The following is a 134,966-nucleotide window of genomic DNA, read 5'->3' on the forward strand; positions in this document are numbered from 1 at the left end:
GGTTATATAATATATTATTGTCATACATGGTGAATATTCAAAGGGAATCTATTTAAACGATCAATTTTTTTGGAAGTGGATAAGTAAGTTCCTAGAAATATTGTCCGCTTCAAGTTTAAAAAACTTAAAAACGAAAAGTCAAATACATATCAAAGTGAAGCAGTATTTTTATTTTATTTTTTATTTATTTAAATTTTTTTGTTTTTTTTTACAGTATACATAAGAGGTAAAACAGAGTATTAAAAAATAAAGGATACTTACATAGAAATGAAATACATATAAACAGTAAATATAGTAAACAAAAAAATCCCACAAAGGCATGGCCTGTATACAAGAAATGTTTAGGAGTTTTTGCTTCTATAATAAATATATAGTTTTAATATTTTTTGTTACATAAAGAGAAAAGAAAATATTATGTAAAAGATTCTAAGGTATTTTTTTAATAGTTTATTTTTTTATAGTAGGATTAATGAAACATTATCAGTAAAAAAGGAATTTGAAATTTTTGGGCCTATAAAATATGAATGTCTCTGTGCTAGCCTGTTTGAATCTTTTTGACGGTGACAGTTTTCAATACATTATAGTTTTTGTAAATACTGCGTTTTATCATTTAAATATGTTTTGTTACTTTGTTAGATTTTGTTTAATTAATATAATGTTTTATCTGCCATCAAAAACGAGACTCATGTGAGAATAATATGTAATAAAATATGTATTAAATGTTTTATTAATAAATTAATCTATACTTTTATTAAAAATGCGAAAAACGGGTAGTCTATTTGTTTATATTATTTTGAAGTCGCAATAGAGCGGCCGACCGAACTTATTTTTTTATAGGGATAACTGGGGAGCTGAGATATGAAATAGACTACTTTTCATCTCGAAAAATATATGCCTTGGGAAAATTCTTAGAGGAAAAATGAATTATTTTTTCACTTCGCAACGGAACAACCGATTGACGTGATTTTGCATAAAGAATATTTCAAGTCGACCCCGCCAGAAATCTAACCAGGAACCTCAAGCATGGTAGGCGAATGCGCATACCACTTTATTACGAGGCCAACTTAACCCCACTCGGTTTCTTATTTCAGGATTTAACGAATATAAAATAATAACGAGTAATATGCAATTAAGATTCATGTAGTATCAGAAAAAATATTGTTTTTTTCTAACCTGCAACCTTTATTGAAACATCTCGTTTTTAATTCGTGATTGATGTCAATTAATAATTTCTGGCTGCTCATCTGACGATTACTGACGAATAAATCAGCGGTCCATACATAATCTCATAGATGATCTTCAGATCCATGGAGAGATCATTACGAGAGTAATTTGGCTCCGAAACAAGTGATGGATGGGACGAGGAATATTTATCTAGCGACTTTATGAATACACTATCATCATGACATCCAGGTAATCAAAAAATAAACATCATAATTAAAATTTCCAGTGCAAGTTATTTACGACTTTTAGAAAATTGTCTGAAAATTGAAATATTTAAGTATTTTTCAAGTATTTCTCTTTAAAAAAGAAAAAAAACTTGGAATGACCTGTTGCATAGCAATTTACAAATATATATTTGGAATCTTATGTGTATTTAAATATATCGCACCCCCAGAAGTACGTTTAAATTGGCCATTTTTTAGGAGAACAAAAACATACAAAACAATGTCATTATTATGCCCAGTTTTTTTGTAGTATTTGCTCATTTGACTGTTATTTCTGAAACTGGCAATTTTCATTTCAAACGTTTAAATTCGGTATGTAGGTAACAAAGACGTGCGGTGAGGTTTTAGATTAGAGAAGCCACTTGATATTAGGTACATGGCTAAAATATTTGCCTACTATTAACACACGAATTCCAATTAAGTACTTGAAATAAACTAAAAAGCAATTTTATGCCATAATATCAGCATAAAAGAGTAATATTTTAAAATTTAATATTATAGCCAACATGTCACCGCTTTTAATTCTAAATTTGCTATAAAACAGTCACAACATATAAAAAATAAACTTGGATTGGTTTGTTAGAACTGCTTCCACAGCGCTACCAAAGATCTGAATTTGCGTATGCGCGGATTTGTGAATTCAGTACTGGGCTATATGTATATATATATATATACATATATACAGACGGGGGAAGAAATTGCCCTTTGGCAATAAGCCCGCCAAAGTCTATCGATTCCTACGAAGCGGTCGCCGATATATATATGTATATATATACATATATATATGTGTGTGTGTGTGTGTGTGTATATTGGTTAAGCCGTTTATTAAAAAATAGGAATAAACGTTACTGTTTATAAATTACCTTAATCAAAACTATTACTCAATGGGAAAAAGGAAAAAAGATGAAAGAGGAAAAAGAAAAGGAGGAGAGATTAAGGAAGAGAAAGGAGATGTTTCTTTAGACGTGATTTAAACAGAGATAATGTAGTAACATCTTTGATGGTGGATGGGAGATGATTTCACAGTCGAGCCGCATGGACACTATATGAGTTAGAGAAGAAAGAGGAATTGTGGATGGGTATTAAGAGAGTGCCTAAGTATCATATGAAAAATAAATTCTGATTGTTAAGAGGCCAATTTTTTAGGCAAGCATTGGTTCCATCCAATCTTTGGACGGACCGCGCATGGTAGTTAAGTACATAACTACATAATAAAATAAAATTTAAATATTAGCAATTTTGCATTTCGGGCATATAGAACGAAAGCTTATATTTGAATAATGTCGCTACCCCAGAAATCTTACACTGTGGTGGTATATTTAAATTAGCTATTTTGCAAGAGAGCAAAAAAATACATCTTGAAAATTTATAAATCCTCTTAAATTACTATAAATTGACATTAATATGTCCAGTTTTTTTTGCAGTTTTTGCTGATTCGACTGTAAAAATATGTGAAGAAGATTGTAGCATTAAACTTATACTTACTGCAGTGTTCTTATCGATATTTTACTCAATTAAATAAAAATAATATAGAGGTTTGTAGTATATCTCGCTCAAAACAAATCTTGATATTAGTAAGTGTTCTAAGAAAGATAAACAGAAATGTAGTTGAAATGCATTCTAGATCCAAAATTTAAAGTATCTACTAATTACCATTGGAGAATAAATTAAAATTGAAATTCTTACCGAGCGTTTAATTTTTTGTGTTTTTTTAAATTCGTTGATTAATATACATATATGACCACTTGCGTATCAAACAATCAACCCTTCAAATCAAGTTATATTTAGTAGGCACGTAAAGGGTAACTATATTTTAAATATTAGATTAAAGAACGTCTCCTAAAATTTAAACACAACAAATATTTTTATTATTTATTTATTTATTAAAAGAGAACAACAGAGAAAATACTAATTACAAATAAACCAAAGTTATGGGTTAATTATAGTTTTCTATGTATTACTCAATACAAAGTCAAAAAAAGAAGAAAACAAGCATGCATTTAAAAAGCCACTTCGCATCATTCCACACGTAAAGAAAAATTTAATATTACAATAATAATGAAATGATTAAAGAAAAAGTTTTATGTTTACTCAGACACAAAAATCATTTCGTTAGCGGATCCATACGGAGTAAAACCAGATCAGCCTTCCCTCCTTTCTTCTTTCACACAAAAGAAAATAATTAAAATATTAAAGTGTACAAAAAAAAATTAGGTATTATGATGATTATTTTCAATTAGGGTTCTGGCATTTTCTTTAAATTTGTTTAAAGTGAGGAAATATATATCGATATAAGTTTTAAAAAATCTGGGAAAAGATGCATTCTTATTATTATTCGTGCTTGATATACCAACATGAAACAATAGTTGCAGCCGAGTTGTACGTTAAGGGATACGAATTTCAATTTTCTCAAGCAGTTGAGGGCAATCTAAGTTGTTATTGGATATTTTGTAAAGGAAGAAAGTATCATTGATGATTCTTCTAGATTGTAAGGTATTGATTTTGTGATGTACTACAGCTTCTTCATAGTTATTGAAATGTAAATATTGACGATAGTTTAGGTCATTCAAATATATTTTTTAAATTCTTTCAATTCTTAAAATATATTAAAAATATTGGGATTATTATATGATTCTTAATATGAATATTGTTTTTATTTAAAACAAATATCTGTGAAAATAATTAGGTAAATTAGAGCAAAACAAAATAGGTCAAGAGTGTAGAATATTTGTTTGCTGTACCGAAATATAAACACTCCGCCAACAGAACAGACGAAAATTCTGAAAGGAATCTATAATGAAATTGAAGGACATTTTCCATACACCTGGGATATTCTTCCGCTTGAGATTTAGACCTAAGGATGTTATATATTTTATTGATACATGTACAATGTACACACAAGTTAGTACGGTTTTGATAGGTAATAAGTATTCTTCGATCAGTGTCAAAATCATCAAGAATCTGAAAAAAACCCGTTATTTACAGAGTTTAGTAACGGATCATTTCACTGGCTGCTCCTACTTAATTAATTTATTTATTTATTTACATACATAAGTTTACTGTATATTATTTGAGACATAAGTCCCAGGTCTCGAAGATGTCGCGAAAGCGATGAAACCGGTCACTGGATATTCCAAATTTGTGGATTAAAGTATCACTCGTGTTTTATTTATATAATAAATTACAATGAACTTCCATCAAGAATTTTCACTTACAAACTTAAATGTTTTAGATAAGACAATAATATCGATTGATAATATTTAAAATTTTATCTTTTTATGTATATAATTCTTCTGTACGTGCGATATCACTGAACTCCTTTTAAACTATCATTCCCTATCTCTTATGCTCAATGTACTTCATAGTTCTAACGCTCCTATATCTTCTTCTTCTTACGCTTATCAGTTCATGGTTTACATCTTCGTTCTAATTCTCAAGGCACTCTCTTAATACCCATCCACAATTCCACCACCGAAGAGATGAAAGGACATCTGGAACTCAATGTTTCAGGAGTCATCAAGAAGAAGAATAAGAAAGTATGGTATGTAAGGCAACAAGGCTTAGTCAATAACCATGCTGAAACATTAACTCTGTCAAAAGGTGGGCGTATTTAAAATGTATTAATAGCATGTCTATAATTTCTACATTGGGATTCTACTCGCGGCCGATGAGTTACGTAAATATTAAAAATTTTACCGTCAAAACTTGCCAATAGTAAGAAAGTAATGTTGAAACACCTCTGAGTGGATATTCTTAGTACGGACGAACTATATTCCAGCGCAACGCGTAACATTTCACATTGGTAAAGAAAATGTGAAGTCTAGCCTCGAACGACCAAGTGAGTAATTCGAATAGCGTCTCTAAATACACACGAGACTTATCTTGACGCCACAGCACCCAAAACCCACCAAAACCGCAAACGAAGTTATAACTAAAAACAACCAGCTAACGTTATGGAATAAATAGAGACATGGTCTCGGAATAATCCACCGTAGACGGTGGGTGACGCACACTTGGAAGTTGGGAAAATATGTATTCTGTCTTCACATAATTGCCACAATATTTGTTTTCCCTCTCGTTTTTGCAGATTATCCGCGACATAAAGGGAGACGGAAATAATATCAGTTTATAGTGAATGAGATTTTTTTGACTAGAAGTAAATATTATAAAAATATACAAAGTAGGTAGGAATTTGAAATGGATCCATTTTAAAACTACAAAACAAGATTATTTCAGTAATGTTTCAATGGTATCATTCCTTTGAATTTATTTTTAAGTAATTTATAAAGACTGATATTAATTAAGTCTTATAAACGTTGACGATATTTGCTATGAATAAAAGTATAAGATTTATCAATCAAATCGAGTAGCATTTTGCATATGAAATTGGAATATTTGTATACAATTTTAAGTATTTACAATTTTTGTAAAGATCATAATAATAATATATGTTACATATCTTACTTAATACAATCAGTTTTTTACTGTTTAGGCCTCAGAAATTTAACTTTTGTTGTTCGTAACGATTGGAATATAATAAACAAGAATCTGTTACGAAAATAATGCTACAAGAACCACACAAAATATTCAGATACATAAAAAAACACTTCTGCTACGAAAAGTTACGATATAAAATGATTGAAATGTAATAAAGTGGTAGACTAAGGTCAGTATTCCCATCCTTATCTTACCACTATGCCTAGGCGTAACTTTATACCAGTAAGGCCCATTCAGATATACGTATCGAATATCCGCACAAAAAGTTAGGTAAGTGAGCGATCGAAATGAATTGAAGAAGAATTCGTCATTCGAAATAAGAATTTAAGTGAAACAAATATATACATATATATTCTATTTGATTATTTTATACTGTGTTAGATCGCGCCAAGGTATTCTATCTGTTGATATTTATGGAACAGTTTACAGTTAAATTCACACTAGTTATTTCTGGACTACGGTACTTTTTAAGCCTCTTACTTAATTTGTATTGTATAAAATCGTAAAGATTTTATATATAAGTACCTAATAACTATTGCATGTCTATATTTATTTTAGAGATAGCAAATATTATCAGGTAGGAAGACGTTGTTTACTTCTCACAGTTTGGATTAGATTTATATAATGTTTTTGAACCTTTACTTCCCTTTGTTAATCTTCTTTGAGCTAAATATTAAACATTATATTCATGTAATTTAAGAAAATATTTAAGAAAAATGTTTGCAATTGGTTGCTGCTCATGGATAGGGACGAGGTTGTCAAGTTCGAGATTAGCAATTAGCAAAAAGTGACAAATCTGCTTTCCTTTCATACTTTTACTTTTATTTGCTTATTATATATCTTGATATTAAAATTATTTTTTTTACTATGTATTTTTGTATTATTTAATTTAGTACTTACTATTATTTGGCATATTATTTATTACTCCTATTTCTTACTATAGTATTGAGCGAGTTTCTAGAAAACAAATCTTAATTATCATTTCAATTATGTTTTTATATATACATTATTTTTCTGTTGATTTCTATTAATGATTATTTTGTTTTTTTAATACTACTACATTTTAATATTATTTTGTTGATTTTAATGAAACCATTATTTTGTATGTTTGATTATGTGTAAATCTTAATTTATATAATTTTAATTTTAAAAATTATTTCTGATTAACTTTTTTGCATTGTATTCTTTGGAATTTTATTATTTATTACTTATGCCATTTTTTCTAGATTGTTAAACTATGCCATTAAATGTCATTATAATTTAATCTAATTAATTTTACTACGTATTTTTGTTGTTAATTATTATGGCTTGACACGGGCATACCCTAAAAAGCCTTAATAAGTTCATTAATATTTAAACTAGTGTAATTTTGAATGAATAAATAAATAAAATATAATTCATAAAAGAATTTCAATTTTATTGTGTATAATATTTTATTTGACGGTTTATAAGAACATATCATCAGATAAGTTTTTTGGTTAACTCATATTTTTTAGTTCATTTTCGAATTTCTGTGTAGTCGCTGATTTAATGCTGTACATTTTTAGTTCATTGTTCATGAGTCGGGATTGGCCTATTCTTGTTTTGGCACTTTGTATGTGGTAGTGTTGTGATCTTTTCGTGTTGTGCTTGTGTATATCTAAATGCAGCGTATCTCAATCGACTGTTATAAGGTTAGGCGATCAGTCTGACGCTCCGGGTACCAGTCCAGGGACGGGAGAATATTGCAGTGTTAACCCACTATTTACACAAATATTTCACGTCGAAGCTGCCAGGAATCAAACTCGGAACCTACGGAAACGTGCCTAACACTACAGAGCCCTAGACGAATATATTCCATAAACACAAATTGTATTTATGTTTGTTATTCATTTAATTTATATCTGCAGGAATTATTTCAGGTCTGAAAGGGATAATATGATTTTAACAACATCAATTGAGATTATTATTATTTTGAAAGATTACTTAACTTTATCGGCGATCTTCATACAAGTCTCCAAAATATTAATTATTATTAATAATCACGGAATTAATACCGGTTATTTCATACTTATTAAAGATGGAAGTTTCGGTTACTTAAAAGAAGTAGCAGTAACAGTTACCGTTTTTGAAACGGTTTCTAAAATAACCGTTTAGAGCAGTGCAGGCAAAATCGTGGCCACCCATTTTCCCAGGATCGCACCGCGGCAATAAGCAAACCATAAGGTGGGGGTAGTCGTAGTAGATTTCGGAAGACCTGAAACTACCCTCCTCCCCCAGACAAAATTGTTATTTTAAGAAACAGTTTCAATTTTAAATTCCAATTTATTTCAGTTTAAATTTGTTATCCATTTCGATTTATTTATTTTATGTACATTACAAAATTACATCAGTGAATACCACATCTAGTGGCGACCTCCGTAGTGTAATGATCAAGACGTTTGACTGACGGAAGGTTCCGGGTTCGATTCCCGGTGAGAACACAAAAATTAAAATGTTATTTTTCTCAAGCCTGGGTATTCCGTGATGTAATTAACCACCGTAATTGGGCCTCCTGGCTTGTTGTGGTGCAAAAAAAAATGGACACCAAAAATGGATGAACATCTAAGCATCGCATTATCGGGTAAAGTTTTCAAGAGTTACACACCTACGTTTGTTATAAGACATTAGTCTAAGCTAGGTAAATATACCTAGAGATCCTTTGTATACACCTCAGAGCCGAACTAATACTTTGCCAAGAATAAATGATTAGAAACAGTATTCGATACTCGTACCCTGACACCTCGGTTGCTATACGAGCGACGCGCCATAATTTGCCGCCAGAACGTATCATCTTCCCGCCTTTTCAAACGTCATAATGCATTTTCGCGCCACTCCATAGAGAACACAATCGCGTGCTGTTAGGTTGGCACTAGATTTCTTTCAGAATAGACGCGGGAACACATTCTTTGCCGATGTTTTGGCATTGGTCACTCGAACTCAATATCAAACAATACCAAAGACAACTAAATCTGTACCTTTCTAGTAGGCGTAGAGATAAGTAGAAAAAGCCTAACTCTTCGGTAGTAAGTAAGAACAAACTAATGAAAGTACTTCGATCGACTGCAAATAGGGATTTAGAGATTTATCGAAAAATATCTAGAATGCCATTTTTTTTATATTATCTATTATTCATGGGATTATTTAATTAATTAAATTACTAATCAATCGATTAGTAAATTCATTAGGTTATTTTCATCTACGAGTATAAATTCAATTCTCAATTGTATTGTAAAATAAACATTTAACAAACATTTCATGTTTATCTTAGGAATTGGATCCGGGACCTCAAATATGGTACACTAACGCCCCAACCACTACTCTTCGTGGCGGACTTATCTCAACTAAATTGATTTTTAATTTATTTATTTTAACACCTTACATGCATATTATACAGTTTACAGGGCGAGCATATTGCCTCAAGGCAATTTCTTCCAATGTACACAAACCGTTTAATTTAAGAAATTCAGTGGTATATGAAAATATTGTAGGTATATTATTATATTTTCATTATAAAACAAAACATTGACATATGCATATATTTATGAAATAAAAATTGACTAAATATCTACACTATAATGTGAAGAGAGGAGGGGGTAAAGATGGAAGGAAAGAGAGAGGAGAAAGGAAAAACTCAAATATTCAGGAAGTAACATTTCATACGTGATTTGAATGTGAATAAAGAAAGGGCGTCTCTGACATTAGTGGGTTAGAAGTTTTTAGGATTTTTACCCGAAAGTAGACGTCACAACAAAAATACTCGTCCAGGAATCTGGTCCTATTTCACATACATATATAACTGTACCCTTCATCCGCCCAGACACAATTTCGACAATTTAAAGGAACCGGAGTCCGAGGTTCGAACCCCACTCTACCTCAATTTGATTTCCATTTTCAAATAGTGAGTTATTTACAACTCGTTGATAATAAAATTGAAATATTTGGGTAAATTATAAAAACGCTAATATTTTTATTTAAAAAAAAATATATATATTGCCAAAGGCATTTTTATTGATGTTTTTATTAAAACCATTAACTATAGAATTTTATATTATTTTATAAAAAAAATTATAAATATTATGAAATTTAAGTTAGTACTAACGAATCTAATAAATGTCATTCCACTTTAATTTTACCGTGCCGTTAAGATTGAGATAATATGTATGAAATAGGCTATTCTCCGTCGGGTATCACGCGGCTGGTTTGTTCATTTGGAAATTCTTGTAATAATGAACAGACTTTGATAAATAATGACACACATGTATATAACGTAGGAATCGAACGAAAACACCGCAAGTTTTACAGAAGAGCAAAATCTCAAACAATAATTTAATGAAAATAAAATCGATCTATTTCTGCAAGCGACCACATAGTCGAAAGGTCTGACAGTGTGCAAGCCATGCCTAGGAGACGACCGGCCAATTTTCAGTTTCAGCTGATTTGATGACGTAGCGTTCGACATGAGCTCTAAATTAAAAAAAAAAAAAAAAACATCTTTTCAAATAGCACAAATATAAAAACAATGCATTCTCACATGCGCGAATCAACACTTATTTTTGCTACTGGTATTTTTGTTTAGTTATATTTCCTTGTGATTCTATAAAATGTTGCGAACGCCCAGTTGCATTCCACCGGTAACACTATGACTAGTCCTACTCGTAAGCGTCCACGTAGCGAACCCTGGGAAATGGGATCACACTCATAACGGTGTGATCACAGCAGATAATGAGAGGATGAAAGGCGAGTTTCTGGCGCCTCCAAACCAGAACCAACTAGCTAAGAGAATGAATGACCAGAATCTGATACGAACATCGAATGTTAAAGATCTAGGCGTTAGATTTGTGAACACCCTGACATTTCATGAACACATAAAGACAATCAGTGGTAATGCATTGAAGATGTTAGGATTTTTTCTGCGTACTGCCAGGGTTTTCGAAAATACCCGCGTACTGAGAACTCTTTACAACTCCTCGATGCGAAGTAGACTCGAGAGTGGCTCGATGATTTGGAGGACACATGAACTGAAGTACTCTCTTATGATAGAGTAAATTCTAAAGAAGTTTCTGAGATATCTTTACATGAGAGAGTGCGGGTATTATCCTTGGCTCTACCCGACCGAGTTTCTCCAGGGTATGCTCGGCTACAACAGTTTAGAAACTAGAAGTAATGTGTATTTGACTAAACATTTTTATCGATTGTTGCGCGATATGATCGATAATTCTGAGATTATAATGAGCATTGGTTTGTATGTTTCTGATAATTACCTAAGACAGCGTCAGCAAAGATTGTTTCATATTCCAATATACAGGACCAACCTGCCTATGGTTATGCCTGTTAGAAGGGCTACCGCTATGCTGCAGTCTCAGGCGGCCTCCGTGGTGTAGTGGTCAAGACGCTTGACTCACGCACGGATGGTTCCGGGTTCGATTCCCGGTGAGAACACAAAAATTAAAATGTGATTTTTCTCAAGCCTGGGTGTTTTGTGATGTAATTCACCACTGTAATTGGGTCTCCTGGCCTGTTGTGGTGCAAAAAAAAAAAAAAAACATTGCTCTGGACATTGATCTGTTCCATGTATCCGAAGGGGTTTCCCGGAGCATAATTCTCCTACTACTTTGACATGAGTCTCTTTCCTGTATTTTTTTCTTTTTTATAATATGTACGTATTGCATATATGTTTGTAATGTATATGTTATATTTAAAATGAATTAATTGAATTGAATTGAAAGAGAAGGTAACCCAGACAGAAAAATTTAACAGAGAAGGCAACGGAAAACCACTCTGGTCATCTTTTCCCAGGGATGAGTATGGCGAGTACATCCAATAAGCAGTTGTCCTGGCTGTGGAATAAAAGTGAAGCGCAGGACCAAGATGCTTTCGCTGTAGTGATCGCCAACGTCGGGGGGACCTGACAAGGTACGGCAAAAAGAGAGAAGAAATGTAGGTACTGCGTTGGTTTGGATTAAAATATTGAGGAGTGAATGAACAGCAACAGAACTACCAAAAAGATAAACAGAGAAAACACAGAAAATTGGAAAAGACATATTATGATCAAATTCAATATATACTTGAAATTATTATGCATATATAAACATATATATTTTTATAGTTAGAATAGTAGGCGTGCGTACATGAGAATACGCCCCAATATGTCTGGAGAAAATAAGTCTAAATGTAAATATAGAAATAGTGTAACGTGACATTTTCGCTGCCTACCCTTACAGATAAGCTGCATGAGTATATTGTTATTAAAATGACGAGCTTAAATGTATTATTTTAAATTTTATAGGAATAAAAATAATACGAAAACAATATTATATAAAGATAAATAACTTCTAAAAAAATCTGTTGTTTATTCAACTCTTGTATAATGCCATTACTTCAATATGGGAGCAAGTTTTGGTTTCTTATCAAAACTCAAAACACCAAACTTCTGAGTTTTGAGAGTAAGAATTTGCGGAGAATATTAGACATAAGATGGCTAGATTTCATAACTTACATTGAAGTTCAAGAACGGACGCAGCAGCCTCTTATAACGAGCGTTTTGAGGATGCGGCGGTGGACATGGCTTGGACATGTGTTGCATGTTGCACATGTCTCGGGAGAACCTAAACCTAAGTTGCCTCTTCTTATATTAATATAAAACTACATACTTATGCAACGAAACAAATTTTATTTAGTTTCTTTTCATTTTTTGTAATGTATTTATATATGTATATATACGTAAATATGTATTTTTTTCATATATATGTTAAAGGCAATTTATGCCGTAAATGTAAAAATAAATGAATAAAAAATCTCGATCTTAAAACAGGCTGAGCCATGTAAGACGGAAACTATCCTAACCAGAGAACGCTCCGTATTCATTTTCTAATTCAATAGTTTAACATAGATTTCCTGTTATTAAATAAACATATCAATAATTATTATTTTTAAACATTTTTAAAATGTCAACATAGACTAATGAAATGTATTGTATATACAACGTTGTTTTAATTTTGTCCTAATCAGAAAACGAATCACGGACATCGAATTAAGTAGAATTATATTTGGACTTCTACCCTGTGAAGATATTGTTTATATATTCTACCACGTTTGCACACTATTTTACGTATATATCCTGTCGTCTGTCTATGATAAATTTTATTATGAAATATTATTTAATAATCTCTCGTCTAGTCAGTCATACAAGACAAATGGCACAAAGACAACTATTCGGAATGAGTCAAAATTATATTTATAGCCCTGTAGTATTTAAATAAGCGCGTCGATTCACGTTTTAGAAATAGTTTTAACCAAAAATAAGTTAAAACATTTATTACCAAATATCCCTGAATTTTTTTGTAGAGAAAAAAATTAGTAAAATATAATAGAATTGTTTTTACGATATAATAAATTTTAGTAGTCAAAATCTTTTTTTTAAAACAAGGTACTATAAATTACATATGAAAGTTAACTAAAAAAATACATTTTCTTAAGATTTAAAAAAATCTAAATATCTTCAATTTACTCTTAACGAATTATCACATAAAATATGATGTAAAAAATAACCATAAGCAGGATAGTACACAGTGTGTCAATTGATCACTTAAACTAGTGATGGCAGTGAAATCAACACATGGAAGAATTGAAGGAACATGGACGTTCAAAAATAGGCAAAATGGTGAATGTTACAAAGTGTGTAAATTGGCAACTTAAACCAGCTAATGACAGGACATAAGCACTGTAAATAAATGCCCAGACCTACATATTCCCTTCTCTAAAATGATCTCCATCCCTGGGGTGCTATTCTTAGCCACTCTCGCGGCACGAGAAAACAGTTTTTCTCGTGTATTTTGTATGTAAATAACGAGACAATACGGCCGCGAGAGCGTTTGGAATACCAGCAGTAGTAGTACCAGTAGTTTTTCGGGACAAATATGTTTTAATACTGTATGTTTTTAGTCTTATAATGTATTAATATTGTAATAACATGTGTATTTTATTGAATAAATACCCTTAAAATAATTTTTAAAAACATACAATGAAAAATCCCTTTAAGTAATTTAATTTTGGTAGGGCCGCGGTAATGCCGTGTAATGCCGCAGTTGCATTCCATCAGCAACACTACCAATAGTCCTACTCCCTAGCGTCCATGAGTGGTCTCTTTGGCCCCGCGAGCCCTGGGCAATGTGGCCACTGGCGTTAACATCAGTGCCATAGCAGATAGGGAGAGGATGAATGGCGAGTGTCCGGCGCCACAAAACGGGACCCCTCCAGCTAAGGGTAGGTAGAAAATTCCACCGAAGAAGGCAACGGGAAACCACTTCGGTCAATAATTCCCAGAATATCACTATGAAGAGAAACCAAACAATGGCCCCGAGTCCCGGGCGGTCCTTAAATGGACCAGGGGTGCGAAGAATCTCCCGGCTCGACATAGAACTGTGGAGGAACTGTTTCGCACTGCTCAGGATAGGGAAGCTTTCTCCCAAGTGATCGTCAACGTCAGGGGGACCCAACATGACACGTGAAGAAGAAGTAATTTAAAAAAAATGGCGGTATATAAATGATCCAGAATAAATAAACCAGTTACACAGAAAGGAGGGATTTCTTAGACGAACAATGCGTCATAAAGTTAGTATGCGATTTCTTAGACGAATAATAAAATTATTTATTTATATTCTATTATAATGCCCACATAGTGCAGAGATCCAATTCTACCATATAGCACACAAAAAAACATATTTTATCTTATAGAATAATGTAAAAATAACTATAATTATATACCTATTCGAACAATTTCTTTTTAAATCTTAAAAACTCACTAGAAAATTAAAACCAAAAAGCAAAAAATAAATAAAATAATAAGCTTGTAAGGAAAATAAAATATTTGAAAGAATTTTCACACAAAAGAGATAAAATAAATTAAATTTTATTTTATGTCCTCATGGCAGTCACAGAATTTGCCGCCACCGCAACGCTCGAACAGGGGAGTGGATCCGCCCTGCAGTGACTTGGAGAATCGTATTGTTGGAGATTTTTCGTCATTTCCATAGGAACTACGGAGTATACTCATCCAGCGGTAAACACTTCGGAGGCACTCGGCAGTCCAAATAATTGCCTACATGCATTTTTTAGATGACCCGTAACTTATTCCACGCCCATTGCATGTGATTGTTCCATAGTTCCGCTGTATTTTTATTTTTTTAAATATATATTAGGACCCCTGTATTTAGTAGCCTTACGTGTCATGTACAAGACTAAAGTACTCGGAAAAAATGTTTTTTTTTGTCTTGGAAATGGGATGTTTGATCACTGATTTTGGTTTATTACCTATATGAGTCTAATCACCATTGTTGCAAAGTTCAAGAACAATGGCGCGTGATAACTACTTTTAACTACAGTGTGGATATCTGTTTAGGATATTCCATCTTTCCTGCATTCTGCTTCAAGACTTTGGCGTAGTAAACTGAAAAATGGGCACTAATATAACAGATGTCAGAAAAATAGCGTGGATGCTTGGACTAGAGAGAGATAATTATTCTTATGCTGAAATAGAGTCAATGTTAAATATTTCTAGTCTACAAAAACGTAGAACTAATATTGACTCCATATATATGTTCGGCATACTAAATGGTATAATCGATGTTCCATCATTACTGGGACAAGTAAAATTCAATATTCCGACTCGTAGATTGAGAAACAATGAAGTACTGTTCATCGATCAGCATAGAACAAACTATGGCCTAAATTCTCCAATGACCCGCCTTTGTCGTATTGTTAACTCAAGACAGGATCTGGACTTTTTTGGTTTAAGTTTACAACGATTTAAACGAGCACTAAATAAATAGTCCAGATATTGTCTCGATGTCCCTTATGTTTGTCAATGCTTCTTTCTTTTTTCTTTAAATGTTTTAAACTACTCTTTTATTGTAATATTTAAACCTTATAAATTGTATACATGGACAATGTCCGTTAATAAATAAATAAATAAATAAATAGATGTTCGATACTCTGTGAAGAAATATCATCGCATAGACAAAATTCATCATTCCTTAATTTAAACCTATATGGGTAACTTCTCATAGCTCGGTGTCCGGTAAAAATTTGGGTCGCTTCGAAAGTACTTTGGTGATGACGACGGAAGTTTGCTGCATCAGCTAGCGCTGGAAAAAACATTTTAGTGATTTTACCTGTAAAAGTTCCGCTGTATACAAGGAGGTCAAATACGATACAAAAAGGACGTTCTTAATTTCATCCCTGCACTGAAAGAATCACCTTGCTTGCATATAGCCGGTGTCACTAATGGTTCTTTTCTTTCTCTCTATGTCCTAGTCATCTTTAACTTCATCAGTCAGTATGTTGCCGAGATATTTGACTTTTTAAGTTACTATTTAAACATACAGATTACGAGGTGTTCAGAAAATAATGGGTATTTTTAAATTTCGCGGGTTTGGAGGATCCGATAGTCATTTTTTTGTTATTATGTTGGTTTACATGCCCCTGAAGTATGCTCTGATTATCAGCTGTATTCATTGTTTACTTTGTATGTAGCAGCCGTTAAGGTTAGACGTGCTTTTATGAGCTCTTGAATTGACAATCGGACTCTCCGAACCCGCGAAATTTAAAAATTCCCGTTATTTTCTGAACAAACCTCGTACAAGTAGCGGTGGAGGCAAGAAGTCAGAAAATGATCGTGTGTTCAAAAATAAGCCCTGTCGATTTTTTTGCATTGTGCATCATAGATGCATGCACGTGGTGTTTCATCTACTCTGTCTACAACTTGGCGTGATTGTAATAGTAGCCTTACCAAGGCCGGTATTCGGGACGCTCTTTAGGGAGTAAAGAAAGCATTCAGAATTGCACTGCAAGTCCCGTTCCGAGCTTCGAGCTTATCAAATGTTACGCAGATTGCATACAGCAGAAGCAACAGGTGCGATCAATAATGTCTCATATTTCCTGAAATATTTCAGCGCGTTTATTTTTGTTAGATATTCATCAATCTCATTCAAGTTAAAACCATAAAGTCAACGTCTTTTCGATCATTACAGGGGAGCATTTATAAAATTGATTTTTGTATTAACATAAATCAAATTTATGCGTCGTCGGCGGTGTGTTGTTGTGTCAATTACATGCAAAGCAAAGGACCTTGCTTAGCATCAATAATATAATAATTATTCTTTCAGTCAGATACCTATCCGGGCCATCCGGCGTATCTGTTGCATACAATTAATGTAAAAGGATTTTTTTTGTATGATTTCTTCCAGTAAAAATTTTATCTTCTTATACGGGACAAATTGCTAACCCAGTAGTTTAATCCTCATAAGCTTAAACTGTAAGAACGGATAGTTAAATAAACATTCAAACATTCAAATAAAAAAGTATAAAACTTGGATTGAATATTTTAAAAAATGTTTTGACCTTTTTTCACTTATTTCCATATGTTGCGCGTTCAACGCGGCGGAGAGATAAATAATAATTGACATTAATAATTGACCTTTAATAAAATAAATAAAACAACTTTATTTTAACCACTAATTTTTGTTTTCCACCGACCGGTTTCAAAGCAAACAAGCTTCTTCGTCAAGGTTTACGTAACTAATGAATTGATTCCTTTTTTTTTTTTTCATGTTCACTAAATACTACACGTGGACCCAATAAATCAAGTCGTTTTTTCCTTACACGGGTGGTAATTTGATATAATTATTTTCGAAGTTAGACAGGAGAGGACTAAAAGAAATATTGTTTATTTGGTTATTAATTATTGTTTTCTTATTATGATTCACTTTTTTTAATTTCTAAGATTTCAAAGTTGTCTTATTTTAATGTTTTATTTTCAACATGAAGTACTTTTAATCCAGTGTCTTTATTGAAGTTATGATTATTTTCTATCAGATGATTTGCGAATTCAGAAAAATTATTATTATTTAAGCATCTCAAGTGTTCTTTTACTCTAATATTAAAGTTTCTTTTAATTTTTCCAATGTAGATTGAATCGCAATCATTACAATTTAATTGGTATATCCTAGATTTATTATATTTATGGACTTTGTCTTTGTGATTTTTTAACAATGTTCCTATATTATTAGTTTTGTAGAAAGCCGGTTTGATGTTTGATGGTAGGGAATTAGATAATTGTTTTGAATAAATAACCACAACAAAGTTGTTTTATTTATTTTATTATAATGAATAACCACAAAGTTAGTGCTTCAAATATAAACATTAAACTTTAAATTTACCTTTAATTTATTTTAACACGAGTTGAAATATTTTTTGTTTCTTTTAAATGATTGATACATTTTGGATTTTGTTCTTCATGCGCATAATATTTTAATTATTTAATTATTTTTATTTATTTATTTTTGCACCACAAGCCAGGAGGCCCAATTACAGTGGTGAATTACATCACAGAACAACCAGACCAGACGAGAGCGTCTTGACCACTACATCACGGAGGCGGCCTATAAAACTTTTAACTACATGTATGCGCCCTATAAAAAATTTAAATAAAAATACTCCATTATTTATAAGTATTTTGCTCTTAACATGTCAACCGGAATGAAGAGATATAGAGTTCTGTGTGTGAAATGAAATCATTCTTATGTCACAAGGTATCATAATAACGTACACTGGTGGATCAGTATGCCACCCATATTTTTATTATCTTAAGAAATATAATATTTTATTTAGTTCGAAAGACGTAAATCAAAATATATTTCTCTTATAAAAGGTTAAATAGGATGCATCTTAATAATGTTAGTAAATATTATTATTTAACCATTTTTATTTAATGACTTTTCATCTCTACCAGTTTCGAGACACACCCGTCTCTTCGTAAGGACATTCACTACATCAACATGCAAATGTATACTACGGTGATGGTACTCGTATAGGTGAAAATGTATTTAAGTATTCGCACGCTGATGTAGTGGGTGTCCTGACGAAGAGACGGGTACGTCTCAAAACCGGTAGACATAAAAAGTCGGTAAGTAGTTTAATCGCAATATTTAATAACACAAATTAAAACTTTTGACCACAAAGTTAATACATGAACATAAATAATAGGATGTACCTAATGAGGCAGATAACAATCCAGATAAATGATTTTAAACGTTTTACTAGTTCTGTTCATTTAAATTCTAGCAAAATGGTTTATCACGCCCTTGTACAGTCTTCTCTTTCTGATGAAAAAAATGGATGAAGAGGAGCCTAAAATAATCATACCGAGCCTTTAGAAACTGTACAAAAACTAATTATTAAAATTATATTTCATAAAAATTCAACTTTTCCCTAAAACCAATTGTTTCAGAAAGCTGAACTTTTGAAGATACGAGAAATCTATTGCCAGCAGTGTCTTAAATATGATTTTATGCGCTAACATTTATTTCATATTTTTTTTATTAGATCTAGCCAAAGATTGCATAGCTTACTTGAAATTTTTATTTTCATAGCTCCAAAACCGTTCAATGTATTTCATAGGGATAATATGGTAGTGATTAATTATTAGAATTTTTGTCCATTAAAATTTTTGTTGAAATTGTGGACAAAAAAGCAGATTTGAATTGCTTCTTTTTTTAATGAATAGCATATACTTTATTATTATTTTCTATTTTCTATATTATTCTATTTCTAGGCTAAGGCTTTGTAGTATTTTTTATTTTTGTAACTTATGCATATTTTTTGTAAAACGCAAAGAAAAAAATATGATAAATAAATTAAATAAATTATCACGAAAATGTAGTAGATTTTGGTAATTGTTATGTTTAAAAATCATCATTATTATGACACAAAAGTCAAGTGTATGAAAATATCATCAGTGCCGTGTATGTCTTTATTAACTTTACTTTATAAACTTTACAGTGTAGAAGGCATAACTGTCACTAGGGCCTCGATTATGATGGGAAGATAAAGACGTCATGCCTTCACCTTGACGGTATAGTTGAAGATAAATTCTCTCTAGCGATTACAAAGATATACTACCGACCCCTCACCTTCAAGTTTTGGGTAGGTACATCGATATGAAACAAGGAGAAGCTCTAAAATGACATAGCTTCAGTATGACATCATAGTTGAAGACAAAAATTCTAAATATACTACCGATCCCCCTCCCCCCATCAAGTTTTGATGTAAGTACGTCGGTTTATACTGACGGGTCTAGAACTTCTCGATACGTTTATCTACGCATAAAGTGTCAAAAATTTTGTTCCACCAAGCAATTTTCCATTATTAACGATTTATTAAAGTTTTTATTCGTTTTGAGGATGGCACTTTTTTTCTTAAAAGCCTATTAAAAATAAGTGAATTTCTAAAACGAATGCCTAGATGCAAAAAATAATTTCGCTAGGTTCTGTCCTATTAACATATAAGAGGATCTAGGCATTAGAAAGTTACCACTGTAAAAAAATAATTTAGTTATTATATTTTTCCCATCTGTTACTATATTTCTGAGAGAACGTATCGAGAGTCGGCTTTGTAATCGCTCAGTACTACCTCAGTAGATAAATGCAGACGATTGTTAAGCACATCGTTTTGGCAATGGTAAAAAGTTTTATAAAAATCATATTTAAGCAAGCTTTTTTTGCTTGAATTGGGATTTATTGAAGTTTATAATCGCTTTGAAGTGGGTACTTTCTATCACAGAAGCCTATTTAAAATATAAATGAGAACTATTTCAAATGTTAATGACGTAAGAAACGCGGACCAACTGTTTGCGGTCATTCATTGGCTTGTTTCGATCATATGATGTCGATATGACAAGTAGGTAGAACATACCGAGGTAAGATACAGATAGTACAGAAGTTAAGTATACCGTCTCGATATATACAGATGAAGATAGCGTTCATAATAAATTGAGGCCCTGATATTTTTAAAAAACTTTTTGTGTTTTTTTTTAAGCAACTCTAAAGTTTAAAAGCTTTGTAGGCTTAAAATGCATAAAAACATAAAACAGGGTTTTTGTAATAAAGTAGAACACACTTTGAAAGAATCTTATGTATACTGCCGTGATTCTACCATATAAGTGACTTGTTGATATTTTATTTATTTATTTTTATTTTATATATTTGGATAACCAACAGCTATAATTATCTCATATGTATATAACAAAACAAATAACAAATAAGCCAATTACAGGTTTTCACAAGTAGCATCACAGTGAGTTAAAAAAGATTCTCGAACATAAAATGAATAGTAACTAAATGTAAATTTAAAAGAAAAGAAAAAAATACTACGAATTATTTCGAAAGCAAACGCCGTACGTCATTAAGATTATTTGCAAATAAATTTATGTTAAATGATTTATTTATTACATTAAAATTATTAAAAGTTCGCCATAAATATGAATTTTGCCTATAATTATATGAAACAAGAGGTATGTGAAGAAGAGGGTTATTTCTTAAAACTTTGGAAGGAACATTGATAGAAAGTTTGCATAGTAGTTCAGGACAGTCGATTGAACCAGAGGCAATTTTTAGTAAATAAATTATATCCGCTATTTCACGACGTTTTTGCAGGGGCAAAAGGTGATTTTTTTTACATATATGAATATACTGGTCGGATTTAAACTCAAGTTTCAACCAGAAACACGTGAACTTTACGTTTTTAAAAAAATATTTTCAATGCGTGATATCTGCACATTGTATGACTGCATAGACTCGCTAAGATTATATCGTGATGCATTTCAGTTGGCATATAGACGAAGAAATGATCTCTTATCTCCGGATGATACATGGTATTCCCTGTAAATATTTATGTCTGGCATGCAGTGCGTCAAAAACATGTGCCATCAACTGGCTCGTATATTATTTAATAAGACACGGCGCTTCCCCGTCGGACTACAGAATTTCATTACAAGACAAATCAGATACAGTCAGGTGTGACGTAGGATCATTCATAAGCCGTTTTATTAAAATAGTGAAGGTAAATTTACATGCTCTCGATAGCTCTTATTTCGTAGGAGGAGCAGTTATGATAAGGATCTAAGAATGATTTATATGCGCTGTTCATATCAACAGTAAAATTGGAGGTCAAATGGGTACCTAGAGATTCCGGGATAAAATTTTACATTAATCGAGTTTTGAATTAAAATAATACATGTTTAAAGAGTGAGTGCTTTGAAGAAAGCGCTTTGATTGAAATTTAATTATCAGCATACAAAAATGACAAAATAAAGAAAATTAACGTTTAAAATTATATTTTTTTACAGGGATAACCTGCTAAGCCTTATTTTAGAGACTTGTCAACAGGTGAGAAAAGATATGGAAGAAAGTTATGAATAATTCACTACAACACCCAGTCTAATTGAGAAAACATTTGCAGGATGTTTTTTTTTGCAAACTGTTGGCCGTTTAGCCAACTGCGCCACAGTGCCTCCAAACAAAAATATTGACAAAAACCACAGGAAATAATAAGATCAGACTCCTATTTAGAAATAAGACAATGTCATTGAATGTGATTTTATACAAGGTAGTAAAAAACATTACAAAATGGGAAGATAGGTTTATGTGAAAAAATAAAAATTTCAAAATGACATTTCTTTAAAATTAATATTTGATGTACTAACTTGGTGATTTTTGATGATATAATGGAAGTTTCCAAATAACGATGTTTTTTGATTATTGATTTGTTATTATTAAAAATGGGTTTAATTTCTTTAATATTGAAAATAAATATTCGCGTTCTTATGACTAACCAAATATTTCATTTTGAGGGCCATTTACAACGAAACTCATTATTAGAAAATGAAAATCAAGTTGGGGTAGAGTGGGATTCAAACCAAGGGTTTTCTAAGCCGTGAGTTCACTAGCCATGGCACCACAACCCGATTCAAAATTGGTAATTGTTTAAATACAAACATATTCTTACAAATCTCAACTAAGTGTAGATAGTTTGGATTATGTAAATTATGTGGTGACCATAGTTTCCGGGTTAGTTGCATTTATGCCCATAAAAAAAATTCTGCTTGAATTTTTAGTATTTAGATATGTCCAGAGCACTTTTTGGCAGACTGTTAAAACGATTTACGTCCAAGATGTATGATTATCAGATAGTATGTAACATATCTACAGAATACTTTTCTTAGTATTGTTTATGCTTAAACACGTTAAAGTCGAAAATATTGTTGTAAAATATTATCGAAGGACGCCGTATTTGGTTTACCAACGCGTGCCCTATGCACCGCTGGGTGCGGAAAATGTTGATATAACGATGAATGATCTTAGACATTCAATTAATTTCTGATGTAGTCATAAGGCAGTGACCTTCCTTGCTACAAATTATTTTTACCCGTAAAGATCAGAGTGAAAATTTTAGTAAACGTTACGTCCAATGGCTTCAAAGAATGTTTTTGTTCGTAAAACATCTGTCTCATATAATTGAAATGAGAAATAACATCGACAAAAAATTAAATTCAGGAAAGTACTTCAAACCAAGAAATAGAATTTAATAAATTAATATCAAAAAGATGCAGAGTTTACAAATAAAAATGAGCAGCCTTTGAAAGAAACGGAGAAAAAATAAAAACACGTTTTTAATAAAATGTTATTCTTAATATTCACGAAGAATACAGTTCTGTGTGAAATAGAATCAGAACCTTGGACGAGTGTTTTTGACTCGATGACTGCTCTTATGTAAAAGTCCTGAATAAGGAAATCGAGTGGAAGTGATTCCGCCTCGTGCAGCGATTGACGCATTCGCCACCGTTCTTAAGATCCTGGGTTTGATTCCTGACAGAGTGGACGTTTGATATTTGTTTTAAAGGTTTTTAGACTCGCAATATTCCATTGTTTCTGGAATGGCACTTGAAGCGCAAGACTGATCCCTGTACCTCCATGTAACAGATAATCAAACTATGCTGCATTTGGCTTAAAATTGCAGTGCCTTATGCACCACTGGGTGCAGAAAGGGGAATGACGAATATGTTTATAGTTAAAAAAACCTATATATAACATATCACAACAGAGATGAAAAACATTTTAGAGAAGGTAATATAGAAGTCTAGGTTGATAAATCCACCTGGTCCATGAAGAAGTATAGAAATTGAAAATTTTTAAGGCGTTGCCTAGTATGTAGGTGAAATAATTTAATTAGATTAATCTCACCCGCATAAATAAAGGTTTCATATCTTTGACTTCACAAATATCAACAGATGAAAGAATAAAAAAAATAAAGATGTTCAAATATGGGCGGAATGGTGAATGTTACACAGTGTATAAAGTGGCCACTTAAACCAGCCAATGACAGGTCATAAGCGCTGTAGATGCCTAGACTTATATATTACCTTCTCTAAAATGTTCTTCATCTCTGTTGTAATATGTAAATGAAAATAAAAGTATTTATATTGTGGTATCTTTTACTGTTTGTGAACTGAAAATAAATAAATAAATAATACTTAATGGTATAATCGATGTTGTATCATTACTGGGACACATAAAATTTAATATTCCGACTTGTAGGCTGAGAAACAATGAAGTACTGTTCATCGATCAGCTTCGAACAAACTATGGCCTTAATTCTCCAATGACCCGTCTTTGTCGTATTGTTAACTCAAGACAAGACGTGGACTTTTTTGGTTTAAGTTTACAACGATTTAAACGAGCACTAAATAAATAGTCCAGATCCTGTCTTGATGTCCCTTGTGTTTGTCAATGCTTCTTTTCTTTTTTTTTAAATGTTTTTAACTATTCTCTTATTATTATATTTAAAACCTATAAATTGTATACATGGACAATGTCGTTAATAAATAAAAAATAAAACAGTAATTAAAATTAATTCGCTATTAGAAAACGGAAATCTAGTTGGGGTAGAGTGGGGTTCGAACTTTGGCCCTCTGATCCGGGAGTTCGCAGCACTAGCCATGGGACCACAACCTGACTTTTTAATATAAGTATTAATTTTGTTATAATTTGCATAACGAGTAGTAAGTTTGGGAAATAAATTTTTGGTTTATTTATGGAAATTTGATTTACGCAAACATCCTCTCGGTGAATAAATAATCTAGCAATGTAAGCACGCCAATAAATATTGATGCTTTGTTTATTTTACTAGCAATTTGAGCATCCGAAATTTTCTTGCACTTCGTCAAATACTATATTTACGTTCGTACGAAAGACGTTTGGCATACGTTCCACTAAAAAAACATATGATCAAAATTAATATATTGCAAAAGAGACTGAGAATATTTTAGAAAAGAGATTAAGAAACTTATTTTTTAATTTTTTATATTTGTTCTTTTGCTTTTTAAAATAAATGTTACGAATACAAAATACACTAGGTATAACAGAAACAAACGAAAATCCCACAAAGGCATGCCCTGTGTTGGTACACATTTTAAAAACTACATCTACTACTACCACCATCACGCCATTTCGTAGGCAGAGAGAATGAACCGCCACACACGTCTATCCTGTATACATTTCTAGCTTCTTCCCCATTCATACAATTTGTCATACATGCCCTTCGGTTCTGCCTGGTTTTAACATGATCAGACGAAATATTTTAGTTTACCTGATCGTGCCACGTCTTCCTTGGTCGTCCACGTCTCACGTAACCGTTCATTTTTACCATATATACTTGTTTTACCATTCTTTCGTCACCTATTCGTTCTACATGACCAAACCATCTCAGAGACCCTTTCTTAATCTTATCAATTATACCTGACTCAGATTTACATTCTCGCCTGATTTCATTATTCGTAACCCTGTCATACATTGATTTCACACACACTCGTCTAAGAGATCGAATTTCGACCACGTTCACTCGGCTTTCATCCTTTCTCTGCCAGTTCCATGTTTCACTTCCATACATAAGTGTTGGGACTAAAACTACGTTGTGCATTGCCAGTTTAGTTTTGATTGGCATATTTTTATTAGCAATTACTGTGCTTAGTGCTCCGTTCATTTTGTTGCCCGCATTCACTCTCCTTTCAACATATTTTTCTTCCATGTCTTTCTCGGTCTTCCTCGTTTTCTGCATTTGAATGTTTATTCCATAAAATGTCCATAAATACTGAATTGCATAGATATATTTTTTAAAAGTGCCTAAGAGCTTTATCGACCTAATCAACATCTTTCCCTTTCCGCACTTAATGGTGCATAGGGCACTGCATTGGTACACCAATCGCTGCGTATTTAGACGTTTAAAAAAGAAATGAGAGTTTTTTTATGCGAGAAAAAAAACATTTGAAAAACGAACGAAAAAAAATATCTGATTGTTTCGTTTTAAACTTTTTCATAATTATTTACACATTATTTTAGTAAATAAACATACATTAAAGTATCTTGTAACATATTTGTTACTTAACTAGCTTTTATAAACAGTGACAGGTATTTTTATAATGGGACTTTGTCAAGACATAAATATTTTACCACACACGAAAAAAGCCACTTTTATTACACCAGGAATAAAAGTGGATTAAAAATTCCATTGACAAAACAATAATTCATACAAAGAGGGCCTATATGGATGGTAGTAAAAAAAAATAATAAGCTTCCAAAAAAAAATAAAGAAAATAAATTGTTTTAAAAAATTTGCAAGCGTGTTATGAGTGTTTCTAATAAATACATATTTCTATACTATAAATGGAAAATTAAAAAATGCAATTGAATGAATTCAAATGTAAGCAATAGACAACATAATCTTAGATAATGTTTCAACTGTTTGTGTTTTCTTAACTTTTTCATTTATTTGTTTATTGTTTTTATTTTTTATCTTTTAAAATGAATTAATATTAAGATTGTAAACTTTATTTGTTTTAAGTCAGGCTGTAACAAATCGCAAGTTGCTATAAGTCCACCATTTAGCCATGTATACCTTTGTTTTATTTTGTATTTATAACATTGTGTATTATAGTTAGAAAATATTTATTATTATTATTATTTCCCGTGGCTTTGCTTGCGTGGTATTATAGAGACATTAGTTGATTAATTCGTTTTGTTGTTTAGTAGTAAGAATTTTCCCGATGGAATGATATATTTTTTCAATATAAAAAGTAGCCTGTATTGATAGTCGGTACTCCAACTATTGCCATGCAAAAAAAAACGACGGCCCGTTAGTCTGTGATGACGTAGCATTGTTATTCTGTTTTAATGTTAATTCTCTTTCTACTTAGATTTATTTTTTCCTCTTAGAATTTTCACGAGGAAGTATTTTTTTTGGGATGAAAAGTAGCTTGTGATACTTGTCAGCTCTCCGGTAATCCCTATGCAAATTACGTCAATCGGTCGTTCTGTTGGGACGTGAAATAAGAATTAATTTTTCCACTAAGAATATTCCAGAGATATTTTTTTTCAGGGTAATAATGTAATAATGCCTATTTTACTTCTTAGCTCTCCGGTTCTCCTTTTGCGAAAAATCCAATCATACAAAAGGTTTATAAAAGCCAAACAATAAATATCTTTATATATACAATTCCTCTGTACGTGTGATGTCACTGAACTCCTCCTAAACGGCTTAACCAATTTACGTGCGGTTTTCAGAGAAATATAGATCTTTGCGCTGTGCATGTTCGTAGATATTAAAATCTTCAATCTTATATGTAAAAAAGAAGTAAGGAGCATAAATATTTTATTCATCAATTTACCAGGGTTGCATTCGATTAGAATGCATTTACAAAAAACGGAAAGATGTTAATTTCTTGTGAATAAAAAAGTTTTTGTGGATATCAATCAGATTCTTTCCTTAAATTCCTTTTAATTTCTACTCATGTATTTCTTTTCACTGGATAATATTAAATTCAATACATTTTAAAAATCGTATTCCTGCATAAGTACACGTTGGTGAGAAGACCGGAGTTGCCATATTTGAAAAAATATTTTTTTCATGTTTTGGAATTCAACCATAAACAAGTACCTACTTAAATTCAATATTCAAATATTTAAAAAATTTTAGTTTTGGAATTCAATAAAAAACAAGTACCTAGGTACCTACTTATCAATAAAAAGTATTTTTCAAGGCAAGCCAACGTTCGGGCAGGACAACGTCAATAGCAACCAAATAATATATTTAAAAAATAAAATAACAATAAAAATGACAAAACTATAGGTAGGAACCAAAAATATTTTATGAAAATTAAATAACAAATAATCAGCTCAAATGGCAGCTAAATAATCGAACATTCAACTGGCTAAATATACAATACTCTTAACGCCCGCGCTGCCGAATCATTTCAGTTTTTACGGTTTAAAGAAAAAATATTTGAATGGTTTTGCAATGCCAATTATTTTGAATAGTCAGTAGCCCTAGACATTAAAACGTCAAGTAATTTTAATATTAAAATTTTATACATTCAGCGGTATTAATGTGATGATGTACTAAATGCATCATACACCAACAGCAGGTACACGCGACTTCACATGTATCAAAAGAAAGCCGTTGATTGAAGATTATTAATGTTTTCACTCCAATTTCAATTACGTACGTAGGCAAACCACTACTTTTTTCCAATTATGGAATATTAGTCGTAACCCAGGTTGTCGAATTTTGAATTCGTACTAAAGTTTGATGGGAATGAAAATGATGATGGGGGGGCGCGAAACGGAAAGCAATAAGATTTGTGACGTGAATAATTTGATTTGTGGAAGAGCTAGACATGGCTGTTAATCTCCAAACAATACGCGGATACCGGTGATCGGCATCTGGGGATATTCGGAGTAAAGCGGAGTCCGGAAAAGCCGCCGGAACCTGGGAAAGTGCGGCTCGCTGCTCCCCGCGCTCTCGGGTGTCATCACACATCTCCGCCTAAAAAGGGAGCCCCCATCCCCGGCCGCCCATTGGCCCGCGCCGCCCCCACTCCGCCGTCCGGATCACGTTCCCGAGTATATAAATGTACCCCGAGCTGGCGCGCCGATCAGAACGGCTTTCGAACGTAAGTAGCTGACGCGCCGCCCGACTAACCCCAAACTGCCGCGAGTGTCCTCAGGATTAACCGTGTGTACTAGTGTGCCCCAGGATATCCGCGCCCGCTGGCCTAGTACACCGCTGGCGCTGATAAGGATAACCCTCGTGTGACGCGCGCGGTGTATTAGGCCGGCGCCGGCGTGGATGTGCCGGGTGACAGTGTGTGCTTAACCCTTCCGATACCGGCAACTCCTCGTTTCATCCACCTGACGTTCCGTTACTGGGCCGATCGGTTATCTGTGCATTTTCTAGTTAGTTTCGTGCTGCGATTCAAGAAGCGGTCGTGTGTGGACTTTTCACCTTGTACTCATTGCATTATCACTCAACCACACCTTGCCTGTCTGTGATAATTATTTGTTGTTGTGCTCGAAAGTTCCGATCATTTCAAAACTGTTCCGAGTTGAAAAAGTTTGAAGTGTTAACTGATTGCACTTTCATTGTTTTCGAAATTAAAAATAAATTTTAAAAAGTGATTTATAAATACAGTTTACTGTGGACGGAGCCAACAATAACAAAAACAATTTTTCTTTTTTAACTATTTTGAAAATAAAGACAAACAAAAAGTGCTGACAAATCGATTGACCTTATCGATTGATTGAATCGACCCATTGATTTATATCACAGGTCAAACAAACCTTAGGGAAACAATTGAATTTTTTAATGCACAAGGCAAATATGAAATTAAAGTTTAAGTTACACACTCAGTTACACATACCACCGCTTCGTTGAACCGTGAAAAGTGTTGATTGATTAATCACGCCACACTTTCAGTTGTTTTGAAGTTAAAAGTTTTGGTCAGATAATAGGCGGAGCTTAGCTTGAGCCAGTAGCGTCCAGAAATAGTTCGCGAAGCGCACTGGAAATAAACTGGGGCGAGGTGGAACATTGCCGGATTCCTGATTCTGGCCGCTTACGTCAAAGCCAATAAATGAAAATGCACTTAAAATAGTTACGAAATTTCTAGAACAAAGAATATTATCGGTAAAAAATATACATTTCAAATACGAACAATGAATCGTTACGATCGATCGAAAATACATTTGATATAAAATCAATTAAACTTTTCTTTATTATTATTTTTAGCTTACCAACTATTCACATTAATTTTTACATCGGTAGAAATAATAAAAAAATATATTCAATATATTTTTTTTCTTGAATTAAAAAAAAAACTGAGAATATAATATTTATTCAAAATGTTATATCAATTAAAAATTATGATTCTTCTTCGTGAATTAAAAACATTACGAAGTGCGTCACAATTAGAGTAGTCATTACACAATATATTAGGTGTATTGTTATAAAATCGCAGGAAATGGGTAAAAGCTCGCGAGATCATTGCCTTATTCTGAGGTTTTCTTCGGCGAAGAATCCGACCGGCATATAAGGTTTCCATCGGCAACTTGGCAGCCTTCCCGCGGTGCTCGGCAAATGTTCGCCGGACACAAATAGGTCCCGAGCGGACATCTAATTCCACGCTTCTCGTATTATAACCATTGTCGTGGCGAACCAACTAGCGCGCGGTGTTTCCTCTAGTCTGTCGTCTTTTATTATTTTACCATTTCGTGTGGCTTTTCTTCAACTGTTCTATTGATGTGATTGGGTACCCCGAGTACCGATTTAAATTATTTAGCTTTCAGTAATGTCGTATTTTCTTTTTAAAAATATTTTAATCTTTACAATAGTGAAGTTAAACTTTAAAATATAACAGTTTTTTGTGATACGCAGTTAAATAAAATTTTCAACACAATCAATTGTGAAAATTTGTGTTCACGCTTAAATTATTATATGGGAAGTGCAGCTTCAGTTCAAGTACAAACGATCTTATCGTCATCTAATACTCGTTTTGAGATTCTAAAGATAAGGAAGCCATCGTTTAAATTTTGTTTTTTCGAAATTGCCGCTAAGCTCATTTCAAAACTCTCGGTTCAACGAACTGATTGAATAACATTTATCAATAGGTTAAATTGGAAATGAAATATTTTCAAAGTTTTGAAGATGTATTCACGATAGATAATTAAATTAGAATCGGATTTTTTTTTTAGGTGGTCGTAAATTGCCAGTCTATAACGCTTACCGCAATGGAATAAAATACCATACTTTCTAATTTAACACAATCGCTTTTATAGTATTAACAAAAATTTTAATATTTTATATAAATGGAATTTTTAATTGAGAATTTCAGTAAAATAAAAAAAAAAACGTTATTACGTAAAATTGTAAAACAAAATTCAAAGAAATCACTGTATTTTCCATTCAGTATTTGTGTTAGATGTGTTTGTTATATGATTTGTTATATTTACAGGAAGGCTCCAGGGCTGTTTCTCGTGTCTCAATAGCCCCGCACTTTCGTCCGTCCCAACATGCCGAAGGTCGTGAAACAGGAGGGTGACGACCCAGACCCCACCCCCTACTTGTTCGTGTCTCTCGAACAAAAGCGTATCGATCAGAGCAAACCGTACGATGGCAAGAAGGCCTGCTGGGTGCCCGACGAGAAGGAGGGTTACCTGCAGGGAGAGATCAAGGCCACCAAGGGAGAACTGGTCACCGTCAACTTGCCCGGAGGAGAGGTGAGAAACAAAACAAACACAAAAGAACCCATTACAGAATCGGTCAACAGTATAATTGACAAATTAGAACACGATAACCGAACACACTAGATATTACGGAATCGGTAAACAGACCTTAATCACACAAGACATCGTCAAATCACCCAAGTTGACAATATTTTCACTACCCTTCTATTTGTATCAAATTTCAAATGATAACGTATGTTATACGTTGCAAAAAGTTGCATTTGAAGGCACACGGCTAAAACGAGATGATTTCAATATTTCGATTATCGCGATATTGATGCCATTTTTTCTCCCGAATGGGTTCAATAAAATTGAATATTCGAAACTAACAAAATGTGGCTTCTTGTCTTATAAATTGTAGGAAATAAATATGGGCTCATAGCTGGGTACACCAAAACACGACGATTGCTGAAACGAGCTTATTTTTGTCGGTTAAAGAAAGGAGTTTTTTTGTATGAATTGATCTTTTTCTGTGATTGTATGTAAAAATACGTACTAAAGTAAATAAAAACCATCTTTATTCTTCTTCGATGGCGTTGCAGCTCAAATTGAGTCTTGGACTCCTTCAACTTTTGCCTCCAACTCCGCCTGTCATCAGCAGCCATTTTCCAATTTGCAAATTGTAGAAGCTGTGTTGCATTTTTTTAGCGTCATCCTCCCACCTCAGTCTAGGTTTTTCAAACCTTCTTTTACCCCCTGGATGTTCAGTCATGATTCTCTTAGTTACTTGCGCATCAGGCATTCTTTGTACGAGTCCAGCCCATCTTAACCTGAGCAGTTTTATATGTGTTGAGATACTAGGGGCTTCGTATACGCTATACAATTCGGCATTCTTCTTTCAGACCTTCTTTATTAAATACATGAACCCAGTGTCCCACAAATAAGGTTTTCATTCATCTTTTGTCTCTCCTGTAAAATCTTACATATGTTAATGAGCCCGTTCTTGCCGTGTACCATTTATTTGATAAAGGGATACTAAAGCAACATAATAAATGTAATTTATGTTAAATTTGTACATAATAGATACTAAGAAAAGCAGAATCAATTATTGCTGTCTGGATTAGGTTTAATATTTGTTGGTCGGTCATCGTACCTTCTCAGATATCCTAATGCTGATTATTTTTAAAAAAGACACGACGATCAAATCAAAAATAAATTAAAACTGACACACCAAAGAGTTGAATCCATCTTGTATTCAAATATGATAAGAACACAATTATAAAAACTTAAGATATGCATAAATAAACATATGATATCAATATACACAACACACCAATGACATGCACACAGAGATACACTATAAAAAAAAAACATACAGAAACACGGCAAATATATGCGCATAAAAAAACTGCCGTATTTAAATACCAAATTTGACACTTTTAAAGAACACAAAGACACACACTCACATTAAAAACACAGTCAAGATTGATACACAAAAAATGACGGCGAAATTGACATTTGATAAAAATATACAAAAATTAGACCCATAATAAAGGAACACCCGTAAAAACGAAATGTTAAAAATATTAATTGAAATACTGATTGTAAGGCAATTATTTCCAGATTACCTGTTATGATTAGTTGATCGGTCAGATTATAAATTCAATGCGTAAATAACCCATATGCGTTTAAGAAATATATATTTTTATAACCATACAGAACCTGGAGGTATATTGTACATAAAATAAGGCAACATAACAACCCAACAAGTACCAGACACAAATACAAATTTGTACTACTCAAACGATAGTTTTAACGCAATTTATTTTTACAATCAAAAGATAATTAATTTTCATTATTTCAACTGAATAATATTGTTGAATTATGTAAGCAATAATTAATTCAGTGAATGGTACTCACAGCACCGCAGAATTAAACCAAGAACATTATTCTTCATACATATTACTCTTTTTGAAATGCCTGATAAAATAATATTGTAAAAGTACCGGTAAATATATATTTGAAAAAAAAAAAATATATAAAACTCTGGAAAACGCATTCAAGGTGTATTGAATAATGACGATATATTTGTGATATTAAGTTTTATTTTTAAATACTCTTTTTAACTTACACGCCGGAAAAGAAAGAATAATAAAGGCGAGAAACAAATGTAAGAGAAGAATGAATATAAAAAATGTTACTATGTATGAGCAGGAAAAGACCTTCAAAAAGGAGCTATTGGGCCAAGTGAACCCACCGAAATTCGAAAAAGTCGAAGACATGGCTGACCTGACATACCTTAACGAGGCTGCCGTCCTGCACAATCTCAAGCAGCGATATTACCACAAGTTGATCTACGTAAGTTTTTTTCCACTCGAGATAATTTAACACGTTACTATTTTTCCATCCCTCAGACCAAGGATTTCAAGAAGGATCTGGTCGGTCAAGTCAACCCCCCCAAGTACGAGAAATGCGAGGACATGTCTAACTTGACATACTTGAACGACGCCTCCGTCTTGCATAACTTGAAGCAGAGATACTACCATAAGCTCATCTACGTAAGTCCGCGCCCGCCGCAGCGCGTCGCTTGCTTGAGGCTTCGTGTTGCCCTGTGCTGTGATGGCAAAACCTTTCCCAAAACCAAAAAAACCCTTAAACCTATTGAAACCCTTTTTATTGCAAACCTTCTGCAATAACAAAATCCACTTTCAACCTATCAAAAACCCCTTTACCATACTATCAAGTGATTACATAACTTTAATCAATAGCAAACCCCCCCGACTTATCTAAACTCCTTTAGATGTAATATCAAGTGATTGAAAATGTTTTATGATTTCTTCAAATTTCAAAAACATTGCATGAACTGTATCTATGTAGATTTTTCCTTCACATTCTATCCCGCGTAGATGATATTTTGGCTTACGTCAAAGCTGTAAAAAAATATATTAAAGCTTTCCCACCGACGTAATTTTAATATGACAGTTTTAAAATTAGCCGAATTCATGTGTTCCTGGCCAATTTTTTTCCCGCTGGTAGATTCTAATTTAGAGTAACCTTTTGAACGGTCACACGTCGAATGATCGTCAATAATGTTCTGCTTTGAATCGAGTCGATTTTCGTAACCGAATCGAGATAAAAATAAAACGAACATTGGCTCAGTGCACTGTTTAATGCTATTCTTAAATATTTTGTAATGAAAATAAACGAACAGTCATCTTGGCCAATAATCATAATAGTAATGTAACTGACCCAATACTCTTTATTTTGAGCGGATTTTAATTGCGTTTTTATTTAATTTAATTTAACATCACTTCGATTCGCCTTATCCGAATTTTATGCACTTTCTTTGTTTTAATTACCCCCAGAATTAACAATATTCTATCTATCCTCCCACTAAATGACCTCTCGCTTTGATAATATTGCTGTGCAAGCTACTAACAGCGGACTCTAAAGGTCTCCAGGACTGAAACATCGCCCCATGGACAGGCGCTGTGCTCCGTTTTATGGTGTTTTATTTTTCTGATTTGTGCATCAAAGATACATTATCTTTCATGATATTCTCACCTAAAGTTGGTATGTAACGTTTGGAAATATTATTTAGAATATTTCTTACACTACAGAATATTTTTAAAAATACCAACCAGCAGAAAGAAAATCATGAATGAACAGTTATTTGGAGTTTTGTTTTTATATTTTCAGGAAAAAGCGGGAAAGTATGTTTAATGCAGTACCCCCGTTTTTAATATTTTTTGTATTCTATCTGTCTTAGCTTTATAGTCTTAGAAATGGCTCTTATTTCCATGTTCTGAATTAAGCACAGACTGCTGATTTCAGCTATGCGAATTAGTTTTGTTTTGGTTTAGTAAAAATCTACTCCCATAATCACTGCATACTTCTAATATCCTTCAGCAAATGACACGAAATTACTGTAATTGGTCAATGCATACATATTTTGTGGTAGATTTTTACTTAGACAATTTATTTTAGTAAGTAAGATTATTTAAAAAAACAATTCATTTTATACCGAAGAAACATTGTTGGTTCATGATCTAATTATATTTTATGAACCAGTAATGTAGTATTATCTCTCCTTGCAAAAAACATAAAGTAAAAAATTGCAAAATTTAAAGACGTAAAAAAAAAAGGATTAAGACGGTAAATATGGTTTTGTGGGTAATTTTAACTTTTTAGGCCGTTTGATCAGAGTCAAGCCATCTTTTTAAATAGCACATTGTTCAAAGATTGCGAGAGATAATACTTATTGGTAGCAGTTCTATTTCATTTTGCACTAATTCTGTCTGATTGCAATACAGACCTATTCCGGCCTTTTCTGCGTCGCTATCAACCCTTACAAGAGATTCCCCGTATACACCCTCCGTTGCGCCAAGCTGTACAGAGGCAAGAGGCGTTCTGAGGTGCCCCCTCACATTTTCGCCATCTCTGACGGAGCTTACGTAAACATGTTGACCAACCACGAGAATCAGTCTATGTTGATTACGTAAGTATCCAGAAACTTTATAACTTACAAAATTATCGAACCCATTACTCAATTATCTTTGTGTACTAAGTCATCTTTTTAAAATGACAATCCAATACTAAATACCAAATTAATCGAAAAATCGTTCTATAAGTAAAACGCATCAATCTTTAAATTACTGGATTAAAGATACAAGTTCACTCATTAGTATGATAATAAACAAGAAAAAACACATTAAAAATAAAATTAAACAGAAGCCTGATAAAGATACATCGGAATGTATCAGAATTGGCGTTATATTACTATATGATTGAATTATACAACTGAAAGATTAAATAAAGATTAAATCAATTAGTATAACTTATCTAGCAACGAGTAGACTCATAAAAAGAATCTAAAATAAAAATGAATGCAAGAGAGTTAAAAATATAAAGGAAACCGCGTGACAAAACATTAAACATTACATTATTATGTAGAACAATATTTTGAGTTTGTCCAAATTTAAAATTTGGACAAATTCAAAATATTGTTGATAAATCCACCTGGTCTATGAAGAAGTTTAGAAATTGTAAAAATAACATTTTCAGGCGTTGTCTAGTATATAGGTGAAATAATTTAATTAGATGAATCTCACCCGCATAAATAAAGGTTTCAACTCTTTAACTTTACAAACATCAACAGATGAAAGAATTGAAAGAATATAGATGTTCAAATATGGACAGAATGGTGAATGTTACACAGTGTGTAAAGTGGCCACTTAAACCAGCCATTGACAGGTCATAAGCCCTGTAGATGCCTAGACTTCTATATTACCTTCTCTTAAATGTTCTTCATCTCTGTTGTAATATGTTAATTATTATGTACGATGAATGATAAATAAAAACATTATGGCCGGTTTTCACGTTACATAAAATAATTGTGTGCATACGAGTATTTACTCTTATGTAGACCTTTTTTTGAGACAACGATATGGCATAAAAATTGTACACTCCTCCGTTGTACAAATTGTAATTTTTTCTCTATTATCCACAGTGGCGAGTCTGGTGCCGGTAAGACTGAGAACACGAAGAAGGTAATCGCGTACTTCGCCACCGTCGGTGCCTCGACCAAGAAGGAAGATCCCAACGTAAAGAAGGGAAATCTTGAAGATCAAGTCGTACAGACCAATCCCGTTCTTGAAGCGTTCGGTAACGCCAAGACCGTGCGTAACGATAACTCTTCCCGTTTCGTAAGTATTTGGAACACTTACATAATTTATTATAATCAAAAACAAATCAATTACATTAAGTAAACCCGATTCCTATTACAGATAAAAACTAAGTTTTTAAGCGATCTTTACTTAATAAAATATTAACTTGGCTTTTCGTTCTTCTTCAGGGTAAATTCATCCGTATTCACTTTGGACCATCAGGAAAACTGGCCGGAGCTGATATTGAGACATGTGCGTATTTCAAAAGTTAAATGGTTGTCTATGGATTCTGGTTCACCGATTCTTAGAGAACTTACGAAACTTTATTTCCTTTCAGACCTGCTTGAAAAAGCTCGTGTCATTTCCCAGCAAGCTCTCGAGCGCTCTTACCATATCTTCTACCAGATGATGTCCGGAGCCGTTGAAGGATTGAAAGGTATGTTTTGCTTCATATGGGCAAAGAGTCAAACGTAAACTAAAAATAGTGACAAAAAAAATCTAAATAATTTCGAAATATTTTGAAAAAAAATGTATTTTTGAATTAGAAAACTTTATTGGAAAACCTTATTAAAAATAATTTCTCATTACACAATGTAATTTTATAGTGGAAGTTCATCGTAAATTAATAAGATTAAATATTAATTCGCTTATTTAAGTGGATTAAAATATTAATCGGCTATAAGTATTAAAAAAAATATTTAAAAAATATTAAAAAGGTATGGTATTTTTATGAATGTAATTTTCATGATTAATTTGTACTAGATTTACTTGAATTATTGTTGTGCAAATATCAAATAGAAAATATTGATCAATTTCGAATTTAATTTCTTTACTGTATCAATAATGAATTATTCGAATCGAAAGATTTTAAGAATGATGAATTTCGAAAAATTGATAAATATTTTCACCCAATGAATAGATTATTGAAATGATGTGGAACGAGGAGCCTGGTGTGATACGGATGATAACCTATTTTTGGTGATACCTTTAGAAATTTGCAACTTGAGTAACGACATTCACGACTATTACTTCGTGTCGCAAGGCAAGACTACAATTCCCAGCATGGATGACGGAGAAGAGTGTATGTTGACTGATGTAAGTTGGCGGCCCAGCGGAGAACAGCAGAAACACATTGGGCACTAATACTGGACCCAACAGCTTACACTTATTTCCTTAGAACTTTTAGTGATGTATGCAACACACAACAAACGTACATACACAATACACACCACACACCACATTTAGGGAAGATTGGGAAAGATACAAACCCCAAAGTAATACTTAGTCTATATTTTGAACATGCTTTAGAAATAGTACGCAGGAGTACGAGTCTGCGCCATAGAGTCTGTATAGACTTTAGAAATAGTGTTGTTACACCAATATTTGTTGATTTTGTAGCCCTGTTGTTTTTGACTTCCCCATGATTATGAAAACATACAAATTTATAATCATTTCAACCCATTTGTTTGCTCCATCTGTCAGATGTTGATGTATTGAATTCATTCGTAACGTTGGATTTTTAAACACTCAGATGTTTCTTTAGATTCAACCGCTTTTAATACATCAGCATCTCAAATCGAATCATTAGAAAAAATGATACATTTCTTTGTGATTCAACTGGAAGTTTTCCTAAATTATCCATGTTTGTGTTACTAATTTTGTCCATCCGTCAACATCCAATCTTTAAAAAAGTTGCATTGCGGAATCAATAAAACTTTTGCAAAAATAATATGTTTATCGAGATATACGACTGTCGATAGTCGACAGAAGTCAAAATCTCAAATACAAGCAGAATCAGTTAGATTCTTTAAAATTTTATTGAATTTGTCGTTTTAAACGAAAAGTGTTGGAACAAAAAATATTTGAGCCCACTTGTTGTATATATTTTCAAAAATGATTTTTTTGGATTATCAACAATGGAGCGCAAATGATTTGATTATTTTTTCTATTTTCATTATATCATTTAACCATCTCAGTCTTGTTTCATTCAATCATTAATCCTTAATCATTATTTATCAACAAAAAACTTATTTTGTGACATTTAAAAATCTTTAGAAAAAGCTCTCTTATCCAACGATATCTACGACTACTACATCGTGTCGCAGGGAAAAACCACAATTCCTAGCGTCGACGATAACGAGGAAATGGGAATCACCGACGTAAGTGCGGAATCTGCGTACTTACCGCACTCCTTTTTGGTGTGACCCGCTTTGTAACAATCCCGAGCAACAACTCCTCGAACCCTCGAACTTTCCCCCTTCCAGTATTTAGATATTAATATTCAACCCCTGCTAACATTGTGTAGAAATTGTGCTGTTGTCCGACGATATCCACGACTACTACATTGTGGCCCAGGGTAAAACTATATCCCGAGTGTCGACGATGCGGAGGAAATGACAATTACCGATGTAAGTGTGGAGTTTGATCGATCACCACACAGGAGCTCGACGAGTGTTCTGCTTACATAGTATAATTGGCTTTAAAGAGCTTAAAAAACAAATACACAAAATCAAATTCAAACCGTTTTGGCTTATTTATCTAAATTTTCGTAAAGCTGAATACTAATTAAATCATGTTTTATGACATTAGATTTATACTTGTGTAGAACTCGTGATGTTGTCCAAAAATATTCACGACTACCACATCGTGGCCCAGGGTAAAACAACCATTCCCAGTGTAGATGATCACGAGGAAATGTTGGTCACCGATGTAAGTGCGGAGTTATATGACCTTCCGCACCAGTGTTCTAACACTCCTTTCCCGCCTAACTCGAAACTTTGAAGCTTCGTCGTTTCTTTATCTACAACATTGTTTGCATTCTTACCAAATGGTAATACTATCCTCGATATCTGTACAACATACACATAACTCATTAACAAACTAAGAATACTTATTTCAGTGTAATTTATGTAATCTTATTAAATTTATTAACAATTTGGTGTAATTTTTCGCCAGCAGCTTCGCGGAGAGACGGAACGGTTCTACGGCGTACAGTTTTGTTTAGCTACAAGGTCACAAAGCAGCGAATATCTTATTCGGTCGTTTTAAGTCATCCGAAATGCATAAACACGAATTTCTCGACTAAATTCTTATCGCGAAATTAACTTTTTAAGATAATTCACAGAGGTGACCTTGCTAACCAACCGCATCGGCGACTATCCCTTCATATGCAACGGTAAGACGCGAATTCCGGGAGTTAACGACGGACTGGAGTTTGACGTCACGGACGTAAGTGACGACGGCGGAAGCGCCGGTTCGCCTCCGCAAATGTCATGCGAAAGCTTTTAAATTTAGGCCAGCAATAAAGCGTCCAAAAAATAACGACACGATGCTCTATTCAGCGTTTTACAAATATCACACTTAACAATTATTTTAAAACGTTTTATAGTCACTCGTGTCATGACAAATCCTACAATGAAGGATAGTAATCGATGCAAATAACATTACTGCATTCTGGAAACAGTCCGCCGATGGAGGCGTTCCGCCGCTCCCCGCCCCACGCTTGGCTTGCCCGTCCCGAACAGCGCCTCTGGCGAGCACAACGTTTTAGGCACTAGCACATCTGTAAATTCTGTTATTATTTCAGCACCAACATGGACATTTTGACCTGTTCCAAGATCGCTGTGATAAGTCCGGAATTAAAAGTCAGCTTAATGACTCCATTTTATCTTTGTATTAAATTCTGTCCATCGCGGGCGATTTTGGAAAGGTACAATTAGGCGCACGTGTGTTTTTTTCACAAAAATAGGCACATGGCAGTTTTCGGCTCGTTTGGGATTTTGAGGAAGAACGGAATATATTGCATAATTGTTTGCGTGCCCTGTATTAATGACGTATTTTTGTGATTTCTTTAAAGGCAAGTGTCTCTTGTCTGACAATATCTACGACTACTACAACGTCTCCCAGGGTAAGATTACAATCCCAAGTATGGATGACTCGGAAGAAAGTTCATTGACAGATGTAAGTCTAACTCCGTTACTCCGAGGCACGAGTTTCTCGTTACCAACATCCATATGGAATGGTGTTGCTGATCATCAGTTCATTTAAGATTTCTGCCCTTATATGTGGTCGTTCCCTGAATATCTTTGCGCATGTCGGAGATGTGACGAGAATCCATCCTATTGTAGTAAAACTGTACCTTGTTGATGTCCTTTATCGACAGTGTACGACTGAAGATAATATTGTATTTGTATGGTAGTATTACATTTTTTCACTCGCAATATATATTTCTGCTTTCCATTCTTGCCATACGATTCCAAGAATAGCAGAAACATACATAAAAGTACTTAAAATATAAACATATATATATATTGCCCGTGGACAATGCGTAGTTTTAGAAAATATTTTTTACTGTAGTTATAGATCCAGTAGAAAGAGAATTTAAGATAAATATATTTTGTGTACGTCAATTAAGTTGAGTGATTTTGAAAACTTGTGAACGTTATTGATTATCATTTCCATGAGAAATATATGAACATGTCTTTCTTGGTTTAAGAAATTGAGAATATCAAACATAGAAAGCACCACCCTTGTAAAAGTCCCTACTCTTTGGCTTTGATAGACCGAGTATCCAAACATGCTTAACTCGGTTTTGCATTACGCTCTAACACACGCAAATCTGCCACTACTAACCAAAAAAAGATTTATATTTTAACAATGTATTTAAACAAAACAAGGTAAGCTCACGTTTTTAAGCACATTTTTATTTGCATTTTTTTCTGTAGTAAAATTCTAATTTTGCATTATCTTCATTTACTTAAATGATTTTTTCCAATTTTATACTGCATTTAAGCAAATCTGTTGTTTTCAAAGTTCAAACATTTATATTGCAAATCCGTATTTATATTTAATTATTACATTGAATTTCTTATTTTTTCATGTTAACTGATATGTAATTTTTTGTGGGGTGTAGCAAGCTTTCGACGTTCTGGGTTTCACCCAAGAAGAGAAGGATGATATCTACAAGATCACAGCCTCCGTCATGCACATGGGTGGCATGAAGTTCAAGCAGAGGGGTCGTGAAGAACAGGCTGAGGCTGATGGAGTTGAGGTAATGTACCTGATTCAGAATGTAAACTTTTTTCGTTCTAATTATCCAATCAGATTATCAGATTCGCAGTTTGTTCTCGGTAATGCGTTTTTCTCTTCTTTAAAACTTATTATTTGTTGAAATTGTTACTAAATCTATCCAAATAAAAGAACATACATAGTCTCTTATATTGTGTTATAATATAAATATAATAGTTTTTTTTATTATAAAATGTGTCATTTTCTATGTTTGTTAAAATCCGTTAATTCATTTCAACTTTATTATTCAAGTTTAATGCAATCATTTAAGAAATTATGATTGTTTTCGTTTGAATCCTCCATTTCATTTAAAAAAATGTTCCATTATTTGATTATTCTACTAATGGATTATTTAAACCACCAAGCGTTTTTGCCCAAAGACCACGAGCCGATTGTTTCCTGTTTTCGGTAGACCGTCAGCTTTTATAATATTAATTTATTACAAATCTATCAACATTTAATGTGTTTATAAAGCTACACAGAGCTTGTCACTTTGATAGGTTACGGTAGATATTTTTTTTTAAGTAAAATTTTATAGTTGTACAAAAAAACGACGCAAACGGCAGATCTAGTGAGATTTTAAAATAAATACACAAAAAAACAATGCATTACATGAAAGGTACTATATGTGTTAAGATTAATTATTGCATTTCTGGGAAGAAGAAAAATTTTGGTGATGGCCTGCCTAGATGGGATCCACTCCCGTGGGCCCCCATTTACATCTCACGTATACCAATTTCCCAAAGGATCCCTTGCAGATCGGAATCGATAAAGACCAAATTGGGAATGACTGATTTAAATGATACATTGATTTGGAGTTTGATTCATTTACGCGATGACTCGTTTTAAAACAGCAAATATACTATTGATAAGGCGCGGATTAGGAAATAGAGAGTGAAATAGACATGAACTTCGTTTAATTATGTGAGTGTTCAGTGAAGCAACGTTTGTCTATTTGATTGCAGGAGGGAGAGCGCGTCGCCAAGTTGTTGGGCGTCGACTGCCAAGATCTGTACAAGAACTTGTTGAAGCCCCGCATCAAGGTCGGTAACGAGTTCGTGACCCAGGGACGTAACAAGGACCAGGTAGCCAACTCCGTCGGTGCCCTTTGCAAGGGTATCTTCGACAGGCTGTTCAAATGGCTCGTCAAGAAGTGTAACGAGACACTAGACACCAAGCAGAAGAGACAGCACTTCATCGGTGTACTGGATATTGCTGGTTTCGAAATTTTCGACGTGAGTACTCTACACTATTGACAATCAAAACAACTTGCTTCAAATTCAATTCTTTGATAACTTCTAAAAGTTCATACTCATTTTTGCTGAATGAGAATATTTCCAAAGTTTCATAAGCATCAATGCTCATTATTTAAACTCTATTTAAAGAGATTGAATGTTTGTTTGTTTAATGTAATTTAAAAGTTAGTAAAAATTCACAAAATAAAATTATTCAGGTTTAAGTGGTTTGATTTTGAATTAAAAATGATATTAAATTCACTTGTATTTTTTTGCCTTGCTTACAAGCCTTAGCTTTTAAAAATCGGTAAACATTCAGTCTAAAAATTTTAAATACTATATTTTACATTTTCAATATATTTATAAATTTATCGACGCGACGGTAAAAAGGCTATGTGGCTGATGCGCCCCTGTAGCAAAAATTGAGTTACAAAATATTCAACATATCTAGAAACATTAAGCTGCGTCGAATGAGCCATGGATATCGGACGTCAATTTTGGCGTTTACAAAAATCCGTTTATAAAAAAATCCGACGACGCTGACGCCTAAATTTATAAAATCAACGGATTAATATAACACGAAGTTTGACTTATTTTTGCGAATTATCGAACACAGCCCAATAGTTTTACATAACACCTGTCTTACGTCATTTTAAATTTTAAAATCTTTAATTGACCGTCGTGCAAAACTCACTTGATGGCGCACTAGTCCTTAGTCTTTTTACCACATGTAATTATTTCATTTTATATTGAATTGGTTATTTTGATAAACCAAATGTTACCCAAAATATATTTTTTTAACTTGTCTTAATTCAGTGATCCAGACAAACCTAGTATTTTCAAGGTAACCAAATCAATATATTTTATTATTTTTATTTATACTTAATGTTCCACACAATATTTCACAGACGCGGTACACACAGGAATGAACTAATTTGTTAGTATTTTCAGAACTCACAATAAAATGATAAGTCACAGGGTGTGATTTAAAATAATATACCCAATGGTGTGCTGTAAAGCAAAACATAGAGATAATTTCTAATTTTCAGCTCAGTTTTCAATAATTACTTATTAATATATTAGAATGTTCGTCGGCGTGGACGTCGATTGAACTTCGACCATCGATTCATCTTCAAAATAATATTATTAATAAATTTCTAACAAGGAATAACGCAAAAATTGTTACAGATATCGCTTATTAATCGCATATTAATGTATTAACATTTTAGTACAACGGATTTGAGCAGCTTTGCATTAACTTTACAAATGAAAAATTACAACAATTTTTCAATCATCACATGTTTGTGTTGGAGCAAGAGGAGTATACACGAGAAGGAATTGTATGGGCGTTCATTGATTTCGGAATGGACTTGTTGGCTTGCATCGATCTAATTGAAAAGGTACATCAGCAAGCCCACCCAAGGGGCGTCTGTACTAACACATCTTTCTTAATATTTCTCTAAAGTCTCAAGATACAAAGGCAAAACAGCGCGAGCTGAGGATTCTTCACGAATATTAACACAGTAAGAAAATTAATCCTAATATTACTCAAAGCATGAATTCTGAACAACTGTCCTATGAAAACAGAAGGACAGATCTCTTCATACTTATCCAAGTCCAATAGCTAAAACAATTGGATTTTCTTCCATAAACCATTTCGAAGAAATGACCATGCAACAAAATTCATAGAATGCTAACATGAAAAAACAAACACCAAAAGGTACAGAAAGTATCGAACTTACGAACACGTATACACTATTTACCCTCAAATGATGAAGTTTCCCAAATGTACATAATTGAGTTTCTTTTTCCTCACAAATATCCCACCAAATAGTACAACGGCTTCGAGCAACTGTGTATCAACTTCACCAACGAGAAGTTGCAACAGTTCTTCAACCATCACATGTTCGTGCTAGAACAAGAAGAATACAAGAGAGAAGGAATCGATTGGGCCTTCATTGATTTCGGAATGGATTTGCTCGCTTGCATTGACTTGATCGAGAAGGTAATTGTTTCGGTTGCGTGGGAGTACATTAGTCAGCCGGAGCCGGAGGCAGAGGCAGCTATCAGCGAAGGTTTGGTCGTTCGTCCTCAATCACCCTGTGACGTCATATTGTCGTATTGTATTGTCCTTGTATTTTATCTTGTCCCGATGATACCCTTATCTGCCTGTTTATTAGGTGGACTGTGTGAACCTGATACTCGTGTTCACATTTGATCCGGAATATTTATGATATACGTATAGAAAATACCATATTATGTACCCCTGTGATTGTTGGAATGCGGTTCTCCCCTGTAACACTGTTAACCCCTCTTGCAAACGAAACATCGTCACTGCAAATGTATCTTGATTAATATTTACCACTACAAAAAAACCTAAAAACAGGAATTTTACTAACGGTGACCGTCCCACCCATATCTTCCTACAGTTCAACGGATTCGAGCAGCTGTGTATCAACTTCACCAATGAGAAGTTGCAGCAATTCTTCAACCATCACATGTTCGTCCTTGAGCAAGAAGAGTACAAGAGGGAGGGCATCGAGTGGACTTTCATTGATTTTGGCATGGATCTCCAAAGTTGCATTGACCTTATTGAAAAGGTAGTCGGCAGCCATGAATGGACAAGGCCTCGCCTTCTTGAGATTCGAAAGCTTCGAGATTTCATGTTTTTTTGTATTCACACAATCAATGCTTCAAAATACCTTGTTCGAAAAGGGCTCGTGAAATCTCGAAGCGGAAATAATCTTTTTCGTGTGTTTGATGTTTGTTTTCCTTAATTGTTGGTGTTCCTATCGAGAAGGGGACTTTTTTAACATAAGTTTTCTTCCTCTAAATGTTTTACGTTTCATTTTACACTAATTACTCGTAAACACTATTTGTGTAATGATGCCTACTTCTTTTATAAGAATCTGAAGTGTTTGTGTTTTGTTTGTTTGTTATTGTTCCCTTATCCCGTTCGGCCGGCCAGTCGAACGGTTTTAATCAGCTTTGCGTGAATTTTACAAACGAAAAACTGCAACAATATTTCAATCACTTCATGTTCGTGCTAGAGCAAGAGGAGTACGAAAGAGAAGGAATCGATTGGAAGTTTATTGATTTTGGCCTGGATCTCCAGCCCACCATAGACTTAATCGAAAAGGTATTCAAAATCGAAAATACGTAATGACCCTATAACACATGCGAGTGTAGATCACTTATGACCTGTGTCCTTAGTGCTGATTAATATACAATAACATCCTTGGGACCAATAATTTAACTGTTATGTTAAGATTTAATCTAAAGAACTACATACTTGTACAAATCTCATAGATTTAAAATAATTTAATTTTAATACAGGAATGAAAATAGTGTATGACTATAAAATTGTAAACTAGATTTTTCAATAGTTAAAATTAATGCAATAATATAGAAAAAATAATATTACATTCGATTGTACATACTATATTTTTTTCAAATACGCAATATGTAATAAGCACTTAACGGGGTCGGACCGTCTATTGAACTTTTCCTAGTTACTAGGAGACCGTATGTTAAATTTAGCGTCGTCAAAGAAATCGTACCCTTCTCATTTAGTGAATGTGAACAATTGGACGGTATTTAATATTCAGTCCGACCCAATATTAGATTGAACCGAATTTTCCCAATACTGAAACCAGTCGACTGAGCCATATGTTACGCTTTCAAACCTTTTGTTTGTCACATCAATTTTGCATGATAGTCCAGATGTATGAAGCTTACAGTAGAGCTGCACAAAAAGTTCTGCAATTGCGCCGATGTTCAACTTCACTGCATAGATGATGCTACAAGGTATGTTTGGCTTAGTCCAATAATGGACAGCTTTAGTTATTAAAAAAATATCAATGATTGAGCTTCTCAGGAAAAGTAACATGCGGTATTATTGTCTTATGCAAACATATACAAAATGAAATATTAAAAAAAGAAATGCATTTTACTTTTCTTGAATGTTAAAATGTAATCTAGGTTATTTATTTTTGGTTCGTGTTAACGTTTTTCGATTGAATACATTAAAAAAAAATTGTTCATGAATATTGTAATTTTGCCAACAAGTAATAACTTGTTTTAAATGAAGTAATCACTTAACTTTTTTCAATAAGGATATATCTTAATGCGATTGTTTGAAGAATTTCACCAAAACGTTGATATTTTCCTTACTAGCCCATGGGTATCCTCTCCATCCTTGAGGAAGAGTCTATGTTCCCCAAAGCCACGGACAAGACCTTTGAAGAGAAGTTGAACAACAATCACTTGGGCAAATCTGCTCCTTTCCTGAAGCCAAAACCACCAAAGCCCGGTTGCCAGGCTGCCAACTTTGCCATTGGCCATTATGCCGGAAACGTGAGTATAGAAAATTTAACTTATTAACATTAAACATAACTTCAAATTACAACTTTGAAAGAAAAAAATAATGTTTCGATCGTGACACTAGTCTAAGCTTATGCCCCGTCATTAGCTGGCTGGTGTTATCTTTATACATCCTGTTTTAATGTTCATTTTCTTGATTTGACAGGTCGGTTACAACATCACCGGATGGCTAGAAAAGAACAAGGATCCCTTGAACGACACTGTGGTTGACCAGTTCAAGAAGGGAACCAACAAACTGATCGTCGAGATCTTCGCTGACCACCCCGGACAGTCCGGCGGTGGTGCAGCAGAGAAGGGTAAGATAATGTTATTAAATATTCATATTAAATAATAAAAAAATGTTTAGATACAAATTCAAGATAATTCAGTTTTGTTTCAGTAAGATACATTATTATTTTTTTGACAATTATTGAATCGAACATTTACCATTATCATTTTTATGCATTTTTTCAAAGCCTTGACTGTGACAAACGGCTGAGTGGATTAATTAATATAAAAAAATACACAAATTTCATTTATAATTAAAACATAATTAATCTCGACTATTCCAAACTACTAAATACACCAATTCAACCTAATACATTCAACTAGTAGCAAAATATACCATTTATATTTGAATATGATCAATTGGTAACCGTTACAAAATAAAAGTAATTCCAGTTCTCAACATTCTCCTGACTTATCTTTAATCTAACATTGTACCCTGATGACTTAGGTTCAACCGCTAAGCGCGCCAAGGGATCTGCCTTCCAGACCGTGTCATCCTTGTACAAGGTTATTTCTATCTTCTAATTGCTGGCCAATTTTAAGGACTCAGTCACGCACATGTCAGTTCTGTATCTAAAGGGGAAGATCGGAATATCTAAGCTTGGCTTCCTTTCTGCCTAACTTGTCCAACGATCTTATTTCTTAAACCTTTCTGTGCAACCGCAGAACTTTCGGCTTTCTTTTCTATAACCTTAAAAAATATTTCTTCTTTCATTTTCCGTTACAATCCTTTTGTCAGCATTACCTCTACATGTCTAACATTCACAATTACGCTATCTAACAATCGCATTCGTATCATCCGATCCATCAACAAACGCATACGGTAATGTAAAGGAGTTTCTGCCAAACCCCTTTCCTTTTTTCTATGTTTGACATCTCTGTTTAGGTGGACGTGGTAAGAAGGGTGGCGGTTTCGCCACTGTGTCATCAGCCTACAAGGTCAGTAATAATAACTGGGAATAATATCACAGCATCCGGTTTGCCGTCATGAAATCAAATACCGGTCGCTCCAAACAAACAATCTAGCATTGGAGTAATGATTGCAACCGTTTAATAGCACCCTTGTATATCATATTCACTGAATAACTATTTAATCAATTACTTATAGAATAGCTAAAGCGCAGTTTCTCAGGCACGTACCTGAATTGACCGTCAATCTCAAGTTATTGATTTTGTGGAAATCATGGATAGGACACCTAAGAAACTAGCAATGTTTTTGGCACTTTTATTTTTGTGTTCTTCTACACCGTTGTTGGTAGAAATAACATGTTTTGTTACTTTTATCACCCAAAACTCCATATGAAAAATGGAAACTCGTGCATAAATCATTCATTTTTATCTTTCAAAAAGAAGGAGCTGGTGGACCAACCACCTATGCCCCAATAGGCAAATCACATAACAAACATTTACGTTCTGGTACATCTCTATGGACGCCATCATGTTTTTAGATATTCCCGCAACAATTTGTCTATATGTGTGACACCCACATTCATCTTATTAAGAGTAAGTCAATTCGATGAGACTTCGGACGAGTACGAAAGCTGCCTTTTAAAATCTTGTATTTCATACGAATTTATGTCAATCCTCACTTTAAAATGAATTTGCAAGGCAGAATATTTATACTTGTCGAGAAGTTTTGGGAAATTTGTAACTAATGTGTGTTTTTTTTGGTATTTTTACTAATAAAATTGATTATTTATTATGGCAATAATTCAAAATAACTGGAACTTTATAAGTTCTACCACAAAGATAGAAAAAAAAATTTAAAGTTTAAAAAAAAAAAGCTAATTATATGAACATTTTTCACCAGAAAAACAGGAACATATAATTTTTAGCTTATCCTCATCGTTTTGGAACGTTTAGAATAACTTTCTAGTTATTAAAAAATTGTGTCCGTGTAAGTCAAATTTACATTCTTTAGGCTAATAAATATGTACTTCTGCAGGAACAACTGAACAACCTGATGACCACCTTGAGGTCTACTCAACCTCACTTCGTACGTTGTATCATTCCCAATGAGTTGAAACAGCCTGGTAAGTGCAAATGGATTGAAGGAGTTTGTTGAACTAACGAGAAAATTGGGTTAAACGATTTTCTTACACTTAAGACGTGATGTGATTCTAGGTCTTATTGACTCACATCTTGTGATGCATCAGCTCACCTGTAACGGTGTGCTTGAAGGTATCCGTATTTGCCGTAAAGGCTTCCCCAACAGGATGGTGTACCCCGACTTTAAGCTCCGGTAAGTCTTTTATTTCTCTAACACTCAAAACTTATAATAACAGTTCACGTTTATTTGAAAGAAACATAAACGTCTGAGTTATTTATTATATGCTTTAGTATTCAACATCAAAGAGATACTCGAGATTCAAATATTTTAAAAAGCATATTGTGTTTTAATTTTACATTAATTTTCATACTTCTTTGAGAGATCTTTTTTAAGTAACTGCATAAACAATTTCAAACAACGAATTTGTTCGTATAACTCATGTTGTAAGCAAATAAAAATTACCCGGGGTATTAATAGTTTTAATGAAATATTTTAATAAATTTGCGCGATATTTAGAATAGTGAACATGGAGACTAAAATGGATATAATAAAAATTGATTGTTTCCAAAAAACAGTTACATGATTCTTGCCCCAGCCATCATGACCGCGGAAAAAGAACCAAAGGTTGCAGCAGCCAAGTGCTTAGAATCAGTCGCTCTGGACCCTGAGAGCTATCGTATTGGCCATACAAAGGCAAGATTGAATAAGTAGACTTGGACCATTTGGAGTTTACCTTCATCAGAGCATTAATCCTTAGAAATAGTAAAATTGCACAGTTCCGAGCAACCAGCCCATGAAGGACTGTTCAATTTATTTAATTTTTTATTCCAGTTTGACCCTTTCCGCACAAAAATACTTCGAATATCATTTAAATTGATCATATATCAATGATATAATGTATTTCTACTGCAAACTTTCCTTTACTTAAGTTTTATTACTGAACCTAGCACAGACCAATATTATCCATTTCCACAAATACTTCAAATTGTTATACCTGTAGGCATGATCTTTCCAAAAGTATATAAATAGAAAAAACCTACAAATGTAAGTGTGAAAATATTTTATCCCTTTGCTCGTTACCTTCATGTAGATACAAAATCCTGGCTCCCCAAGCCGTGAGCAAGGAAAGCGACCCTAAAAAGATTGCCCAAATCATCCTGGATGCTACAGGCTTGGATGCCGAGTCCTACCGTCTGGGTCACACCAAGGCATGTGTTATAAGTCTGCCAGAATACCTTTTTAATTACTGTGCTGAATCATTTCGTAATTTGCCTTACATTTGTATTGATCTGTATCCTGGCAATGGAGTCCCAGTCCACAGGTTATCGACTAACTAAACTAGCTTTGTACTAAGACTTACAAAGCACATTTATTGAAATATCAACTCTGTATGAATCCACACCATGTATTTATGCTGATAATATTGGATTGGTTTCACCACAGGTTTTTCTTCCACCCACCGTAGAACTTTTACAAAATAATCGATTGTAGTGACGTATTTAACATTTACAAAAGAGGCATTCTTCGACTGACTCGAAAATTATGTCTTTTCCATCTTAGACTAGTTAGATACCCTTCCCTGAGTGTTGTGTTCATAGTAAGGTAAACATTATCACCCCGTATTAATACGAAGGTATGTTTATTGTATAACTGATTTTACTTTTGTATTACTTACTAATTCATTTTCATAAATTGGCTAACGCAGATACAAAATTCTGTGCGCAAACCAACTCAAAGAACCTATCTCCCCTGAAAAAGCAACAGAAAAAATTTTGGAACACACTGGCCTTGACGCCGAGTCCTTCAGAATGGGAAAAACAAAGGTAGACATTACTCACTACCGCTAATATCTAAACTGATACCTCAACTCTTTTGAAAAATAAACTTGTTAGTGTTATGCGTGTCGGCTATACAATTCTTTAAAAAGCTTTTTTGATATATACATAATAATTAATTAACGCATAGGTATATTTTTCTTACTAAAAATAATGATGTTCACCTTCTAATTGAGGTTGTTGTAATGAAATATGCATGCTATGAAATACGCAGAAAAACATTTTTTTATGCTCACGGTAGTCTAACTGGTAAATGTATGGAATAGGTATTCTTCCGTGCTGGTGTCCTGGGTCAGATGGAGGAGTTGCGTGATGACCGCTTGTCCAAGATCATGTCATGGCTCCAGTCTTACATCAGAGGTTACCTTTCTCGTAAGGAGTTCAAGAAGTTGCAGGACCAGAGGTTCGTGGACTATCTAGATTTTTTTTACCAAACTGACCAAACTAATCTCAGGTAAGGCAATAATAACGGTGCTTCTTCACAGGTTGGCCCTGCAAGTGGTACAGCGCAACTTGCGCAAGTACCTGCAACTCCGCACCTGGCCATGGTGGAAGATGTGGCAGAAGGTCAAGCCCCTCCTCAACGTCACCCGCGTCGAGGATGAGATTGCCGTAAGTATTCATAAAAATGTGGATCGTAGTACTTATTCTCAGATCAAGGATAAAAACATCGCTTGCGATGTCGGGTAACCGAATTCCGCGTTTTATTTTTGCATCGTATGATTAATAGGCGAGCGGAGATGGTGCATGAGTGTAATATTGCAGGCGGTTGTGATGTGTATCCGAGGCGGTAATGGGCGGGCTAAATCCGGCGGCTGACAGGCGAGAGCTATCACCTGTGCCGCGCGATTTGATCCGCAACACCGTGCCCGCATTTAGGCAGAAGCGCGTCCGTTTTACCTGTCGGCTATTTCAGACGCCGTAAGCTCTGGAGTTTTCCGCACGCCTCGGCCAATTTGATATAAATCTCGGGAGTCATCTCACTCGTCACGTCGGTGTGGAAATTAATTTGCTTATATTTTTAACGGCATCCAGAGCCGCGGGAGTAGTCGTGGGCGGTAGGGAAGGGGAGGGAGGTCGACACCGGCGGACTCCAGCCATGGAGCGGGTGTGGGTGGGATCCGAGCCGGGCGATAGCGGTCCGAGTCGGCCAGTGCTCGCCCCGCGGTCTTCGCGACATCAACATCGGCCTTCCACGGCCTACCACCCCCAGGCACGGCGATTATCGAAACGAATCCGCTGGCTAACCGCGTACGATCGAATCTGAATTCACAAATTATAAGAGATTTTAAAATTTACTTCGTTGTGCGGGATATTGAATTGTTTTACTGTGTATGATAAATAATAAAACGATGGCGTCGGTCGCAGAGATGGACTACAACGAGAAAGTACTTTACTTGCAGAAACTGGAAGAGAAGGCAGCCAAGGCACAGGAGGCCTTCGAGCGTGAAGAGAAGCTGCGCAAGGAGCTTGAGGTTCTCAACAGCAAACTCCTCCAAGAGAAGACCGATTTGCTTTCTAGCCTGGAGGGAGAGAAGGGATCCCTTTCCGAATTCCAGGAGAAGTCTGCTAAACTGCAGGCCCAGAAGAACGACCTGGACTCTCAGCTGCGCGTAAGTACATTTCTTCATCTATTACGGTGAATTATCTTGCACCGGCAACAAGATTGATTGATTATTGCAATCATACGCGGTATCCTTTAATCCACATCAGAAGCATAATTATAATATTTTTTTATGTCAACTAAATTAGTCTTTGCCTACCTACCAGCAAAATAATTTTGATTAAATTTTTATTCGATCAAATTAATTATTTTAATTTAATTATTAGTTTATTTATTTGTGAGCATACTTAACCATACTACATAAAAACTAATTGATGGACACAAAAAATAAATTAATAGATAGTTAAAAAAAAATAATAAGCTATAAAACATATGAAGATATCAATATTTCGAATATCAACTAGTTGAATATTCTCAAATTAACTAGAAATGAAGAAGAAGTAGTGGAGATGGTGTCAGATTATGTACTTAATAATCGCATTAGAACAAAGGAAAAATTATGAATCTTACACAGTGTGTAACTTATAAGCTATTCAAGGACAGGTCATAAGCCCTGTAAATTCTTAGACAATATTATATTCTCAAATAATTTTCCATTCCAGTTAAGGTATTTATAGTAACATTTAACTTTTTTAAGAATAGTTTAATTTAAATCAGTTAACACGCGGAAAGCAGACTGTAATTTATTGGGTTTATGGTGATTTTTATAAGAATATTGATAGATGTCATACTCTTGTTTATTTATTAAAATCAATTTAAAAGAATTTTTTTTTTCCATCCGGAAGATTTTGTATCAAAGACACTTTAAAAAGTGTAATAATTTTAGATTTCCTTGAAGTCACTGTTAGTGTGTGTAGCAGAAAATAGATTTAATGAGAATATTTATCTTTCAATGAAATTCACATAAAATTACCAGAAGTTTCCACCGTTTGAAATGTAACAAATGTGAAATATCAGTTTGTTTAAAGTAGCACTGACGCAATTGGAGAAGTAAAATAAATGTAGGTTATATTTATAAAACTTGACTTATTTTGATATTTATGGAAACGTTGAGTAAGGTTACTAAAAAACTAAAAAAAAAACGGTTTTAATAGGCCAGTCATTTTGACTAATTCCATACATATATTAATCGCGAGAATAAATCTATGTGTCATGCAAATATAAAAATGTGAATCTTGGCGCACTTCCAAAATATATTTTTGATAGTATTTACTTACCGAAAAAATGCAGAGCGCTTGAGGCGTTCCATAAAGGTGTGCGCCGTGAGATGTTTATAGCCCATGAGCTATTATTTACACTTGCGGGTGGGCCCCAGCACGGCCATCGGCCATCGGGCACCGCTCACTGCTCACTAAAACAGTTACCATAACATTCGTAAACAGAATGATACTTGTATCGGCGAAAATAAACACACTCTTGTAAGAACCATTATTTTACCTGTGTGTAGGTACGTTTATAGTAGAAGTACTTACATATGATTATGTAGGAATGGACGAAAGTCCATCACTTTAATGGACCGTTTACTAGTAGAGCGAATGTAAAAATTAAATAGTTTTAGCAATAAAATATGTTGTTTTTATAGGACACCCAAGAGCGCCTTACCCAGGAAGAAGACGCCCGCAACCAGCTGTTCCAGGGCAAGAAGAAGCTCGAACAAGAGGTCTCCGGGCTGAAGAAGGATGTTGAGGACTTGGAGCTATCCGTCCAGAAGTCCGAACAAGACAAGGCAACCAAGGATCACCAGATCCGTAACTTGAACGACGAGATCGCCCACCAGGATGAGCTAATCAACAAGCTCAACAAGGAGAAGAAACTTCAGGGTGAATCCGGTCAGAAGCAGTCTGAAGAGCTCCAAGCTTCTGAAGATAAGGTCAACCACCTCAACAAGGTTAAGGCCAAGCTCGAACAGACTTTGGATGAGTTGGAGGATTCCCTGGAACGTGAGAAGAAATTGCGCGGAGATGTAGAGAAGTCTAAGAGGAAGGTTGAAGGTGACCTGAAACTTACCCAGGAAGCCGTATCTGACCTCGAACGCAACAAAAAAGAACTCGAACAGACTATTCAGCGCAAAGACAAGGAAATTTCTTCCCTCACCGCCAAGCTCGAAGATGAACAGTCCCTTGTTTCTAAGCTCCAAAAGCAAATCAAGGAACTGCAGGCACGTATCGAAGAATTGGAAGAAGAAGTCGAATCAGAACGCCAGGCTCGCGCTAAGGCCGAGAAGCAGCGAGCTGACTTGGCTCGCGAACTTGAGGAGTTGGGTGAGCGTCTGGAAGAAGCCGGAGGCGCTACATCTGCTCAAATTGAACTGAACAAGAAACGCGAAGCTGAGCTGAGCAAACTGCGTCGTGATTTGGAGGAGTCCAACATCCAGCACGAAGGAACTCTTGCCAATCTCCGCAAGAAGCACAATGACTCCGTTGCTGAAATGGGTGAACAGGTCGACCAGCTCAACAAACTTAAGGCTAAGTAAGTATTCAATAAAACACTGTGTCCACATAATGGTTACTTATAGAACAAAATTAAAAATAAATTGCTGTTTAAATTTAGGGCAGAACATGACCGCGCCTCTTGCCACAATGAATTAAACCAGACACGTGGCGCCGTCGATCAGTTGGCCCGAGAGAAGGTAAACTGATAGCCCATGTTGGGCATGCAATGTCCCCAGTCCTGAGAATGTTGCACGTTACAAGGTTTCTGGGACAGTAAAAGCCTTATAATTAGTGTTGTAGACCTACATATACGTATGTTCTTCCTTCCAGTATCCATTCGTCTAACTAGCCAGCAAAAATACATTACAGGTATTTTACAAATCCCAAACATCAACAGAAATACTAGACACATAGTTTATTTTATATTAATTTGTCCCTAGGGCTGAAAAGGAACGTGCCCAATACTTTGGTGAACTGAATGACGTTCGCGCTGGAATTGATCACCTGTCCAATGAGAAGGTACACTCGAGACACAAAAAGATAGCAGATTAACAATGCGCCGCCTTTTTTCAGCTTTTAGGCAACTAGATCTGACTCACCTGCACTACAACTGCCAATATGCCACACTATTCATTAAATTATCATTCATATCATAATAAAAACATCACTTGAACATTGTTGTTTGACTAAAATAAACATAATTAAATAATATACTAATCACACTGCCAGTGTTATCCTTATTAACATTCAGAAATTATTTTAACAAAAGTAAATTAAAACTAAACCCATTACCCAAAAACAAACACTTAAAGCTTATACAATAAATATTGAGATTAATAATTGTTGTGTGTTTATTTAATTAAAGCAATTTTCAAATACCTTTGGTATTAAATTAACTCACTTTTACGAATATTTATTAAGAAACTAATATGTGTAATTCATGTGTAGGCTGCCCAAGAAAAGATGGCTAAGCAACTACAACACCAACTTAACGAAGTCCAAGGCAAGTTAGATGAAACCAACCGTACTTTGAATGACTTTGATGCTGCTAAAAAGAAGCTGTCCATTGAAAACTCAGACCTTCTGCGTCAACTGGAAGAAGCCGAGTCCCAAGTTTCACAGCTTTCTAAGATCAAGATTTCCCTCACAACTCAACTCGAAGATACCAAGAGATTGGCCGATGAGGAAGGCAGGGTATGTCATTCGATTAATTTTCTTAAAAAAACCTGAACAAGCAAATTAATTATATTTTTGGTTTTTTAATTATTGTTTCATTTTAGGAACGCGCTACCCTCCTTGGCAAATTCCGTAACTTGGAACACGATCTTGATAATATCCGTGAACAAGTTGAAGAAGAAGCTGAAGGCAAGGCTGACATTCAGCGCCAGCTTAGCAAGGCTAACGCTGAAGCCCAGATTTGGCGCTCTAAGTACGAGTCCGAAGGATTGGCTCGCACTGAAGAGCTCGAGGAAGCTAAGCGTAAGCTCCAAGCTCGTTTGGCTGAGGCCGAAGAGACCATCGAATCCCTCAACGTTAAGTGCCTGGCTTTGGAGAAGACCAAGCAGCGTCTCGCTACCGAAGTCGAGGACTTGCAGCTTGAGGTTGATCGTGCTACAGCCATCGCTAACGCCGCCGAGAAGAAGCAGAAGGCATTCGACAAGATCATCGGAGAATGGAAGCTCAAGGTTGATGATTTGGCTGCTGAACTCGATGCCAGCCAGAAAGAGTGCCGTAACTACTCCACTGAACTGTTCCGTCTTAAGGGAGCTTATGAAGAAGGACAAGAACAGCTCGAAGCCGTTCGTCGTGAAAACAAGAACTTGGCTGATGAAGTCAAGGACTTGCTTGACCAGATTGGTGAGGGTGGACGCAACATCCACGAGATTGAGAAGGCCAGGAAACGTCTTGAGGCTGAAAAAGATGAACTTCAAGCCGCTCTTGAAGAGGCTGAATCTGCTCTGGAACAGGAAGAGAACAAAGTTCTCCGCTCTCAGCTTGAACTGTCCCAGGTGCGCCAAGAAATCGACCGCAGAATCCAGGAGAAGGAAGAAGAGTTCGAAAATACCCGCAAAAACCACCAGCGCGCTTTGGACTCAATGCAAGCCTCCCTCGAAGCCGAAGCTAAGGGCAAGGCTGAGGCACTGCGCATGAAGAAGAAGCTCGAAGCTGACATTAATGAACTCGAAATCGCCCTGGACCACGCTAACAAGGTAATTAAAAATATATATAGGAACCACTGAAACTGTTTATCAACAAATAATATAGTACAAATATTTTAATTATTTTTCTTAAATTTTAGGCCAACGCTGAAGCCCAGAAGAACATTAAACGTTACCAACAACAACTTAAGGATGTCCAAACTGCCCTCGAAGAAGAACAGCGTGCTCGTGATGATGCCAGGGAACAGCTTGGAATCTCTGAACGTCGTGCTAATGCCCTACAAAACGAACTTGAAGAGTCTCGCACACTTTTGGAACAGGCTGACCGTGGCCGTCGCCAGGCTGAACAGGAATTGGGAGATGCCCATGAACAGCTCAACGAGCTTGCTGCCCAGAATGCTTCAGTATCCGCCGCCAAGAGGAAACTCGAAGCTGAGCTCCAGACCCTCCACTCAGATCTTGATGAGCTTCTGAATGAAGCTAAGAACTCCGAAGAGAAGGCCAAGAAAGCTATGGTTGATGCCGCAAGATTGGCTGATGAACTTCGAGCAGAACAAGATCATGCCCAGACACAAGAAAAACTTAGGAAAGCCCTCGAAACCCAAATCAAGGAGCTGCAGATTAGGTTAGACGAAGCCGAAGCTAATGCACTTAAGGGAGGAAAGAAAGCTATTCAGAAACTGGAACAGCGCGTCAGAGAGCTGGAGAATGAATTGGACGGTGAACAAAGGCGACATGCTGATGCACAAAAGAACCTCCGTAAATCAGAGCGCCGCATTAAGGAGTTGAGTTTCCAGGCCGAAGAAGACCGCAAGAACCACGAGCGCATGCAGGATCTCGTAGACAAGCTGCAGCAAAAGATCAAGACCTACAAGAGGCAGATTGAGGAAGCCGAAGAAATTGCCGCTCTTAACCTTGCTAAATTCCGCAAGGCACAACAAGAGTTGGAAGAGGCAGAGGAGAGAGCCGATTTGGCTGAACAAGCTATTAGCAAGTTCCGTGCGAAGGGACGCGCCGGATCCGCCGCCAGAGGAGCAAGCCCAGCGGTCAGTATTTTTAAATTATAAACTTAATATATTTATGTTCTAAATAATGTAGTATCTCTTGATTCAAGATTTATTTTTTCATTACACTATAGCCTACGAAGCGCGGACTCCTTTCCGCGTTGGATTAACCAAATAAAAGTTGTAAGTCATTTAAAATGACAATAGTTTTGTCTTGGCGTTCAAATGTTTTCTTCTCAAAAGCACAAAGAAATGTGCGAGACCCATTCAATAGTTCAGTACATTATATGCAGACATATGTGGTTGTGTTAAACAAATCGTTTGATTTATTTGCGACTTCATCTTTGTTTATCCTTATTTACAAACCAAAACACCCTCCTGTGTCCAGCATGTAAAGCCAAAGCAAGTTTTTAGAGTGTTTCGATTGTTAGTGAAATATAAAAAACCTAATATCCAAATATTTGCATTTCAGCCTACACGACATGGAGCACGTCCCCAGCTGGATGGCATGGCATTTCCACCCAGGTTCGACCTGAACCCTGAAATCGACTTCTAAGACATCACTCGACATTTAAATTTATTTAATATATACCATCAAACCGAGGCTTTGTACAGAACATGAAAAAAATAAGCCTACAAGAACAACAAATAGTGACGTATGTGAAAAAAAACATGAGGGATGCCTGGGTTTTTAGATCTTGTCGAACGGTTAATTTATTTAATACTTTAATGTTAATTTATATACAATTTATTATTTTATAAATATTTTTTTCTGTTGAAACTTAAATGTATTTATCATACACGAGTAAAACGTGCCAGGTTGACAGGTGTAATTAAGGTTCAGGGATTCTGCCAGAGTGGATAGTTAGGAGAGCTCTTGGTTGTACTATGAGACACACCCAACACCACAACTTCACCAGAGTTCTCCTTGTAACTCACCTTGGTCGAATCTCTCCCGAAATTACCATTTAAGTATGTGTGACTTACATTATAAACATGGCTTCTTTCACGCATCAATAAACAAGTTGATATCGTTATCATAAATAAAAAAATCTTTTATTTTTATCCCGAAATTTATATATATTTGTGTCTACATACAAACGAGTGTCTACGCCAAGAGGGCGACATGTTATGGAATTATAATTGCTAATATATTTTACAATAAAATAACTAATAGGTACTAAGGTAAAGAAGCTAAAAATGCCGACAGCAGACTGCAGACGATCTGCATCAGTAGGCCTGACTTAATTTCCTGGTTTTAACATATTGATAAACTGTATACGCAGCTTAGACTTGGACTTAATATTTCGAGAGTTATCGAATCTTCCATTCGGGTCTACAAATGCAGATCGTGCGCAGATATCAAATATTTATAGGCATTCTGCTACCTTTGCATATACATACATATATATAAAAGGCGATATAGAAAATAACATAGCAATCAGATTATTACAGGCTAGCAATAAACATTCATATCAAATGATTTAGTTGGTGTAAAATGATTTAAATTTACCAGTCTGTTCTTTATTCTGGATAAAGGTGTTCATAATTAAAGATACCTTTTTTACAATCAATGTTACTATTTTGAATAAGGAAGCTTGAGAAAAATAATGATTCACCAATCTATGGTGTGTAACTGCCAGAAGGGCCTCTTAAGGCAGACAGGTTAAGGTTGAGAAATTAGACAAAAGGAGATCTAAAAGTGGCCTATCCATAAATGGGTAGGTAGAGCCGATATCACATGTAACAAGACAGTCCCAGACCAATATACGAGTATATTAGATCACAGAAGCGCATGGCTAATCACCTTGCCCTCTTAATCGCCAGTTTACAAATCCCTACAAAAAGCTTCGGTCAAGGGCATCTATTTAAGCTTGTCCCGACTAAGTTCCGACCGAGCCTGGAGACGATTTGTGGATACCATTCGCTTATATGGGAGTAAAAACTTAAAAACATTCGTAAACTCGTTAGAAAATCCCGGAATCAATTTAAAAAAAAAAATTTCAACACGATAGAACAAAAATAACGTTCAGATTTAATATTCTCTTTAACAGACGGCATTTTTTATTTTTTTTATTCTTCCTTTTGTCCGCATCTCATGATGTTTACCATACTTACCACATTCGAGTAGTAAACAACTCACTCTTAGAAAATAGGAAACAAGTTGTGGTAGAGCGGGGTTCGAACGTGTGACAAAATGTAATGACAAAAACCACTATAGTATTGTCAATCACGACGCTAGCTACAGTTTACACCAATACAACGAGCCGTAGGTATTCAGGTCGAGAATTGCAAGCGCAGACCGAAACCGCTCGTTACACGTTTGTTGTTAAACCAAATACAAAACGAAAAATTTGGAACGCTTTTGTTCTATTCAATAGCGGGCTTTTGCATACAAAGGCGGAAAGGGAATAATTATTACTCGTGTATAGGATTGTCTGTCCGGGCAGATGAAGAATACAGATTTAAGTGGGGAATAGTTGAAAACTTTACATTCAGATAAAAAATCCTAAAAAGGGAAATCGAGTTAGTGTTCGCAAAACATGCTTGAGGTCATATTTATTTATAAATTTATTGCATAAATAAGTACATAATACCTGGGAATCTATATAAAAGTAGCGAATGACAAAATTAATACGAAGTGTCTTCTGGTTAGGATATGCTACATCTAACATGGCTCAGCCTGTTCTTAGGTGGAGATTTTTTATATTTTAAAGTATTAGTAGTTCTATACCTACTAATATAACAATAACGGAAAAAAAAACTAAAACTATTTATATTAACATATTACAACAGAGATGAAGAACATTTGAGAGAAGGTAATATAGAAGTCCAGGCATTTACAGGGCTTATGACCTGTCAATGGCTATTTTAAGTGGCCACTTTACACACTGTGTAACATTCACCATTCTGCCCATACTTGAACATCCATATTCCTTTAATTCTTTCATCTGTTGATGTTTGCATTGCTATCATGTTTTTGTAGGGCCTTCTACAAAAACATGATAACATTGGCCAAAAACAAGTTACATGGATTTACAAATTATAATAAACATAAAAACAACACAAAAAGAAAGGAATAACAATATGAACACAAACAATAAACAGAAAAAATATATGTACAAGAATAACATAAAATGATAATCGTAATTATAAACATACTTATAACTACATTAAAATAAATCGATGTTAGCATATTTGTTTGAAAGTGTATGCATCCAAAGTACTTACCTACAAGTGAATTCACGCTGTAATTAGTCGCTGAAATAATATTACATGTCCGAGTTCACTACTTTGACAAAAAACCAAACGCAGAAACCACAACTAAATCTAAAACTGTCAGAACTGATAGCAACTGTCACGAAATTGCAATACCAAAATATTGTTGCAATAAAGTGTAACAAAGTAAGATCATTTTAAAAACTTACCTAGGTTCATAGATAATAAAATATTTAGAAGATTCACATGTGTAGCTATATTATGTCGTGACTCCTTTAATCTTTTTAATGTTTGAATAAAGCGGTAACGTGTAATTCGTTATCCTATTAAATTTGATACGGCGAATGTGGCGCCATCGTGTGAGTTGAGAAAATATAGAACTTCATTTGCGCATGCGCCTGTCGTAACCGCGAAATTTTAAACATAATGTTAAAAATAGAAAACAATATGAATGGGCAGTGCATAAGTTCAGTTAAGTGCCGAAAATATCGGCGTTTATTATAAGCAATGCATATTATTATTATGATCTGTTTGCAAAACAGTAAAGAAGGTAATTTTTTTTACAAAAAAGCAAAATCAAAAGATACGCAAACAAATTAGGCACTGTCTATTCTATTAATGTATGTATGATGTTTTATAAAAGTCGAATTGCGGTCCTGTGGTAATGTCTCTAAGGTCAGACGTTTCATTTCGGATTTCACTCTCCATTAAATTTTCTAGTAGAGTATTAGAAAATGGCTTAAAAATCAAAATATTTCAGTAGATTAATAATAAGAACGTAAACAAACAGTAATAAATGTTAGTAAATATAATTAAACTAACATGCAAATCCCACCAAACACCTTCACTATAGTAGTTGCATTAAAATATTAAACTAACGTACTGATAGGACACACGTTAAAAAACGCTAACACTCATTTTTTTTTGAGCTCAAAAATCGTACCTAAATAAAACGTAAAAATATTTACCCTTACGGATTAATTAACATAATCATTTTGATTTTGATTGTATTTTGATTGTATTTTACAAGTACGTTTGATCAACACGGTTGTCTAAATATACTTTTTGTGGTTCGTTTATTTATTTTTAAAAAGGAAAATAAATATTTGCGTTTTTATGATTTACCCAAATATTAAAATTTTGGCGTTCATTTTCAACGAGTTGTAAATAAATCGCCATTAGAAAATGAAAATCAAATTGTAGTAGAGTAGGATTCGAACCACTAGCGGTACTAACCACAGGACTACAACTTGATTTAAAAATGTATTTCATTTTTTGGAAACTAATTCTAAACCCAGCAGTCGGATCAAATTGAATAATTAAATCTATACGAAAAATTTAAAAATACATTTTTATTAATTTATGTTTTTGTACAAATGTTTTTGCACATTTGCTGACTTATGAATCGCCAAGGTATTTTTTCCCAACCAACGTTAGACGTTGGAAATTAGAAGTTGGTTTGATGGCCAACTGTGAAACTGGGGTCGCGGGTTCGATTCGCGTCAGGAAAAATTAAAAAAATATTATTTTCGCAATTGGTCTGTATGTTGTGGTGTATATTCATAAACTCCTTTCCATATCCTCCCTTTCATACCTGCTGAAAAGCCTCTAAAATAGAGGCTTAGCGGGTTGTTCCTTAAAAAAAAACATTTGTTAAAAATACGTCAGTATCTTTGTAAATTAAAATTATAAAAACAAAATATAGTAGTTGTAAAATAATTTTTCATTGATCAAATTCATAAATAGTGAATATGAATAAAAAGAGAGAAAGAGAGCAGTGTTTGAGAAAGAGAAAATAACGTTTCTTCAGATTTTAATATTTAAGGAATAGCTAACCTTCTATTTCGAGACTTGTCAGCAGGCGGGATAGAGAGGATATGGAAGAAAGTAATATAAAATATACCACAACACCTGGACCAATTAAAAAAATCTTTCTTGGATTTTTTTTCTTGCGGAATCGAAACCGGGACGTCAGTTTCACAAATGGCCGGCTAACCAACTGCACCACGGCGCCTACGATTGTGATTCAATGTTTCCATTCAAGCGTTCTTGATAGATTATGGGATATGATCTCATGGTCGAGGGACATAGACAGCTTAGTGATTGTATGACTTTGTGAAGAAGGAGGAATAAACTATAGATGGTGATTAAAAGGGTTCTTTGAGAATTTTAACACAGGGGTAAAGTTTTCACAAAAGTATAGCGGGGCGTTTGAATTATAGAAAACAGTAAACACAAGTGACAAATACATTATATCATTGAATTAACACTGGGAAAACCCATGCCAAGGAAGACATTGTACAATTTTAGTTTATCTGATATATACGAGTATAAATATTTGTATTACGCTAGTAAAAGTAGTATGAATCTATTCATTTACATAGTGAAATGAAAAATGGAAATACATATCATAATGATTAAATACTTAGGTGGATAATGATGTGTGTTTAGATAGTCGGTAAATAATTGAGTAATATTTAAGTCCCCACTTCTAATGTTTCTTATTTTACTAAAAATGTAGTAACATCATATACAATAATAATTATGGTTCATTCTTTGAACAACTTTTATGAAAAACTCACTTTTTTGTAGGTAGGTACCTACCTTGTTGTTTTCCATCTCTATAAGCGCCATATTTATATTTATCTATGATAAAGAAACGTTACTTTTTTTACTGCTTTTTCGTATATTTATTTTGGCGCTCTTTAGGTGACGTTTGGCGACAGTTACTCGTTTCGACGAAACTGCGTTTATTAAAACGAAATGTTGCGCCTTTAACGCTCTCAATTGCATTGATTTTTAAATACACCTTGCTTTTATATTGTTTTTTCAAAACTGTATAGTGTAAATTTATAATTAGTGCTCTCAGTCTGCAGGTGAGAAGACTTTCATCTGGCATTCATTCCAGAATCTTGGGAGGTTACTAGATTGATCTTGTACTCTTCCGTGTTTGTTCCTGAACAATACCTCAAATATGGCAAGCTCCAGACATCCACAGGTAATCAATTTCCCCTAAGATACGTTAACTTCTTTTATTTTTTACTTACATAGTGGTCTTGTAACCTCAAAATATGGTGTTATTTTTATTTCCGTAATCATGTAGAATAGATCAAACAATCAAAAATCAGGCGTCGTGGCTCAGTTGGTTCAATGGCCAAGTATGAAACTGGCGTCGCCAAAGTCCAACATATATTGTTTTCCCAATTGGCCTGGGTGTTGTGGTGTATAATTCATAACTCATTCCATATACTTTCTTTCGTACCTGCTGACTAGGCACGGGTAACTCAATTTTGAACCTGTTCAAAAAGACGGTTCGAATGCTTCGAGCTGTTGCTGCAGCTCGTATTTCTAATAGGCGGCTCATAGCTCACAGGGGTTCATTGTGAGTTTTGTTCGAATCGTACATATACGCCACGCTTCAGGTCAGCTGAGCCTGCGCGTTAGCGGTAATTATGTATTTATTCGAGCCGAATGGTGCAATCCGTATCATTCGGCTCACGGCCGTAGCCGTTTCACGTCTGAGCTGGCGACAGTTGCGTAAAATAATTTGAGCTAATCTGCGAGCCGGTACAAGCTTCCAGCTCAAGTACTTGAGCTGCGAGCTGACCTGCAGTTCATAAAATAATCTCGAGTTACCCATGCCTACTGCTAACAAACCTCTAAAACAGAGGCTTAGCGAGTTATACCTTTTTTTTAAAAAAAGGGGTCTTATTTGTAATCATTATACAGGAAGCTTTATAAATAAGCATTTTTTTTACTTGTTTCTTTGTATCTAATAATCTGTATCTGTAAATTATGTATCTGTTCCTGCTGCAAAGATTGTTTCAGTTGAATTTAGTTGGTGCCTTGAGATCTAAAAATACACTTAAAACCAAATTATCTTAATAACTATCTAATATTCTGTAGAAACCCCTTAGATGTTTTTTTTAGTAAAGTAGCTGTTTGGTCTAGGAAGCCCTTAGATGTTTTTTTAGTCCAATAGCTGTTTGTTCTTGAGTCATATTTCTTTCCCTCACTAAGCATCCAAAAATTACACATGATCCGAACGGGGGGACCAAACGACCCCAGTGCCTACTTGTATATGTCAGAAGAATAAAACGCTGGAAGTGTTTATGACCTTGCAATAATTTATTCATGTTTCACATATTTTACTTATTCTTGTATTTTATACATTTTTGTTGGTTTGCCGAATACTAATGTTTTTTTGCTTTGATATTTAAATAAAAAACAACTGTCTAAACATTTCAAAATAAAGACAGGAAAAGGCTTTTTTTTATTATTTTCACGATTACAAAAAATATAGGGCAAATCGGTCTGTGTGGGATTCGAATCCCCCTTTGCCGTTCGGCTAGGTTAAATGGTTTGAACCCTTTCGTGTCAAACTTGTTCCAATTTCAAATATCTGAGTTTCATATAACTTTAAAATGAAGGATAGAAATCCCACATGTTTAACGTTTATAATAAATAATATGGTAATTACAAGAAATATAAGTCCTTTTAATAACCACTAGTCTTTAGTACACATAGACAATAAAACTCCGCCTTGTGGTCGAATGGTTAGGGCATTTGTCTATCAGCTCCTGGGTTCGATTTCCAGAAAAGTAGACATAAAATTTCTGATGAAATTCAACTTCTTAGTCATTTGCTCTTGGTAGAGCAGTCGTGGTCACTTCGATCATACGATCTGCCTCCATCCACTTCTATCTTCAGCGCTTCAGGAGGCCTCCTGAAAAGGGACAGCGTTCGCTTCTGTTACCAAGTCTCCCCATCTGCCAGATCGAGTTCCGTCTTCTCCTCCTTGTACCACTAATATTTAAATATTGTCTCTTCGTCTCATAACGTGGCCGAAGTACCCGAGAACACGGATTTGTACAGTGGAAGAAAGACGCTGTTCAATACCCAGTTCTCGAATTATAGAGACAGTAGTCCTGTTGGGTGTCCATGGTATCCGCAGCATTCTACGCCAGCACCACATTTCAAAAGCATCTATCTTTCTTCGGTCTCTTTCTCTCTGGGTCCATGTTTCTGCGGTGTAAAAGAATATATGAAAAATTTGGATTTTTACCATTTTTATTGGACTTGGTAATAACTGTGTTGTTGCCAAACTTTTACCGATTACATTAGAATATACGAAAGCCATTTCTTCACTATGACGGTTTGGTCGAAGATAAATTCTCTCGAGCGATTATGAAGATACACTATCGACCCTCTATCTTCGAGTTTTACGGAAAAATCATTTATAGCTCTCGAGGGTCCCTGTGCCCCGCATTACATTTAAATATGCACTGAAAATGAAAAAGTCATGTGAAAGCGAGACTTTGCTGCCTTTGTTGCAATTTATTTGTATTTTAAATCGTTATGAAGCGGCAGTTAACTTTCATTTGGCATTGACGGCGGATTAAAATTTGACAGTTGAAACAGCACCATCTGTGATTGAGATTTGAATAAGTTACAGCACATGCATAAGATCATTCGACATATGAGATGATATGAGGTCCAATGGCACTTGGTAAGAAATGTTGTCACGGTAAAAAATAAATATTACCATTCAATTTTTTTTTATCGATTCCATATCTTTCCGTAAACATGTAAAGATATGTCGATAAAGCTAGCTTCGTAATACCTCAGTAGATAGTAACAAAGTTAAGTATACTGTCTCAATATGTAGTGGTCAAGACGCTTGACTCACGCACGGAAGGTTCCGGGTTCGATTCCCGGTGAGAATACAAAAAATTAAAATGTGATTTTTCTCAAGCCTGGGTGCTCTGTGATGTAATTCATCACTGTAATTAGGCCTCCTGGCCTGTTGTAGTGCAAAAAAAATGTAAAAAAAATAAAAAATACGTACTGATGAATATATGTATTAGATGCTTACGCATTCTGGATTTTTTTCCCCATTCTTGACCATCCTTGTTTTGCAATGACTAAGTCCATTTTTAATTCAGTGCGTTTATTGGTCGTTCCTTACTCCTGAAAAAAATTTAGTACTTTGTATTTTTATGGTGTTTTTATCCTACATAATTTTAATTTTAATATTGTCTTAGATTTCTTTTCTTATATTCAAAGTAAATCACGAATATATTAAACAATTTACCCGATTTTGTCAAATTAAAGAATTGATATTTTCTGGTGAAATTCCTACATTTTAAATTATAATGATATTATATAAAAACCTTTGATCACAAATTATATTTAGATGTATAAAATGCACGCTTTCTTATTAAAGAAAGAATGACGTTTAAGTTACTGTCATTTAAACAACTTGTGTCTGTAAAAAGTAAATTGTTTAGAAAATACATAAAAGTTAATTTGTTGTTTTTTTAAATTATACATGGTTTATAAAATCAGTTTTACTTTTTAATACTTAATAAGTCTGGTAACTTTTTTTTAAATGTATATAATTAAGGTAATAATTACAGAAATGTATCTATATATAATATATATTACTTGTATAAAATAAAAAAAAGCATATTTAAAAAAAAAATGAAATTACAGAGATCCAGACACCAGTAAGGAATAGAAAAAAAAACTATTACCACTGTTTTGAAAAGTGCAAACTTATAAAATGGATAATAGCGTTATTAACATCGAAGATTATGTATCAGAAGTAGAAAATATAATCGAAGCTATCCACGGTGATGTCCGAAATCCTTTCAATCATTTCTCGACCATTCAAATGTCCAGAATATTGGCAAAAACCTCAGAACTCCTGTGGGTAGTCAATTCAATGGCGACTAGAATGAGCCAGCTAGAAGGTCAACTGAACAAACCAAACGAAGTCATTCTTATCTCTGATAGTCCTGAAAGGACCCGCCCTATAATTTCACCAGGTGTTTCTTATTCTAAAAGGGTACGTAAGAGTTAAATACAAGATATAAAAGAGAAATATTTAAAATTTTACGGATTTTATTGCAAGAACCGCCACATTTAAAGAAGATATGTTGTCACACAACCTGATGTTCAATACAATCCTTGTTTCATCTTCATACCATCTTCATACCATCTTAACATCCTCATGGTCGTCATTTAACTATGAAATGCGTCAGCAGGCAGTTGGATCAAGTGTAGACACACCCAAATACATATTTTTTTATATTTTTTATTTATTTTTTTATTTTCTTTTATTCAGGAAACATACAGTACAGTTACAAAGTTTAATATTTTACACAATTAGACTTAATTCTAATGGACCAGTGAAGTTTCCATATTATAAAGCAATTATATGTAATGTTAATTAAAGTATAAAAAAGAGAAGGAAAAAGAAAAACATAAATGAAAGTTGTTTAAAAATTAAAATTTAAGTGAAAAAAAGATATTTTAAAGTTTGTAGTTTGTAGTGACAAATGGAAATAATATGAAAGATGAAGAAAATTTGTAAGAGTAATTAAAAATTAAGAATTGAAATAAAGAATGAAAAACATGCTCAGATGTAAAAATAAAATAGTAATAACATTTTTTAAAAAAAAGGAAAAACATAAATATAGACATATTTATTTTAACATATATTTTTTAAAACATGCGGTTTAGACCTGGACAATTTTAAAGGATTTGGGTTTGGGATTATAGGTTTGATATTTTGCAACCGTGCTCCCTTCTGTATGTCGACGTAACAGGAAAAGCACTAAAACATTTTTCAGTCTCATCACTAGTATCACTTCAATTTAATATGAATGAAGATTGCGAAATCATTAATTTATTGATCCCCAAATTGTTTTATCGAACTGCTGAATAAGAAGTTGTGATTTGTCAACAGAAACCACTAAAATGTTCTTTTGCAGTATCTGAAGTATGAAAAATAATTAATCCATGTACTCGTATATAGATGATGTATTGTAATAAATCCTGCTTTGGCATTTAATTATAAATTTATATTTGGTACAAATGACCTATTACATTTATTTTATTCATCTTTTAACATTAAAACAAAATCCATGTATTTATAAACGTGCAAGCATATATGTAGGTACACAAAACATTTTTTAAAGTGCCATAAAGTAAACTATAAAATGAGAAATATTTTTAATTGTTGTGGACTTTTAAGCTTTACTAAATAAAATTTAAGGGAAGAGACACTCAATATTTTTATCTGAATCTCCTATAAAAACTCATATAGTAAAACCTGTTCTGTTGTCAAAGTTTGTTTTTAAATTTATTGTTGTGCACACAGTGCCATGTTAATACAATATATGATAATGATTTAAAAATATATATAAACCTCACATAGCACCAATTACGTACACAACACACTATATTATGCAAATTTCTAAACAGGAAAACAAGATGTAATGAGAATCCGTGCAGTTCAAAGAACATTCAGTAGATAAAAAATCTCCATCTTAGAACAGGCTGTGCCATGTTAGATGGAGACTATCATAAACAGAGAACACTCCGTTTTCATTTTACATTAATTGGTTTTATATAGATTCCCTGTTTTTAAGTATGTACATATTTTTTTGCAATAAATTTATAAATAAAATAAATAAATAAATAAGATATTGAAGTGATTATAATGACAAAATCAAAGAGTTTGCTTTAAATAATTATTATAAAAACTAAATCTTAGATTAGACATACGAAGTTTAATAGAACTTAAACAACGAAGATAAACTTTTCCAGGATACTTTATTTACTCGCCGACAAAATGCCCGGCTTCAGGCAGCAGCGCAAGCAGCGGCCATGGCTGTAGAAAACTCCAGGGATCAAGACGATAATCATGGAAGAAAATGTGTAAAATATTCGGATACTCTTGATACGACGGAAGATGCTAACAATGAAAATGAAACTGCAATTCCAGCAGGTAATATAATAAAAAGGGACCTGTATTTTGCGGGGTAATTATTACATCTAGTTAACTTTAAAATCAGCATTCCACTAATAAAAACATTTTTTTATCCTGCTCCATGAATGCTGCAAATAGATGAGTCACGCATTCAAATCATCATAATATGATGAAAATTAATCACAACTTGTCTATTTATAGCAGTGCTTCCCAAAGTGGATCCCCAGGGGGTCTCCGGGATCATTCAGGGGGTCCATGGAAAATTAAAATTGATTTGGGGTTACCTGAACAATTCAGGGGGTCCACGCAAGATTTAATATAAAATAAGAATAATATGCTCAGTGTATAGAACTCTTAATGTGACTACTGAATAACATCTGAATTCTCTATACAGCTTGACTAGTCAACATTACCAGGAAACGAAGCTTTACTTTCAGCTTATGAGATTTAAAAAAGAAAAAAAAAATTCCAAGAAATGTTATTTGCTAAATGTTTGGAAACCGATACTAAAGGTGAAATGTTATTTACTGAATTAAAAAGATTTTTCAATGAGCCTCGTCACTAAAAAAAAACCAACTAGAAATTAGTGCTCGTGGGGATTTGTGGTTGCTACTCACAAACATAAAGCCGGACATAAATACACTCATAACATCCCATCAGGTTCTTCCAAGTAATATTTTTTTTTAATATTTTAAAACAAAAGTTATAATTTCAGTAAATATTAAATAATTTCTAACTCGTATAGTTTCCATGCGGCTCGACTGTGGAATCATCTCCCATCCACCATCAAAGATGTTGCTACATTATCTCTGTTTAAATCACGTCTGAAGAAATATCTCCTTTCTCTTCCTTAATCTCTCCTCCTTTTCTTTTTTTCCTTTTTTCTATTGAGTAATAGTTTTGATTTAAGGTCATTTATAAACAAATACGTTTATTTCTATTTTTATATATCTTTAGCTTTTAATTCTTTATTTTCTTTTGAATATGTTCTGTAACTTGAATTATAAAAATACAACTATTATTTTATTGGTTGGTCGGAAGAAATTGCCATTTGGCAATAAGCCCACCAATGTACAAATAACATTATGTACAAAAAGTTAAATAAATAAATACTTCTTCAACAAAATGTTTTATTTATATTTTATTTTCATGTCACCATTTACCATTCAAGACATCAAAGTTAAATTTGTGATTTTTCTATTATGCAATTATGTAGTTTTTCACTCAGGGTCCGTGGGCAAGTTTTAACCATGAAAAGGGGTCTGTGGGTCAAAAGAGTTTGGGAACCACTGATTTATAGCATTCATGGAGGAAGATACAAATAATATGTATGTGTTTTTAGCGAGTAACTAAAAAATGACAACATTGAAGTTATTTAGTTTTAGTAATTACTCCCAAGATTTGATCATTAAACATGATTTATCATCGACTCTTAGCCTTTTAGCTTATATTCAAATATTTCAGTTTTATTTATTCACGTACCCACCAAAATTTTTTTTTTTAATGGTTCTATTTTTAGGTACATGATTTTTTGTATTGAATTACGTGGTTTTATATTATTTTTGTAATGTAAAATATTTGTTTATATTTCATATTATGATCCTGTTTATTAAAAAAAGATGTGTTTATTAAACAGCTTAATTTTATGTTAAAATAAGTTACAAACCGCTGTAAAGCGATTTATTTAAACTTATACTTGTTCTGTAGTTTTGGAATTAGCATTTATTTATTTATAACTTGTTTTCTTTGTTTACATAATATATATGCATTCAAAGTACATTTATAAATGATTTTTTACACAAAAGTAAACAAACAAATGGTATGCAGCCATGGACTATGCGTGGGCACATTTTATTAATTTTATGTATAGAGAAACCTTGTAGAGCTTTGAAAAAAATATTTTCCCCACCTTCATTTCAATTTCAGACTTAAAGATATTGTTTTTTCTTTTCAGAATATGTTAAGTCTCCATTGAAGCCATTCAGAGATGAAAATGCAAGATCGAACAGTATGGAGGATGAGAGGAATGTCAAAAGAACTGGAAATTTTTATGGATCTCATGATAATTCCGATGATGACGACGATAGTAGCAGTCAAAATAGGTTTAACGCACATGATAATAAAAAGTTCAGGTGGATATATTTTCATTCTTGTAATCAAAAGTGCTTCGAGAGAGAAAAATAAATATGCAAATCAGGAGTTTCTTAATATATATTGAATGTTCTTAAACATAAGAACATTCAATATATATTAATTGTTAACAAACAAGATAATACATTTGATATTTGGTTACTTGCCGTATCAAGGAAGGCATTTTATTATTTTTGTTAGTCAGCAAATTTATGAGAATGCCCACTGCATTTATAACTTGATATCATAAAAACATATTCTCTATAAAAATCCACCGGAATTTCTTTTTACAAGGTGAATGATTTCCACAAAGTACCGTGGAAAAAAAGGAAACTAAAAAATAAGCAATGGATGATAATTTCCGTATATGAAAATCAATTCAGGATTTGAAAGAAATTAAATTGTTTATTATTTATTGTACCCTGATTTTATTAAAAAATATAACATGACCAAATACTTTAAAAAATCGTAACTTAAGATTATTTACTGTCACTCATATGAGCCGTCTATTTCCAAAACCCGCTATCTCCCTATTGCTGGAAATAGATGACTTTAATATTAAACGCTTAGTAAGTAAAAGAGTAGGGAATTCCAAAAAAGATGAATATAATTTTTATACTCATTGTTAATTCCGATATATAACGATTCTTTCGGTTTATGCAAATTACAAATAACGTGAATATTGGTATTTATTTCGTTGATTACTCTGAAAAACAATCAGTACTTCTAAAAGTAGAGTGGAAATAAATGAAAATCAAAACCGAATTTATGTTGTGAGTCAATAATGTACTATCCTTATTTGTTTTCTTCTTTATTATCTTGATTGAATGCAAGCAGAAGGGGTGTCGTAAATGCTCACATTCATTTACTTTACATTTCATTCTCAAGGCTTGTAATAAAATAAAATAGTAAATGTAACGTAAAAGCAAACACAGTATCTTGTAGAGCAGAAAATTTTCTTTCGAATAAAATATAATTGTTTTCAGGAAGTATTCTGGAGGTAGCAATAGTTCTACAGCTGTAGAATATGAGACCGATGCACCAACACTTCAGAGAAGACAAAAGCAGATAGACTTTGGGAAAAATACCATTGGATATGATAATTATCTGCATCTAGTACCAAAGTATGTTATTTCCTAGAATATTTTGGTTGATATTTACATGCATATGTTTTATTTATTTTATTTTTTATTTTATTTGGGATTTTTACAGCTATTACATAAACAAAATAATTAGAAAAATCTTAACAATACTAAAGCCAATTAAAAAAATCCACTGTAAATATAATGACACATAATATATAAGAAAAGAAGTTTAGTAATTGTATTTGTGTGACGTTTGTATTCATGTGTATGTGAATGTGTGTATGCGTGAATGAATGAAGGAGAGGATACATGTGCGTGTGGGAATGAATGAGGGAGAGGGTGCGTGTGTATGGGTGCGTAAGTATGAAAATAATATATTTGCTTAAAACTTGTAAATTGTATTACAAATGGTACAATAAATAGCTTAGAAAAAGGTAAAAACCTTTTTGTTAAAATTCAAATGACGAAATGATATAAATAGTTTTTTTTTTTTTTTAAGTATGTTAAATTTCAAAACCGTATTCTGAAAAAAAAAAGCATTTTATTTTTTAAATTTAACTGATACACATCGAATGAATAATGTGCGACAAGTCCTATACAATACAGTAGGTAACCACAAAATGCAGTAAATACGAAATAATGACAACAATAAAATAAGGTTTGACAATACGCGAACGTTTATTCAAAACGAACACACAAATGCATATTATATGCACCTACATAATATATAAATAAGAATAACATATAAGTTTAATAGAAATGATTCGGATTATAAAAATCAGGTGTCACAAACAGTTGGCCCGCAGTACGGGGATACATAATTATACCGTGGGGTAATTAATTATAAACATTCAAATAATCATATTTTTTAAATGCATCACGACTTGTCTAATTGTAGCATTCATGGAGGAAGATACAAAGATCTGTTTTAGTGATTAACTAAAAAATTCTGATTTTGAAATTACCTCACGATATACATGTTGTCATTTATGAAATTATATAAACTTATAAAATAATACAAGTTTTTGACTGTAAAGTTGTGTAACTTGTGTAAAACTGTGAAGCTATTATGGTTTAATTAGTACTTTTATTAAATTGCAACGCATAGTGTAAATATTATAAATGAAAGTCTTCTCCATTAGTTGTTTCATGGTTTTATTATATACACAATCTTCTCATCTACCATTTTGTTTCCAGAAACGAACGGACGCGCGAGCATCCGAAAACCCCAAACAAGAATTTGAAATACAGCAGACGTTCGTGGGATGCCCTTATTACAATTTGGAGAAAATCCCTTCATAAATTTGATGATCCTGAAATTGAGGAAAATAGAGAATCCTAATATTATCCTAAGTTGTATTCCAAAACCTTTGATGTTTGTTTTTATAGAAACATTTATTTTTTAAATATATAATAGGATTATATAGCCAAAACTCTAGTAATTTTAGTACCCTTTGGCAGTTGAACTTTGGCTGTGTGGTAATATTTAAAATACAAACTACACAAATATTGTATTTTGTAAAGTCTGATACACGTAACTTCAATAAGGATGCATTCTATTGTTATATTATGTATCATGCAGAAATCTTAATATGTTAAGCGAAACACGTTGTAATGATTTTTTTATTTATTATTTTTCCAACATCTAATGATGCAGATGGTGTTATTATTTTCAGTGTTATCTTGTTTGTAATTATGCAAAGAATGGTTTAAAGCTGTGTAAAATGCAAAATAAATATTTTAAGTTGATCGAGTCCAATATTGAATCCTGGGTCTCATGCCTAGTGGCTTTATCCATTGGTTGCTGATTTGTAATGATTGTGAAGTTATTTACACAAATGATTTATTAGTAAAATAATTCCTTTAAAAATAACCACATTGCGCATGTTCTTATCATTATTTATCTTGTTAAAATATATACTTTTCAGTAATAATAGTTTTTTATTCATTTTTGCACCACAACAGGCCCAATAACAGTGGTGAATTACGTCAAACACCCAGGCTTGAGAAAAATTGCATTTAATTTTTGTGTTCTCACTGTGAGTCAAGCGTCTTGACAACTACACCGAGGAGGCCGCCATATATTTATATTATGGTTTTTGTCATCCCAAGTGTGCATTTCAATAGTGCAAGGAATCTCTAGGGATGTCCATATAGAAGTTAAAAAGAGGAGATTAGAATCCAATTCAATTGATCAGAATAACAGAAACATTCAAATATGCATCCTATTTTAAAATCATATTTTAAACCACTGAAAATAAAACCAACTTTGATAGCTTAAATAATTTTATTACAATTTAGAAATTATAAGTAACGAAATTATGAAATACAGAAGTGTGTGATTTTTTTAATTAGCTTACATATTGACCCCGGTTTTTTAGAACATTTCTTCACAATAATCACGAGCAGTTAAAATATGTACTTGCATGAAAATACTCTGGCAACTCTTGCAAATACTTTGTTTTAGGCTTTATAAACGTAGACTAGGTTTACAAGAGGATAAAAACTGTGCAAATTTTGTTAAATTGGCCCCTCGATTTTTCAAAGAAATACTATTATTACTTTGTGATAATAATCTGTAGTTTTAAAAAACAAAACTATTTTCTTACTTCAATCAATTGACAGACTGTTGGTCAATTTTGAACATACTACATACCTATATAAATTAACAATGATATCAAAAGAAATCCACAGCGACATGGAAACAATAATTACGTATGTTACTCATTTTCATCGAGTGCATTATTTATACGTGGATATAAGGTGCCATGTTATACTTTGAGATTAGTAGCTTAATCTCACATCCAGTTGTTAGTTACGGTTACCCATTTGCTCCGTTGAATGGATTGCTACGTATGTTGAGAAAGTGTTAGCCATTTGTAGTATGTACTTCTCAATTAAAATGTTTTAGTTCTGTTTTGTACGGTATTTCTTATACAACAATTCCAATAATGGTCTATTTTCATATGCCCAAGCGCAGAGTACTGTTGATAATACTACTCCGCCAAATAATATGTGGAAGAATTGGGAATGTGGTGATAGTCTCACCTCTGAGGTCTTGCACGCAATAGCAGCCACTACTAGCGCTCCTCCAAATATCTTACCAACCCAAAGACCATCTAGCGGTTTATGCTGCGTAAGTTTAAACTGGTTCTGAATATAATAGATGCTGTGCAATATCCGAGCTAGCATGTTGATGCAATTGGATAAAATAAAACCTACTGGGCCCAGTAAATTAGTGAGTATGTATGACAGAACCAAAAAACTAATAGAGAAGAAAACCATTAGATAATTATACCGATCGAGTTGGTCACTCGTCATAGTGGCAAAACTGTAACATTCCGTCACTCCATTGATTGCCAAAAGTATAATAGCCAAACAGTGGCATCTCATTAACAACACAGGCAAGCCAGTACCTACAAAACTTTCTCCTCCGTATAATAGGAGCAAGGTTTGAGCGTAGCTCTGGCCGAAGACTAACACTATTAGACCGATCGACGTGACGACCTTGCATAGTTGGGACAGCACTGCGCAAGATTCAGATACCTTTTTATTGTCTTGTTTTTTTATATCCACATTTCTGTCAATCATTTGAGTGAAATAAAAGTACCCACTGTCCTCTATAGGTCTAAAAATAAAGCGCGCCGCTAAACTCCCTAGATTATTTACCACATCATACATTGCTTGTTCGCTAAATGATAATACCGGACTGATTGACATAACATATTTTTCACCTTCAGTCAGTAATTGCTTGACAAACCCTTGTTTGGAAAAGCTGAGGGTAAGGGTGCAAAGTTTCTTATCTAATAAATTGTTTAATTGCTTGAAATTGGGAAGAAAGTCCCGGAGTGAAGTAAAAGGAAAGTCGTCCATGTGCTCGAAGTAGGAATTATATTTTATATGTTTCTTTTCGCTCGCTTCTGCGCTTTTATAAAGGTTCATATTTTTTATATACCAATGAAAAAATACGTAGTAACTGACAGTGACTGTAATAGCGCTGAAAACTTGCGCCACAGAAAACGCGATCAGAGCTTTGTTCGTATCGTAGATTAATATTGATAAAAATGTTAACGTTCTAATTAATAAATGAAAAGAATCGAGCGCTATCCTTAATTTGACAAAACAAAATATTTGGGCTACCAACGCTATACTGGCCGACGCCAGTTCTATGATGCACGAGAGTGCCACACTCCAGCATCCAAAGGTGTACTGTGTTTCGTATTCTGGGTGTCCAAGTGATAACACAAATAACCAAATGTAACCGAATAGGAGGGAGAAGACTACACTGACGGGAACACACAGCCACATCTGGTTGATGACTTGCGGCCACGAAGGCCCGTCCTTGTGGCCGAGGCACGCACGGAGGAACGGTTCCCGACTCAGGAACAGGATGGAACTTTCTAGCAACAGCAGCCTCACGTTCATGATCCCGATGACAGCATGACCGACGTGCCGGAGAACCCACGCATTTATAATAAAAGTTAAACATCTGAATAACACTTGGAACACTATGTTAAATGATGCGTTTTCAACGCTGCTGCGCAGCAAATTGCGAGCCATTTCACTTAATTATTTAACAAACTTATATAATTACGCATTTACTGCGACACTGTCACCTTGGTCTATTGGGCTATTTATCATTTTTTTCACAATGTGTATTTTTTTATTGGACATGCAAATAATAAAGCAGTGGTCATCGTATGTGATGGATATCTTCTTGAAGGTCTCATTAGAGGGAAAGGCGACTCGGTCGACTCTGAAAAACACAAAATATAAAATTGAGCTATTTTTAGTTGAAAATAAAGAATGTTGATACACAAATCATGATTATTGCTAACAGTAGGTATTTAGGAAAACATATTTCTCACAATTATTGGTAATTTTTTTTTTAAGTGTTTACATAATATGCCCATATAAAATACCTAATATATTCATTGAGTAATACTCGTGATACATGAGAATAAGGTACAATCAAGCTGATACTAAATACTTGATTTTATACAGCCCATTAAATAAAATGAAATCATCGTGCCAAATTCGTATATTTGTAATAAATCTTTGCGTTAAGTATTCCTACCATAGTTTATCTTTTTATTATTCGCCGAATTTTAAACGTGTCTTAATAGATAAACAACTTAGACACGTTGCTACAAATATTATTATTATAAAGGATAAAAATATTATGAACTACATTGATGATAACTCGCCTGTTCGACAGCGTGACAAGTCCTATGATGATGTTGGCTACGCGTTCGTCATTTTCTAGCTCGCCTCCCGACTCGATGACAGCTCCGTCTTCAGTCAATACTAAATATCCAACTTGATCTGTAATCTTCTCCATTATTACGACGCAAAAAAACTTAAGCTTCTATTTGTCAGTCCGCGAACGACACATTTACACTTATAAATAAAAATAAACCACCAGCTAAACAAAAACAGCATAGAATTTTCCTGTCATTCACCAAACGTCACTGTCTAGTATTGCCATGGTGATTCAAAAATGTAATTTGGTTTTATTTCAGTGCTTCCATATATAAAGAATGTGACGTATAAACAGTAGATTTTAATAAATAATTTTTACATGATTTTATTTTTCTCTCGCACCCGACAGTTTTAAATTTCAAAACATTCCAAAATTTATCAGAAATTTATAAAAATAATCGTTTATACCAACTAAATATTAATGTATTCTCATTAATTTTATTATTAGTAATTTATTTATTTTATTTTATTTGGGATTTTTATAGCTATTACATAAAAAAAATGAGTAGAAATATGTTAACAATATTAGAGCCACTTGAAAACTACTCTGTAAATCTAATAAAACATAATATATAAGAAAAGAGTTTACGTAATTATATGTGTTTGACGTTTGTATTCATGTGTATGTAAGTATGTGAATGTGTGTATGTGTAAACGAATGAGGGAGAGTGTGCATATGTATGAGTGAATGAACGAGGGAAAGGGTGCGTGTGTGGGTGCGTAAGTAAAAAAAATAATAATTGAAAACATGTAATTATATTGAATAGGGTACAGAAAGAGTTTAGTAAGAAGTTTGATTATTAAAAATTAAAAAAAACGTATACCTACATACTTTCGAAACCTTTTTGTAATTAGCCATGATATTTTAATATTTTAGTTATGTTGTAATTATATTTTTTAAAAGTATGGTAAATTTCAAAACATTATTCTGAAAAAAAAGCATTTTATTTTAAAATTTAATGTACACACATTGAATGAATACTGTGCAACGAGTCCCATATAATACAGTAGGTAACTACAAAATGCAGTGAATACGATGTAATATCAACAATAAAACAAGGTAGGTATGAAAATACGCGTACTTTGGTTTAAAACGAACATACAAATACATATAATATACACCTACATAATATATAAATAAGAATAACATGTAAGTTTGATAGAAACGATTCGAATGCTAAAAATCAGGTTTCACAAACAGTTGGCCCGCAGTACGGGGGTACATAATTAGGTTAAAAGATCTTCTCACTATGAAACTTATATTTATTCAGGGATAGAGAGGAACGGAGAGGAAAATACGGACAAAGACAATTTATCACCTATGGCAGTTTTGATAAATTGAATATTTTTGTAAATATATCGATGTCGTTAAATTTCCTGTTATGAGTATCTATAACACGGCTAATCGTAGCGTTTTTTGTACAATTTGTTCTGCATTTAGGTATGTGGAAAAGTTTTGTATAACGCGTTTGTCTCTGTGGTACCTGAAAATGAATGCGGGTAACCATATCCAATTCCAACCAATTAAAGGGAATCTATTTTATCAGATATTATGTTGGTGAGTAACACTATATCAGCCGTGGTTTATCTATCAGCCAGAGTTCAAAATTACGAAAAATGCACGCTTGGCGATAATCTGTGATATTGAGATGCAGTATACGGTTTAAGTTTTTTGTAAACATTTTTTGAATTCTTTCAATATTGCAGGAATGAATTTTATAAAAAGGAGACCAAGCAGGGGAAGAAAATTCAAGTAATCTACGAACATAAGAATTTTTTATTTTATGAGTGCTTGTATTTTGAAATGATTTGCCTGTGCGTAATATACTCGTAAATCCTAGTGTTCTAAAAGATTTTTTAGTGATGTGACTATTAAAAGTCAATTTTTCGTATTATTTAATTTGTAATTGAAATCGACAGCACTACTGGGCTAGTATTCCAAACGAAATTATAGCGCGGTATAGCGCGTTTTTACGTACTAAATACGGATTATAGCGCGCTGTAAACGCGTTCGGAATACCAGCCCTGGTCTTTCTTTTGAATGTTATTTTTAGGTATTTTTCAGGGTTATGGGATAGTTTATTATTTTTACAATACACTGACAGTTTAGTGAGGTCCCCCTGCATTTTATGACAGTCATTGGTATCTCCAATATTTAAGTATACAATATACGTAGTATAGTACGAAGTCCGTGAAGTGTGTAAGGCTGAGACATGCATTATTGACAGAATTAAGAAAGGGGTGCTGCGTTGGTTTGGACATGTAGAGCGAATGGACAGCGAAAGAACGACTAAAAGGATCTACGATGCAAATGTTGATGGATGCAGAAAACGAGTAAGACCGAGAAAGACATGGCACGATCAAGTCCATCAAATACTTGAATATGGACATGTCAAAAGTAGGAATAATCGGCGTGCGTGCATAAGAAGATGTATGAATGTAGAGGAAGCGAGGTCTGTATGCCAAGATAGAGTGTTATGGCGTTCTATCCTCTCTGCCTACCCCTACGGGGAAACGGCGTGATGGTTTGTTGTTGTTGTTGTATATACGTAATAAAATATTAATTATTCATAACGTGAACATATTTATTATTCATATTACACATTTATACATATTAATTATTCATACTAAAATAAATATTTAAATGTTCAAACATTGGAAAATAGAAGAAAGTTAAATGATTTGTTATTTTTATTTTAAAATTTTTAATTCAATATTTGACTGTTCCCAACTGTTACAATTAATTAATTTGTGAGTTCCGGGCCGGGTTAAATAAACTCTTCTAAATAAATGTATCTACAACAAACTACAGTGCACACTCGCCAGTAAAGATAATACATGCGTTTGCAAATGAATATGCAAATGATATAGATATATTTAATACAACATTTTTGAATTTTAAAAGGCAGTGTATCGATTAACTATCTTCAAATATTATTTTGATTTCAATTGTTTACCGTTTATTGACTTATATCTGTATTCTAAATTATATTTTTTTAAATTTCTTCTAATTTTAATATTCTTTTAATAAAACTTATACGAAAAAATGCACTTCTGTTCTCCCCATTGCAATATATGTATGTATTATTATGTATACCCATGTATTTTTTACTGATATGTAAAGATGATTATTTTTGTATTTTTCTTGCTCTTCTTAATTCATTTTTATTTTTTCCTACTTTTGTGTAAAATACATGTTTGTCTTCATATTTAAAAATGCACTTCTGTTCTCTCTACTGCAACGTTTGTATGCACTATAAGTATGGGCATACCCATTTATTTTATAATTTTATAATCACCAATTTTTTGGTGACTTACTCGTATATGAAGGGCGTCGGAGCTAGGAAATTTGGATATCATGATAATAATAACTTAATTTGGCGGTATTAAATTAATAAAATTATTATAATGGACATAGGCTATTGTGATACAAGTAAATACAGTTTTTGCTACCAGTTTTTGCTACCATATGGTCATGAGAATAAATGACAATATCTGACAAAGGCCCCCCATATAATTTGCCAAACACAGCGTCAAAGGAGCAGTGATACTTTTACTACTTGTAGAGTTATGTAAATTCAATTAAAATCTCCATACGCGAAATCGAAAATTAAAAAATAATAACTCGTTTATTGACATGTTTGAGTGAAACCGATAAGAAGACAGACGGTTTTTAAATCGGTTTCAGATACGTGGAATAATGTACTTTTACTGACTACCTACATATGTATATTGAAAAGTAGGGTTTTTGTAAGAATTTTAAAATCCGAACGAATGTTTTCACTATGGTTTTATTTATGAAATAAAATGTACACATTCATACGAAGACTTTCAAAATGTTTTTTATAAGGTATGTGTATAAAATTTTGAAAAAAAAAAATTTAAAAAAAGATTTTACCTACTCAAGGTACATACCTAAGTATATACACCTAGGTATTGACATGCGTTAAAATTTTGTTAAAAGAACATGTACATATATAATAATGAAAGATATATGAATGCTCAAATATAAGCAGAATGGCGAATGTTATATGGTGTGTAAAGTGATTACTCAAACAAACCAATGACAGGTCATAAGACTTGTGAATGTCTGGACTACTGTTAAAATTCTCTTCTTATTCAGGGTTCATCTCTTACCGTATTTGTACGGTTTTTTTATACAAACAAAAAAAAACAAATAAACCACGTGTTTTTGGTATTTAATAATTCAAATTGCAGGAAAACCTCGTACGAGCATTCTGCTGGGATCTCCTCTTGTAACCGCATGACCAGAAAAGTGTCAATGATTCTTTTTAAAAAAAATGTCGAATGTCCAGTACCTTCATAAATTGGAACAATGTCTCAGATGGGAAAGAAGGGGAACATCGAAGCATCACGTCGAAGCATGTCAACAGGAACTTGATAATTGCTGGCACAGCTTTATTCCTAAAATGATAACTCGTATTATTATGGTCCCTAGAGTCCTAATAGTTAATATTACATAATTATGTAAACAAAATCTACAAACCGAGTGCTTCTGGAACGAATTTGATGTTCAATCGAACTATGAATTTCATTGACAGCCTGTTTTGTCAAACGAAATCTTGACCTGAGTCGACTTCATCTAACGTCTCAAAGTAATTTTCTCTAGGACTATAAACCTTTTTTCTCCTAATTTCAACCATTTCCTGTTCATAAAAATCGTCCACAAGCTCTATTAAATCCATAATTTATAAAAACACACACTTTCCAAACTAACAAATCGAAATACAAACCCTTTTCGCTGGCTGTCAAATTGTTTTGCCGCCATTTTATTCTTTCTCTAGGTTATGATTAGCAGTTAATCATAGGAAATAGCTATGAGTAGTTTACTCAGGAGCTTACTCGCCCAATAGAGCTACTTGGCGGTGGTGAAACAGATTATTTGTTTTACTCGACGAGTAGATCTAATCAAGAGTTTACTCAGAGGCGGTGAAATAGGCCCTAAGTATTATTCTTGTATATTTATCAGGGGGTTCACGATGGACGCCGTGCAACCTCCAGAGCCTACTATCACACAGCCCATAACATAATTTGTAGTCTGAATGATTTATTTTAGACTGTTGTAAAGAAAAAAAATCGTTTGTGGAGATAATTCCCTTATTTATTAACATTTAAATCAAGATTGAAATGTCGGGTTGTGGTCCGTGGCTAGTGTCTCGGACTCACAGACCAAAGGTCCGTGGTTCGAATCCCACTCTACCCCAACTTGATTCCATTTTCTAATAGTGAGTTATTTACAACTCGTTGAGAATGGCCCTCAAAATTAAATATTTGGGTAAATCATAAGAACGCAAATATTTCTTTTTAAAAAAAAAAAAAAAAAAAAAAAAAAAAAATGTCACCTTCTAAAGATTTGAGTTTTTATTTTTTCCTTCTTTCCTTCTCACACTCCTCTTTTCATAGTGCAGAGTAGATTTTCAGTTTATTTTTATTTGAAATTTCGTATAAAATTATAACATTCTGAATTATTCTGCCTTTTGTGAAGTAAAAGCTGAAACCTTTATCATGTGGGTGATATTCATCCGGCTGAACCAGGCAACGCCTGAAAACAATTATTCAGTTTTTATGCTTCTTTTTAAACCAGATGCCGTGATTTTTGCTAGCAGCAAAAAAAACCTGCAATTGTTGTATAAAAATAATTGATTGCTTCAAATACATAAAGACAAAATAAATAATAGTATTTCTAGGTCACAAAACGTATGTAGAGCAAATGGACAGCGATGCGAATGTTGATGGATGCAGAAAACGAGGAAGACCGAGAAAGACATGGCGAGATCAAGTCCATTAAATACTCAAAGATGGACATGTCAAAAGTAGGAATAATCGGCGTGCGTGCATAAGAAGATGTTTGAATGTAGAGGAGGCGAGGTATGTATGCAAAGATGGAGTCATATGGATATCTATCCTCTCTGCCTACCCCTACGGGGAAACGGTGTGATGGTTTGTTGTTGTTGTTTATACCAGTTATTTTAACGAACAATGATTTGTGTATGTCCAAATGTTTATAGACAGGCTGAATTTCCTTCCTTGGGGTTTATTAAATATTCATTTGTTGCAACGTCCTAGTAAGTGAAATGGTTCTGCTGTATGAATCTCACCAACATGATAAAGGTTTCAGCTGTTTTAATTCACAAAAGTCAACAGATCGTCACTTTAGTTCGTTTTGTCCAACATACCATTTTTAACAAAATTGAGTTAAGTGTACAGGAGTTCTGAGAAAGCCTTCTTTTTTAATTTACAAAATAAAAAAATAAATAAAATAGTTTAAGGTTTTTCTTAACGAATTTTGTCTCAAGTTGTGGTTATTATTTATGCCTATTTTGTAAAAAAAGCTTTAAAGCTCTATTTCTGGAGATTTGTGTTTTGGTCTGTTGGACAAAAACGAACTAAAACGACGAGATAAAAGTACTTTTACATAAATGATGTGTTCATGGCGGTCTCAACATCCGTTGCCGCTGCGTGAACAGGGGTGAGTAGATCCACCCTGTAGCGACTTGGAGAATCGTATTACTGAAGCTTCTTAGACATTGCCAGAGGCTCTTGTCTTTCTGGTGAAGTAGAGCGGGGCAGCTAAGAGTTTACTGGTCCAACCGTAAGAAGGAATCGCAGTACCTGGAATGTATAAATAATCGCCTTTACAAAAAACCTCGAATTGTAAGTGAAAAACATCGTTTAGGGCTAATGAATCAAAACTAAATGTCTGAATCAGCCAGACATAAACAGGTGTGGGAACCTTTCTTAACCTGAGTTAGTATACTTATCAATGAGTAACAGTTATTTAAAATCAGTCCATAATAATCATGATTTATTAATTAGCACCATTTTTATGTTACATCTAGCTATGTTTGTACAAATATGTTGTAAAATTGTTTTATCATCGGACTTTATCTTGTAGACTGAAGAGTTATAAATGGAAATTCCGACACAAATATCCTTGAAAAATTGCCGGAAAAACCACTGAACCCAGCTATTTTTTATTATACTGTCTCAGGAAAGAAAAATGTCAAAGTAGGCAAGCAAGCCCGTAAGCCATCATGCTTATGTATGTATCGATAAAATGGTTTTCTGCCGATAAAATGATAATTTTATGTTTTTATTTTCTTAGATCCCCCTTTGTTCAAAATATTTTAATGTTTTAAATTAAGTTCTAGGTTAATTTATAATATCCCTATACTCTTAAGGTCTGTATATCTGTTAATTTATAGACTCCACGTTAATTTATATGATTTATACTTTAATAATTTTTAATACTTATTATGTATGACTGTATGTTTTCGAATAAAAAAAAAATAAAACCAAATAAAATTACATACAACGGTTATTAGATTAAAGATTGTTGAATTTAAAAAGTTCTTTTTATTAAATTTGAAAATTATGAAAAATTAAAAACACTAAATACAAATTTATTTGGAAGTTCACATAACTAAAGATGGTGGCATGCAGAAAAAGTTAGCAACCCGCCTAGGAATTGCAGGAGCAATTTCAAACGAAATTCCGATTACTCAATTCTTGTACAATGTCTATACTCCTACATAATGAATGTATGGTTATGAATGCATTACAAGTGCCCCGACTCAACACGGATTTTCTAGCGAGTCGGAGCAAGTTCACAGATATGGGTCGTTCCTGATTGTGTCGCAATAAACTGTGTCTCTGTCCTTAACAAATGTATGTATAATGTAATTAATAAATAAATAAATAATAAATTGGTACGAATCCTTTCACCTTAACCCTTAAAAGGCTGTGTTACAAAACTCCTTTACACGCGGTGATATAACATTATGTTACCTCGAGAAAAACACATAATATTCTGAAGTTCAGACATTTGAAAAAAAAATTACAGGTAATAAAATAAAAATACATATACGGCAAAATTGCCTTTTACAAAGCTTATAATATAAACATATTTGGATAAATTATTATTTTTAAAAACATTAATTTCTTTTTACCCAAGATTAGGAACAAAAATTAAACCTAAAAATGATATAACACATTAGGTAGAAATTAAAATTAAACAGTTAAATACTGTTAAATAATTTTTTTAATGAATAAAAATTATATTACTATTCAGGCGGGTTTTAGCAAAATAAATGAAAAAATACGCTGGTTCTATAACTAGCGTACTCTCCCGCTAACTGCCAATAACCGACTGATTGAAAGAATGTCATTTTTTGTTTTATTTTCGTTCACACAAACACGGGCCACACAACGGTGTTTCTATCTTCCTTGCTATAAGTTATATTCTCGTGCTCGTTCGTATACTTATATCTTTGCATTTTTTATTTATATGCTAACGGTTTTTTTTGTTTACCTTCATTATTTTTTTTTCTTACTTTGGATTCTGGCTAAGGAAAGAGACTATTGCAGGAGACTGCTGCGAGCTATTGAATAAATTAATATACTATTAAGCGTGTTACCCAGATGCCCTTTGAAATACATGTATGTTTATGTAATATTATTTAATTATGTATGTGCTTTTACATTCCATTATGTTGTATCCCAACTCAATACAGGGCCCTTAGCCTCAGAGAGTTAGAGTGGGATACTATTATTATTACTGTTATTATTGTATTTGTTTGTTATGTGTTTGTATTTGTATGAATGAATAAAAAATTAAAAAAAAACTTTGTAAAACTTTTTTATTTTATCTTATCTAATGTTTTCTAAATTTCTAACTTTTTTCACAAATTTCACTTTTTTTTTCTGTATGTTTGAGTTTTATTTTTAAGTATGCTAGCATGTATTTTATTTTTGTTTGTAAATACCCCTTGGGTTTTAATGAACAAAACAAGATTCATTGTGGTATTAGCATTTTTTTCATTCGTATAATTATTCTTGTCATGGTTATGATAATATTTTTTTGTTTTAAAATCCAGCATATTCCAGAGTTCCAAAATTCCTCCATCATTATTTAAAAATAAATAATTTTTATTCATTCAAATATGATTGGTTTACAAAGTGTTATTTTAGTTACCGTCACTGGTTCTCGCTACTTATCGTATTATTTATTTAGTGTATACTTACGGAAACTTGTTTAATTGAGGTGATAAAATTAAGATGATATGATGCGCATCAAAATGTGGCATTTTCCAGTTTTACATTAAGTACAATCAAGTGTGGACTGTAAAAATAAAGTAAACATTTATGTGCACGATTTTTGGTTAAGTGTTAGAATATTGAATTAAAAATAAAGTCAAAATGAAAGACACAGAAAGTTTAAATGGACACGCGGTTGAAGAAAAAAATATTAAAAGTAATTACATTATTTTAATAACAATATTAATACTTACATGGACAAAAAATTAAACAAGTTCTTGTGCAAAATTTGACCTAATGAATAGTGTGCAGTCAAATTCAGAAAAATTAAAACGCGTTAGATTTTTCAACAAATATTTTAACCAAGATCACCATTAAAGAGTAATATATTGTTCGTTGTAAGTAGTAGCGTCGTCACAAGAGAACTTGTTTTGTAAACTGTGAAACTGTCCGTTGTCTGTCATGGCGCCGAAAATATACCCATGCTATTTATTCGCATTGTGCATAACGCATATGCATTCAATTTAGGAATCTCCCCTGTGCAAATCAGCAAATAAAATGGCACAAGATTTTGCGCAATACCTTGTACCATTTTTTACCTTTACAAGGAAGGATCTTTAGGCCAATGTTCGGGATTTTTTTAAAAACAATTTATATATAAACGTCGCTGACACGTTATTCCCATACTACCTACATCTGAGATGTCGCAGATGTATTCCTAAAGTGACAACTCAAAAATCGGTGTTTTCGAATCATCTTTATGTAGGAGATCAGAAAATACATGTATTCCTCTATGAATCATTAAAAGCGTGGCTTCAAAAATCAACGGACAAATGGTTCTAGTGTAACATTTGTTGTTTTGATTCACTTCAACTGCCTATTGCTAGAGTTTAAAACTCGATTATTTTGATTTATGTCATTTACGTAGATGACACGTTGAACTTGTGTGGCATTTATAGATTAAATATTTATATTTTTATAATTTATAAAAACATAGAATTTCATTTCTGGTTGTGTCAGTTGACCCGATAAAGGTAAATATATTTTTTTATTATTATTTCAGGTTATGTCACTCTATAAAGAGTTTAAATTAAAAAGGGGTATCTGAGGCTGAAATTCATAATATTAAAAAATGTATTGGTCTTTAACTTAAAAAATGGAATTTAAAAAAAAAAATTAAGCGTTTATTAAATAAAAACTTGTACAATTCTGCTATCAAAAGCATTGCCCATCGAAAGTTACAACATTTCCCCATCTTTCAGCCATCCCAAAAATACTGGTCATCTTTTGAATCAAAGAACGAATTCAAATCAAAGGACGGAATTAAAGCGAATTTTTGATGCCTTGGACTGAAGTGAAGCGTATTCCGGAAAGTGCATTCTGCATCGATCGAAACAAATAAAAGTCAGAAGGCGCCAAGTCTGGACAATATGGCGGATGAGGCAGAACTTCCCATCCGCTATTTTCCAAATAGTTTTTAACGGATTGAGCAACATGTGGCCGAGCATTGTCATATTGGAAAATCAATGTTTTGGGTCTGGTCTTCCATTCTGGTCGTTTTTCCCTCATTGCTCTCTTTAAACGAATCAGTTGTTATCGGTATAGTCCTTCAGTAACAGTATTACCCAGTTTTAGAAGCTGGTTTTCATCCTCAAACTTTTTCGGCTGTCCTAGCCGCTTTTTGTCTTTGATATCATAATCGCCACTTTTAAAGCGTTGAAACCACTCGAAACACTTTGATTTAGCAAGAATATGTTTGCCATACAATAATACGAGCAAACGACGACTTTTGGCTTCAGTTTTGCAAAAAAGTGACTTAGCAAAACTTCCCGCAAATTCTGTTTTTTTTTTGCCAATTCTCAAAATTTCCCATTATTGAAAAAAAAAATGATGCGCACAAGCAAATAAAACATTGCTTACTGATTTTGACAGCTTATAAATAGAGCTTTAAAATGACATGTATATCAATGATTTGCTACGCAAATATTGACATCTAGTGTCAACTTCCGGTTTTTAAGTTATCGACCTAATATTTCGTAATTGTTTCTCAGCGCCAAATTATAGGAAAATACTTTTACTACCAGTTTGTATTCTTTTCCTAAAAATGCCATTTTTTAACTGAGCCACTTTAAAAGTACATGTGCGATATAACAAATATCGCGTAGCTTAAAAATAAAATAAAAATATTGCAAATCACGACATATGTGCCAACGCACAAAAACATTATGTTTACTTGGAATTCAAACTTTTCAATTGCGATTTCTCAAAATGATGTTTTTTGGGTTAGGAACTTTTGCCTGGACGTCAACGATGTGTACTTGCATACTTTGTCATACAGATTTATTTCTGTGCATCTACCACATGTATGATATAAATAGTTTAGATTATGTGGACTTAATTCAGTTGGAGTATTTTTTAATCGAGGGCTTCAAGCGATAGATGATAATTAAAATAAAATATTGTAAAAGAATTTAATTTAAAAATCTGGTGTGAACTGTCCACAAACGTAGCCTTCAGAAAATGTTGTAAATTAATAAATCGTTATCTTTATTGTGTGATTACACGAAAGTTGTAGGTAGCAGGTATTCTCACTATCTTGTTTAGCTACCAAATACTCAAAATAAATTATGACATTCAAAAACAGAGATAGAGAACACATTGGAGAAGGGACTATGAAAATCTGGGCATTTACAGGGTTTACGACATGTCTGTAAATGTAATTTGTTAATCTTAATAACTCCCTGGGGAATTAATCCAGCCCTTATTTACACAAATTTAAGAAACTCCAAATGTTGATTAAACCAACTAATCCAAAAAGAAGTATATAAATCGAAAAATATTTTCAGGCGTTGCCTAATATGTAGGTAAAATAATTCAGTGAGATAAATCTCGCCCGCGTCAATAAAAGTTTCAGCTCTTTTACTTCACAAAAGTTGACAATGAAAGCACCCACCGCTTTCCCAAAACTGTTTATAAAGATGTGTGTTTCGCTTCAGTTTTGCATATTCACAATATTTGAAAAGAATCTTACTAAGCGAAAACGTAATATTTCTTTGCAATCAAACCACGCAATTTAAAAAGCTTCATTGCACCCCTAAATGAAGTATGGTCAATTTGTGATCAATCAAATACACACGGTTAGTATAATCACCTTATTCTCGTTTTGCAGCATGACCGTTAAGGAATACAGAGTTTTTTTTATTTTTATTTATTTACAATTTTAAAAAACCCGTTAGGGTTACATTAGAAATTTAATATTGTCTAGTCATTTTATGTCTCGTCTAGTCTAGTTAGTTCGGTCATCATGTGCTTTTTCAGATTGATTTTAAATTTGTCTCCATTAAAAGTTTTCAAGTAGTAAGGTAGGTCGTTGTAGTGTTTAAGTCCATTATGTAGTAGTTCCAAATTGCGAGAAAAGTTAACAGATGGAAGAGAGAAAGAAATGTGAGTGTTTAGCCATAGGCAGAATGATGAATGTTACACAGCATGAAGTAAAGTAACCACTTTTACCAGCCAATGACAGGTTATTAGCCCTGTAAATGCCTAGACTTCTATTCTTTTTTCGTCCGCAAACTTTCTGTATACTTGGAGTAATTTTGAAGATGTTTCGATTCATAGTGTCGTTTAATGTCATATTCTTTGAGAACAGCTATGGTTTCATTACAAATTAAACATAGCGCCTTATTACTGGACTCAATCATAAAATACTGAAAGTTCCATTTATCTTGGAACGTTCTGCATTATCTGTCGATTTGTCGCTTCTTTTCCATACTAACAAATCACACATAAAAACAATTAGTCAAATCAAAATATTTTTATGCACGGGTGTTACTTTATTTCACAATAGACAGTTTCGTTTCCTTCGCCTTTCCTACGCAGACTGACTCGCGGTTGCGCCGCTAGCCTTTTTATATGCAATTACTGCCATCTCGAAGTGATCGGAATACACTAGCCAGAACCAGAATTTTCTCTAACCAACGCGGTAATTCCAAATATTTAATTACGACTAATGCCACCTGTTAGCGAGTAGCTAAAATAGATAGTACATAGTACAATACATAGTACCACTACTCGCCACTAGATGTCATTAAGTGTAACAATACACAATAATAATTGAAATGCAAAAAAGCGAAAGTTTGCTTAGGTCGCGCACTTTGCGACTATTCTCGTCTAGAAATATAGTTAAGGGCAGAAAAATTAAAACTGGTTTGGCCCTTGGAACAAACTGAAAAAATCATTATGGCCCGAAGGTTTCAAAGTTTGGAGACCCCTGGTATAGATTGAAATAATTGTTTAATGAATAATAAATAACTGTCGGGCATAAAAAAAGCATTTTGTAACAAATCGGAGATAAGTAATTAATATATTTAAAAGTTCATTGATGTGTCATACGTCGTTTATAAGAGTATAGAATATATGGTGGTCTCGAAAACTCTTTATGTCTCACTCCCGATGCTATAAAAATATTCGCAAACGAGAGAGAGAGAGTCGCGCAGGTCAGTAGCAATGTTACCAGTACCACTGCCACAGTACGCTAGTTGTGCGCCGCAGTTGCTTTGGTCTCGTTATTAGATCTGCGAACGTCAGCCAATGTTTTTGTTTCATGTTTTTATAGCTTCTAAGTTCAACTTGAAAATGATTGAAGCAATTGCTTGAGACAATTTCATTTTTCCTATTTAAAATCTTTCATTTTTCACAATAAGAGAAGAGTTAGTGTAATAAATTAAAACGAAAATTGGAAATTAAAAATTCAATCATCGCAGTCATACCGGAAACGGAAAAAAATATTGATTGCACAGTATGAATTGATTACATAAATAGAACAAAGTTACGTGGTTTTAAAAATAAATATAGGTAAAGTCGTCGCCAAACATGAATGCCTACGTTTATATAGTGATCGAAGTGTAAAATATGTATTGAAGTAGGTATTCTTATCTGGCGACGACTTTACATATCGACGCTGGAAAGGAAAGAGTTACAAAGCGACAGGTTGGCAACTTTACAAAAGAGCCAATTTAAGTATTCTTTATTCTAAATAATGAATAAATCTCAAAATTGCTACATGTCATTTATTCCTTTCCAGCGTCAAATTATGTAGGTACCTTTCATACGTGCTATAAAGTTTGCCTATACGCAGGCGTAAAACGTACTCGATTTTCAGAAAGTTTTAATAATTACTATTGAATTATGGATTTTAATTTCACAAGAAAACCACCATTTAAACACGATGCGTTCTGTCTGGTACTCTTATCTGTACTCTGAAAAAATAAAATGCCGATTATTTAAGACTTGTATATTACCAAATTCCCCATATGGGAGCGAAATCTGGCACCTTACCAAAACTCAAAATATCAATCTGCTCAGTATTGAGATTTTGCCTGGATCGATTTCATTACTAAAGTTAAAGCCCAAGAACGGACGCAAGTGGCTTTTGCAATAAGCGCTTTGAGGGTGAGGCGATGTATCTGCCTTAAACCAAGTTGTCCCTTTTTCAACCCTGCGGGCTCCCACCATCATGGAGAGCCGTCGATGTTGATCTTCCGGCTTTATTAGGCTGAACTACGGGACGAGAGATTGATGTGAGAAGAAACAAGAGTGCTAGCTGGTGATAGAGACTTCTGAAACGGTCTGGTGATGTCCACATGCTCCACTTAATGACCTAAAAGTTACATATTAGCAAAAATATCTCGCATCGAATTTGTTTTTCTTCATTATACTATTTATACGCAAAAAAATATACGTACAATTGATTAAAAAAAAATCCTCGCTAGAATAACTTGTTCTAAGGTGGACTATATGATACGGTGTTTTGTTTTGTCTTTTGTTTACGTGTTACTCAAAAAAAAAAATTGTTCTATTTTAATATGTTTTAACCTGATTTTGATTACTTTCACGAATCATTTCTTATTATAAAATACAATTAAATTACAACAGAAACTTTTGTAAAAGGAATAAAAGGAAGATACAATTATTTTTCTATTTTGTAATATTTTTTCAGATTTCATAAATCTTGGAAAGTCATTTGACTGACCGGTCCAAATGTTTTTATAAAACTACCTACAGCAAATATCTACTAAAAAGTTAAATAATCAAATATAATAATTATTATTTTAGAATCTAAATGAACTAATCAGTCACTTGAAATACTTATTTTACAGGTTATGGGTTAGGACATAGGCATGTCCAAAGCGGGTTGGTGTTTCTCATAGTAAGCGTATCTTATATCATGAGATCCAATATCAGTGTAGGCATAATGGCAATGACTGATAAATCAACAAATATCACAAATGTTGAAGTAAGTTTTGACCCAACTTAATTCTTAAATCCACAAATCACAACTTATGACACCAAAGAAATTATACGCTAAAACAATACTGACTTTCAAAAACTATTCTTATTCAAATGAAAGACATTACCCTAAATCACACACAAATAATATATTCACTAGATCTTCAACACAAAGACAATTTAAACAACTACAAACTTATATTACTTTCGGACAAAGAGATTTTGATTATTATTTAATAAAAATCTATAACCTTCTTCCACTATCTATTAAAACAATAAGTAATGAGAAAATGTTTAAAAAGGCTATAAAAAAATGAATAGTGGAGTTAGGTAGAAGTAAAATGGATTGTTTCATTCGCTCAAACCAATATTGAATCAACTGCTCCACAAATGTATAGCTTATGTTATGTTTTTGTTCTTTCATTGTGCGTTTTGTAACATTTTGTTAATTATCTCTGTTTATTAAGCCTTCTTTGTTTATTCTCAAATGAAAAAATATTTAAAAAAAGTATATTGTTTAGTTTATTTGGCACGGGCAACACCACTGAGGTGACATTATTTTTATTATCAATCATAGTTTACAATGGAAAAAAAAGTAATTTTAGAATAAGTTCCTTTCCTAGAAATCAGTCTGTTCCTCAAGTTTTTAATTAACATTTTTGATTTCTAGATATACGATTGGGACAAAAAAGTTCAAGATTTTGTCCTCGGATCCTTCTTTTGGGGTTACATGGCTGGGCAGATTCCCGCGAGCCAATTGGCTCAGATATTTGGAGCTAAAAAGCTGTTATTCGGATCCATGATGATCAACGGAGTCGCTACGCTGCTATTTGCCCAAATCGTGCACATGGTACCAATATTAATTTTTATATGAAGGTAATTTAGGTATATTGCATTTTGATCGTGACATCTTGTTGATGCTCAAAACAGCAAAATGAAGGTTTTTTAAATTTGTAATTTTTTTGACTTTGTAAGAAACGTATAAATAAGAGATCATTATCATTACCCTTTACAAACCCAATGGTGCATACTGTATTGATACTTCAATCGCAGCGTGTCTGGATTTATTTTAAAACATGGAATGTAGGGCGATTAGTTTCAGGTGCCAAAAACAATGATAAAGGAGTGCAGTGTAAAAACACATTTGAAAGAAATGTTTTACGTCCACCCAGCGAGGAACCGAATCCACGACCTCAAGCATGGTAGGTAAATGCGTCAATCACACTACGATATGGACTTATTTCCACTCGATTTTAGGTTTAATGATTTTTTCTTGAGAGAAGGAATTTAAACTAAAACATTTGACTCAAGTTATGATGCTGTTTAACGCAAAAAACTGTTTTCTTTGACCGGTCGAACACAGAATAAGACATGGAGCGTAAAATTTTCTGGTGTGACAATTGTCTTAGAAGAGACAAATTGATGAGCGGTTTGTAAAAATTCGTTCGGGATATTTTGGAATCTACCCGAAGTGTCTTCGTAAGTAGCAGACTTGTCGAATGAAGATACTTGACGTATTATCCACCCCGGTAATAACCAAAATCTACCAAATTATTTTGTAATACATTTATGGCGTGGTTAAGATACTACACTAAAAACGAGAATGTTTATATCGAGTGACGTAAGCAGGGCCTACTTAGGGATGATTTTGTGGCGCCACAAAAGTGATTCCGAAACATACCGAAGGGAAGACGTATTTCCGAGTGACACCGAAGCATCCCAAATGGATAACGTTTAGGGTATTTACTAATTCCGAAAGTCTTTTCCATATTTTTTTACCTTTCAAGTTATCAAGTTCTTGTTTTCCTGCTGTTAGTTTTCCGATAGTTCACGATTGGACTACGATACGTGGGTTCGACTTAATGATTTTCAGTTAGTTACCTGCAGAGAAGTCATTAACTGATTTGAAGTCCAGGTTTTACTTTTGAATACAATTTTATTTAAATCTTACAAAATGCTTTTATGTTTCAAGGGTGGATGGATGGCAGCTTGTGCAGTAAGATCACTTCAGGGCATCACCCAGTCCTGCATGATGCCATCAGTTCAGATCTTCCTCAGCAGGTGGGCACCCTTGAGTGAAAGGAGCAGAATTGGTAACCTCGTTATGTCTGGTTAGTTTTTATCCTCCTTGATCGAGAATCTAAGTACCCCTTCCTTGGAATCGTGCAAAAATTAGTTAGAGATTAAAAATTAAGTTGCTCGTTAATTTTCATGTGAATGATACATCTGAATTAGGTTATCATTACCTAAATATCGCAATTAGTGAGGACAAGAAAAAAGTATGTCTATTTGAAATTGTAAATTAAAAAAACCAAAAAAAATTGAACGTAGTTATACAGTAAATAGCCAGTCCACAATAAAAAAAAATGAAGAAAAATCTTATCGGTTGCAGTAAAGTCGATTCTATGTTAAACTTACAACCACCAGGCGGTTTTCATAAAAATAATAGCAATAATCACCTTCTAAAAATAGTGTTGATCACAAAAACGGCATTTCTCAGTTTGCTGAAAAAACCCACAGCACCAAAAAATTTTTACGTTATAGATGCTGATGAAAGATACATAAGTATTTTAATTTAATAAATTTATCAATTCAAAATACCTGTAATAAAAAATATGCTTTAATTCAGAATGTCACTTCATTTATTTAAAGTTTGTATGAGGTATCATTCAATATTAGATCTGGCTGCTTTCATGCATATTTTAGGTTGTGTCATCAAAGACTTAAAAACTCACAATAAATCCTTTAACTCATAATTAAATTACGTTTAAAGTTACTATAACAAATAAATTAGGGTTTAAGTAGGGCTGGCTGTTTTCTGCCAAATGCACATCTTAGGTTGTGGTCAGCTAGACTTTAAAAATCATCGAAGCTGGTCAAACAAAGTACATAATTAAATTCTTTTTTGTATGTATTAAAAATACTAATGTTTGCATTATTTATTATTTGTCAAAGTAAAAAACATTCGAACTCTAATGTAGATTTGATTTTTTTATTTTTTCACAAAAATGCTATTATCTCAATTTCATTTGTCTATGGCTGGCTGTTTTCTGTATAACTGCGTTTAATTGAACTATTATTATTTAAAGCTTTAAGTTTGTGGCAAACTTTTAAATGTAAGCAAATATTTGTGTATAACCCTTTACCGACTTTTCCGAAGTGCTTTTTTGTGGAGGCAGCCGAAATACGTCAACATTCAAATAGCGTTTAATTCCCAATAGTCAAAATAGCGTTTAATTCCCAACACGGGGAAAAAAACATAGAATTGAAATTTGTACAAACTTTTATTTTTAATAGAAGGGTTTTTTTTCAATTAAAAGTTGATAGTTTCCCAGTTATAAGCAAAAAATTTATACTTTTTGCATTTCCGATTTTGCGTCATTAAATTTTGTTGGCAAACCTCAGATTCAGATTTAACACCACAAAAAATATACAGGGTGGCCGGAGAAGTGACGTCCAAAGGAAAAATCTAGGTGCCTCATGTTGAGGGGTATTCGAATCACCCCATGTATGTTCAGCGATATGGCTTAGTTTTCGAGTTATAATTTTTTAAATTGGTTTTTGTCAATTTTCGACCGGATCAGTTTTTAATTTTAATTTGAGGAAGGTTTTTTTTGTGTATTATTTTATTTGAATTGTACTTTTACGCATAAAATAATCAGCTTCGTAACAGGAACCTACAAAAGTTTTGACCTAAAATCGAGAATTTACGTTCGAGCGAGTAAGACTTAAATTTTGAACTTTAAATTAAAAGTCTAAAAAAGCAAGTTCTTTGTTTTTGGATAACTTTAAAAATTGCTCTAGATCCTTAACTTACATAAATTTTATTTTTATTTTATTTTTTTTATTTTATTTGATTTAATAGCATAATTATACATTTTTACAATTTAAAAAAATTTCATTTGTTATTTTTTTACTAAAACTAAAATCCCACCAAGCCACTTTTTGTAGCTTGTTGGTGAAGATTATATTTATACTCACTTAATAATATTATTTACATTTACAAAAACAATGAATAACATATCAAAATTAACAGCCGGAAAGATCAGAATAAACATGTTTATACAAATAATAATATATAAATTTATTTTTTAAATACAAGAAAATATATGAAAAAATAAAATATTTACACCTAAGCTACTATTCATATATAAACTCTTGATCGAGTAGCCACTCTCTTATTTTGCTCTTGTTACAATGTGAGTTAAATTTAAGTTCTTTTGGTAATAAATTAAAAATTCTAGGTACTAAATATTTGAGAGTTCTATTTCCATATTTATTACATACTTTTGGTACTACCAAGCCATCATTAGACGTGAAGCGTGTATTATGGTTATGTTTGAGAGGATAAATAAAGTAAAGTCAAATAATAAAGTAATAATTAGTTAATAAAAATAAAGTTAAACTTAAAGGCTACTATTGGCTGAAATCAGCCTTAAAAGGTACTGAGGTGGAAAACTCCTAATATAGTCATTTGATAAAAAAAAGGTTTTTTTTGGATTATTAAAACTACCCCACAACTTTCCTGCTAAAAACCCAATTTGACTGGATTAGTAGTTCCACGAAAATATAACAATAACGTGCTGATGAAACAAGGTATTTATTTTAATTAGTGCATGTTTGTGTAAGCTTCTAATAGCATGTGTCCTATCAGCACGTTGGTTATATATATTTTTGCAACTACATACTATGGTGTTGGCGTATAGTGGGATTTGCATGTTAGTGTAATAAGGGACAGGTACGTCTCGAAACCTAATATTTATTACATTAATTTTATTTATGAAGACTTTAATTTACAGTAGCAATCATCATCATAATTTTCTTATCTACACTCAACAAGGTACCAGTCCAATTGAACAAAAATAACTATATTTGGTAATTTTACTATCGACAGAATTTAGTTTAAAATAAAAATAATTACACTGTTCTTAACCACTTATTTTTTATTTAATTATTGAGCTGTTATATATATATATATATATAAATTGTAGACACCGAGTTGCAGGTTCCACATGTCGAAAATAAAATATTAAAATTAGACGACTCAGAAATCTTCAAAATAAAAAAAGCGATACACAATATTAAAAATAATATTGTTACCAGCAATTATCCACTCCTGCCTTGTTTTAGAACAACTAAAAATGATCGAATTTCAACCGCCTTTACTCCTCACTCTGTATCTCCACAAACACAAAATACTACTTGACACGAAAACTTTATTCCTTTTTCCATATGTATTAGACTAAAGACACTTTTACAATTATAAAATATGATTTATATTCAAATCTCAATTATACCTCAATAAAGGAGTACGTGTTGCTCTGAAACCGGTCAGTAATCAATTAAAAAACAAGTCGTGTTTTCGTAATAAAATAACAAATAACCACAAAATCAGTGTTTCAAATATTTTTTTGTATTTTGTGTTCAGTATATTTATTTTTTCCTTTTTGACGAAGGAACCACTGTGTATCGAAATAAGTTGACATATTAGATTAAGTTTAATAATTTCAATAATGGAATGGAATCCTCCCCAGCGGTATACTGCCAATTGAACTATCTTATAAGCCCTCTGTATTGCTTTTATGTATCTAAAAAGTAATGAGCAATTTTCACCAGTTTAAAGATATGAAAATTAAATAAAAAATAAAGGTGAAAGCGTAAATTAGTAAAAAAAATTAGTGGGAGTGTACCAAATACTTTATTCAATAACTTGTATGTAAAAATACATTACTATCTTATTAATTGTTTTTAATAAATTAAAAACGAGTTAATAAATAAGTAATATCGTTAATTTATTTGAGTGTTCTTTCAAATATCAACTTAATTTCAGGGGCTCCATTTGGAATCATTCTCAGCATGCCTACAGTGGGGTTTTTGTCTGGAAGATTTGGGTGGCCAGTCGCCTTCCAGGTTATTGGAGCAGTAGCTCTTACAACTGGAATAATCTGGGTTTGGATGGGAAGCGACGCTCCAGCTTTGCACTCAAAAATAACTTTAGAAGAAAGAGAATTTATTGAATCTTCGCTTGGTCAAAAAAACAACCTAAAGGTAAAAATATTCATTTCATAGTGTAGAACTTTTGTTTTCATGCATAGTGAGGAACTTAAGCCCTACTGGAAATTGGATACAAAAAATGATATCTTGCGCGTGGTAAAAATTAGAGCATTAAATTGTACCGTAAAATTTCTTAAAGATGTACGATAAAAAATGAATATATTTTTATAAAAACGCACTACTTTGAATGACGTCACTGGTTCATATAAACCATTCAATGATATGAGAGCTTTGAAGGATATCCGGTTTGATCACCGTAAACGAACGAATCGGAAGAACTGTCATGGAAAAACCTCTGACGTCACACGCGGAGTTATTTCAGAAATGCAAAGCTTTGAAAAATCATAGCTCTGATAATACGATATAAAAAATAAAATAATACATTTTTTGGCTTAGTTTAATATTCTTTTAAAAAATGAATAAAAGACACTGAGCTTCCTCATTGTCCAGAACGTGTGCACCTACATACTTAATTCTTCACATATGAAACTAGGGTTAGATTTTCATGCATTTTGTAGATCTTTTCATCACTAATAAATTGTGAGATGCAAGAGAATTGACACGTAGCAACTCAAACAAAAAAGAACAACAAAAAACAAACCAAGAAAACTAAGAAACAAAATAATGAACAAACAAATAAAAATAAATAAAAAAAGAAAAAATAACAAATTAACTAACTGTCGAAGCCAAAATACAAACTATCGCAATCATTCCCTTTCCGCACCTTATGGTGCATAGAGCACTGCATTGGTATACAAATTGCAGTGAATCTTAAACATTTTTGTTACATGAAGGTAAGATGATCAGTCTTACGTTTCAGGTGTCAGTTCAGGGACTATGAAATATTCGAGTGTAAAAACACCTTTTTAAATAAATATTTTATATCAACCATTTTGCAAATAAAACCCGAGTCTTCTTGCATGGTAGGCAAATGCGCTGACCACTACACCATAAGGCCGAATTAATAATTAACTCATATAAATTCAACTATTCTTTTCTCCTGTCTTTTTCAGCTCTTTTTTATTATATAAGCTTAGTTAGTGCCTTAACTTCCATAATCCTTTTTGTGGGGAGATCGATTGGTCTGGTGAACAGCCTACCGGGAGAGGTGGATCATTTCAATGCTGGGTTTACCAATTTTAGCCTCTTTGTCTTTAACTATGTATATGTAATAGTGATTTAGTTGTCTTTGCTTGCTATAGTTTTTATGAACTTTTCCAAATATGAATTCGTAAATATCTAATCCCATTCTGTACCTTAAAGGATAAACCACGGGAGTCACGTTGAACGAAATATTCAGGAAATAAGATTTTGCGATTGTGCGATTGTGCGATTTTCAAAACATTACAATTTTTGGAGGAAATTATTTAATTTAAATAAAAAATAACTATTTTTATAATAACAGTACGTATGAAAATAGCTTATCTGGGGTGGTATTCTGAACCACTCTCGTGGGCCTCTCTACCTCGTTAAAATCATTTTGGTATCCTGAACGAATCTCGTAATAGGTATCGTTAAAACCACGCATGCGCACAGCACACAAATAAACTAACCTTGTAAATCTGGCAAACGTCAAACATGCGACCCGCGAGATGTTTCGTTTTTAAAAATGTATGTTTATTTTTTATTGTGAGCTACTAAATTGGCAATTAAATATATTGCGTCATCTGTAAAAGCTCAAAAGACGCCATTATACAAATTACGACAAATCCATTTGTGCTCATAAATTGGAGGTTCGTAAGTTTTTTAAAATTTGTCTGGACATTTTTAGTCTTTGTCAAAAATAACGGAGTTAATACAGGTAAGTACTCGTAATTAATACATTGAATCAATTAAAGCACGTCATATACTGTCAAAATATTAGTCAGATCGATTTGAGGTCTTTTTTCCTCGATCTAGATCTGGCACAGTTTGAGTATGTCAGTCGGTGTTGATTATATTTCAACACTAAATTCGTTTCTAATTTATATTAATTATTAATTTATATATATACATACATTATCGTACGAAACTCGGGATACACATTTAATGCATCTTAATCATGCTATAAAGGTTCCTAAAGATTGCCATATTGAAGCTAATTGAATGACAAGACGATGCATTGATTGATTATTTAGTATTCCCAAAGACATACGGTCGGCCGTCGGCTTTTGTACTTTCTACTTTTGCGTAATTCACTATTTCACACATTTAAATAAATTATGTTTTTTACAGATTTTTATCAATAATGCTAAAATTATTCGCTTCCATGCAGGTGCTCCCTCGGCTAACTAGTGATAACTATGTTAAGATAATATGTTATGAGGAAAATAATGAATCAGGTCATTAAGGAAACTGACAAGGAAGGTGTGCCTACATTAAGACAATTTCAGTAGAATTATAATATATGGAACGCAATAAGCAATATTGGATACTTGTGGGCTGAAATAAAAAATGAAAGGTTCCTGTAAACAATTATGCCCGCAAACGATGGATTTTATGAATTTTGAAGAAACTCTGGAAACTATCACAGATGATATAGTATAGGACTTCAACAATGAAGATGTTAATGAGTTAATTGAATATCACTCACAACCTCTGTCAAATGAATGCTTAATTGCAACAACTGGTAAATGAAATACGCAGTTAATGTAAGGAAGAACAATTACATGCAAGAACAATTTTTGCTCAAATTACAATTGTAGCTGTAAGGTATAAATATCAAATCAAAATGCATATAAATTTTAAATCCTTATTTTCAGATTTGATGTCACAATCTCTGAATGTGTGAGTACAAAATGAACCTGTGCAAGATCTGTTTGTTTGATCCCATATTGTTGAAATATACTTATTCTTCTGACATTCTCAATTACTAAAAGGTGTCAAACGAAAATATAAAGTAACTAATTATTTTCATTAAGGTTGTGTAAGGTATCTCATCATTTCCCTATCCTCACCGTGTGGCGCATCAAATGCAGCATATTTCATCATCAGTTACATGAAGGTAAGGTGATCAATCTTACACTTCAGGTGCTATTCCAGGGACTGAAACATTGCAGTGAACCTCAAGAATAAATATTTTCTGTTGATCCTGCCAGGAATCGAACTTGAGACCTCAAGCACGGTCGGCGAACGCTCCGACTACTACCTTACAAGGCAGACATATCTCTACCCAATTTCCTTTTCCAGAATTTACATAAGAGTTGCAGTAAAGCCGAAAACGCTCGTCCAGGGCTCTGCTTTCATTTTTCAAACAGGTCTGTTTCCTTTGTCAGCTTGGACACGGACAAAGGGTATGTAATATTATGTTTCCCAGAATTTGAGTTCATTGTTGGTTGCCATAAAGGAATAATAGAGCATAATATATTTAATCAATTTATTCTAAATTTGTTGCAACAGAGAGGGAAAACATTTTTGAGAAGGGAATATGGAAGTATGGGCATTTACAGGGCTTATGACCTGTCATTGGCTGGTTTAAGCGGCCACTTTACTTATTGTGTTTAAACATCCAAATTTCCTCAACTCTTCCATCTGTTGACTTTTGTGAAGTAAAAGAGCTGAAACCTTTATCATGTGGGTGAGATTCATCCATCCAGCAACAAATTTATATTGGAATAACTCCCTAGGTAGGAAATCCAGTCAGTCCGCAAAATTTGGACATACTCAAAACATTGTTGAATTAACTAACTGGTAAAAGAAGAAGTATAAGAATTGGAAAATTGTTTTTTTAGGTGTTGCCTAGTAGGTGATTTCAGCCGGATGATATGAATGACAGGTCATAAGCTCTGTAAATGCCTAGACTTCCATATTCCCTTCTCAAAAATGTTTTCCCTCTCTGTTGCAACAAATTGAATTTTATTAAATTATTTCTCCCTAGGGAGGAAATCCAGCCAGTCCGCAAGTATTTGGACGTACTCATAACATTGTTTTATTTATTTTCACTATGGTACCATATCCATAAAGTCTGTATTATTTTTTTTTTAAATGTTATGTTGAATATGCATATTAACATTTAAGATTGTTTTTATTTTATTTTTTATGGCTTACAAATAATGAACAATACAATAAATTGGTATAATATCACAATTTGTTATGTTTAGAAATTTTTCATGAATTAAATGTGAATACAACATGCACAAATAATTAATAAAGTTAAAAAAAAAAACTTTTTTTTAATCGACTAAATTTAATTTTTGTAACTTTTTATAATTTTTATGTGTATTTAACATTTTATTTGGACTTTAATATTGTTATTTTAATTTCACTAGATTTTTTCCCCTATGCTTATTATTATGGCATAACACGGCAACAGCCTAAAAAAAATCAGTACATTAATATGTAAACTGTGAATCAATTGAGTTAAATCGGGTTGTGGTCCTATGACTATCGTCATGGACTCACGGCTCAAAGGTCCGTGGTTAGAATCCCATTCCATCCCAACTTGATTCCTATTTTCTAATAGAGAGTTATTTACAACTCGTCGAAAATGGCCCTCAAAATTAAATGTTTAAGTAAATCATAAGAACACAAATCTCTTTAAAAAAAATATATAGTGAATTTTTATACCGTAGAATAAATAAATGCAGGTAATCATCATCATCATTTCAATTCCGCACCTAATTGCATAGGGCACTGCATTGGTACACCAATCGCAGCGTATCTTGATCTTTTTGTTACTTAAAGAAAAAATGATCAATCGTACGCTTGGGGTGCCAGTCAAGGGACTATGAAATATTGTACTGTAAAATCACCTTTTAAAATAAATATTTCATGTCTACCATGTCAGGAACTGAACCTGAGACCTCTTGCATGATAAGCAAACGCGTTGAGAGGATGTGAGAATACATTTTCTTGTAACAAAAGGTAATATAAATAAAAATAATTTCAAATGTACTGTTTTCGTAAAACTAACTAACTAAAACTAAAGTAAATACAATTCTTGGCCAGAGCCCTTATTTCTCCCGGTGAAAGTGATCACATTAAGGTTCCTTATATTTAGAATATGTGTTCAAATATTTATGTGTGAGATATGACTATATTTTAATTACGTGTGAAAAGGAAACTAAAACACCAAAATATTTTTTCAATAACAGTACTTGCACTGTAGTTTATAAGTTTTTAGGTATAAAATAATAAAAAAAACTACAAAAAACTAACTAGAATTTAGCTAATGCTCTACATTTGTGAGAAAAGGTTTGAGTGTTTGATGAAGTTGTTGTAGACTCATTTCTGTAGTCCGCTTTTCTGCTCTGCCACATATTTACTCCCATTTTCTCAGATGATCATAAAGGTGTTAAAAATTGACACCAAATTGCAACATTCGATATTTCCTCTTTGCTAAAAATAAAAAAACAAAAAATTATATAATTTACAATACATTTTTAATTACATTTATTACAAAATGACATACTAAAATAAGCACTTAAAATGGTAAAATATATCTTATTTAGGTTAGTTGGAAGTTATTCATCAGGTATTGCAATAAACCTGCCAATATACATATTTTTGTATATTGTACTAAAGTTCATCGGTACACGCAAAAATCAAACACCTTAATTATTCCGCATATTGTTAAACCTTTTAAAAAGAAAACTTTGAAGGCTATATTTTGTGATTTATATGTTTTATTTCTCAGAGCAAATTATTATGCAGTAAAGGTAATATTTTTAAATTTGTCTGTGGGTATTGTGATTATGATATTGCAATTCAAATATGTGTAAGCTGATTAATTCTAAATATTCAAAATGATATAAGCGATGTCATATGTAATGGTATAACTTTGTATTTTCCAAATTTCCTTTTGTTAGGACATGCCAACGTGAGCTGTAGAGAAAATATTTAATATAATATGAATTTTAAACTAATACAAGATATTTTAATAGTACTTACTTTATTTTTTAAAAATTCTTATGTACTTTGGCTCTTAATCTGTTTGGTAATAAAAAAACATTTGAAAAAATAACAAATTGGGTATTATTTAAAGCAAATCTAATAAATAGTTTAATATGGAAATAAATGATGATTGATATTTAAATATACAAATGTATAATAACTGTGTAGGTAGTGATATTTCATTGTTTTTACAACATCTTTAATACCCAGACTGGTATCTTAACTATAAAAATATATATATTACAATTTATATAATAATAACTGAAGTATTGTATCCTTTTTTATTTAGATTTATCTTTATAATAAAGATATCAGTCATAAAGGTGTAGCGACGAATCTTGCTACTGATTATTTCAGATTTATGAATTTAAGTACCACTTATCTTTCATTTTTTAGTAAATTACAATTTAAAATGAGAATTTTCAAGAGTGCAAAAAAAACTTGAATTACTTAATAAACAACGTGTCCCACCTCCAAGCAGATGACGAATATATCCTATAGTTTGATATCCATATATTCCATTACAGCATAAATTTAAATAGCCAATCGATATCGTCCCTTCGAAGGATCCGCTTTCCTGGTTTAATATAATCTGAAAAAATACACTTATAAAGGTCAAATTATTTACAGATGTTCTAAAAGAGAATGAGATTTTTTTTAGAAGATAATATCATTAAAAGTCTAGACATTTATAGAGCTTACTATTTACTACTATTATTATTAATATTGATATAATATTTGTTTTAGTACAAAGGTATATTTAAACACCACTATTCATAACATAAATTGTATTATATTACAATAACCTTAATAATATTGTATCCTTTTTATAACACATGCTGTGAGCTATTATAAAGGTGATGGGTTTAGCAAAATTAAATATCTTATGTGTATGCATGTCCAATTGTCTTTCATTGTTTCTTAATAAACATTTGTAATTTTTCACGTCTCTGAGGGAGTTTGTCGTTACAAGATTCTCTTACTTTTTTAAAATATTATTTTCTGGATATTATGTATACCTGTGTTATTTTTATAAATAACCTAATTTTACCTTTTTATTTTCATTATTTCTATATGTGTGAATTAAGATGTTCTATATGAATAAATCAAATTGAAATACCACCACTAAACCACTAATAATAGCCAAGAATTCCTGGCTGCGGCAGCCATTATAACGCGTTTGACGTGCACTGCAGCCAGAACGAGACAAAGCAAATGTATGTGACTGCCTCAGTCTCCACGCACTTGTCGTAGCAGCCAGAAGTATTTTATGAAACGAATTTGCAATGACTTTCGATACAGAAGATCCATAAAATAATTTTGAAATGAACCCTTTCAAGTAAAGGATGAATTCAATATCTTCTTTTTGGTTTGCGTTTCTTACGAGATAAAATGTAAACAAAAACATCTTCCACATCCATTTTATTTGGACTGGCCGTCAGGCTGGCTGCTTTAACTGGCTGCGCAAAATTTTGACTGCGGCAGCCAGGCTGCCTAGTGGGCGGGAAGCCTAATTATCAAAAAAAAAATTAAATGGGAACATAAAAGCTGTTAATATATTACTTGCGATTTTAACCAAACAAAAATACCGCTGAAACGATATGTATTTACATACATAATAATTATTTACATTACGAATATCAACAATTAAAACTAACAGTTCGCAGTAGCGGTATTGCAGTACCACTGCGGATATGGTAATACTTCAAAAGTTGAAAAAATCAGCACACATGCATGAGATTTTGTATGACTGCAAACGCATGTGTGTTGTATATCCTCTGGCCGTCCCGGGGAAAACGGCTTGGTGGTTTGTTTATTTTTTACTAACACTAGCTTATTCTTAACCTTTTACAATTTATAAATATTATAATGATTAACAACTTGAGAAAAAACTCGTAAGGTAGGTTTAAACCGTACACAGTATATAAGTTTGATTAAAATACCGAATTAGATAAACATACCTTCAAATGATGATTCCTGTTGTCGCGCAAGATGTACATTTAGGGACGCTGTGGTTCGTATGCAAGTTTCTATAGAGTACAGTATGTATTTCACAGAGGTTCTATAAAAATAAACAAAATCCCTAAGGACATGTAGATCCGGGGCATACTTATCATTTACAAAAGTAGTTGAACTGTCACTGTATGTTTGTTTATGTTTTGCATTGTTGCAATATAAAAAGTACAGTTTGGCGTGTAGAAAAAATAAATACCCCACATGGCAAACGTTATAAATTTTCATCAGGATAGCAAAAGCGTTATATTTTGTAATAGGTATATTCATCTCGTCAGTGACGCATGCGCACGAGTATTTTTTCTCATTTTCGCCACTCACGCTGTTGCGGGTAGATATCGAACTATGAAACGTCAATTATAAAACCTTCTAAATAACGAGAAATAACGATTGAGGTTTGGTAAATTCAACATAATTAAGTATTTTGGGTCATTCTTAAGGTCACAATAATGTTTCTATTGAGAATCATTATTTTTGGTTTTATGTGTTCGAATTCATTTACGTAATTTGACATGTAATCATCAGAATTGCCATATAGAATACCAAGTTTAACCGCGTTCAAAAAATAAAAATCCCTAAATTACACCACGTTATATTCTCGTCCGAAAGTCGAGATCATCTCGTGGGTGTCGAGAGTGATCAGAATACCACTGCTGGGGCTACTGATGTTTTCTGTATTTAAGCTAAGTGGACTTCAAATCTTTATTTCAATTTAAAAAAACATGTAAATGACGAAAGTGGACTTCGGTATTTTATTGACGCATAAAATAGCTTATTGCTATAATTTCTTCACAACGGTAGAAAAATGGACTCCCGTATTTTATTGAACATTTAAAGAAATATGTTTTTGAAGTGTTGAAATTTACATCAGTCTCGACAAATTCCTGAAAAGTAAAGTTTAAAAGTTGCCTAAAAAGATTTGGACATACTCGAACTTAACATATTACAACAGAGATTTTAGATAGGGTAATATAGAGTTCTCGGTATCTACAGGGCTTATGACCTGTCATTGGCTGGTTTAAGTGGCCACAAGCTCCATGAAGAAGTATAAAATTTAAAAAAATAAAAAATTCAGGCGTTGCCTAGTATGTAGTTAAAATTATTCAATTAGATGAATATCACCCGCATAAATAAAAGTTTCAGCTCTTTAACTTCACAATCATCAACAGTTGAAAGAATTGAAGGAATAAAACTGCTCAAATATGGAGAGAATAGTGAATGTTAAACAGTGTGTAAAGTGGCCACTTAAACTAGCCAATGACAGGTCACAAGCCCTGTAGATGCCTAGATTTCTATATTACATTCTCTAAAACGTTATTCATCTCTGTTGAAATATTTAAATGTTAACGGCCCTCTAGGGAGTTGAATCCAGTCCTAGTCTACAAAACTGACTGTTTATAAACACAATTTAATATTATGTTATTGTTAAGATACACAAGTTTGAGTAATATCTTATTTAAATTTGTATTAAATAAAAATATTGATTTCAGACCAGAAAAACTCCTTGGAAGGCGATGTTCACCTCCAAACCTTTTTTGGCTCTTCTCATCGTCCACACAGGATGTAACTGGGGCTACCTGACGATGTTGCTGGAGACTCCTAGCTTCCTGAGGCTGGTTCTAGGAGTTAGCTCAGAAAACGTAAGACCTTCAAGAAAAACTTAACTAACAAAAATGTAGGACCCTTAACGAAAATATAAGAAAGCATAGAAAACCCGCCACTAAATACCTTAAATAACTTTGATTTATGAGACCTTACTCTGAATTGGGTTGCTATGCAGTGGCTAGTGTTGCGGACTCACGGATCAGAGGTCCGAGGTTTGAATCCCACTCTACTTCAACTTCAATAACATTTTTTAATAGCGAGTTATTCACAACTCTTTGAAAGTTGCCCATAAAAATATGAATATTTGGGTAAGTTATAAAAACACAAGTAACTTTTTTTTTAAATGACAAAATATATTGAGTGTAAAAAATATATTAATATGCGTTGTGATCGTTTTAATCGAATTCAATAATGTTTTAATCGAATTGTCATACGTTGCACCTACTGACCATTTATTTAGTGTGACATGATTAAATTGAAAAAAGCATGATTATGGAATTAATCTTGCAGGGCGTCAAAGTTAAGTAATAAAAAAATTTGTATCAACCTTAATTGATAATATTAAATACATACGACAATAAATAAAATGGAAACAGACTTTTGCAACCGAAATAAATACTAGTAACGCAGTTTTGGCATTCATTTGTGTTTGCAATATGGTCATCAGAAAGAATAACTATATCTGACATATGCCCTCCAAATAATTTGCCAAACTCACAGTGGAAAGGGGCAATGAAACCAGTAAAGTTAAATTTAATTAGAATCGCTGTTTATGAGGTTGAACATTTTAAAAGTGTAAGTCGCTTATCGACAATAAAACATAGCTTTTTGGTATGAGCGAAACTGATAGAAAGATCTAAGATCTTTAAAACGGTTTGCGGGTGTGGATGGAGTGCTTTCACTGTAATAATTTATTTATTTAACTTTTTGTACATAACATCAATTGAACAATGGAGGACTAATTTTCAAATGACATTTTTTTCAGACCAACTAATAAAAGAAAAGTCTTATTTATATAATTCAAGCTTCAAAACGCACTCAATAGAAAATAAATTAAAATACTTAAGATATACAAAAACAGAAATAACAGCATTTGTACACAAATTACCTCAAATCGATACAAGTACCTGATGGGAAATAAAGAGGAAAAGGGAAAGAGAAAAGAGGAAAGAGGAAAAAGGAAAGAGGAAAGAGGAAAGAGGAAAGAGGAAAGAGGAAAGAGGAAAGAGGAAAGAGGAAAGAGGAAAGAGGAAAGAGGAAAGAGGAAAGAGGAAAGAGGAAAGAGAGGATGGATTATCGAAGAAAAAGTAGATGTTTCTTATGACGTGATTTAAACAGAATTGCTGTAGAAACGTCTTTGATAGTGGATGGGAGATGATTCCAGTCGAACCGCATGGACACTATATTAATTAGAGAAGAAAGACGAATTGTGGATTAAGAGCGTGCTCCATGGGGATCTCAAGAAGTCCAACCACTCAAGTTTTACTGGTGAATTTAGCCATGGTTGGACTGCAAAAACCAGGAAGTTCTTTATTTTTTCGACTCTCTCCTGAAACCTATGGATCCTGAATTTCCGGAGAGAACTTGAATTTCGGACATTTGCGAAATTGTGTTTTTTATGCAAAAAAAATATGACATACTGTGTGATATTCATCATTCTGCCTATGGTCAATAAAATGTATCGAATAAAATGTTTGGCCACAATGTTAACACTTTCAGTGTTAATAATGTATTAGCAAAAAGACTAATAAAACACGATTTCGTCTAAATATGTTGTTTTTAAATGTTTTAGAGTGGACTCTATTCCAGCCTACCATACCTTGCCATGTTCATCTTCAGCTTTGTTCTAAGTTACATATCTGATTTAGTAATCAATAAGAAGCTGATTTCCATATCAAATACGAGGAAGGCAGCAAATATCATTGGTAAGCACAAAAAGTATATAAAAACATAAGATACCCAATTGAAATGTATTTGCATCTTATATAAAATCTGGTGAAAATGATTCGTTTATTTATTAGCTAAGCAGGTACCATGCAATTTTTTTTTTAACCTGTTAAGTAAATTTACTTCTGACAACACTGCCGGGTAAAACGGAAACCATCGACGTGTTAACAGACGAAATAAAAAAAATAGCAAAGGTACGAAAACATGTGCGGTTTCGCTGACGGTGAGGGAAATAAAATTTTCACGAAGTCCAAATAGTTTTTATAGTCCAAATGTTTGTCATATAAAAAAACTAATGCTTTCATTGTTTATCATTTGTTAAAGTCAAAAACATTCCAACTGTTGTGTAGACTTGATTATTCAGTCCTTTCACAAAAATACTATTATCTCAGTTTCACTTTTCTATGGCTAGCTGCTTTTGCTTAACTACGTTTAATTATAATCAAACCTCGTGGGGTAGCATTCTCCTCAAATTCATTCGATTAATCTATTTTGGTATTGAATAATATACAATTCAAGTCTCATAAATTTTAAATTGTAATATATCATCAATTTAACACATACGCATTTATAATTTATTTGTATAATTTAGAGTTTAATAAATATAAGAAACGTCATTAACATACAAAAGTAACTATTGTAAAAATATACTCTGAGAAAACTTTTCGAGCGTTCGTAATTTCAACTTCTAAACTATTCTTCTGGAAGAATCTGTGAGAGATCTCGTGAAGTGGTGTATACAAGCATTCATGGAATGACTTGTCTTGGATTTTCACTTTCATTTCATTGCTTCACAAAATAAGAAAAAAAAGAAAAGCATTTACAAATAAAATACATCCACGTCTAATGAGAAAATTAGTAAAGCAAAACGTGTTAAAGTAGGTAACAAAAAATTACATTTTAACTCTGCAACTAATTTTTTATTTTTTATTTCAGCTTGTACTGGCTTAGGATTTGGAATCCTTATCATGTCATATGTACCAGTCGATCAACTCGCTCTCTCCATAACTATCCTTACAATCGCAACGGGACTTTGTGCAGCTCTCAACGTTGGACATTTGGTAATCTAAAAAATATTTTTATTTAATTATACACTAAAGCACTACTCCCAATTACAATTTAAATCAATTATATTATTGGATAATGTTTAAAAAAAAGTTAAATAGATTAAAGTCTAACATATAACAAACAATGACGAATAAGTCACTAATACACATTATGATACATAGAGAGGAAGAGTCTAAAGCTAGTAATTTCAGTATGGAGAAGATTCATCTCTCTCGGTAGGCTGTTCAACAGACCAATCATTCTCCCCACAGGAATCATCAACGGTAAATTCGTCCTGCATTCAGAAAGAACATGTGGTCTGTAATGCCTAGCTGGATGCTCGGTACTAAATAGTTGCTCGGTACACATAATTTTACGTGCTCCAAAATGTTGGGATTGTAAATTGACCCATTCAGAAGTTTAAAGCCCATCATAAACAAGGCAATGCTCCTTCTGGCCAGAAAACTTGTGATACCAAACATACCTAAAGGGAACAATGTTGGATAGTGCAATGGGTAGTATCCATACTCTCTCATGTACAGGTAACGAAAGGGCGTTTATACTCCCACGCATAGTAAATAGACTTCCGGACAAAATAAAAAATACTGAAATAAATGAAAACAAATTAAAATTTGTTTTAAAAATCTTTTTCTTAAATTCTTAGTTTATTGAGTAAAAAAAGAATAAGGGAAACCAAACAATTTAAAACAGTGTTAAAAAAAAGAGTTTTTTAAGTATTTTTTTGTATATTTCGGTATCAAAAATACTTCATTTACGTATTTAATTTTTTAAACTTGTTTTATTTATATATTTAAGATTTTTATATATTTTTATTTTAACATTATTACATTGTGTTACCAAAATATCGAAAGAGAGAAATTCCTGCAAAAAAACTGCTTTTGCAGTTTGGCGGGAATCAAATAATTGTTCAAAAGAATACTGGCTTCTTCAGGCTCTCTGTTATATGTTTTATAGTTGTTGATAATGGACGATATCAGATAATCTTCATTTTAAAAACTACTAGATTGTAGGTACAACCCGATGCTAAAACTCAATACAAATTTAAGAAAGTACTCGTTTGTGTGAATGTGAAAAACTTTAAATACTATCTACATACTTTTTAGTCTTCGTGATCTAAATATTTGGTTTTTACAGTTATTAATTTCTTTGATTCACTTCATTCATTCATTCAAACCTTTGGAGTAAGTACGTCTTTAAATACAAATGCCTATTTAGAAATTTCAATGTTTTATTAGATACGAACTATGGAATGTTTACATTTTGTCGATTTAATAAAAAAACATATTTGTCGATACAGTTAAACATATTTTATATATTTTTAATGTAATTTATATGGGATGTCAACAGTAATACAGCAAATATACATGTACAAATGAAAAAATAAAATGAAATCAAAAACAAATATCCACAAAAATACTTATCAATATCACGATATACTAAATTCATAACAAAAGTGTAGCTATAGACCTAGATTTTGAAAACCTCAATTTTGTCAATACCTATCATCATAATAAAAAACAACGCTAGCAAGCAACATACATGCTAGAAACTACTATACAACAGTGTAGTGGTTGACTCGTTCACCTCTGACCCGTGATTCGGCAAAACTAGCCACGGGACCTCAACCCGATTAAATAAAACATGTCATATTCCCTTACGGAGAGGATTCACAGTAATTTTTTTTGTTGAGAATATTTAAGGACTCAATTATTATTTGTAAAAAATCCAACCAACTGCATTTTAAACTTGTTTTCTCTAATTTTAAACTTGTTTTCTCTAATTTTACCCTTTAGAGGTTTTTATATGGGCTTATATCGTTATCGGTTACGCAATAACATTTACTAACATTCTATGGTGAGTTTACATTGATTTGATTCGTGTATTTAATTTCAGTTGAACCACGTGGATTTGGCACCAAATTTCGCAGGGGCCATGATGGGAATTACAAATGCAGCAGCAAATGCAGTTGGTACTTTAGCTCCACTTTCTGTTGGATACATCCTAAAAGATCCCGTAAGGACTTTTGAAAATAAATGTTATTACTAACTGCAATCTACTACCATTAATACTTTTAAAAATAGAATTTAAATTTTGAGGAAGGCCACATGCATACATCTCATTGATTATGTCAGTATTTGACAGGATAATATTTCAGGCTTTAATTTATATGATTGAGGATCATTGGACCATATTAGTTATTAATTAATTTATTTTATTTATTACATTTATTTCATTTATTTCATTTATTTCATTTATTTTATTTATTTAATTTATTTCATTTATTTCATTTATTTCATTTATTTCATTTATTTCATTTATTTCATTTATTTCATTTATTTCATTTATTTCATTTATTTCATTTATTTCATTTATTTCATTTATTTCATTTATTTCATTTATTTCATTTATTTCATTTATTTCATTTATTTCATTTATTTCATTTATTTCATTTATTTCATTTATTTCATTTATTTCATTTATTTCATTTATTTCATTTATTTCATTTATTTCATTTATTTCATTTATTTCATTTATTTCATTTATTTCATTTATTTCATTTATTTCATTTATTTCATTTATTTCATTTATTTCATTTATTTCAATTATTTTATTTATTTTATTTTTTAAATTTTTTAAAATTTTTATTTTTTAAAATTTTTTTTTAAAATTTTTTATTTTTTAAAAAAAAGGTAAGCAATATAAAACAACATAGTACTATTAAAGTATTTAAATTTGGAGATAATTAATTGATACACTGCCATTTAAAATAAAAATGTGTTGTATTAAATATATCTTTATCATTTGCGTATTCATTTGCAAACACACAAATTCTCCTTATAGACGAGTGTGCACTATAGTTAGTTGTAGATACATTTATATAGAAGAGTTTATTAAATCAAGTAATTCGGCCGGGCACTCGCAAGTTAATTAGTTTTAACAGTTCGGAACAGTCAAACATTGAATTTAATATTTTAAATAAAAATAACAAATCATTTAATTTTTTTCTAGTTTCTAATGTGTGTAAAATAAAATATTTATTTAAGCATGTATAATTAATATGTTTAACTGGAATACTTAGATATATTTAGATCTGAATTCGTTGCAACAGAGAGAAAAACTGGCTGAATTTCTTCCCTAGAAAGTTATTTAGATCTGAATTCATTGCAACAGAGAGGGAAAAACATTTTTGAGAAGGGAATATAAAAGTCTATGCATTCACATGGCTTATGATCTGTCATTGGCTGATTTAAGTGGCCACTTTACACAATATGCAACATTTAGCATTCTGTCTATTTTTAAACACCCACAGCTTCTCAATTCTTCCATCTGTTGACTCAAGTAAAACAAAACAAATTTCAAAACATTGTTAAATTAACTAACTGGTAAAAGAAGAAGTATAAAAGTTGGAAAATCGTTTTCAAGTGTTGACTAGACGGTGAATTGGTTCAGCAGGATGAATCTCACCCACATAATGAAGTTTCAGGTCTTTTACATCACAAAAGTCAACAGATGGAAGAGTTGAGGAAATGTAGATGTTTGAACATAGGCAGAAAAGTAAATGTTACACAGTGCGTAAAGATGCCACTTAAACTAGCCAATGACCGTTCATAAGCCCTGTGAATGCCTAGACTTCCACATTCCCTACTCAAAAATGTTTTCCCTCTCTGTTGCAACTCATTTAGGTCAAAAAATTAAAGCTCACTTTTTTCAAGAACAAATTTAGTTTATTTTGACGAACACTCTAAAACTATTTTTTTAAATTTTTAAACTGTACTTAACCTTTAGGGCGCAGGTTTTCTTGAATATTTATGTTTTCATTGGATATATACACCAATATAATTAGCTTTTCAGTGGATAAATTTGTAAATATTTTTTAAAACTATTTCGTTTTGCCGAAAAATTAAAAACTATTTAGTTTTTATGAAAATCTAAAATTTTCTGTGATCTCAAAACTTAACACCGTGCATTAGGAATAAGGTGTTATAATAATATATATTTTTCAATTAAAACTTGAATTCCCCTAATTGTTTTAATCTTTTTTTTTCGATAATTTTTTTAACATATTACAACAGAGATGAAGAACATTTTAAAGAAGGCAATATAGATGTCTAGGCATCTACATCTACATTTTCAACAAAATAAAACTTAGTTAGTTCGTAATGCTTTTTCTTCTGATGATTTTTTCTTTCAGACCGATATTACCCAATGGAGGATAGTATTCATAATGATATGCGTTATTATGAATGGATGTACTGTGATCTATTTAATATTTGGAACCAGCGTTGAACAGCCCTGGAACAATACACCTGAAGAAGAAATAGGTAATAAATATTTTTCATATTTTTTTGAATATGGTTTTGATAAGTTCCAATAACTATCTCTGCTAAAAAACAGACGAATTTAAGTCAATTCATGGTGATATGAAATAAGAACAACGGTTATTTAATAATATTCTATGGTAAGGATATTTTTTTTTTTTTTGAAAAGATGGGCAAAAATTAAGTAAAGAAAAAAAAGTATGAGGTAAAATCAACAAAATTGATTGAGAAGAAAAATATTTATAAGTGGGAAGGATAGTAGGAAAGGAAAATAAATATTCTTATATTTAAATAAAATTTTAACCGTGATTTAAATGTGAATAATGTCTCATAAAAAGCTGCTCTCCCAAAAGGTTCGTATCTATTTGGAATGTTTTATAAACACATCTTTTGAGTGACGGAAAAAGAAAAAGGTGGCCTCTGTGGTGTAATGGCTAAGTTACTTGACCCACGCACGGAGAGTTCAGGGTTCGATTCCCGGTGAGAACACAAAAAATCAATGTCATTTTTCTCAAGCTTTGGTGTTCTGTGATGAGCTCACCACTGTAATTAGGCCTCCTACTGGTGCTAAAAGATATAGTTAGTTACACAAGACAGACGAAAAAAGCACAAAATGGGAAGGTGTGAAAGTATAAAGCATTTAACGCAAATTTTGCCTTTTAATTATAATCCCATGTTTTTTTATTATCAGAAAACATTTATATTTGTTATTGATGTCTTGACCATTTTTATAAAAATAAAAATGGTCAAGACATATTCTAAAACTCCATATACTATAATAGTTCATTCATCTTGGTTGAGATACATCATGGTTGATTTACATTAAGTTCTATTAGTTTAAGGTTCTTCCATAAGGCCGACATTATTTCAAGATCGAGAACGTTACATGACAGTAATTTTCTAACGTTTGACGTTAACACTATAATGTTTAAATAATAATATTCAAAGATTATATAATTCTCAGAACCAAATAATATTATAACGAGACTATTAATAATAATAAACTTCCAGATAATAACCTCTTGAATCCGAAACAACAGTAAAAATACTCCCACGACACATAAACCATTTTAAAGTTAGCCGGTCTCTTTATCGGTTTCACTCATACTTCATTTCAGAACTTAATATTAAATCAAACACTGATTAGTCTACGTACAAAAATACAAAACCGACAAAATCACCAGTGTCTAGGTTTGTTTAGCTGTATAGCATAAAGATCCCTAGTCTACTTAATTTTTACATTTGTTTTAAAATACCCCCCAATAAGGCGAAACAATTGTCCAATTTTATCAACAACAAAAAACAGTGTTCGATTGAATATTGAGATCTTGACTTAAGTGGAGTTCTACAAAAAAGTGAAAAAATCGGTTGAAATTTAAGTTACATAAGCCGTGATTTTATTTAAAATTTTATCCTATTGCTTTCATTGTCTACTTTACCGTATGTTTGAAGTTTTGCAAAAAAAGCCTTTGTCGGATTTTGTGTTTTTTCGGATTTTTTCTCATTTATTTATTCATCAACGAATAATTAGCAATTAGTGTGCCAATTCAGTGCCCTGTGTATTAATTAATAACGATGATGATATCTGGATAATCCGTGTAGATAGAATTCACTCTGCGTTATAAATAAATATAAATAGCGGGCAATTAAATTAATTTCTACAAACCGACAATGTGAGCTAGTAGTAACAATTTATTAAAGATTTACTCAAACCAGAGAAAATCAAAATGTAATAACACTGACTAATCTGGTGCTGAGACTTCCTTGTCGGCAATCAGCTCACGCTGTCAGAGAAATTGGTGATCAGGAACACTGCAGGCACACAATTTCGTCTGGAGGCGGCGGATAATGATAAACGGTGATGGATGATGAAATGTTTGCGGCATTGTGCGAGTTTAGGAGAAGTTTTAATAACCTTCAGGTCGAAAATAGCGAAATACTTTTGTCAATTCAAAAAAGCGTGCGGAACATTCAGTCGAAAAAGCAAAGAGAAGTGCCGGCCAAAACAGAGTAGCCAAACCAAAAATGTCCCGTCAGGCGTAACAACCTCACAAAACCAAAATTGGCCAGTATCTACTTACATATGATTCTTCTGGCAAAAATACATCGCAAAAAATTATCGGCTGAACCGATATCAAATGTTTGGGTATTTCGAGACGACATTAAGTGTCATTTGTGAGTGCTTGTAAATCCGGCCTTTAAGAGGTTGTATACAAGGTTGAAAGGTTTATTGTTTGCTGTACCTACTAGGTGTCATCTTCGCAAACATGTTTGTTTTTTCTCACCATGGGAGGTGTAATAAATGTGTCATTACCATCTGACATCACAAGAAATTGTTTGTTAAAACGCTTTGACGCAACAAAACTGGCAAACTATCTAGATAGGAAGTTATGTTCAAAGAACTATGGATTACGCAACATTTTGAATTGAATTCAATATAAATAACCATAAAATAAAAATTATATTATCACTATTACTAACTTTTATTCTTATTATATAAAAAAAGGTTTGTTACACCGGTTACAAAAAAATACAAGCTGATGCATTTAAAATTGCATTTTTTATAGATAGGCTTTTAAAATGTGATAATCTCTCTAAAACGAAATACGTCTTTAGGATAAATATTATTATACATATTAAAAAATACTTATGAACCACTTACCGACTTTTCTATGTCTACCGGTTTTGAGACGTACCCTTTTCTTCGTCAGGACAGGATTTTTTTCAAGTACCAATTTAGACCAACTTTTTTTGATACGTCTGCTTTTTGGCTGGCTAGAAGATATTTCTTTAAGCAATAAGCCCGCCTAGGCGCATGTATTTATTTGACTTTGATTTAAATAATATTACCATGGCAATCCCACTATACCCCTACTATGATTAACACCTACTATAGACAAACGCAAAATCACCCAGTCAACTATAAAAACGCAAGTAAAATGGCCAAAAATTGTCGCTTTAAAAAAAAAGTGTTCTCGAAACCGGTTGACATTGAAAGGTCGGTAAGTAGATTTACATAAATATTAACTAATATTTGTTGAAATATTTGACCACAAGATCAATGATTTAAACATTAATGATTGGATTTTATACAAGGGAAGAGACCATTGCATAAATGTGTTTATTTCGATTCCTTAACTAATATACAAAATACTGCGCATGTTCTTATAATTATATTTGATTACCTATTTATCATTCATTTGTTAGATCAGTTCTATTCTAGTGGTAGTCTCGCAGATTTAAGATCAGGAGGTTCGAGATTCGATCCCTACTCTACCACTAGTTCTTAATTTTTTTGTTACGGTTATTTATTACTACTATAATTATTTATGACTCTTGTTATTTATTACTGTTACGATTATTTATTACTTATAGAAAGTATATTAATTTTCATATTCGTACACTGATTTACCTCTACTCAAAATTGTTAAAATCGTCGACTTAAAACTATTTCAAGTATACTCAAACCAAAATTTGATTTTATTATTAAAATAGAGTTCTTTAAAATAAACACCAAGTCAATAATAACAGAAAAATATAAATCAAAGTGCAATTTAATTAATTCAATCAAAACACATAAAAAAAAAACATCAATCCTTTTCCGCAACTAATGGTGCATAGGGCACTGCATTGGTACACCAATCGCAGCGTATCTTGATTGTTTTTGTTACATGGAGGTAAGATGATCAGTCTTACGCTTCAGGTACCAGTCCAGGGACTATGAAATATTCTGGTGTGAAAACACCCTTAAAAATAAATATTTCATCAACCATGTCGGGAATCGAAAACACCGACCATTACGCCACAAGGCCAACAAAAAAAAAACAACAAAGATATTGTTTACTATTTGACTACAAATTCTAATTTAGATTTTTTTTCAGAAATGAAGAATAAGGACGCAGAGACGGAAGTTCAATTACTGAAGTCATGAAAAAAATCTAGTATTTATTGTACATTATAACAAATAAATTATTACTCCACAAATCGTTTTATTTTAAGTTATTATTAAAACTGATAAAATGTATATAAAAATTTACTGCTGTTAAGACGCAAATTGTTTTTTTGTTGTAGGATTCCAAATAAGTGACACTACAATGCGAAACCGTACACGGTTCATCAAACCAGAAAAAACTTAATTTCCATTACCTGGAAGCAAAATTTGTTTTAACATTTTTCCCATAATTGTAAAAATAATAATAATTACAACAGTTATATGTTAAGACATTAATTGTATTTAAAAAAAATATTTTTTTTTCAACATAGGGGAACATAATAAAAATTTTCATGTCTAAAAAATTGAAGCTTCTTTGACTAATGATGATTTATTTATTTATTTTATTTTTTATCATTATATTACATACACAAAATTATAATTTATGTAAGGTTGCTTTGACTCGAGACCTATTTTTGGTTTATTTCCCGGTCATGTAGGAGTTTATGTTGGTATTGAGGTTTCTCAAGATATGGTTAAAAAAGTAAAAATCGTATTGAGGTCTGGTGGCTAGTGCTGCAGATTCACAAATTAGAGTTCAGAGGTTCGAACCCTACTCTACCCCAACTTGATTCCATTTTCTAATACTGATTTTTTACAACTTGTTGAAAATGGCCGCAAAATGTAAATATTTGGGTTAATCAAAAGAACTGAAATATTCCCTATTTAAAAAAAGGATAAACAAAGTATAAAAAGCTTTTATATAAAATTTTGAATTCCTCAAATACGATATATCAATAATAAAAAAAAAAACTATTCAATTCAATTTTTAATTAAAAAGGTAATAAAAATATAAGGAAAAATATTCAATTATCAGATCTGTTTGTGTCCGAGCGGATGAAGAATACTGTTCAGTGTGTGTAATAGAAACATAATCCTAGGTGAATTTTTTTGACGAATGTAAGAATCTCGAAAAACAAAATCGAGTGGAGAAAAGTCGCCTTGTATTTTATTGGTTGGCACGTTCACCTACAACGTTTGACGTCCAGGGTTCGATTCCTAGGAAGGTTGTCCTGAAATATTTGTTTTAAAGTTGAAGTATTTAATTGTTCCTGGGCCGCGATTACAAACGGTATCTTTATCGGAGCATACCGAGACGGTGTAAACTAACATCGGTTTTTATGTACAAAAATGTTTGTATTTTTATGAAAATTTGTAAATTGAAATTAACTTCATCGGTAACTTGTAATTGAACATGTTTAGAAAAAAAAATGTAATCATATTTTATTTTTAATTCAGATAACTTAATTTTACTTTGAAGATAAAATTGAAGATAAATTAAACTTTTTATTAGAATACGGACCCTGGACTGATCCTTGCTATCTAAGACTGGTCATCTTACCTTCCTGTGATAGATGGTAAAGATACGCTGCTCAAATGCATTACCCTATTTGCAAAAAGATTTGATGATTGATAATTATCAGACCCCAGAGCAGAATTTATGTCCAATTGTTGCATTACGTAGCACGTGTTTGTATTATATTAATAATCTTTTACTTATCAAAATATTCAATACTTATCTTTATTTCAAATAAAAGTATCCGGCGTTTTGACTTTTTTGTGGGATCAGCCGTGCTTAAATAAACTTAGTGCTGTAAAACAAAGTTTTTTTAATTTTTGACGTAACCTAACCTAACATCGCGTACCACCTAGCGAAGATTTCCAGAGAAGCTTGGTTATAGAATAGAAAAAAATCTATCGCAAAAAAACATTGATTGCCAGTACATAGTTATTCATTTGGTACTCGTGTATTAAAAAAACAACAAGCATCAGATAACACCAAGATCTCTTAACAATTTCTCAAGATAGCAAAATATGCGTATAATTTTAAGTAAGTCCAAATACGCAGATTTTTTTTATGATAATGTCTCCAAACAATGACGAAAACATAAAATAAGCCTCATTTATCATATTTGCATATACGAAACTTAAGTATAAGTGCATTAAAGAGGCGTTTTTAACGGACTTCTTAAATATTTGTGAAACGCTTTTTTTTTACTTGTTTTTTTCTAATCTATTATTTGAAAATCATCTCATTTATTTAACTACTTATTTGAGAAACCTGAAGTGATATAATAATGCTTTACACAATAAATGCGTACGTATTTCACTTACAGAATTGTATTTTTATCCACCCGGACACAGAATCCGGGACAAATGTTTTTATTTTATTGATTGAATCGGTATTCACTTCGTAACACATCATGATTAATAATTATTCTTTAAGGTGTTACAGGTTTATTCTGTAAAATAAAGTAAACTTTAGTTTCGAGAGAGCACTCTTCCCATTGACGGGTGTATAATTTTGTAAAACTGAAAATATTGTTGATTAAACCAACAGGTCCAAGAAGAAGTAAAAAAAAAAAAATATTTTAATACGTTGCCTAGAACGTAGGAGAAATAACTCAGGCAAATAAATTTCCCTTGCATCAATAAAAGCCTCAGCTCTTTAACTTCACAAAAAACAGTTGGAAGAATAAAAGTAATATATATGTTCAAACATAGGCAGCATTGTGAAGTGGCAACATAAATTAGCCAATCACAGATCATAAGTCCTGAAAATACCTAGACAACAAAATTCCCGTCTCTTTATGTTCTTCATCTACGTTGTAACATGTTAGAAAATTGCGGAACCAATAACTACAGAAGACCACAATGCTATGATCTGAAATAGAGTAGAGTCCTCTCGTCACAGTATATTGTTAATTTTTTTATTTATTTTTATTTTCTTAATCTTTGTATTTAATTTTTGTATACCCAACATTTTGCATATTTCAGAATCAAATCTTTGTCTTTATTCGCAAGTTTTTTTAATTTTCCAATTGTTATTGAGAAACCAAGCTCATACAATTATAATATAAGTCGGGTTATGGTCCTGTGGCTAGTGCCGCGGACTCACGGATTACAGGTTCAAGGTTCAAATCACAATTTATGAAAACAGTGACAACAGACTATTACGCTGTTTCCCCTTGTTAGACGTTGACATAGAAAACAGAACGCCATACAACTCATTCTTTACAGTCAGACCTCATTTTCTTTACTAATTTAATAAATATTCATAATCAGTTTCATTTCCTCAATTGCTTTGTAGTATATCAACCATTTTTTTACCCACATTTCTTTTATTTAACTTTTGTTTATACGTGCCATTGGGATGGAATAAATTGGCAGTGTAAGCGGTTATGCAATGCGTGTCAACAAATATCTCAACATATTTATACTTGATTAAGTTTCAATTAATCTCTCACTTTTTTTAATTTTGGATTTTGCCGGGTTTACTCATATATCATTCAGGAACAGAATATATATAATTCGTTTAACAACGAATTATAAGGCCGGCAAAATTTAGTGTTGCTTAAACATTCAAGGTATTAAATAAATGTACAAATAGATAATATATATTACAGATGCTCCTAATTCTCCACCTTTAAGGCTGCTTACATGCTCTATCAGGCAACGTACTGGTTATAAGGACTGTTTTATCATTTTTTTTGAAATTATCTAAGTTCTGAAGATTTGCACAAAAACTGTTATTACAATCAATGTAAATCTAGTTAAGAAATGAACATTTAAAATATGTCATATTTATTTTTGTTTTCATCGTGAGTATAATATATGATCACCCCATATTTTAAATCGTTGATTTGGTTTGCAATATATTTGTCTTTTTTGGCTTCCTGGAGAGAAACATTAGTCGCCATTGTCAACATGTTGGTTCACCTTGTTGGACTCATTTCACGGGGTCTGCATCGTTTGATGTGCCTTTCTACTACTAATTTTTCTATCATCTGTTCGTCTTGTGAAGAACAATGAAGACGCTGTTCGTGTTCAATCCCCAATTCCTGGAGAACTGATACGATTTTGCAAATCAGATCAATTTACCTAACGTAAAAATGCTTATTTGTCCAGTATAATACAAAGATTATTTCTAATCTTTGAAATCAGAACCTGAAAGAATAGTAATGTTAAAAATACATTTTTCATAATCCGTTTATCCGGTTAAAAATATATTGTTTTGACACTATTTTTAGCTAAAAACGATAAAAATAGATCTGATTAAGTCTGATTAGCAAAATATCATCAAAAATCTTTTAAATTAAAGCAAACCTACAAAAGTTCTGAACAAAGCATGTGATTTATTGTAATGTTTATAAAACGTATTATCTGATGTGACGAAATGGCGCGTAGTGTCTCGCGCTGTTGCTAAAATGGTTTTAATATATAAAAAATCAAATTAAAATATTAAAAAACAATGGCGCTTATCTGCAGAAGGAAAACTGGACAAAAATAGAAACAAAACAATCGACAAGGTACGTAATCGAGATATTTCTTTGAGAAACATGGAGATAGTGGTTATTAGTAGACAGAAGTGGTATCTAATCCATATTTGCCCAGCAATGGTGCCGAGATGTTATGTTCGTAAAATTTTTACGTGTAAATATTATATGATTGATTTATTGTTTGTTGTAAAATGAATTATATGAAATCTGGGTAGCTAAATGTTTGAAGACCACCAGTTTGACAATGAAAACATACCTTGGATAATATTTTAATTTAACAATTCATCTATGGAATATTAGAATCAATTCAGCAATTAAGTATAATTAATGACAAAAGGCAATAGCATTTTATGTAAGACAACGTATCTTATGTATCTTATTATCGACGCTATGATTTTTTTAAAGTTTTGTAATTTTGAAATTACTCCGCCCGTGACGTCACAAATTCTCGTCGGTGAGTTCTGCTGATATTTAAAAGTAGAGCTTCGTTGTGAAAGAATACACTAAACGTTTAAAAAAAGGCTACCGGAGACCGGAAATCTATAACAACACATATCAGCGCCGTAATTGATTGGTTGATTCTAAAGAGCTGGTGGCGTAGATCAATGTAGTTTGTTTTCATTCATACGTTTTCGAGAAACTTAGTCGTATAATCAAATGTTGTAATTTTACCGCGTTTTTATGTCCAATTTTCCGTAGCACTGAACTTTCTTATTGTTAAAGCTTACATTATCAACGCCAAGTAATATCGTAATTGTTTTAATATAAAAAAAGTACACATCTTCTTCATCGTCTTAGACTCCGACGCTCAATGTTGAGTTTCATGGTATCCGGGAATATTAGGTACAAGGTGTATAATACGCGGCCATTCCTTCCTGTTCGTACATTAGAATATTTATGCAAAAAGTCTATAATTTTTTTTTATCAAAATAATATTTATTTATTGTGTATGCAGACAATTGGAAGAATTCCATATTTAATTTGGTAATGTATTCAAAATAAAACAAGTTTATTGGATTATAATTCTACTTTATTTTTTATAAAATATACGAAGGGTATATTGTGACGCGTTTCGTCTTGTTAGGACATTTTCAAACAAACTAACTTAAATATTTACAAAGTTTCCTTATATACTAAAAATAATTGCTATTTTATGTTTGTGGATTTCTATACAAGCCAAAATAAGTAGAGTAATTAAAATTCAATTAGGGTATACTGAGTATATTAGAGGAATATTTTGGTTGTATAGGGGAAAATCTTTCCATTATTTAAAAACATTTGTAAGGTATGACTTCAAAATTAATGTAATAATTATAAAAATATTGATTTCATTTATACAGGTTTATTTTGAAAATTATTGTTGAAACTCTTCATTCACAGATCGTCACACGTCACAATATACCCTTTGTATATTTTATAAAAAATAAAGTAGATTTCTAATCCAATAAACTTGTTTTATTTTGGATACATTACCAAAATAAAATAATATTTATTGTTATCAATTTTCAATAAACTTACGCTTTTGTTTTACATAAATATATGAACCTACCAAAATAATTATTTATCCTTTAAATAGTAACACTAACGTATTTTAAAACGATATAACCAGCAAGTCTTTATGTTTTATGAATCAAAATATTTAAGTTTGTTAGCAAAATTATTAGTGGAAGATAATTTTATTTATTTAAACAATTTATATACGAATACAGTTTACAAACATATGCATAAGGGCGGACATATTGCCTTAGGGCAATTTCTTTCTACTTACCCAAACCGTTCAGTTTGAGAAAATCAGTGGTATATGAACATATTGTTGGTTTATTAATACTTTCTTTATAGAACAAAATATTCATGAAAATATATATTTTTTAATAGGTCAAAATTGATTTAATATCTACACTGTACTATAAATAGAGGAGAGGAGAGGCTAAAGAGGCAAGGAATGAGGAAGAAAAAATGAAAAACTTTAATGTTCAGGAAGTGACATTTCATAAATTATTTGAATGTAAATAAAGAAGGAGGGTTATTTCACAATCGAGTCGCTACTACTGTGAGAGCGGAAGCAAAAAAATTAGAGCGGTGAATGGGTATTGTATTTTGTTATAATGTTGAAATAAAATACCAGAGAATATCGCACAATCTTTTAAAAATATTATTTTTTTTATTAGAAAAAGAAATATTTGCGTTCTTATGATTTACCCAAATATTTAATTTTGACAGCCATTTTCAACGAGTTGTAAATAACTCACCATGAGAAAATGGTAATCAAATTGGGGAAGAGCGGGATTCGAACCACGGACCTTTGGTCCGTGAGTCCGAGATACTAGCCACAGGACCACAACCCGATTGTATATAATAGACGTTTTTTTGTTTGTTTTTGTTTGGAAACCTAATAACCTTGTTAATTTCAAATTTGAAGATTTAAGCATTCCATGTTTTGAGTTTCTATAATAAATTTTATGTATCAGTTAAAACTTGCGAAATAATGGTAAATACTGTCTATCGGTTTCGAGACGTACGTGTCTCTTCGTCAAGACACAATTGAATATCCTACTATTTAACTCCACCATAGTAGTGACACAAAAAATATAAAACCAACGTGCTGATAGGATACGTGCCATTGAAAATTAACACAAACATGCACTGATTAAAATAAATATTTTTTAATATTGTGGGATCAACTGTTGATAAAAAAGACGGGGGGAAGGAGCCGGAATTTATTAAAATGTTCGATCACAAAGTTAACACTTTTTATACCCATATAAATATCATATATGATAAGTAATGAATTTTTATGACATTTTGATTTGAACGTAATTTTAATTTCGGTCAATTGATTTTAAAAAATGTACCTAATTCTTACGAATGTCATTTAAATAGAATGTTTTTAAAATAAAAAAAATATAAAACTTAAAGAAGTTTAAAACAACACAAAAATGTCAAATTATTGAGGAGTTTGTTATTCAGATTTTATGTTTTTTTTTCAAATTTTCTTTCGTTTTGGGAAATTAGAAAAAACATTTTCATATAAAAAAACCTAGCAAAAGTTAATAAAATTAATAAACTCAATTGAATGAAAATGTTAGCATCCAACACAAAGTTTAGATTGATTTTTAATAATGCTGTTTTGTAAAAATATATTATGGTTTGACACATGTATATTTGCATATATTAAGAGAACGGACGCAGCAAACTCCGGTGACAACTTTCATCAAGCGGAGGCGATACGGTTGGATTAGCCATGCACTGCGGATGTCTCCTGAGAGCCTTAATCACACTTGCCTACTTTACAAGGCATCAAGTCGTGCTGAACGTCCACTGCTGAGTGTTCTTCGGAAGTTTATGTCAGAACTACGGAACGTGAACCAGACTTGGGAGGATGTACAGGAGCTGGCGGCCGATAGAGATGTTTAGAGGATCTTCGTGGACACTATATACTCCAACTAGGGAGTGGACATGGAATGATGATGATGATGATGATGACGATATTAACAACAGATTGTCCGTTGTATTAGCGATTATTTTATGTAAATAATACGAAAAATTAATTCAAAAGATTGTTTTTTTTTCTGACACTATCGCACATGGTTGTTCTGTTATTTATTATGTAAATTTGGTCGAGGGTCTGTACGTGCGAATGTTTCCATTGTGTACATAATACTTGAAAACATATTTCATAATTGATACAAAAAAAAAATTTGGGTTCAAACAGTTGGTATCACCTGTGAATCTCAATAAAAAGCCCCCCGGCAACATATGTCTCTTTCAAGCAGGTTTATATGGGTCAGAAAACTGATCGCGTCACCTACCGGAAGATTGATAGGCGCCGATTAACTGTTGGCTGGTTCATGGACTTACATGTTTTCCAAATTGCATTGCAAATATGCTTTTAACTCCAATGCCAAATGATAACAGACACTCACCTTATACTGGGGTCCTCCACCTTATTCCTCTTGTTTGCTGAGATGATGTCTTGAACAGGGACTTGCACTTCATTTGTACAACTATATAAATAGCTAATAAGTGCGCGGTGCAAGGACCCACAAATTACAATCGCGATCACTCAAATACCTCATAAGGTATCTCGCGACGATACAGAATCACAAGCACTAAAGGAGACGATTAGTGCCTCATAGCCGTAGAAGAATGTATTGTCAACCACCTGAACAGGCTTCATTTCGATCAGAGATAAGAAGGTAAATTTAAATTAAAACGTAGCACTCTTCATAGTCAAATGTGACGTCATCAAAGGGATTGGTCAGAATTTACCAGAAATAATTAGTTTAATAATATTTTAAGTATTACTAAATGTTGTTACATAAAAACATGTTTTAATTCTTATGAGGTTTTATGAAATTTTTCATTTATTTTAATTTAAAGAAGTGATTTAAAACCTTATTAGAATATAAATAATTGTTACATTTAGTGGCTTGAAAATCAATGTAGTGATGATTAAGATTTATTTATACACCAACTGTTCAAAGAACCTTTTACAAAAAAAAAAATTACAGATATAATCACAGCAGTGCACAATAATCACGTAGTACATTGTATGAAATAATAGAATAATTAAAACTAAAAAAATTAGTTGATATATAATACAAAAAACAAAAAGTTAAAAAGAAACATAACATTTCTAAATAAAACATAGCAATAACCACGATAAAATCTTATGTACTAAATATAAATATAACAAAGTAAAGTTGAGAATAACTAGATAATAATAATAAAAAAATTAATACAACATTAGTACTTTTTTTTTTTTTTTTTTTTTATACGCCTCCACTCGTATATTAGTACTTAAAAAAATAAAAGTTTTTTGAGCAATAAAACAAAAAAAACTTAAATTACTAAATAATACCCCTATTTATTGAAATCATCAACATCAGTTGGTTGGAAGAAGTATAAAATTTAATTAAACCTTGCCGCTGTTGATCAAACCCTGTGTCCTGAAAAAGCTAAATTGGGAATTTGATGAATTAATCTGGTATTGACTGAAGCAATCACATAACTTGATGAGTTATATTGACTATTAAAAGCTTCTTTACTTTATTAAAACAAACATATTGGAAGATATTTGGAAGGTACAATTTCCTGTTTTAAATTAGTATCTGGAAATGCGTAATAAGCAATAAATGTATTTGTGAAAAAACGCGGTTCGTACACAACTTTTATTAGCGTCAAAATTAAACAAACCAAAGAGAAAATATACAATGCCTACGAATTCTTAGTTAGTTACTAACGTTGCAAATAACTACATACATAAATAAATAATGGTCTTATTTAAATAATAATAACATTTTATACACTAAATACGTATACAATGACGATGCGCGTCGGTTTGCCTTTATAATAAATGAAAATAAAAACGTCATTCTCATATGCACGCACTAAATAATGTTTTCTTGGGTTGAAAACGAATGCGTTTTTGGGTCAGAAAACTAATAACTTCTTATGATAATAAATTCAATAGCAGCTACGTAAAGCTACTATTGTATATTATAAAATGTTGAATTTGGTTTTTTAACACTAACATGCAGACAATTATAATAACTTGTATTCCCTGAATTCAAAACTATAATTTCTCTAATACAAACATTTTTATTCCCGTTTAAAACGTATGTTTAGGGAACATGCGCCGTAAACACGATTGTGTTAAGTGGAGGCAAACATCGCGCTGCCCATTCCATATATCAGTTCAATTTATTACGCCGCGCATTTTTAACTTATAAGAATTCCATGTAAAAAATTGTAAGTCCAAAATCTCGAAAAACATTGTTTGTAAACAAAATTTTCAAATAACGGTTGAATGGGTGCGCGTGAGTTGATTTGAGGTTAAATGAAAACGATGGATTATAATTGAAGTTATTTTTTAAGTAGTTACACACGGGTTACATCCTATTATTCATACCCAAGGAATTCGGACTTGCCAACCTCTCGGCTGTTAGTGTTGCCCGCACAGCAAAAAATCCACTTAGTAGCTTAAGAATTGTTATTTAGGTGAACTTCTTTAAATAGCTCTCCTGAAAATTTGATGTTATCAACATGAGATAGCTTACGTAGCTGCCATCGAATGAGGAATTTAAGTGTTTTTTTCTTCTTTTTTTATTTGTGAATAGAATATTAAACTAAGTCAAACTTAAATTTTTTTTAAATTGTATATATCGTATTATCAGCGCTATGATGTTTTCAAATTTTGTATTCCTGAAATAACTTCGCGTGTGACGTCAGAGGTTGTTCTCTGACAGTTCATCCAATTGGTTCGTTTATGGTAACCAAACCGGGTATCCTTCAAAGATCTCATATCATTGGATGGTTCATATGAACTATTAACGTCATTCAAAGTAGTGCGTTTTTATTAAAATCTTTTTTTCGTACATTTTCAAAAAAATTCATTGTTTTTCGCAGGAGGCTAAACGAGCAGTTGACAACGGAGTTCTAGTGCCAACTCTAATGTATGGGAGTGAAGTATGGAATTGGAAAAATGGTGATGAAAGTAGGTTGAATGCTGTCGAAATGAGATCCCTTGGGCGAATGTGTGGTATAACGATGTATGATAGGTGCACAAATGTCGAGATCCGTGAAGTGTGTAAGGCTAAAGCTAGGGTTTCCTAGGACAGCGGTGCCCGTATTTTAACGGCCGTAGTAAACGGTGATGCGGTAGACAGCCGTCGTAACGTCGACTAGAGAGTGGTTTCCTAGGGAAACGGTGTTAAATGGTGTTGATAACACCGTTTTCCTAGAAAACCACACTCTAGTCACCGTTACGACGGTTATCCACCGCATCACCGTTCACTACGGCCGTTAAAATACGGGCACCGCTGTCCTAGGAAACCCTAGCATAAGATATGCATTATCGACAGAAACAAGAAAGGGGTGCTGCGTTGGTTTGGACATGTAGAGCGAATGGACAGCGAAATAACGGCTAAAAGGATCTACGATGCAAATGTTGATGGATGCAGAAAACGACGAAGACCGAAAAAGACATGGCACGATTAAGTCAATCAAATACTTGACGATGGACATGTCAAAAGTAGGAATAATCGGCGTGCGTGCACGAGAAGATGCATGAATGTAGAGGAAGCGAGCTATGTATGCCAAGATAGAGTGCTATGGCGTTATATCCTTTCTGTCTATCCTTACAGAGAAACGGCGCGATGGTTTGTTTGTTTTGTTTGTTTGCAAAAAAAATGAATGCTCTAATTTTTACCGCGCGCAAGAAAACATTTTTGTATCCAACTAGCCGTAGGGCTGAAGTTCCTTATTGTGTCGCAAACGCGTCATAGCTAAAAAAATAAAATTTAGAGGGGCACAAAATTTCACCCGTTTTTGTTCTACGAACCCGTATTTTCTGAATTTAAACCTTACCAATTTTTTGTACAGTTTTCTGCCCCATACAAAACGGTCCTCAATCTGTGTACCCATCTCTGTTTTATTGGTATAGCCTATAAACAGATATGATAAAATTATTATCAGTCTTGGCTAATAATAAAGGATGCTGTTTATAAATATCCTCAATGCTTTCTCTGTCCTCAAGCTGTGAAGACATCCCTTAGAGAACATAGCCCAATTAATTCAATTCAAATCAATTAATTACTATTTTTAAAAATTAATATGACTTCTCAAGAAAAGTTTAAGTACGATTATGATACTGTGGAGAAACAAGATAAAAGTAAGTTAAGTGTTATTATTTGAATGAAATAAATACGACAGTGTGTGATGACTGAAAAGTTCATCACAGTTCATATAATAAAATGTATAATTCAAACATATTGTGTTTTTGACCAGTAAATAATATTTTATTATTAATATTTAAAGCATTAACTTTATGTACAAAGATTTTTTTAATATTATTAAACATTTGTAAATAACAACTTACCGACTTTTTTATGTCTACCGGTTTCGAGACGTACCCATCTCTTCGTCAGGACACAAATTAAACAACACGCAAACCTGCATGCAAACCCTACTATACACCTTCACCACAGTTGTTGCACAAAAATATAAAACCAACACGACATGCATTTTAATAAGCACATACACTGATTAGGACAATAATCAAACAAACTTTCAATAAAGTCCTTTATACGATGTTCCACTGTAATGGTCACCCTATTGAACCTATTAAGATTACCCCCTCCCTCCATCCCCTCTACTTTTTCAACTATTTCTCAAACAACATAGAATGTTTTCATAATTAAATCATTGCATGTTTGTCCTAATCAGTGCATGTGCTTATTAAAATGCATTACTTGTTGGTTTAGTATTTTTGTGCAACAACTATGGTGAAGGTGTATAGTAGGTTTTGCATGTTGGTTTAATTGGTGTCCTGACGAAGTGACGGGTACCTCTCGAAACCGGTAGACATAGAAAAGTCGGTAATCAAAAATTTAATAACATTTAGTAAATGAATTTTTTTAACTGTCTTAAAACAGGGTTAATCATTCTTCTTCAGTTAAAGCAATTTTATATTACTGTAATAATTTTATGAATATGTATAACATAAATGAATAAATGAATTAGACCAAAAATTTTTTTTCATTTATATTATCGGATTTCAGCAAAGGAATAAAAGTATAAGTTATTGTTATAATTTTAAGTCAGTAAAATAGAGTGAAATTATGTTAAAATATACATGCGTTTTTTATAAGGGGTGAAATTAAACGGGTTAAGTGAAATATGTCCTGGATGAATACATTAAGTTCTCCGAAACTAAAGCCATTTTCAGGAGAACTTTACTAGTTTGGATTTTGTCTAAGGTAAGAGACTGTTGCAGGAGGCTGCTACGAGAAATTGCATAGATTCATAAATACTATTAAGCGTGTTATCCAGATGTTTATTAAAATGTATGTTTATGTAATAATTTATATTTTTGGTATTCTTTAATAATATGCATGGTTCCACTTTTCATTATATTGTCGATTCAATACAGGGCTCTTGGCCTCAAAGAGTTAGGGATACGTTATTATTTTTTTATTAATATGT

General features: G+C 32.7%; 5 protein-coding genes and 2 long non-coding RNA genes across 59 annotated transcripts in view; 4 read left to right on the forward strand and 3 right to left on the reverse strand.

Annotated features, from left to right (window-relative positions):
- Positions 1–28,260: 28,260 nt before the first annotated feature.
- Mhc (myosin heavy chain) lies at positions 28,261–60,037 on the forward strand. Of its 50 annotated transcripts, none has more exons than XM_088237943.1 (26): positions 28,261–28,803; positions 31,141–31,405; positions 33,766–33,909; positions 35,665–35,849; positions 36,861–37,056; positions 37,206–37,269; positions 37,355–37,453; positions 39,073–39,176; positions 41,930–42,067; positions 43,050–43,319; positions 45,154–45,324; positions 47,496–47,675; positions 47,848–47,998; positions 48,418–48,476; positions 49,915–50,002; positions 50,094–50,211; positions 51,110–51,227; positions 52,121–52,257; positions 52,340–52,466; positions 53,258–53,467; positions 55,001–55,887; positions 56,291–56,369; positions 56,799–57,044; positions 57,131–58,060; positions 58,150–59,055; positions 59,486–60,037. In XM_088237943.1, the coding sequence occupies exons 2-26, from the start codon at positions 31,199–31,201 to the stop codon at positions 59,567–59,569; spliced, it is 5,898 nt and encodes a 1,965-aa protein (XP_088094069.1). In that variant the 5' UTR covers positions 28,261–28,803; positions 31,141–31,198; the 3' UTR covers positions 59,570–60,037. The 50 variants fall into 50 exon arrangements, with proteins under 50 accessions (XP_088094069.1, XP_088094096.1, XP_088094058.1 ...); XM_088237970.1 differs by lacking the exon at positions 48,418–48,476 and adding an exon at positions 48,856–48,908; XM_088237932.1 differs by lacking the exons at positions 45,154–45,324; positions 56,291–56,369 and adding exons at positions 45,749–45,919; positions 55,969–56,047.
- A 4,841-nt stretch (positions 60,038–64,878) lies between these two features.
- On the forward strand, positions 64,879–76,157 carry Slbp (Stem-loop binding protein). 2 transcript variants are annotated; one of them, XM_088237918.1, is made up of 6 exons: positions 64,928–65,230; positions 68,728–69,082; positions 70,849–71,029; positions 72,966–73,143; positions 74,128–74,265; positions 75,424–76,157. In XM_088237918.1, exons 2-6 carry the CDS (start codon positions 68,798–68,800, stop codon positions 75,566–75,568), a joined length of 927 nt encoding a protein of 308 aa, XP_088094044.1. In that variant the 5' UTR covers positions 64,928–65,230; positions 68,728–68,797; the 3' UTR covers positions 75,569–76,157. The 2 variants fall into 2 exon arrangements, with proteins under 2 accessions (XP_088094045.1, XP_088094044.1); XM_088237919.1 differs by lacking the exon at positions 68,728–69,082 and having other exon boundaries at positions 64,879–65,230.
- Positions 76,158–76,494: 337 nt separating this feature from the next.
- Positions 76,495–78,786, reverse strand: LOC148273915 (man(5)GlcNAc(2)-PP-dolichol translocation protein RFT1). Its single transcript, XM_088237917.1, has one exon. It carries the CDS (start codon positions 78,784–78,786, stop codon positions 77,134–77,136), a length of 1,653 nt encoding a protein of 550 aa, XP_088094043.1. The 3' UTR covers positions 76,495–77,133.
- Positions 76,495–79,714, reverse strand: Lamtor4 (Late endosomal/lysosomal adaptor, MAPK and MTOR activator 4). Its single transcript, XM_088237920.1, has 2 exons — positions 79,434–79,714; positions 76,495–78,982 (listed from the first exon to the last, which is right to left on the reverse strand). Exons 1-2 carry the CDS (start codon positions 79,565–79,567, stop codon positions 78,817–78,819), a joined length of 300 nt encoding a protein of 99 aa, XP_088094046.1. The 5' UTR covers positions 79,568–79,714; the 3' UTR covers positions 76,495–78,816.
- An 8,845-nt stretch (positions 79,715–88,559) lies between these two features.
- Positions 88,560–121,694, forward strand: LOC148273917 (putative inorganic phosphate cotransporter). 2 transcript variants are annotated; one of them, XM_088237974.1, is made up of 11 exons: positions 88,560–88,762; positions 94,704–94,840; positions 95,504–95,683; positions 96,806–96,944; positions 100,664–100,881; positions 110,262–110,411; positions 112,169–112,301; positions 113,260–113,384; positions 115,285–115,404; positions 117,584–117,713; positions 121,592–121,694. In XM_088237974.1, exons 1-11 carry the CDS (start codon positions 88,708–88,710, stop codon positions 121,639–121,641), a joined length of 1,437 nt encoding a protein of 478 aa, XP_088094100.1. In that variant the 5' UTR covers positions 88,560–88,707; the 3' UTR covers positions 121,642–121,694. The 2 variants fall into 2 exon arrangements, with proteins under 2 accessions (XP_088094100.1, XP_088094101.1); XM_088237975.1 differs by lacking the exons at positions 88,560–88,762; positions 94,704–94,840; positions 95,504–95,683; ... (2 more) ...; positions 110,262–110,411; positions 112,169–112,301 and adding an exon at positions 112,467–112,546.
- Positions 104,819–109,025, reverse strand: LOC148273918 (uncharacterized). Of its 2 annotated transcripts, none has more exons than XR_015824428.1 (3): positions 108,720–109,025; positions 107,209–107,350; positions 104,819–106,203 (listed from the first exon to the last, which is right to left on the reverse strand). It is a non-coding gene; the product is annotated as an uncharacterized LOC148273918 (long non-coding RNA). The 2 variants fall into 2 exon arrangements; XR_015824427.1 differs by having other exon boundaries at positions 107,230–107,350; positions 108,720–109,012.
- Positions 121,695–133,493: 11,799 nt separating the features above from the next.
- Positions 133,494–134,966, forward strand: part of LOC148273919 (uncharacterized) — a 2,588-nt gene continuing 1,115 nt past the window's right edge. Inside the window, exon 1 of the long non-coding RNA XR_015824429.1 lies at positions 133,494–133,653. This is a non-coding gene — a long non-coding RNA (uncharacterized LOC148273919). The remainder of the gene's footprint in view (positions 133,654–134,966) is intronic.

The sequence above is a fragment of the Micrasema longulum genome, unplaced genomic scaffold, assembly GCF_059751315.1.
Source record: "Micrasema longulum isolate JH-2025_06_02 unplaced genomic scaffold, ASM5975131v1 h1tg001805l, whole genome shotgun sequence".
In the NCBI taxonomy this organism is placed as follows: Eukaryota; Metazoa; Arthropoda; class Insecta; order Trichoptera; family Brachycentridae; genus Micrasema; species Micrasema longulum.

What these genes read in the sequence shown, in the direction of transcription:
- Lamtor4 (XM_088237920.1), bottom strand. Translation starts at nt 79,567, where the DNA reads ATGGAGAAGATTACAGATCAAGTTGGATATTTAGTATTGACTGAAGAC. An exon ending in CTTGTCACGCTGTCGAACAG is followed by an intron (nt 78,983 to 79,433) that starts GCGAGTTATCAT and finishes TGTGTTTTTCAG; the next exon opens with AGTCGACCGAGTCGCCTTTC.
- Mhc (XM_088237943.1), top strand. Translation starts at nt 31,199, where the DNA reads ATGCCGAAGGTCGTGAAACAGGAGGGTGACGACCCAGACCCCACCCCC. An exon ending in CTGGTTTCGAAATTTTCGAC is followed by an intron (nt 43,320 to 45,153) that starts GTGAGTACTCTA and finishes CCCACCAAATAG; the next exon opens with TACAACGGCTTCGAGCAACT. An exon ending in CCGTGTCATCCTTGTACAAG is followed by an intron (nt 48,477 to 49,914) that starts GTTATTTCTATC and finishes GTACTTCTGCAG; the next exon opens with GAACAACTGAACAACCTGAT.
- LOC148273915 (XM_088237917.1), bottom strand. Translation starts at nt 78,786, where the DNA reads ATGGCTCGCAATTTGCTGCGCAGCAGCGTTGAAAACGCATCATTTAAC.
- Slbp (XM_088237918.1), top strand. Translation starts at nt 68,798, where the DNA reads ATGGATAATAGCGTTATTAACATCGAAGATTATGTATCAGAAGTAGAA. An exon ending in TGAAACTGCAATTCCAGCAG is followed by an intron (nt 71,030 to 72,965) that starts GTAATATAATAA and finishes TTTTCTTTTCAG; the next exon opens with AATATGTTAAGTCTCCATTG. An exon ending in CATGATAATAAAAAGTTCAG is followed by an intron (nt 73,144 to 74,127) that starts GTGGATATATTT and finishes AATTGTTTTCAG; the next exon opens with GAAGTATTCTGGAGGTAGCA.
- LOC148273917 (XM_088237974.1), top strand. Translation starts at nt 88,708, where the DNA reads ATGAAAGACACAGAAAGTTTAAATGGACACGCGGTTGAAGAAAAAAAT. An exon ending in TGAAGAAAAAAATATTAAAA is followed by an intron (nt 88,763 to 94,703) that starts GTAATTACATTA and finishes CTTATTTTACAG; the next exon opens with GTTATGGGTTAGGACATAGG. An exon ending in GAAGGCAGCAAATATCATTG is followed by an intron (nt 112,302 to 113,259) that starts GTAAGCACAAAA and finishes TTTTTATTTCAG; the next exon opens with CTTGTACTGGCTTAGGATTT.